This window comes from Anomalospiza imberbis, chromosome 3 (genome assembly GCF_031753505.1).
Source record: "Anomalospiza imberbis isolate Cuckoo-Finch-1a 21T00152 chromosome 3, ASM3175350v1, whole genome shotgun sequence".
Lineage (NCBI taxonomy): Eukaryota > Metazoa > Chordata > Aves > Passeriformes > Viduidae > Anomalospiza > Anomalospiza imberbis.
Window position 1 is genome coordinate 15,022,441 of NC_089683.1, and position 144,179 is coordinate 15,166,619.

The following is a 144,179-nucleotide window of genomic DNA, read 5'->3' on the forward strand; positions in this document are numbered from 1 at the left end:
CTGCCACTTCCCTTGTGCAGATGTTTCAGTGAATTTAGATAGATTAAATTTAACTGCTGAATACAAAGCCTTGATCTGTCAGCTGGGTCTCCCCACATTCCTACTGTCACTGCTTCCAGCAGCACCAGAATGAAATGGGGTCACACTAGTAACACCTTCATCAAAATGGCCACTCCTCCCAAACTTCTTGGGCAACAGTAGAATTGGTCTGGCAGCTATTAATGTTAGAAGTACTAAAAAAATAGTATTTGCTGCTATTTTGAAGGAGTGGGTGCATCCTCAGATCCCAGGAGAACAGAGGCTTCACAGCTCAAGGGAAGGACCTCTGACAGGTATTCTGCATCTAGAAAATGCCACTAGAAATCCTTCTGATTCATCTTGCAATCTCGCTGTCTCACATGGCCCAGGTGAATGACAGGTGACTTTCCATGTCAGGGTGTGTCACTGTTACCTATCTCGCTTGCTATCAGGATATAACCAAGGGAGAGGCATCTGGGAAATGTGAGACCTTCTGTTGTCATGCATAAATAATAAACCTCATATTGCAGCAGTCTGAGCTGTGGCTGCGTGATCAGGTCAGACTGGGTGCCTTTCAATGCCATTTTGAGAGTCCAGAAGTGATGACAGAATGGCTGTGAAAGAGGCTAATCCCAGATAAATTATTATACAAATAAGTGGAATGACAGGTCCCCCTGGGAACCTGAATGACCATGATAGTAAAGAATTCGGAGACAAAGGCCTGGATTTGAATAGGTGAATGCTCCATTTAAGCAACAGAAGAGGACAGATGGCTGATTCTAGTCTTTTGCTAACTCCAAGAGACTAAAATTAAATGTATGTTAATGACACAAAAGAATATTGTGTGAATTTGTCGTTCCTTCAGGCAAAGCATGTTTTACTGTGAACTGCACTACAGAAATACTCAGTCCCATCTCAGTTTGGAAGTCAGAAAGCAACCAGAACTTGTAAAGTCAGAATGCCTCTGTGTGTTACACCTCTTATACTCATCTGCCAAGGCAGTAACCAGGCAAGGCCCCTGGAATACAAGATTATTTATTTCATTTATAATATTGATTATCTCGGTGTCCTATGTTCTTCAAACACAGCATTTCCTTTGTCTAGTAACCAATTTCAGGTATGGTATCAGCTGGCTCCCCTGCACACATCCACGAGGTGTCCCAGGCTCATACATGGAATGATGTATTGTCTCGTCAGCCTGCTGACCTCAGAAATCTGCCAAGTCCCTTCTGATCCCGTCCCTGCAAATATCTAGGTATCTCTAAACGTAGAGTCAATAATTTGTCTCATTAACCTCAGCAGACAAAGTATCTTTCCTCTATTCCCCTTTGTACGTACCATGAGCCACATGAGACTTTTGGGCACTAATACATCGAAGTTCGTGCTGCAATGGAGAAACAGCATCTAAATCTATGTCGAGACTCCATTCAAGAACTGCCTTCACTGAGACAGAAAGCCCCACGCGAGCTCATTACCACCTTAATGAGTTCTGCCTGAAGGCAACTCATTTATCACATAGCCTCTATCGTTTCCCTGTTTCCAACGTTATTTATCACTCGACTAATATTTGCCATGCTGCAGGTTTTATCGGCACTATCTTATGCGTATTTCCAGAACACGCACAAAAAAATGTCGAACTGTTTCTGTAGAACCGTTTCCTGCAGAAACTCTCCAGGAATTTGACAAGGCAGTAAAAATCTCTGTTAAAGGTTCTTATTCGGCAATAGCTACTTTAACATGTGCTTCTAGATGCTATAGAAATGTTAAATACAACCATTCAACTTACTATAGCAGACACCCGTGGAAAAGAAATCACTCATCCTTATGCAGACACTTCTATTAGCCATTCTCTCCCCTCGTCCCTAATTCTCAATTTTCTCTGCTAATTTACACACCATGAAACGATTCTTTTATTATTTCTGGGTTTGAGAATTTTACCTGCAGCTAACATCATGCTAATTGCTCAATAGTGCCATAACATCTCATGTTTAGTTTTTTCACCATACCAGTGGAACGTACCAGACACTCGAGAAATACTCATTGATGGTCTGCAAAGCAGCTCCTGTTTGCTTTAGGAATCAGTAAAATAATAGACATGTTTTAAGATCTACAAAAGTGTCACAAACCTGAACCTGCCTGCTCAGCAGCCTGCCCCTTTTATGGATGGAAATGCCAAGACGTCAGTATTTTGTAGCCACTCTGATTAAAATGTTTATTCCATGTATTTCTGTGTCCTCATTTCTGGAAAAACTTGAGGGTGAAAACGGCTACCTGTTCTTACCGTGCTAACAATTTCATTCTCTCAAAAAACAGGACTGAACCCTACTGAAAAGTGTTATTTGTGAGCATGAAGCAGTGGGGGTGTGGATGGGGATAAAACTTAGACCGCTTCAGAACCAACTGCTGAAAAAATCTATTTCAATGGTATGTTAAATTCAGCAACTATTACTACAATTCACAGCTCACTTAATCGTGTAATCCTAGCTCTGCAAGTCTTTGACTGGACCTGTGCCCAATATATAGCCCCAAACCCTAGGGCCCACCTGCAATGTGCAGTCTTTGGGGGAGGAGGGGGGCAGAATAGCTTTTCGAATCAGTTGTTTCCAATGTTTTTGAACTGATATTTCATATGGAAGAGCCACCTACATGCTGTGCTCCTGGACTCAAAACTTTCCAAGCATTCTGTCGGATGCAGGCAGCTTACCCGGGGTTTAACAGCCCTTTTATCAGCATGCACCAGTCCCCTCCCCCTGCTTGTACTTCCCCAGACTGCAGGAGAGTCAGCCAGGCTAATTTCCACTGGCGAGCTTGCGACTTCAAAATCTTTTTTATCAGATCTAGATCCCTGCCTTGGTTTTCACACAGGCTGTAGCAAAGCAGCTCAGCCACCTAACAGGACAAATCCCTGGCCTGCCTTCCTTCTCCCTGAAAGCCTGCGCGGGTTCTGGCCCAGGCCCGGGCACCCGCCAGCGCTAAGGCGGGAGTGGCTGAGGGCGCTCAGAACAGAGTTAAGACCCGCGGAAACTGGAAGCAGACTGAGGGAGCTTTTCCCAGAGCACCAGAGCAGACCACGGTCACGCCCCCAGCAGCTCCGAGACTCTAAGCCCAGCCCAGCCCTGCCCAGCCCAGCCCAGCCCTGCCCTGCCCAGCCGCCGCCGCCGCCGCCCTCCTCCTCCTCCTCCTCCTCCTCCTCCTCCGCCCCTCAGCGCCTCCCCAGCCCCCGCGCGCCGCAGCAGCTGGCGCGGCCGTTCCCCATTGGCTGCGGCGCTGCCCGGGCGCCGGCGCGGCCAATGCGCGGCGGCCACGGCGGGGCGCGTGGCGCGAGCGGGGCGGGGCGGGGCGGGGCACGGCACGTAGGCCGTGGCGGCGGCGGCGGCGGCCGAGGGAGCGGGGCAGCCATGGGCGTGCGCGGCGCGGGCCCGCTGTGGTGGGGTAGGAGCCGTGAGGGCCTGGGGGGCGGTCTGAGGGGGCGGCGGGACGGGGCTTCCCTTCCCCCAGCTTGGCGGACCCCATCGCGGCGGGAGGGAGCGGGGCCCGAGGCCGTGCGGCCGCTCTGCGGGGCGGCGGGCGGAGCGGAAAGCCTCCTGAAAGGGGGTTGTAGCCAGGTGGGGATCGGCCTCTTCTCCCAGGCAGCTTGCTGTAGGACTAGAGGATGTAGTCTTTAGCTGCGCCAGGGAAGGTTTAGATTGGCATTAGGACGAATTTCCTCACACATAGGGTGATTAGCTATTAGAACGGGCTGCCCGGGGCGGTGGTGGAGCCACCGTCCCTATAAGTGTTTAAGGAAAGACTGGACGCGACACCCGGTGCCGTGGTCTGCTGGGGTGATCGGTCATGGGCTGGACGTGATCTTAGGGTGCTTTCCCAACCCCATTGATTCTGTGGGGGCAGCGCTCGCGGTCGCGGTCCGGCTGTGGCCGGTCTGTGCCGCGGGGGCGGGGGATTGCTCGGTGGGTCAGCGAAGCACACGTAGAGAGATCCTAAAGATCCCAGCAAAAAGAAAAAGAAAAAAAAAAAAAAAAAAAAAAAAAAGATGGTTATCTCTCACCCTAATCAAAGACTTTATTTGATTTGAGTAAGCAGCGGTGTTGTGCGTGCCTGGCTGCCCTGCGTTGCGGTCTGGTGCTTTGAGGGCAGCAAGAGAGCAATGACCGAGGTCAGACGGAGGAGTCCGAGGGGGGCTGGTGTTCCCCTGCCCCTGCTGCCGCCTCTTGTGTGCCCGAGGAATCGGTAAACGATTCCCACTCGGGCTCTTCCGATGGAAACGGCGAAGGTGCCGGGAGCTCTGCCCTCGGCCGTGGCTCGCCCAGCGCACGTGTGCGGGGATGTGTGAGCCACGGCACACCGAGCGCTGCTGCAGGAGAGGGTAATTGTAGGAGGAAGTTCATAGAATCGTTATCATCATCCCGTGACAGAAGCTCTTTTTTTATAATAGATCTCCTATTTCTTGTTCAATTAGGACTAGAAATAGCAGCATGCTTTAAACCAGCTTTAGCTGATTTATTGATGCTTCTGTCTGTGTGATTTGCTTACATTAGAAAACAGCTTTTGAAGTCAGATTATCTCTTTTTTCCTTAATAACAAGGACAGATTTACATTTATCTGGCTTGATGCTTGTAGGAAAATTACCTTTTTCTTTACTGAAGTTGAATTAAACCTTGAATGTTTCAGTGTAGAAAGAAAAGTTATGCGACCAGTTCATGACTCATAGTTTAAAAAACGATGCAGTGATGGGGGACTAGGTGAATTTCACCATGTACTTTCTTTTGTGAGTTCTCTTTAGCAGGTGTATTTACATAAGCTAGAACTTCTCTCTTTCAAGGGACAGAAGTGGTTGAGTGAATTCTGTCTTCTGAAAGTATTCTGCTAGGGATCACCTAAAAGGTGAAGCGAGAATATGCTGATTTCAATTGAATGGTCACATTCTGTCTAGAGGAGGTTTTTTTCTCTTGAGAGTGACTGTAACATTCAAGAAGCTTTTTCCATCCTTTTTTTGTTGCTCTACCCCAGCAGCCGCTCCTACTGTAGGTCATCATAACATGTGTGACAGCTCTACAGATCACCTTGGAAGTCAGTTTTTCAGTGGTCACTAAGTGCTGCTTATGTGTGGGTGTACTGAAGAGACAGAGCCAATCTAACACATACATCTGGTGGTGGAAACCCATTTTCATCACCCCAGAAGAAAAGGGTTGGGTCCTCGTGCTAAAAGAAACCATTAGGATGGGGTAGTGGTGCAGTGGAGAGGGGACTGGTTTACAGTGTGGCAATTCAGTCCTGATCTCTGCTTGAGTAACCTGGAAGATGTTACTTCTGCCAGCTTCACTCTCCTGCAGAACAGGGGTAATGAAACTGGCTTTTGCTGCTTGGGACTGATAAAGTATAGGTGATGCTGTGCAGTCTGTATACCATTGTGCTGTAGAGTTTCTGCATCGTTGACCTGTTTTTCTCTCGTGTTGAGTCTTGAGACAGAATCTGCAGCTTCCCATTCAAGTTGTTAACCACTTGTAGAAAAGCTTTTTATGTTTGGTTCTAACGAGTGTCTGAGCTCCTACTCTTTCCAGTCTTTAGTGGATCAAGAAAAGTCTTTTGCTGGGTGGATTTTTTTACAGAAATGCTTGTCATCTCTCAATCTTCCTGACTAGATAGAAGGAAGGATTATGAGGTTTTATGTACAAAGTATCAAGCAGTAATAAGTTCCAGAAATAATCAGAAGTACAAAGCCATAAGAGAATGCAATTTCCTTCTATCTTTTAATGTTTTTTTTTTTAGCATTCTCAGGGTGCTTGAATTGTTAACCAGAGAGATTTAGCTGTTGCTGTCCAGGTCTGTTCCTAAAGACACAAATCAATGGTAGACTAAGATCCTCACAACCAAGAACGATGCACTACCAGTGCATCAAGTGCTGGTCCTAAAATCACTGTAACTGTGCCAAGCCTAGTTGGGACAATCCTGCATGATGTGATCCTATAAAAGATGTATTTGAGTGCCTGCTGTGCAAGAGGTTTGAACAATTGGCTTAGGAGTCTGTACAAGAACTGAAAGAAAACATAGCTGATGGTGGGGGTCCCTGCAGAAGTTCTGGTGGTCTGGTGCCAGCAGGAGTTAGGGTAGGAGATTTGACACAAGTCTCTGGAGAGCCATAGCAGGAGTGGTGTAACTCCAGCTAGCTTTAGGCACAGACCCTATTTTACGTGATCCTATCATGTTTTAAGTGAGGAGGGAGAGCATCCTCTTGCCTTAACTTCCGTTTTTATCTGGTCTAACTGGAATCCCTTCCCACCACTGCTGATTTGCAAGGAGTGTGGAGATGATTTAGCCATGGCAACAGGAGAGTCTTAAATGTTCACCAGGACTGCTGATATCTTTGCTTGTCGTTGTAGGCACGGTGAGCTGCACTTTGTTCCTGGCAGTTAACGGTTTATATTCGGCCAGTGATGATGTGATAGAGCTCACACCAACTAACTTCAACAAGGAGGTCATTCAGAGCGAGAGCCTGTGGCTCGTGGAGTTCTATGCCCCATGGTAAGAACTGCAGCTATGTACTTCCTTGCCGTGTGATGGATAGCCCAAGGTTTCATTCAATTGTTGGCAGCACAGTTTGATGGCCTTATGACTAGCAAAATAACTGTACTTGGGATTCCTGCTTTAAATTATTTTCATGAGAGAAAAAAGCAGGAATTGGCATTTCAAGTTTGCAAATAGAGCCTGGTAGCAAAACCTATGCCATTTTTCTACTTGATTTATTCTGGTTAAATTAGTATTTAAAATGACTGATTAAAGTGCAGTAGGTAAGTGAGAAAGTATCTCACTTCTGTGTTTCTGAGCCTAATTCTGATGTGAAAGCACGGATCTGAATTCACACTTAAAACTTCCAATTTCCATTTAAGAATATTGGCTTTGTGCATCTTAATTTAGCATCCCTCTTTGTCTTCTTTCTGCTCAGGTCCAGAGTATGGAGTCTCTATTCCATTTAAATTCTGGTGATATATATTCCATTTTTGTGCAAATCCTCTGTTATATTGCCATCCAAAGCTCCACATCCTGGAGAAAATGGCCTTTTGTTGCGACAGCTTGACTCTGGACTGAGAGGTTTAGGGGAGGCCTTGCTGTGTCTCTTGTAGTGTTGCTGCAGGCTATATAATGTGGAGGTTTTTCTTCAGAAGCCTGAGTGATGGTATGATCTTGTGGCACAGGCTTTTTTCATGAGTAATTCCTCAGTCTCCTACAGTTTGCTGTGACTGTTAAATAGTTGTGGCATGTGAATGGCATTTACAGGTTTTTGTTTGTTTGTTTTTTCTATAAGGTGTGGTCATTGTCAAAGGCTAACTCCTGAGTGGAAGAAAGCAGCAACAGCTTTAAAAGTAAGTTTAGCCTTTCAAATGTGCTTGTGGAAGTGTATTGAAGAGAGTTTGGCAGTTTGACATCTGGATTGGGAATGTGGAGTTTGGTCCTTACAACCATTAGTCTTACTTTTCTAGCCAGAAAAGTGTTATTCAGGCACCTGAAAACTCAGAATTTTTGTTTGGTTTGGTTTGTTGTATCCTTTTTAAAAGAAGCCATTGAATTGTAGAGGAAGAAAGTCAATTCTGTCCCTGTGATTTCCCATTACTATTCTCTAGGACTGAAAACAGCTTTGTAAGCCATTGGTGTTGACTATTTTTTTAATTACAGGAAAATTAGTCATGTTGTGATTAGCTGAACTCTTGCCAATGTGAAATATATATATTCTCCTTCTTAGAAAACCAAACAAAAAAACCCCAACTAAATAATAGCCCAAACAATTTAAAATTTATTTTGTCATGCTGAAGAAAGAAGTGGACATTTATAGTGTTCTGTAGTTTAATGCTTGTGGGATAAAATACCTCTCTTGTGTTGCAGTCCTAGTAACTGCCCCTTTCTCTTCCCCCCTTCCCTTGTGCCCCCAGCAGGTAAAAGGTGTTAAATTGCTGTAGAAGTCTTGGGTGTCATTTTTTGTTTTGTTTCTGCAGGGTGTAGTGAAAGTGGGTGCAGTAGATGCAGATAAACATCAGTCCTTGGGTGGACAGTATGGAGTCAGAGGGTTTCCAACTATCAAGATATTTGGAGCCAACAAAAACAAAGCAGAGGATTATCAGGGTAAATGTGATGAATTTTTAGATGTTGCATGCCTAAAACCTTCCCTGAATGCAGTAATCATGGTAGCTGTTAATGCTGTATTGGGTGGATTTTCCTTCCTGTCTAGTGCTTGTAGTAATGGAGAGACAGATGCGTGGGAGTGATTTGACCAAATTGTGTATATCTTAGCATTGTCTAATAGCCTCACCTGCAGTTCATAGTTGTTGGAAGTTGATAGGGAGTTTCAAGGAATTGTTCCTTTCTTCCTGTTTATTTGGAGCTTGCCATAGAGTCACTCCTCATCAGAAAAGCCAGGTAATGAAAAGGTGTAGTGAAGTCTGTCTTGCTGCTTAAGTCAGATGTCCCACAAGTACCTTATCACTCATAGCCCAGTCCGCTTTTCCTGAAAGATCATTAGGGCGAGGGAGGATTAAGTTTGTAATTAAGTGAGGAGCATACTTTAAACTGGCCTTTTGATGGTTTGATCATTATTTTGCTGCACTGCAGGTGGCAGGACAAGTGATGCTATAGTTGATGCCGCTCTAAGTGCTCTTCGGTCCCTGGTGAAAGAACGTCTTAGTGGCAGAAGTGGAGGATACAGCTCTGGAAAACAGGTATTTGAGGGAATGTGTGTTTGCTTTTCAGCTGGAGACTGTCTTGTACAGGAGATCAAAGCTCCCAACTCTGTCACAGAATTGGAAGAGATGTCTGGAGTTTTATCTAGTCCAGGTGCCCTGCCCAGTGCAGGGCCATCTGAAGCAGATGGCTCAGGGCTGTGTCCCCTAAAGTTGTATCTCCAAGAACTGAGACTCCAAATGGACTGCATTCTCTGGGCTACCTGTTCCAGTGTTTGACCACATTCACATAGAAATCTTTCCTCTTATGTTTTAGGTTATAAAATCATAAAATGGTATTTCCTATATTTCAACTTAGTCCCTTTTGTCTCTTGTTGCAGCAAAGCGCCTGCCTTTGTTTTCTCTACTCTCCTGCACATTCTCATCACATGTCAGATGCTCAAAGCCCTTAATCAGCTCTGACCGTTGGCTGGACTTGCTCCAGTGTGTGCATGCCTCTTCTGTGGGGGAGCCTAGAACTAGACCCAGCACTCCAGGTGTTTCACATTGTACTGTGCAGAAGATTGCCTCCTCAGACCTTCTGGCAACTCTGCCTGGTGCAGCTGGGGAGGCTGTTGACCACCTTTGCCACAGGATTGCAGTGCTGGCTCATGTTCAGCTTGTCCACCAGGACACTCATGTTCCTCTTTGAAAAGTTGCTTTCCAGCTAGTCAGTTCTCAGTGCGTGCTGGTATATGGGGCTGTCACTCTCCAGGTGCATCTCCCTTTGAACAGGGTTTCCTGTTAGCCCCATTCTCCAGGTGGTACAGGTACCGTTTTGCCTAATCCTAATCTAAATTAGACAGATTAAGTTTTTTTTAACTCAGTAGGGTTTTTCTGAAGTTGGCTTGCTGGATTTCTTCCTGAAGGTAAATTGAAAAGCTTACAGCTCCTACTACTATTTCTAAGTCACTGTGCAAGTACATTCTGACATCCTCAGGGTGGCCACATAGAAGACCTGGGTGGACTGTACCCTGTAGTGTATATCACACTCCCATACATTTGTTTTGCCTGGAAACCAGGACTTGATTCCAGATGGAAGTGGGGGTTGGAGAGCACTTTATTCATGAACAGATCAGTGCATGAAGAATTGAGAAAATGTTCCCACATCTTCTTGGTAGTTAGTTTGACCCTATTTCTTTTTTTTCATGAGAAGATTCATTTGCTGTGTCTTGAAAGAGCTGTGAGGAGTAGGCTGTGTGTATTGTCAGTTCTAAAAAGGGAAAGTTAAAGTTGTATGACCTAACACTGCCTGTTTTGTATCTTGCTCAAATAAAGATGGGTTGGTTCAATGTGACACACACAGGAGTTGGCCTGTGTGGGAGACCAGTTTTGGTTACTTCTTATGTGAGGGTCTGTTTGTTTCTTACAGAGCCGGGAGAGCGGAGGTGGAGATAAGAAGGATGTGATTGAGCTGACTGATGACAGCTTTGATAAGAATGTCATAAATAGCGATGATGTGTGGATGGTGGAGTTTTATGCCCCATGGTGTGGGCACTGCAAAAAGTAAATGAGGTTTTACTTTAACAATTCAGTTCCTGTTAGGCCCTGTTTTATGTAATACCCTTAATCCCCTAAAAGAGACCTTGCATCTCTGATATACCAGAAGTTATTTTTTTTTGTAAGGTGATCTAACAAAACTTTGTGGGTTCTGCTAAGGGCCCCTTGGTGCTGCTCTGGCTGCACTCCTCCTTAGCAGTAAAATTCCCATTTACCAGTAGAAATAAGATCTGGAAGTTATATTAAACTTTTCATTCCTTCAGATGAAGGACATCAGTCTTGTTTGGATAACCTTCTTACCTGTCATTCTCAGCAAGAGACTATTTTACTTAAGTAAAACATGCTACATAATGTTGAAGTGTGGTATACTTTTGCTAGATCTGAGAGAGCTTAGGGCATTTGTACTCTGTTTTTCAGCCTGGAGCCAGAATGGGCAGCTGCTGCCACTGAGGTGAAGGAGCAAACAAAAGGAAAAGTAAAGCTGGCTGCAGTAGATGCAACAGTCAACCAGATGCTGGCAAGCCGATATGGGGTGAGTGTGCTCTGCAGTGGTTACAATTTTCTTTCCATCTCTACCAAATCAGATTTCTCTTCAATCCTTACTGAGCTGTTCCTTAATCTGGTACTACTTAAATGTTTTGTGCCAAAAATAAGTGACACGTTCAGTTTGTTTCCCACAAATAATAAATGAATGTCAGTAACAACATAAATAAATGGAGAAAGAGGAAAATAATTATTCCAGATGTTGCTGAGGAGAAAGGCTATTTATTTCCATAACATCTTGTATACCTTTATCATTTGGAGTGAGAGGTGTCTTTCTTGAGACTCTAGGCTGGTTGGGCATCTCTGGAACCCTTGGAGCCAGTTATTAGGGATCACTCTGACAATATCAGTTGCCCAGATCAGCTGTGTTTCTTGTCAAAAGAGAATAGATACTCTTGAATTTTTAGTACAGTCCACGGAGCTTACAGTGTGCTTCATAGTTTCCCTCTAAGTGCACATGGCTGACAATATAGAGGGAACACTGAGCAAGATTTACTGGAAGTGTAGCAGAAGGAGTTTAAGGTCCAGTTACTGCCATGTAGGCCCAGTGTTGTCCATCCCAGACAAATCAGGAAATTATTGTTTAATAAATATCAAGGGTAAAGATAGTCCTCACGGTGCTTAAACCTGCAGTGCTTGGTGCATCTAAACTGAGATAAAACCATTGCTGGTTCATCAGGCCAAAACCCCGAAGAGCATTTTAGTGTACATTCACCTTGTTTTGAATTGTTGCAAAGGTAGGAAGCTACAAAATTCAAGTCTAGTCAGAACATGTGAGACTCAATACATGAAGATGTTGAATCTCCTCCCTTGCTCTTAGTCTAGAGGACATCAGACAAGCAGATAATTTCCACCATAAATATTCAAGTTTACTCGAGCTGATGGTTTAAACTTGTCTTGCAGATTCGTGGATTTCCCACCATTAAAATCTTCCAGAAAGGAGAAGACCCTGTTGATTATGATGGTGGGAGAACTAGATCTGATATCATTGCTCGTGCTCTGGACCTGTTTTCTGATAATGCACCACCGCCTGAGCTCCTGGAGGTACTTATACATCATTTTCTCAAATTTCTTTTCCATCATACTCTTGGCAGCAGTTTGTACTGGTCTATATGAACTCTAAATAAAACTGCCTAAGTGTGGTGCGTCTGCACAGTTTTGCCCCAGAAAGTAAAGGATGACAAGCTTTGAGTAACAAAAAGCTTAATGTTCATTTCTACAGTCAATTTGTTGTTGTCTGGAAGATGATCAGAATTGATACAGTGAAGGCATTAACAGGATGGTGCCAGGGTGTCTGAATCTGCTCTTGAGGAATGAGTGAAAGAGTTGAGTTGTGTTCCCCATCTCTTTTCATACAATAAGAGGGCAGGGCCTTGTCATTTGCAAGCTGTCCATTAGGAGATGCATGATGAGTAGTTTTGCTTGTTGTCCAAAAAACTCCACCCTCTGTCAGGCAACTTCTTTTTTCAGCTTGCTGTTGGTAGATTTGAAATGGTGATCAGTTGTCTCCAAAGTCCGGTGCACACAAGACAGTCCATTGGGATGCAGGAAGGAAAAAACCAAAAAATATCTGTACTATTAATAAAGATATTTTTATATGGTGCTTCATATTTTGTATCCTTCTAAATTTTTTATTTTGTATGCTTTCTAATATTAATACATCAGTTCATGTTGATGTATGTGTATATGCATATAATTGATACATATATATCAGAGGCTCATGCTTAGAAATTTATTTACTGGTAGGATGCACAATCAAAGGTTGGAGACCATTGTTGTAGGTCACTGGATCAATTCCTTTTTGAGACACATCCCACAAAACCAGTGTTGCTGTTACTGTTGCTTGAACATCCTCATCCACAGCAAAGGCTGCCTCTGCAGGCTCTCCTTGTGCTTGCAGGCATTTGCATGGCCCTGGGGGTGCTCTTTCCAGCCTTGGGCAAGAACAATGATTTTGAGCAAGAAGTGACATCTGACTGTGCCTTCTGTAAGCCTTATTTGGTACTGCAGTTTCTTGTTGCTGCAAGGCTCAACAGAAGACTTTGTGAACTCCTTGTAAATTACTCTTGTACTGGGGGACCAGTGAAGTAGAAGAGACTTGTAAGCTTTTGTGTCAAGTTATTTCAATGCTTACTGCTTTGCAGGATGGAATTACTGGGCTGTTGGAGGGAAGTAGAGTCACAACTGATGAACCAGATCTTACTGTCATTGACTTTGTGCTGCTTTCTTCTAGATAATTAGTGAGGATGTTCTGAAAAGTACCTGTGATGCTCATCAACTCTGCATCATTTCTGTCCTGCCTCATATTCTTGACACAGGTACACATACAAACAAGCAGACTTCTGTATGTATTTGTCACTTAAAGCATGTAGTTGTGTTTTTTTTACTTGTCCAATTTTGTTTAACAAACAGGAGCTTCAGGGAGAAATTCTTACCTGGATGTCATGTTAAAAATGGCTGAAAAATACAAAAAGAAAATGTGGGGGTAAGTGTTATTGTCCACTGGTCATCTTGGAAAATATGTTAGCATTTCTGGGGGTAAATGGGATAAAATTTGTATGATACTTGTTTAAGCTACAGAAAGAGTTGTTCAGGGTAGCATATCTTGGTATTTCACTAATTACTGGAGAAGGGAATGCTGTGACTTTAAAATAGCCCTTTTTTTTTTTTTAATTTCATCCACCTCTCAAATTCTGCATTTACAAGTGATATCTAAGCAGTAATGAGATTAAGCATATTTTACTCTTGTCCTGAATACTCAGGTATTTTAGGGAGGTTTCTTTTACCATCTTTTGCTGGTTAGTGAGTGTGCCAGTGTGACTTTTGAATTCTAAAAGAAACATGTAAATTGTAGTTTATTAACATGTTTCATGCTCTCAAAGAAACAGGCCAGCAGGCTATGCCTTTACTCCTCCTTAGGTGCAGGTTAGGATCTCTGGGACTTCTCAGGAAAGTGAGAGGTGTTCTGACACACTGACTGCTGTGAAGAGGAGCAAAATGGCATGAAAGCCTGGGGAAAATGCTGAGATTGGCTCGTTCCAGAGGTTCCTCAGGGGTCTTGCTAAGATGAGAGGAACTGAGACTGAGTGTCCTTAGCTAGAAATCCTCCATACTGATATTTGGACAGGACTTTGTAATCTTTAGATCTGTGACTTGAGTACTTTTAAACCTTCCCCTTAATACCAGCTATACCAGCTAAAGTGTAGCTGTGTGTTCACCTTGCTAACATAGTTCTTCCCCTGCCCTGTGTTTAGTGGCTGTTCTTACCCAGCTTTTGGTGGTTGTGTGGGTGGGGCTGGCCTAGAGGTGCTGCTGAGAGGGGACTTCCTTCTGTTGCAAGGTTCAGGATCAGGACTTTCCTTTACCCTGCTAACTTTGAAAGTGTCAAAGGCAATACAGAGGCCTGCTTGAACTCTGCAGCGTTGCAGGATATGTGGTTTGAAAATTATTGTGGTGTCTGTCCTCATTATTAATTTTCTATTTCATCTTTTCCTCAAGGTGGCTGTGGACAGAAGCAGGTGCTCAATCAGATCTTGAGAGCTCTCTGGGGATTGGAGGCTTTGGGTATCCAGCAATGGCAGCTGTTAATGCTCGGAAGATGAAATTTGCCCTTCTGAAAGGATCATTCAGTGAGCAAGGGATTAATGAGTTTCTCAGGTATGAAATCTTTAAGTGACTTAAATCTTTCTGGATCTAGGGCTATGATTCTTTAGACTACAGTAAGACTCTCCTGTATCACACAAGATTTGCATGGTTAAGAGCATTAAGATGAGAATTCTGTGGAGTCAGGGAATGATTTCAATGGCGATTGCAATAAAGCAGTCATTACCTTTTTGTGGTGTGCAGAATTAAGTTGGCATTTAGACTTAGGTAGTTTTAGTACAATATTTGAAAACAGAAGTAGACTTTTGATGTTGAAAAGTTTTGTTTCTCTGGTAACTTAAGAAATAACTTACTAATGAATTCCATTTAATTCAGATGGTGCATTCTGACCAGTCATTAGTAATGTGAAAGTCCCCAATTTGGGACTCATAATGGGAATCATAATGGGTGCTGTTGAAGTTCTTGAAGTTGTATATGTTGCTGTTCATCTTTCTGATTCATTTTGGTCCTGTCTTCCCCCTCCCACCTTTCCATTCTCCTGGCACTTGATAAATAGATTGGGAGAGTTGAAACAATCCATCCAAAAGGTCAATAGCTCACTGCTCAGCACAAGTCCTGTGCAACTGCCTCTTATGTAGCAGAGCAAGAGCCAGTGCTGAGAAGAATGGAATAGGAAAAGGAAATGGAGAGGATGACAGAAGGTAGCAGCAGCACTGAAACAGAGCAGCTAAACTTAAACTTACTTTAGTGTGGTCAAAGTGAAGTGGGAACTCTGCTTCTACATTGTCCTGGTTTAGGGCACATTTGGGAGAAAAATCCTAAAGGGTTCTTTTAGAAAGTAAGTTTAAGCAGCCCTTCCCTCAACTCGTTTGGGAAAAGATTTCCTTGGAGAAAAGTGGGGAAAAACTGTTTATTTAACAGACAAAGCATTTACTAGCACAAAAAAATGAACAGTATTAAACAATAAAACCTCTTGCTCTGAAGAGATGACTAACTTAGAAAGTCACTTTCCTGGGTTGCAGTTGGGCTTACTCAGTCTCTTATTAGTCCCTCTGGTGCTGGAAATGCCAGACTAGACTAACAGACTATTAAAAACCACCTTGAAAGCATTGGGTGTGGGGGATCTTTCAAAAATTGAGAGCAACATCTAACAAAGTGCATCTAGTTAGTTAATACCCATTAACTAACTAGTTAACTAGTGACATCAGAAGTCACTATTAAGTCCTTTTCCCTGAAGGACTTCCATGGCTTAAGAAAATATTACACCCAACGACCCAATGAACCTGTAATTAGTTGGTTAGTCTGTCTTTGGGACACTGCAGGTGAGGCTACAATTCTAGACAGTACTAAAATGAGGCATTTAAGATCCCTATCACATGATCCAGGTATCAACCAAAGAATAAGGGGGCGAACCCTCACAGTATCTGGGCACGGGTCCTAGGAAGTGTGACACAAATCTTTGTGTGTATAGACAATCCCTATATGCAGCAAACCTTTTCTTATGGAAGACCATAAAACAAGGGATTCAACAATTAAAAAAATAACAGTAGCAGAAATTGTCTTCTCAAATGACCTAAACACTAAATCCAGACTTAGAACCTTATACATCCGTGACATAGTGAAAACTTACACAACTTGGGCCATAAAAATACACTTCTGCTTTAGCAATAATGAAGCGAAATGACTGAGAGGAGACAGTGCTTAGTATGGCAAAGAAGCTCTGAGCACATGCAGATGCTGTGCATGGCCCAACACATGCAAGAATCACAGCTGTAGAGACACGTCTGCAGAAAGTAAAAAATAAGAGGAGAATCACAAGAAACTCAAAGAAGAAATTAGAGAAGAAATGAAAGAGGGCTTTCTCCAAATCTCAGCAGTACAGATCAAAAGCTCTGGTATCAAATGCAAACATCCCCCAGATAGGGAAAGGAGGTACACCCCACAAGCTGAGCTGTGGTTCTTCCTGTGTGATTATAGAGAGAATTTGATGAGATAGGATAGAAAATCTACTGCTGCTCTGGCTCTGGTACTTAAATTAAAAGACAGCAAGACTCAGAGAGCAAGTTTCACCAAAAAAAGCAGCTCCAGTAGCCCGTAGCCGAACTGCCAGGTATGGTGATGATGACGACATGTTCAATCCCCTTAAAAGAACCTCCAGAACATATGCCCAGGGAAAGAAGAATTACCAGGCTTACAGGGGCCCTGCCTTTAGCCAGGTAGAGACTAAGGAAAACCATTTTTTTTAGACTGTGTATATTCATTAGCCTGGCACATCAGAACCACAAAAATATAAAGTCTTAGTCAACACTAGTGCACAGTGCACATTAATCCCATCAAGACATGTGGGGGCAGAATCTGTTTCTATTGCTAGCATGACAGAGGGATCACAAGATTTTACTCTAATGAAAGCTGATGCAAACCTGACTAAAAATAAGTGAAAAAAATACTCTACTGTGACTAGCCCAGAAGATCCATACATTTTAAGCATAGACTTCCTCTGAAAAGGGTATTTCAAAGACCCAAAGAGACTCAGGTGGGCGTTTAAGATAGCAGCTATAGAGACAGAAGGCATTAAGCAATTAATCACCTTGCTTAGACTATCAAAGAACCCATCTGCAGTAGGACTTCTGAAGGGGGAAGAGCAAAAGAGTTTGGCCCATATCCTCTTCATTCTCTACACCACTCAGGATTTTCCATGCCTGCGTCTGCTTCTGGGCCAGGGGTCTCATCAGCTCCTCTGGACATCTCAGCCCTCATTCTAGACAAGCTACAGACCATATACAGGAAGCTTACTAGATTAAATACTAGGACATTGGCATCATTAACATTTAGGGGAAACTGAACATTCTCAAAAAGTGACTTAACAGATTCAAAGGAGAAGAAGGAAAGGAAAGGCTGAAAACCCTCATTCCCTGTTCCTCCTCTAACAAGCTGGATGCAATTACCAATAAACCCCCAAAACGTGCTACTGGAACTAGGACACAGGGTAGGATGAAGAAACCGTAAACCATACATATCTTGAACAGGCTCCAGTACCTTTGTAAACTCCCTATAACTCATAATCATTGAGCCCAGCACAAGAGCTATTCTAATCTATGCCCTTCTGCTGTAAAAGCTACATTTTAGGGACAATACTGGAGCTATTTCCAGATAAGAAAATAAGCATAGGGACCAGAAAGGTATTAAAACCTCAAAAAAGCCTAAGAACTAGAAACACATGAAGGCCTCCACCCCAAGAAACATTATGAATTCATTATGAACATAATGACTGACTGCTACTGACAGCTACTGACTGCTTTATCCCAATATACAGTAAGTACAACTAAAATGCAGTTTTTACAGGTTTTTTACACTTTCTCAAGCCCCATGGTCAGCACCAAAATAATGTATTTGTCTTGGATTAGGGCAAATTTGGGAGAAAACTTCTAAAGGGGTTCTTCTAGAAAGCAAATTCAAGCAGCCCCTCCCCCAACTGGTTTGGGAAAATATTTCCTTGGCGAAAAATAGAAAAAAACTGTTTATTTAACAGGCAAAGCATTTACCAGCACAAAAAAAAAATGAACAATATTTAACAATAAAACCTCTTGCTGCTCTGAAGAGATGACTAACTCAGAAAGTCCCCTTTGTGGGTTGCAGTTCAGCTCACTCAGTCTGTTATCAGTCCCTCCGGCACAGGAAATGCCATGGCCCAGGCCTGGCCCGGTGGGCCACAGATGTGAGCTGCCACTGCTCTTCCAGTCTTTCAGTCCTGAGCAGGTTTAAACAGTTCCAAGAAAAAGAAAAACCATGGTCCAGGGAACTTCTCTGCCTTCGATAGCTAAAACCTAACTAAAAGCAAAGGAAAGCTCTCTCCCGCTGTCTGTTCTGCAGACAACACTGTTCAGAAGGATGTGGGGGAGTAAGTGCAGTTTCTGATAATAAACTCTGCACTTCTTCTCTCTCTCCCTTGGTTTTAAAGGTGCAAAACTTATTTCTGGGCTAAACAGACAAATGGGGATACAGGCATTATAAAGTCACCTCAGGACACACATAAAGTACCAGCTGCTGTAAATTATGCAAGAGCCCTTGACAACTTACATTAGAAGTGTTATTTCCATGTCTGTCCTTGGAGAATGGCAGAGAACAGCCAGAATTGCAAAAGGAAATGCAACAGCCTCTCCCCACCTTGCCATAAGAAGCATATTAATTGAATTCAGTTCCTTCTGGATTAATGAAATCAGTGCTACATTCTTAACTGTGAAAGTGATCAGACTTTCTTCCTAATGCCAAAAAAAAGAACATTCTCAGGGCATCAAGTTAAATTCAGGATACAGATGCAAGAAGAGAAATACCAGATGGTTCGCACTAATGCATGTGAAAGTGTCTGCCTTTGTCAGACATGGCAAATTTTCACAATCTATAATGTCCACCTTAGTGAAGCCTCTCCTGGGTGAGGCTGGATGGTGCTTCCAGGACACAACAGCCAATTTAACAGCTTATATTGCATTAGGCAGTTGGTTTGGTTATTGTCTTACCATGCAGCACTACTTGCTAGACTAATTTCTGCCTGTGCTCAGCTATGCTGCCTAGAGAAAGCAGTATAATCACAGCTGGTGTGGCTGGCCATTCACTCAGCTGCTGTAGGCAGCTTCTGCAATCTAATAGGCAGTGTCAGTATTGTTAACTACAAGTAATGAATTTGGCACTGTGAAGGGCAGAAAAATTGTGAACTCCATTTGGGGAGGAATGCTAATTCAGTCTTACTTGCCTCTGAAAGATGCAAAGGGATTAGCTCCTCGGGATTTTAATGCTGGGCTTTTTGAGCAAGTCTAACTAACAAGCTCAGGATGGAGTGTCTCAAACTAAGCTGGTTACCTTGTACCCTTTGGAACCCATGGAGGCTGTCTCCAATAAAGAAAATCACTGGTGATTTCCACTAACACCTGCAGTTGACTTCCAGAACTAGAATTACAGGCTCCCCTTGGAGTTGCCTTAAGTGAAAACACACTATTAAAGAGGCTGCACTTATCTGTGATTTTTTACACTGCTCAAATATGAAATAGTGTATCTAACAGATGTCTTCGAATCCAGTTGTAAATTTTCAATGCTGCTTTAAGGGCTCTGTCATTTTCTGCTTCTTGAAGTTCTTGCATCCAGACAGTTAAAGAGATGAAATCTACTTAAAGAGATGAAATCTTGAACTTGTATTCCTCTTATCTGAAGCAGGCTGTGTTCCAGGTGGACAGAGGTCGAAGGAATTTCTTAGATTTAACTTCTACTTGTTTTTTCTCAGGGAACTCTCTGTTGGTCGTGGTTCTACAGCACCAGTGGGTGGTGGAGCTTTCCCCAAAATTCATTCAGTTGAACCTTGGGATGGCAAAGATGGTGAGGTAAGAGATAATCCATTTCTGAAAGTGCTCAGCATTTGTGTTCAGAAGTGACAGGATAGAGTAACTAACATCTGTAAGTGTGAAAGTTCCTGTTCTCACAAGATTGTGGCAAGTTGTGTTGATGGTTTCCCATTATCTTAATCCTGCCAGCAGACCAAATGGTACATTGATCATCTGACATTGCAGACCAGATGTTCCTGCCTGTTAGGATGTGTGATCTGAAAGCTGGATCACTTGAGGCAGAAATATTACCAGTGCTGACTAAGGGAGGTGGTAGTGCATGCATTCACGACCCCAGTGTTGTGGAGTTCTGAAAATGTTGACCTTGCCATCAAATTCTCAATGCCAGAAAGCTTCTTAGGTAAGGCCTGTGTGATAAATAACATGGTGACCAAATCTGCCTTCTTAAGGTTCAACATTGCTGTAAAAACCAAAGTTAATGCAGTCCTTTGATCTACTTCAGATAGATAAAACATTGAATATGGTAATGGTTTTGTTACATAGTTTATTTGTATAGCCTTCATCTGGAGTATTTTGATTAGTAAAAAACAACCTTCTAGTTGATCACTTGTCCTGTGCTTAGTGCACTTTTGAGTGCACTCTGAAATAAAGAGATGACAGGAGAGAGCTTTACTCTCAGGATGAAGTAAGAATCTTTCCAACTCAGGGATCTCCTGGCATTAAGCACTTCTAAACATGTACTCAAAACCTTCCCTTTTTAACAGCTTCCAGTTGAAGATGACATTGATCTCAGTGATGTAGATCTGGATGACTTGGGTAAAGATGAGCTGTGAGATCTTCAGGAAACTTCTTTTCTTGGGAGAGCCTGCGCAGCAGTTTGCAACCTGGATCACAGTCAGACAGATATTTCAGTGGCCTTTTTGTGGAGAAGTAGCACATGACACACTGTGCTATTGGATGCACTGCAGCAGTGGACTGTACGCATCTCAAGAAAACATTGCAGAAATTCTATGAATTGTCATAACCAGTAAACTTGATTGTATTCTGTGTAACAAATATTTTGAGGACAACATGGATATTTCTTTGGAACATCTTGGGTTTTATTTTGTTGGTAATGTGCTGTTTGAGTGTTACTGGAGGCTGTTAGTGTAACCAATTTTAACTGTATTTTTTTTTCATGGAGGTGGAACCTGCTCAGCTTCTGTTTCAATTAAAGAATAAAATATTTTTTGACACACAGTGTTAGTCTTGTATAGAGTAAGAAAGGTGCATATAGTACAAGCAGTCCCATTTTGGATGACTCTTGAAAGTGAACTGTATAATAGAAAGGCTTGTGCAGAGAGGAGTCCTAAACCACTTCCTTGCTGTGAGATCTTGACAGTTTGGCTAAAGCTTGATAAGATGGACAATCTTAGTTTAAATGGTCTTCAGTCTTCCTTTTCCTATTCCTTCTCAGGGGCTTTCTCTTTCTTTGTGCCAGGCTTCATAAGATCATTAAAACAACGGAAGTGGGTTGCTGCTGCAGTTAGTGATGCTGGGAGCTGTCGGTCTTTCCCCTGGATTAGTGATGAAGCTAATCTGTGTTTTAGGGCATAAGGATTTCCAGGTGCTAACAGAAAACCGCCCTGGTGCTGTCTCCAGCAAATAGAGTAATATTTCTTCACTTCCCATCTGGCATTGTTTTGATCTGAAATTGCTATTTCCTTTGGAAGGGGAATCAGGACTGTGAATAGGGATGTTTACTGCTGTTTTTTTAATAAAAATACTATTATTTTATTGCTCTCCGTGTCTTGTATATTGGTGTCTAGTGGAGTGACCCTGATGTGATCTGCTTGTTTATAAATAAGGAATGAAAGAGCTGAAAGATTCCCCTTCTTTCAAGGAAATAACATAATATTTGTCATCTGGTGTCTGTAAGAGATTGCCCATAGCTCATCCCTGTGAAAGGCAGTGTCAGAACAATGGGCAGCCAGCAGTTACTGCTGATTCTGTGCAGGAGATGTGCTCCAACTCTTAAATCATCCCAGCAGATGAACTGTAATGGAACTGTTCTAACTGAAATGTCTCTGCAAAAACTAAACTCATGAGTACTTGGGACTGTAAGTCATATTATGATAAGTCCCACAGCACTTTTGAGGATCTTTCCTCTTAAGCTTTTGGGTTTTTTGTTAAATTAATTGAACTTTGGGCTTTGCTCTGATGCTTTCTACTTTTTCTGTTTGGATTTTTTTAAGTTTGCTTTGTTAGAAAAAGTACACACCTAGTAGATCCATTAGCCACCATACTTTTTAAATTGTTTTATTTCAAGTCCAGTAGATATTCCATCTTTGTAATTTACCAAAAAAAAAATAAATACTACCATAGTACCTCTGCCTCTGAAATATGTTTTTGTAAAACTATGAATAAGAGATAACTTTTATTGTAATCACTGTAAAAATTACTAGAAGTGGTAGGAAGATCATCTTGCTACAGTATCTGCATTTTAATTTGAGTTTCAGCAGCTAAAGATTGTTTTACGGTAACATGACAGTCTTGAAAATTAATAGATGAAGCTTGAACAATTCTTCTTTAACTGCAGTCAAGAAGACTGAGGTCAATCTTGAAATAGACATAAGGGTAGTATTCTTGATTACTCAGTTGTAACCCAGGGATGTCCATGCCAGGCTGCAAAAGGAAGTAACAGCTTTAGTACCTGTAAACCTGTGGAGTTCCAAGCTCCAGGGAATTGCTTTTGTGCTCCTTTCCCACAGGTGCAATGGAGCTTTGTATGTGCCATGCTTAAGGTGGGAATTCACCACTGAGAATCTGCTCTGCTTCTTGTTTCAGGTTGCCTAATGTAATTAGCATTGAGAATGCCTGTGCTGTTTGAACTTGTAGCATTTTTGCGTGCTTCAGCTCTACAGCAACTCATCTCTGTCTTCCCTTTATGGAGTGGGACCCTTGCTTGCTGGTTTCAGGCTGTTTTGAAGGCCTGCTAGCTCATTTATTGCTTTAGCCTAAATTGTTCTGAATTGCAATTCAGGATATGGGGAAGGAGAAAGCAAGTACTGCTGCTTGTTGAAGGCATAGATTATTTATAAATGACAGCCTTTTACAGAGGACAGAGGTGTGACAGTCCTAGGATTTAGTTCCAAATTAATTTTTCTTGCTTGTGTTGATCTGAATGTTTATAGTAGATTTTAAACTTTTTATGTAAAGGAACAGCCATAATTGAGCAGACATATTTTGTTCTGGTAGCTGTAAACATCAGATGCTTCAACAGAAAATATAAACAATCTCTCTGTATCTGCATCATAATCTGAGCCTACCCTAATCCAGTCTGTAATCAGCTGGGATTAGAGCTGCATCCAGGACTCCTGTAATTTCAAGATGCAAGCAGATGCATGCTCTAACCCCAGGACAGTGGAAGTGCTCATTCAGCTAAGCTGAGAGAAGCTACAGCATGTGCACCTGCAGTCCAAATACATACATCCATTATACTTGCTGCTGCAACTTCATCCAGGTGTTTGAAGATCATGTTCAGGACATCTCTCAGGCGCTTCACAGACTTCCTGTTTGGCTGCAGCAGCATTGCTTGGAAATTCACAGGGAGGCCATACCTCGGAACACAACATACACGATCATCTGCTGGGAAGGGCCACAGCTGTCTGCTCGTGCCCTTCTCCCTCCTCAGCCTCCAGGCATGCCCACTGGTGGTGTGTTGCAGAAACAACACTGCCTCCTTATTGGAAAGCATTTTCTTTTTGAAGCCAAAAGTCAGCTAAACAGTGTCTTTCTGTTTTTCTCTTCCCTGTAAGTGCCCCCAAAAAATCGTTTTTCATCAGGTTCATATGTCACCTTTTCTTGTGGACATCTGTATTGTCTCCTGTGAGCTCCTGGAATTAAGTGTGTAAGGCACACACCTTGAGCAAGACAAAACAAGGTGTGTAAGGGTTCCTCCCACAAATGAACTGCACCAGGAAGATAGCTGTACATTTTGACTTGCCCAGGAATCTCTGCCTGCACTCTGTGTTTACTCACCTCAGGACAGATTCAACAAAAACTCTCAAGGCTTTCACATGAATCCAAGCCACAAATGCTTCACTGAAGTTCACCTTCAGCCAGCGCAGTAAGGGGCCCTGTGAGACCAGAACAGTGCTGTGATCCCCTTGCTGAATGAAGCAGCTCCATAGCCAACACTGCCACTGAGGCCATCATGGGCTGCTGGAATAGTTCCCAGGCAGCCTGATAGTGGCTCCCAGTCTATCAGAAACTCAAGTGACCTTGGCCAAATCATTGTTATTTTTCCCATGCCTCAGTTTTATGGGCTAAGTGGAGCTCACCAGAGACAGTTGGAACTGTAAGGCCATTTCTGAGAGAGGTGCTTAGGCATGCTGGTAGCAAAGGCCTCCAACTCACAAGGTGCTACTTACATATTGCTGTTTCTTGTCGGAAGCTAATTTCATCAGCTCTTCCTTTTCACATTTCAGTTCCTTCTCATCATAATAAAATTCTCGAACCATGAACCTACAATTGAATGACATTTTCTCTCACAAGCCTTAGTCCAGGCAATATGCACACTCATTTCTTTTTCCCCAGGAGAAGCAGGTATGGGAAGTTGCTAGCCATTTAACAAGTTAAAGTATGTGGATGGTAGGAGTTGAAATCACTCCCAGAAAGCCAGCTTCCTGCTCTCAGCAGAATGAGAGCAGAAAGGGTAATTCCAGGATCTGTAACTTGGAGATTAAACTCCTTCCCACCCTGCCTTCTCAGTGGCTTTAGGACCAACAGAAACCCAAGCAGTCAAGAAGTCCTAAAACCAGTGATGGATTCAGCATGCTCCACACACAACAAGCCTCACCCAATCCTCATGTCTTGCTAGCCTGCCCTGCCCAGCAGTCAGGGCTTCTTACCTGTTCTCCCTGGCTTTAGCCTTAAAGTCATCCATCACTTTTCTAAATAGGGTCACAGTGAAGAGTCCTCCCTCTGCATCCTCAGCAATCATTCTGTGGGAGGGAAATCCACTGCTGTGATTTGACATGGCAAATCCCTCATGCCTTTTTTAACCTACCTCATCTTGCCCTTTTGCAATTCTTTTTATTTTCATTTATGATACTGGACAACACCGTGCTTTTTGAAAACTGCTGTGACAGAAACAGGGAACAATGACTTTACTTGCACTGGTTACTCTATCTCAATGTAAAACTCAATTGGTTTAGCTCCTGAGCCCACTGTAATACACACATATTCTGCCTGCCTGATTTTTCTATGTTTCCTGGTAACATTCCCCCACCTTTACATGCACTTGTGTTTTTGTGACAGGCAGTAGACAAGACAGCTTGTTTCTTTCTCTGTGCTTTCCACCTTCTGCATTTCAGGTAATACCATTGTCAGCTCTTGTGTCCTGGACTGGATCTCATAGCCTGCATGAGCTGAGCAATGGAATATTTAAATCCTAGGAAAGATTTTTTTACCCAAGATGAAAGGATGAGTTAATATGGCTTTTCCTAGTGCAAATGACAGTATGCTGAATTATTCTATGTTACAACAAGAAGCAACTAAAAATGCAGATTTAGTGTTTCATCTTTTTATAAAGTACTTTCCATAAAGCTCTATGTGATTACATATGTCTGAACTATACCTCAATTAATGTAATAAATTGCCTGTTTTACACAAAAAGAAGCAACGGCCTAGTTGAAAAAAAAGAAATAGATTACTGGAAAAGGGAAGCTAATTGTAAAAAAAAACTGACCTTTTTTTCTTTCATCTGTACTTTCCTTCAACAAACTAATTTGTATTTGAATTGCAAATACATTAATGTGGAGCCTATGCACTTAGACTAGTGATTTCCTCTAGGATCCACCAATTTGAGGGGCTGAAACATGACAGGGATCTCTGAAACAAACACAGCTTAATTTGGAATTTCACTTACTTGGTGGAGCGAGGTACTACCATATCTGAGAGTGATTCATAGGTTTTCTGCCACTGTAGGTAGCTTGACCTTTGAGCAACACAAAACAAAGCACAGTAAATAAATACTATATACTGGAAAGCAAATGTTGATATATGTAGTTAATTAAGCTAATAACTTAGGGGTAGAAGGGTTGAGCTCTTTGTGCTCGGTTATGTCATTAAGATACATTAAGCCTCTCCTATCCTTTCCTCTCCTAGTCATCAGTTGAGGAGATGCTTCTCTCAATGCTACACCCTCAGTCTTCACTTTGGATCTTGGCTTGAGGAAGGGTCAATATCAGGAAACTGATGGTGAGAAGAATGTGGCATATACGTCTAGGCTGCCACACAGTGTCCCATGCTCCAGAACCCCTGCACAAGCTGCTCTGGTCCCTGGGTGCTGCATCTGCTATGTGCAATCCCAGAGCTGATCTGGTGCTAGACTGCACTCATGGTAAATGTCAGCCCTGTGAGAAAGGGAACAAGGGTATGGTAAGAGTTTGCAAAGAGAGAAGTCTCTTTTTAGTGTGAATAAACTCACATAATGAAGTCAACAAACTTACCTCAGATAGCTTTTTGCAACCTGTTTTTCAGAGACAGAAGAGTGATGGTGCTGTACGTGTGTTTTGGCACAGGGCTATATGGAGAGGAAAAGTTTTGTGTAGGGCTCTGAGGAGAACATAGTGTAACTTCCCCATTGGTAGCAGTCATCCTATATATATAGCCACTTACAAAGGCACAGCCAGCAGAGAGAGATTGTGAGTTGAACAGGTCTAATTCCTTTTAGAAACTGGCTATGCTGCAGTAAAAATCTGGTTTTCTTTTAGCTCATACTATTCCTATCAGGAGACTGAGAACCCACTCATAACCATGAAGAACCTACATGCCAATTGTCTTGCTCCAGCTTTGTTGGAGTCTTTGTCTCCCTTTTTTGTGCTAGCACCACTCTTGGCAGAAATTGTTCTTTCTTCTTTGCTAAGGGCTTCACCTGTGTCTCAGTAGGGCACTCATGAGCTGCCCCAACCTGACCCAGTATCACCTGGTTCTGGTGCTTAGGCCTGAGAATCAATGTCACATGGGGTATGTGCACACACTGTTTCCTTACTTTGGCACCACAACGAGCAGCGTGATAAGATACTCGGAATTCAGAACAAAGTCTTCTTTGTGCACAATGTCTGCCAGGGTCCGGGTCAGCAGATTTCCCCTACGTGAAGAAGACAAAGTAAAAACAACAGTAGCAGGAACTCGGCAGTGGAACATTGGAGGCATTGTGTTGTGGGTGGAGATGCTAATAGCGTATACTGGGGTAGAAGAAGGCCTAGAAGGAGGTAGCTAAAGGACACAGCTACACTTCTTAAATGGCTGTTTCATTTTTTTTACTGCAACTAAAAGAATCAAAAAGTAACTAATACTAAAGGACATGATATTGGTGACTAGCAGGAGGCCAGTTTATGCCCTTTATGTAAAATGACACCATTCTGCTGCTATTGTTTTTACAGTAAGGGTGTAAATACTTGGGAAGCGGACATCTGCTCCCAGTCATCCCCGCATCTTGTGGGAAGCACCTGCTCTCTCAGAAAGCCTGTTGAGCTGCTTGTGTGACCGTGCTGCAGGCAGAGTGAGCCATGTACTTACAGACCTAAGCCATCACAGCAACCTGGCATTCCTGGACTGCTGTGGACCAGCACACTGAGACACCTCCTGCTGAACAGCAGTGAGAGCAGCAGTCTCGTGCACAGGTGGGACCTTCAGGAGGTCTCCAGGATGTCTCCACACACTAAGCCCACCTGATCACATTAATTCCTAGGACATGTAGATAGCCAAGGCTGGCTGTATATGGCTGGAAAGCACTAGATGTGAAGAGGAGTTGCCCTCCCTGTCATTCAGCAGGAATGAAGAAGGACCTAAACTAGTAGTTTTGGGTTTGAGGTTCACTGGGCCAGTCTATATATTAACTAACTGGCTGGTAACTTATTAGATGTTTGTTCAACCCAAGCTATCTGGCCCTGGTGGACACCAGAGTTGACAGCATTTAAAGATGGATGGAATGATGACAAGGAAGACTGTCCCTGGCCATGAGGTCTCCATTCTTCTCCCTCCTCACATTGCTGGAGCCCTGGCCAACAGGCTGTCAGCCTGGCTGGCTGCAGTGTCAGGCAGCCACCTGTGCCTTGTGCCCAGTCCTGAGTAGAAACACTACCACATATGAGCATGTGTTGGGTGAGGGCTTGTACAGCATCATCTAAGTTGTTTTAAATTTACTACTTACTGGATTTTACCATTCTCCCCAGTGATATCCTAGAAAAAAAACCCAGGTATCAGCACTGACATAGGCAAAGACCATAAGCAGATGAAGACAGGAGAGAGAACATTTGTGAAGCCTGAACAGTGCATTACCTGAACCAACAGAAGGAAAAAAGAAAACAAAAATATAAGTGGGATGCTAGTGAGGTGCAGGATCAAGCAAGACAGAACTATTTCCTATGGGAGCTTTGCAAATGCTGTTCAGAACATAGGGCATAGCTCCATGTGGCAAAGGAATCCACCAGCTGGCACAGCTCATCTAATTTCTGACTCCCTGAAGTCCCATCAGAGCAAAACAGTTGACTTTTTCCAAGACTGCCTGCTCACACTGCCAATAAAATCCTATTAGGAACTTCAGTCTCCCTTAGCTGATTTTGAGATATGCTGACCACACCAGCTACCACCTGTTCTCACTGGGTCTCTAAATGCTCAGCATGTCCCAAAGCCGGAAAAGTTGTTCCCACCAGAACCCAGTAATGGGTGTGAGCACATACTGCCCACATTTCAGCCACACAACAGCATCCCCAGTGCAAAATACCTACATAGTTTTCTTCTCCAGGCTTTGCAAATTTCCTTTAATGTTGTTGTATGCAGCTGATCGGGTCTTCAGGTCTGTTTCTATTTGAGTCACTTGCTAAAACAAAGTGAAAAAAGGGAGTCAATGCAGTGCTTGAGGCCTTGTTCTCACCTCTGTCCCACAACTACCACCTTAACACAGAGAAACAGCTGCCAGCTCCCCTAAAACCACCGGCCTGTGGCCAAGAGAGAGCCGGAGTCAGAGCTCCCCTGGGGCAAAGGCCTCTGCAGAAAGTAGGGTTCAGTCAGCTGTTGCTGTTGCTGTTGGTGTGCTAGAGCTGTACCTAAGGGGCAAGTTCATGGTTTTATTTGTCACCTACGTTGAACAACAACACATCATCCCTTTCTGAATGAACTGACAGTGTAAATAATTCATTCAGCCTGAAGGCTTTTGATTTAATGTCAGACTAATAATTTCATGAAAAACACCTCCGAAGTGGAGAATAATATGGCAGTATATGAAAAAAAAAAAAGAAAATTACAGTGAAGGAGATTAAAGTGCATAAAACATATCAATGTACTCTAGTGAATCCGATAAAGTGCCATATACTTACAGACTGGATAGGTTTCAATAGCTGTATCATTATTATTGCAGTAGAAATTTAAATAATAACAACTGCTTCAGTACAAAGTGTGTGCTTCTGAGTTTGTTGCTGCCTAAAACCAAAGGCTCCTCTCCTGCCATGAGAGGAGGGATCACAACCAGCCAAAAGATATGCTTCCCTATGATGACATCTTAAAATCTGGAGTACCAATTACCTTTGCCAATGCTTCTGATATATTCTTCAGCGGCTGCTTTATGGGGTATTTGGCCATGTCCCACTCAAACCGTGTCAAGTAGCTAATTAGGTCAACTGAAAATACAAAGAGATGCATGAAAGCAGATAATGTACCAGATAGCAGGTCAAGCTTTGGGGAGTAGTCCCCAGCTATAACTTAGGCATAGCTTTGATTAACTTCAGATCATTAACCTGAAGCCCACTTCTCAATCCTTAAGGAGATTTGATCTAGATCAAATATGCACAGATCCTATGTCAATTCTAATCAACTTCCTAAACATCCCCAAAAGTTAAAAGTTAAACCAAAAATCTTTTCTGCGTTACACCTAACAGTACAGAAAAGTGTAAAATTATCTGTATCAGTGGGCACAGCAGTGTACAGCTACTCTTCTTCAGAGTAAAAACAGTTTTGTGTAATCTCAATCTTGATTTCTGCAATATGCCTAAATTTAATCTCAGCAACAGCTATTAGAAAAATACTTTGTGCCCAGGATCAGCAGTAATATTCAGGGCTGCTAAGAGCTTGATCAAAGGTACTAAGACCATAACAGATGTCATTTCTCTGTGATTCAGTCAAGTGCTCACTAGAAATCAAACAAATGCAGGTGCGATGAGGAATTCCTCATTGACTTTGCACACAGAGGTCCTCATTTCACACAGAGACTATTTATATAATAGATAAATCCAGTCACATCATCCAAGAACAGAAATTCACAGCAAGGACCTGTGCATGCAACCCCCACAACAAAGCACTCTCAGACCACAGGGACCAATAGCTTCTTCCCAGAACGAAAGGGAAATGAACACATATAACACCCAGTTCCTAGAACAAGATTTTCCTGTTTCACTGTTTGAAGATCAAGGGCTCTTAATGTTAGGAAACATTAAGGCTTAGTACATTATGGTACCAAATAAAGAATTCTCCACCAGCAGCTCATGAAATCAAACAGCTCTTTGTCTGAGTTCTGAGAGCCTTTGGATGCTGAACTCACCACTACATAGTGTTCTCGCAGACCTTTATAGGATGGGGTAAAGTCATGCATCCTGCCACAATGAGAAGGGCTGGGAATGACCCCCAGAAAGTTAGGGAGACAAGGGGAAGGCAGAAGGCAGAGTCTCAAGGTCTAGACAAAGAGGCCAGAAGCACTGTCACATAAAGGGTGGGCTTCCTTCCAGACCAGGAGGGTAAATATGGAGAATGTCTGGGAAGTTGCTCTAAGGTGATAGGGAGCAAAACAAGCTCAAGGTGCCAAGTAAAAGGACATGTATGCTGGGGTCCTTCAGTGTTCTTTGCTGCCTTGTTCAGGGAGTGAGTTCAGTCCCACTGCAAGGTTTGAGCACAGTTTCTTGGGCTGGACTTTGAGGTTTAGGGGAAAACTTTTTGAACCAAGATGCACGAGAAGGAATGTGAAAAACTGTGTAATTGCCATACTACCAGGCTGAGGGTACTCTGCGCTCTCATGTGATACTGAATACCCTTGGCAGGAGAGCACTATCCTTTCCATGGGCTTCTCTCACCCCACAACAGAGTCAGTTTACCCTATTAGATTTCCAAAGCATGGAAAATCTCATGTTAGGAGAAATAGGCTTCTTAGTAAGAGATAAACTGCCTGGAAGGCAGAGAGCACTTGCCATGGCAGTGTTCTCCCCCTCTTCCAAAACCACAGCTGTGTCAACGTCCCCCACATTCAATGGACAAGAGTCATAGAGCAAAGATCCAACCCTTCCTGCTAATATCTCATCAGGAATGAGCAAATTATCCTGCATAAGGAGGGTGTAGAAAAGGGACAAAACTGCAGAAGACTGGGAGAGTTATGACATAGCTGCTGCATGCACAGTTCTCTGTTGATGCTTGCTTGTGATCTCTGTGAGGAAGGCAGAGAGGTCAAAAATACTTCAGCAACAAAGTTCACATAGCATTTTCAGCATGGGATACACAACACAAGGATTTCACCCTGCTGCCTCTCTTCTAAGCTCATGTGCTTAGGCTTTGCAGACACAGGCTCTTTAAAGACAGACACTGACCAATTTATAGCTGATGAGATATAAAAGTTCCCTGGATAACTTCACATGTCCTTTCTATCCTCACATTCCCTGAATCTCAGCAGCATCCAAATGTTGGGCAGTTGAGCACAGCATGAGTTCTCAGCCCAGTTTTTCAAGCTCACTCCTGAGTGAGCTTGCCTGTGCTAGCTGGCACTGGTGCAGGTTAGTTAAGTAGCCTGGTCTTGGGGATGACATAAACTACTGTGAACACACTAGCAGAGCTGTGTTTAAAATGGCAAGTAGCCCCAGCACCCTGATGCTCCTGGAGTGGCATCCCTCATTTATGGAATCTGTTGAGTCACTTCTAAAAGGCTTCACAGAGCTGCCCACCCAGGAGAGATGATTCCTACCAGCTCACAGCTGCCCAGGGAACCCATAGCCTGCATGTCTCGTAATCTAACTTACACACCAGCTCTAAAGCGCTGTGTTAAATACCTCCTCTCCAAAACACTCAATTCTTCAAAACTGTTATACTTCCCATTTTGCTTTGTTTTGGGCTCACTATAAAGAATGGAGTTATTCAACCACTTACCAAATTTTAAAATTAATTTAGGATTAACATTTCCATAAATGGAAGAGAATTTGGTACGAATCTTTGAAGAAATGCTTTACTTAAATTTCAAGAAAGGTTGTTTATGCAGTTATTATATATTACAAGTTTCTATATTACACAAGCACACATTTCCCTCTATAAGAGAGAAATTTGCACGTGGCTGCTTTCAGCTGTGGTACACTGGAAAGTTGAGTGTCTGTGTGTGTGTGTGCAAGTTCATGTAATTAAAAGTGCTTTATTTTTTATTATTTTGCATTTTCTTTCCTAAAAATCTAGCAAAAAGACTTTTTAGACACACAGCTACTACCAAACTGCTATTGGGGTTATATACAAGTGAGCTAAAGTCAGTGTTACTTAAAACCATCTTGGAATGGTCGAATAGTATGAAACAGGACCACACAACATGAAATCATGTCTTATAATTTTGTTTCTGATTTCACAGCCTCGAGAAAGTCTTCAACTTTATAGTTCTTTTACTAATCAGAAAGGGAAGGAGGAAGAATGGGTCCAGTAAAGTTGCTGATGCTTATGAAGACTGACACTGGAATATATTAGGTGAATCCTCATATACTAAAGCTGACTTCATTTTTTAAGATGCAGTCAATAATCTTAAAAAGGTTAATGTCCTAATCCAATATGATTTGCTTGGATGACCAAACCCAGAGAGAGGAAATTAGTAACACATGCAAGTAATTTCCATATCTTTCTAATACAACACATGCAGATGATAGGGGGAAAAAATGGTGTAAAAAAGGGAAACAAAGGAAATTAATGAAACCTGTTGTTTCTCAAGTCATAGGGATATCGTGATCAAGCTACGAGGTTGTTACTTGAGAAATCCATCGTAACCTGATCACTGTATCTCTACAACCAGAACAAGACTTGTGTCTAGCACTAATATACACAAATGCATGCATATAACAACACCACAACCATCAGTCCTCAACATACTTTGGAGACATTTCATTTTATCCTTTAGCCCTGAAACACAGTAAATGGGATTATTGTATTTCTCGAACAGTTGCACCCATCAAACATCAGTTTTATATCATTTAAGGACATTTCTAAAAGAACTTCCTCCCCATCCTTTATTAATACAGGTCTGAAGCACAACATTACAGACAAAGGGAGATGGACTGTACACTCTTAGTTTATCCAAAAGCATCATGCTGTAAGTCTGTAATCAGCATGCATATCACATCCAATTTTGTTGTATTTTTCCAGAATAGCTTGGCAATGCAAATTACTGGCAGATCACTGACAGTTGTCACATAACCACACAGAATGAGATTTAGGTGTCCTTAAGAAATCAAGCCCAGGCAGGGCACAGGTGTGCTAAGTAATGTTAGGAATGAACAAGGATGTCTCCTACTTTCATCTTCACTCCAAAGTTAGCTTCTGCCGAGAAAAATGGGAGCAGGCTAGACACATTCTTATAAAATGTTGCTGATGGTTGTCCTTTCTGAAATGTGAGGGTTTCAATTCCACATACTCAAATTCTGAAGCAAGCAAAAGCAGCATCAATATATTTAAACCCCCACATTCACAGCACCTACCTCCATTGGCCAGAAGATTTTCCTGGACTTTATCTTTTGAGTCCTCCATAACTTCTCCTATGTACTGGGCTATTTTCTTTATTACGCTTAAGTGTAACAAAATAAACTTTGTTAGTGAAGGAACAAAATTATTACAAAATGGTTTCACAGTGATCTGATAAACACAGAAATGCCCAAACAAAACACTTCTGAAGTAAAGCAGATTAATTTGCAATTCAAATGATAATTAAAAAAACTAGGACAATGCAGAACTAAATGTCTTACCTCTAAATACACTGATCTCTGCAAAAACATAGGTAATGTCATTTTGCCTGTGCTCTGGACTTATAGAATATCAAGATTCAGTCTTCTGTACACTCATTATATGCATAACAGAAACCAGAAGGCAAGAAAGGCAAGAAACGGTAAAAGAGGCTACATACAGACACTGACTGAAGATCTGTTCCATAGGATGCTAAAGAAATTCTTAGGGCTCGCTGAGAAAAGGTTCTCAGAAAATACTCAGGGGAAAATAGCAGTGTTATCTTGCTTGATGGGGAATTTCTTTCTTATTCCTTTTCTTTACAGGATTCGTTCTCTCTTCTCTCTTAGCATGGTGGACAAGACACTCCTTTAAGGTGTAGGAGAGATAGATTCAAATCCTTCTGCCCAGTTCAGAGTAGTGATTTGTACAGAGACCCTCCTAGAAAACACAATCTCCACTGTGCCACTTATTCTTTGCTCATTTTAAGAAATGGATTAATCAAGTCCCTCTAGCAGTAGGTCCCCCTGTCTCCAGTCAAAGTACCTGTTTCATACAGGCTGCAAGACTTTCTGGTTGTTTAAGTATCCCTCTGCACTCAAAAATATTCACAGAATTTGGCCTGCAGTTTGCTAACTGTCCTAGGTTGACTACACCTTGTTTAAAACCCAGCAGCTACAAGGTTACTGCCTGACCATTAAGTCAGTGGACATAATCCTTGGCATTGTGACAGGGAGTGAAACAGCAGGCTTCATTTCTCTTTCCTTCCTTACTGAGAGGAGACTACAGCTGCAGATGAGCTGGAGACTGAAGGGGCATCTACAGTGTTTGGACATTGTGTTACGTGACTGAACAATGTGTTGTTGTGACAAATCCTGTGGTTTTCAAGAGCAGAAAAGGGACTCTGGGCCAGGTATACATACCAGGAAAACGTCAGAGAAGAGGATTTTTCTTTCATGTGCTGCAAACGGTTGCATCTATCTTTGTTACTGTGAAGAAACTTAAGAGTCTTGGGAAAGGTTTTCCAGTCCTATGACAGGTAGGAAAAGTCTGAGACTGCTGATGCTGCCAAGAATACACTACTCAAAATTTGTGCTGTTTGGGGTCAATTCAGTCTGAAGAAGAGAAGATCTTGTGATTTCAATATATAAAGGGCTCCTATAAGAAAGTTGGACAAAGGCTTTTTACCAGTGCCTATAGTGACAGGACAAGAGGCAACAGTTTTAAACAAAGAGAAGATTTAGACTAGACATAAAGAAATTCTTTACTGTGAGGGTGATGAGGCACTGACACAGGTTGCCCAGGGAAGTTGTGGATACCTAGTCCCTGGAAGCATTCAAGGCCAGGTTGGATAGGGGTTTGAGCAACCTGGTTTAATGAAAGGTTTTCCTGCCCATGGCAGGGAGTTGGAACTAGAGGATCTTTAAAGTACCCTTTCAACCCAAATCATTCTTCTCATGACCCTGGATAGATGCAGTTCAGAGTGCCTGTGGGAGGAATCTATATCACCGTGCTCCAGTTCTCATCCCTTTCTCAGAGCTGCTGCAGTTTTTCACCACCTGGCTTCAGCCCCACAGGGACCCAGCAGCAGCTGAGGGTTGTTAGAGCACAGCACGTGTTGCCCACACTCAGGCTGTGGGGGGTTAAGGGATCCAGCCAGAGGTTCCCTGACAATTGCAACCTTGCCAAGCACTTCTGCAAATATCAGCTTGTGGATAGAGCTGTTCTTGGTCTCCTTCATGATGCTCAGAGAGCCCAAAGAACTTGTAACAAGACAGAAGTTGGTAAAACCAGCATAGCAGGAGGCTAAAGACATTATGGAGAAAGCAGTTCACAGGGACGTGTATAAACCAGGAGCTTCTCCAAAGGACCTGAGCTGCTTTCATTACTCTTGAGTGCACCTGGTGGCTGACCTGACAGGTGGGAGACAGCTGTGGCCTCTCTCCATGGATACAGAGGGTGGGACAGGTGTGTGCTCTCATGCACCTGACAGTCCTACCTGACCAGGCAAGGCTTGGCTCCCTTCCCACCCACACATCCTGTGGTCCCTGCAGCAGGATACAGCCACACTGTGTGAAATACACTGTACCAGAGGAATGTTCTCCAGTCTTGCCTTAGCCTCAGTGCCTTGCACTGCATTATGTGAAATGCAAGTGGGATATATATCTAATATATTTCCCATGCAAAGACAGAACCTATCCCCTCCACGCCACTGATATCTGGGGCAAATGACAGGAATCAGACCCCTGGAGGAGCCCCACTGACTACACTGACATCCAACAATGGGCAGTTTTCACAGCCAAGTATCAGATCCCTGCCCTTAGATAAAATGAATCCCATCTTGAGCAAATATCATTATCAAATTATGCATTATAAAAAGAGGGACTTTCAGCAAAACTTCTTCAAGAAGTAGTAACTAAAATCTGTAAACGGAGTAACTCAATTTGATTTATTATTATGTCTTGAGACTCTGATATTTTGCTTCTGCAACAGCTGCAATGTCATTAGCTTCCAAAAAAAAAGTCTAACACTTTAAATTATACAGAGAAAGAAAGGGTGCTACCCACCAGGCCTCCAAAATACTGCAGGGAGCAGAAGTCCTGCAAACTGAGGCCACTCCCAGGTATGCCACTGACCAAGGACCAGAGAGAACCCCCGGGTAAGAGTGACCCATGAGACCGTCAGCTTTTGAGATAGCTCCATGCTACCACAGGATGACATGGAAAAACACTCCTCCTCCCTGTGTAAATAAATAATAAAAGTATGTGGAAACAATAGCTCCTGCAAACTCTTGCCCCTTCTCTGCTGTCCTGGCAGGAGGCAGCGCTGACAGGTTTGCACTGCCTGGCTTTACTGGCAGCTGTGTTTATCCAGCAACAGTTCAGCAGGCAGCTCTTTCACAGGACCAGGAACATAAATGCTCAGGTCATCTGAACAGGCTTGAAATCCTCTGGATGCCATTTACTTCAACCAAGTGCGAGTGCTTGGCATTTTAACCCTTGAATCACAATTTAGACATAAATCCTGAGGCATTCATTTAATGCAAAATGCTTTTGTACGTCCTTGTGGGTTCAGTCTGCTAATACCTTTGATTATTGTTATTCTCTGTTACTACCCTAATGCATTTTTCTTATTTTTCAAAACACTGTTCTTATTTTTAAATCTTGTTGTTCCTTCCTGGTTACCTGTTTTGACAGGTAAATGAGACAAACAGGAAGAGTCCTTGCCTCAGCAGATTACAGTGGAAGGGCCTCACTGACCCCTTTGCTCTGTGTCTAGAGCCCATCAGAGGGTAAGAGTCATTACTGGCATTAAAGGGACAATGAGTGGAGTAAAGTGGTGTTCAGCTTGAACAAGCAGCTGTATCATGCTGCCAAGTAAAGACAAAGATAACAGGAGTCAGTGAGCCTAAGGAGCTCCTACTGACATTTCACTTCTAACTGCTCTCCGTGATCTCCCATGGATTCTGCACTTTTCAGAACTCCTAATTCTTCACAAAGCTGGGAATTAGTTATGCCTTTCTGAAAAATCAGTTCCGATGATTTCTGGCAGCCCTCAAACCCAGATCACACAGCTGCTTCCTACCTCCTACCCTGACTAGAGACACAGAATCTCAGAATATTCAGAGTTTGAAGAGATCCACAAGGATCATCAAACACTTTCCATTAGAACACATAGCAGGTATGGGCACTGTCTCCCCCCAGATTTGCCCCTATTTTTACTTCCTCAAGAATCTCTGCAATCGAAGAAGAAGCTGGAACATGTTACAAAGAATATGGGGCAGTATTTTTGGCAGGGTCACGATGGAGATGGTTTTGTTGATAAATTAGGTTGCTCTGTCTTGCTTAAAGTCCTGAAAAAGGTGTATGGTTTAATTTTAGGTAGTCCTGTGAGGAGCAGGGTGTTGGACTCAATGATGGTGATGGGTCCGTTTCAATTCAAGATATGAATCATATCTATGATTCTAAAAGATCAGTCTTATGTGCTACCCAGAGTTATCATATGCAGTCATTCTAATACAACCCTTGTGTAAAAATCAGAAAACAAAAATGCTATGGAGAAATATATTCTAGCAGACCAACTTTTACCTAAACTTCCTAGCATACATACAAACAGTTTATATCAGGGTTTCTGCATCTCTTTGCAACTGCCACACAACTGGGAGAAAAAAGGCAAAAAGACCCAGAGCTAATTTATATCTCTGTGACCAAAACTAGGTAAGCTGTCAAAGCAAAAAGTAGAACAAAGCACAAAAACCCAACAGCTTATACCTTCACTGCCTCAAAGTCTACCCTGTTCCATGAAGTATCTTAAAACCTGTAATTTTCTTAGATTGCTGTACTACATTATTCTTTTGTATGCCCAGGTCAGTTTGTCCCAAAAGGCAAACTTGGTAATTATCAGCAAGGAGATCATGTGAGTCTTTGCTGAAGTAGGTTTGATGCAATATGAGTCAATACTCTGGTTTTTAAGGAGTTTAAAAGTCTGAGAGGGAGTGGTTTGGATTTCATTCAAAAGAATATCATCCTTAGAAGTCCTCTATCTGGTTGAAAAGGGATAGAAGGTTCAATAGAAATATTCTGTCAAAACAAGATAGGGGAGGGCTTCACATTCTCTAAATGTAGTTTTATCAAGTTTCTCAATGAGGTGGGAGGATGTTCTTTAAAACAAAAACAAAAGCACAAAACAAAACAAAATAACCCCATAACCCACCATTTAAAGCAGTTTTCTTATGAGAAACAGATTCCTTAGCACTGCCACTTGAATGGATTGCTGTGCTGCCAAAGCTACTGTGGATATAATTCAGCTAAACTTTAAAGAATGATCCTTTCTTTGTGATAACTCCATGACAATCAACAGAAGGGTTAAACAAAGCCTATCCACTTTAGTGCAGTTATAGTCCAGGCTGAACTGAGTCAGACTGAGGTGAACACAAGGACATACCATACCATAAAAACAATGTCTGTTTCTCATTTGTAGGTGGTAAATAAGATCTATTTTACCTTTCAGCAAAGCTATCAAGTTTTCCCAACTCATCTGACAGACCAACAAGAGCATCCAGTGTCCCCACCTGTGCAAAAGATGAGAAATAGGTGAAAGATGCACAACTCTGTCTAAGGCTTTTGTTGGCAGAGCCTTAAGGAGACTGACTTGTCCTTAGTACATGTGAATTTAACAGTTTGGCAGAACCTTATTTACTTGGTGGAAAATAGTAGCAATTCCTTTACCAAAAACTAGGGCATAAAAAGCCTTTTCCAATAAAGGAAAAAAGTATGTGTAGTCTCAAGATTACAAGGCAGTGTCTTTCTTCCTGTTTTCAGTTCGTCCTATATCATCAAGCTGCATAGAATAGTCTTTAACCAGACAAAATAATGACTGGAAATGCACACAAATAATGCACACATAATGACTGGAAATGCACACAAATAATGCACACATACAAACAAGTCAGATGTACTGAGAGAACAAAGGGAAGCAGCACTTATTCAAAAGGGGGTGTCAGTCTGTGTTCTCTGTTATTACCAAAGCAAGTCTCTTACAAAGCCATTTCTGGCCAATATCTGCTTTTTGAATCACTGTTAGTCATAACCCCATATTTATGGTATTGCAGCATATTGCCAAACCTTTTCTTGTAATGTTGCCAGCTCAACATTATGTAGGGTCAATCTAAGGGAGAAGAAACAAATTTTATGTAGAACAAATAGAATGCAAATGGGCATCTTCAGATACTCCAAATGCTTTACTTCCTTCAATACAGCAGACTCTCACCACCACCAGTGGGGTAAGGTCCACAGATGATAAAAATAAGGTCCATGAATGATAAAAATCTTATCAATCTCAGGTGTGCATACAAAAAAGCAACACTCTTTTCTCTGTCTGTAGTCTTGCTGCCATGGCTGTGGATAGTCAGCTATTCCCTTTGCATTAGTAACCCATGATATACCATGCTGTATGACTTTGATCACTAGGAGCAAATTGTACATGGAATGCAATGCAGTTATTTAAAATCTCACTTATGTTCGCTTCTTATACATCTACCCTTCCAATGTGAAGCTCAGCTACAAGCACAATGTAAGAGAGAAATTTATTTCTCTCTGATCAATTTTCAGTTAACTGAACACAACTCATCCCCCAACCACAGTCTCTTTCTACTCTCTGCATATAATCCCAAATGATAAATCCCATATTTATCCCAGAAGTCTTTAATGCTGCTGTTTTGGCCATACACAAACCCCTTCCTCACTTACCTTTAAGTCTGGAATATGAAATTTACTGTTGCTGGACAGGTTGGATTTAGATGTCACAGTGTTCATTCTCTCCCACGCCTGTAGATTTGTTTTGTCTCCTGGGGCAGAAATTAGCCAGAACTCTGACATGATCTAATATTTTCCCTTCACTGCTGGTCACTGTAGAAACTCAAAGCAGGTAAGTGGCTAAAAGAGCACCACACAAAATGTGTTCTTCCCTAAGAACAGAAAGAGTTAGAACAGATCACTGATTTCTTTTGTTCAGAAACACCGGGAGAGTGAGTCAGTTGTGTGTCTCAGGCTGAAATGGAACATGACCTTCTCCAGAATGTCACGGAAAGAGTGTGGCTGTTCCTTCCTTCTCAGGATTGTTCCATCCAGTTTCTGCATGAAGAAATGAAGCTTCCTCCTCCCCTTTTCCCTCCCAGCCTGTTCCATTTGCCTTGCGCTTTAAGTTCAGTGCCTATTGGGGAGCTTGGGGGCTTCACCAAACCACCCAAAAGTAATAAAGAATTTCTGCTTGATAAATATTCTCTCTCAAATTGTTGGACATTTGAAAGGAAAAATAAAAGCAAGACCTCTGGAGAACACAGAAGCTGCAAAAGATGCCACTGGCAAGACAGCATATTGCTCTCCTCTGTGTTTTTTCTTCCCAGGCTCGATAGGAAGGAGCTGGAGGAAGGCAAGCCCCGGTGCACAGGGACGGTATCGGCAGAGCCACACAGATGGAACAGTGGCAAGAATAGAGGGACAACTACTGTGGTGCGAAGCAAAGAGATGAGGGCAGGAGAGCGAGCAGCTGGCACCACACCGCTATCCTCCGTTCCTTCCCGAGAGCTCCCGCGGAGCATCCCCGCCACACGCTCTCGCTCCCAGGTGCGCGGGACAGGGCAGGTGCGGCACTCGCCCCTCGGCACCCGCGCCGGGCCCCGCCGTGCCCGAGCGCTGCCAGCACGGCTGTGAGGGGCTGCCGGGGCCCCGCGGGACACTGCCCGCTGCTTTACCTGCCCGCTGCCTCTCCTGCCCGCTGCCTCTCCTGCCCCTGCCGTGCCTGCGGGCGCCGCTCCCTGTGCCCGCGCCGCTCCCGGCGGCTGCCGGCGCGGACGCGCCCGGAGCGGCGGCCGGGCAGGGTCGGGGCGGAGCGCTGCGAGGCCGGGGCGGCCGCCGCAACCACGGGTGGGTGCAAGGGGGCCGGGGCTCCCTCCCGGAGCACAGGGGGCTGCTGCGACTGGTGCTCTAAAAGCTCTGACTAGGGCAGCTTTGCATCTCCCGGCTGTCTTTAAACTGGCGCAAATAATGCAGAAGCCATTTGTTTTTATTAAACACTGACTACCTTCAGCAAGTCTGAAGCTTCTGGAATAATTAAAGAGACTTCTAGGAAACTATTGTTTCCGGGACTTCCATAAGTGCTTCGTTTAACAAATATGCGGTGCAAGAGTCTGCAAAATAGTGATGCTTACGTTCCTTCTTCCTTCACGTGTAGCTAATGGCTTTTAGTCCTTAGCAAATCTTGAGCTTGTCTTACATTGCCTTAAGCTTGGTTAAGACACCGGGAGTATTTCACAGGTTGTGTGAAATTATGTTCTCCAGGCATTTCTAATCCAGGCATGCTCTGAAGGTAACAAGTGTCTATGCACTCGGTACCTGCCTCTGAGAGGCACCTCTGCGAGAGGGAGTCCAGCCCCCTCACTGGGGGTTATCCAGTTCTCATCTTCCAGTTGAGTTGTCTAATACTTAGGAATGCTTGTCATACTTAGGCAATCTCTGCTATTACTGGGGGCTTATTTTCTTCCAAAAATTGTGTATTTTTAACTCACGTTTCTCTGTAACAAAGGTAAATGAAGCCCCTACAAGAAATTAAACAGAAGGATGCTCTTGGTTTTCCACATGACCTGTTGTAAACTGAGAGGGTTTGAGATGCTGGGAACAGGCAAGTCTGGTCATGCACAGAAGCAGAGCTCTTGACACTTCCAAGAACCTTGAATGAAGACCCCTAAAAGATTTAAGTGTCTCCAGCACTAGGAAGAAGCAGTTGATGCAAGGCATGCTGAATGATGCCATGTAAATCATGCTTTAGGTAGCTAACGAGTAGGTCAAGGTCTTAGACTCTAAATGTATAGATTCTTTAGGTTAGCAAAGGATTAATCTTCCTTTACTTCTCTTTAACATTTTTAGTGATATATAAAAAAGCAATACATGTGTGGAGGAGGCGAGTCTCTACTGAAAGCACTTCAGAAAAAGACACTGAGAAGATTCGTAGCTGAAATAACCACTTCATAGGGATTTTTTGTTTGCTTGGGTTTTTTTCCTTTCTAGGCTAATTAAACATTCAGTTCTCATAACTGCTATGATTCCAATTCTTTTCATTCATAGTGTCCCCTAGGGCATGACAAAGGGTTTTCCAGAAGTTATGGGAAAAAATGAATATATTGATCTGCGAGATGGCATTCACAGAATAAGTGATTATTGTCTAATCCTTTTTTCTTTGTTTGTTTAGATGATACATTTTAATAATGAAAACATACTTAACTGATGTTTAAGTATCTACATCATATATATCTTTACCCACAGCTTACAGGTCTGAGAGGTACTGTAGACCTGATCACCTAGATAAGGTAGTTCTTTCCCATCTCAAACCAAGAACAGTATTAACTGGATCCTTGCTGCAGTCTCAAGCTGTGGAAATGCTTTGCATAATTAGTTTTAGAAATATTACATTCTCAGAATCTCCTTAAATTTAGAATCATGTAAGTTGAAACTAGTGCTAACAGATGAGAAAAGTTTCTTGCTGCAGAGGTGCTAGATTTTAGGACTGTTTTTCTGCACACATGCTTGTTATAACAAATAAGGTAAAATCCAAGCCATAGGGTTGTTGGATTTCTGGATTCTACAATATACATTACTTAATTCCTGAACATTTTTACATCAGAAATGCCATTTTTCCCCCTTCATATAGCTTTTTTACTATTATTAAAGTGAAATATTTTTTGCTACTTATTGTTTTAAAAGAAAATTAAGAAGAAAAACATGAACGATGTTAGTGTCTAAACAATGTCCTGTTGAATGTTTTCCATTATATTTTCTTGGTTTACTGTGACTTTTCAAACTTTCTTCTTTTTACCCCATACCATATTTTTAGGCTGGATGAGGCAGCAGTGAAGGTGAAGGAGCAGGCAGCATATGCTGAGGGACAAGGATCATGCTGCAGTCTGGTGGTAACACAGCTCTGCCAGCTCATTTCCCTGGCTGGCCCTGCATGTGGTGCCATGTGATCTCAGAGCTGTCTAATTCCCTCATGATCATCACGTGTCTTTCTGCTCCCTTTGATCCACCAAAGCTATGAACTTTTCTGTGACTTTGTCTCTCTCAGTATTTGTGAGTACTTCTTCAGGTGCCACACTAAAGGAGAAAAACTCTGCCTCCAAACAATCATTAAGGGTATTGAAATACCCTACTTGAAGTATCTCCCAAGACAACTTTCTCAAACAGATAACCAGAATTAATTACATAGACAATTATGACACTGACACTAGAAGGAAAGCTGCTATCTCCAGTGTTCTACACCTCTAGGAATTCTCTGTAGGTTCAGACATCAGATGCTGCTGAATGCCTTTGAATGCTTTTTGAGTGCCCTGGAATATCCTGTTGGGCCTTCAAGCTGCTGTTCTAGGATAACACAGGTCTTCTGCACATCCCAAGCCATAACAACCAACTCCCCATGAATGTGTGGGATTCCTTACAATATCCAGAATTGTGGACTCAGCAATTCAGTGAATTCAGCAATTCAGCTTTAAATGTCTATTAATAGCTCATGGCACTCTAATCAGACCGTGGAACCTGATCATACTCACCCCAACAGAAGACATGCAGTGGCTGCTACACCGCACTCCTTCATGCTTAATTAACTGCATTTACCAGGGATGAGATTCAGCTGCTTGAGCTTCTAGTGCCACCAGAGATGTCCCTGCACATCCTTCCTCCCTCCACATTACACTGCAGAAGGGTTTGGATTTTCCACAGGTCTTGTGTCAGCCCCGTCCAGGTGCCCTGGATACCACATGGCATCTCAAATGTCACTAGACAACCGACATATAAGCAAGTAAAGCCTTAGCTCTCTGAAATGGGAGCTTAAACACCTAGTTTAAACTTATAGGTACCTATATTTAGGTGTGCTCATCTCCCAAGAATCTCAGCTTTAACACCCCCTAATACAACCCCGAATAGAGCTCTTTTTAGTCATGATATTGGTATCACCATTGTGATACACCATTCAGGGAGCACCATGCATAAGACTTATTTGAAACTGCTTCAGTTTGCTTCAGTGCCAGAGTTATGCGTTGTTAAAAATTTAGTTGCGATTTTCATTGTTTCTTCAACGTGTGTATGGACTGGATATACATCATTTCAGTCCTTGTTTTTGGTACTGTAAATTGGAACAAAATCGTTGCAATTCTGAATACTGGTTTTCTTTTTTTTCAACAGTGATGCTACAAAGTAATAAGCATGTGTGTTTCTGCATTTGCTAGCAAGGTTCTGATCAGCAAATCCGGGACTCAGTTTTCCATGGCTAACGGATACGGCTTCCCACAGGGTGAGAAAAATTAACCTCCTCCTCTAAAGCTGCAGGAACAACTCCTGCCTTCCTGAGTTCACATGAAGACCATCGAGAATGACGCCACAGCCTGCCTGATGGACACTCCTGAGGGGCAGACAGGGCTTTTTGTGTCCGGACACAGGCCGGGCCCTGCGGAGAGGGCACACGGCTGCCCCGGCTCCTGCCCTCTGCCCCCATCCCGACTCGTGGCAGCGCCGCGCTCCGGGGCGCGGGGACCGTGGGCAGCGCCCAGGGACGAGGCAGCAGCGGAGCTGCTTTGCTGTGAGCTGCGGAGCTGCTTTGCTGTGAGCTGCGGAGCCAGCGGACCGCGCTGTCCTGCGGGTTTGCTGTGCTTCCCCGCTGTCGCCGGTGTGAGGCGGAGGCAGGGCCAGAGCAGCGGTCGCGGGCTGCCCTCCCCGCCGGGCCCCGCACGCCGCCGGGCGAGGCCGAGCTGGCGGAAGCGCTTCGCTTTCCGCTTCCTCTCTGCCCGGGAAGAGGCGGGCGCAGCTGCGGCCATGCAGGTCTCTAGCCTCAACGAGGTGAAGATCTACAGCCTGAGCGCCGGCAGGAGCCTCCCGGAGGTGAGGGCGGCGGGGGAGCGCGCCCGGCCCGGCCCGGCCCGGCCCGGGTCCCGCGGCGGGAGCCGGACCCGCGCGGTGCCGGCGCGGGGGCCGAGCCCCGGCCCGGTCTGGCTGAGCTGGGTCTGGCTCGGTCCATGTGCTCTTGTATTGGGATCGTTACCGAGAAACAGCTCTGAGTGTTTCTTACATTGGAAAGGCAGTTTAAATGAGTGAACCTTTGGCTGTAGCGCTGCTGCTCCACAGACCCGCAAGCAACACGACCTTGTACGTTGTCTTGGTGTGGAATGCTTAAACTTATCAGTGGAAGGGAAATTGGAAGATAATCAAGGAATAAAAGAATTAGCGGCCTAAATGTCTTATGTTTCAAATGGTTGGATAAACTTTGATTCTCGGGTTCCTGTATGAATAATGAGCTCAAGACTGATGTATACCTTTGCTTGCAGTGGCTGTCTGACAGGAAGAAAAGAGCTTTACAGAAGAAAGATGTGGGTGAGTTTTCCCCTCGAAGGGTGCTCAGCAATATTTGGCTACTCCACATACATAACATGCAGTCCCGGAGGAGATTCCTCACTGACTGATACACAGACGTTATCCCTAAGTCATAATATCAAAACTACAGAATTAAACTACAGATAGGTATTTAAAATTCTCATATAGCTTCAGGTGAACACCGTATAACCAGTGGTGTTTTAAAGTTTAGACATTAAATATTTGGGTTGTGGATTGTAACAGAAGCACGATGGATGAATTCCATGTTGTCCCTTACGTTAAAATCAGACCATAAACTCCTCTGTGATGCTGTGCTGATCTTAGAGAGCAGGACCACATCATTATAGCCTAAGCTTCTTACAGAAAATAAAAAAGGCTATTTGGAATCACTGGAAGTGTTATACAAGAAACTTAACCAAGAAAAAAATGTATAGAGGTAATAGGGTATAGAATACAAGGCCTTAATTGTGAAAGTGTGCAATGACTATTTGCTACTATGTTGTATGATAACTTGTTACACAGTTACCTTGGAGTACTGATTTATTTTGCGCAGGGGTAGTCTGCTTCTTAGGGTTAGCAGACTGTTAAACTGCTTATAATGTGGTAGTTGTAATATCTGTAAAAGATATTCCCTATACTCAATTAGCTCAACATGCTTCCTGAGGAAACTGTTACAGTTTTTTTGACTGATGGAATTGTGCTAATTCTGCACTTTTTTTTTCTTTATAGATATCCGTAGAAGAATCGAACTTATTCAAGACTTTGAAATGCCCACGGTTAGCACAAAGATTAAGGTATCAAGAGATGGACAGTATATTATGGCAGTTGGTGAGTTAACAGTCTCTCTAATAGAGGCCAAAAGTCCTAGGTGGTCTTGGGTGCAGAGTGACTTAGTGTTTCAGGTAGAATTGTTAAGAGTTCATTTTAAAGTGTGGAACTGAACATTCTGCTGGAAGCTTACTTTTAACATGTGATAGAATGGCTGTCTTGGGAGTGGTGCTATGGAACACTTCTGTTTAGAATACATGCATTCTTAGAATCATAGAATGGTTTGTGTTGGAAGGAATTTTTGAAGATTATCTAATCCAACCCCCCTGCTGCCAGGGTTTATAATACAAATAAAAACCTAATAAAACAAATCTGTCTATAATACAGTTAAATGCTAAGTTCTGAATTACTCTTAGTGTGTGTATGTTAAATAACTTCTGAACATCATTGTTTGAGTATTGTTTTATAGGAGGAGGATAATCTGCATTTTGTAACTGTCAAAATGGGATCCAGACATGAATCCTTTAGTAGGTGTTAAAACATGAGGAGCCTTGGTCTCTCAGATTTACTGGAAGGTGTTACTAGATTCTGTATGACATATCTGGTTGTTAGGAGAACCTGCATACTAATGGGGTGCTCACAGAAACCAGGCTGTAAGTTTGTGTAGCTATGTTTTTCCAGTCACAGAGGCTTTGGGAAGATCAGAAGACTTATGGTAAAAACACAGTAAAGCCTGTATATATAAGACACTATACTTGAAAAAAAAAGGCTTTTGTGTTATGTTTTTGTTTAACTTTTTTATTTAATTCAACATCAAATTACTCTTTCAGGAACTTACAAACCCAGGGTCCGCTGTTTTGATACCTATCAGTTATCCCAGAAATTTGAAAGATGCTTAGATTCCGAAGGTCAGTATAAGCCATGGCTGTTAGTACATAATAGTACCTGTTAGTACATGTCTGTCATACATAATTCAGGTTGGACTCAAACAGAAAGTCTGCTCCTTGTGCTGAGGGACAGAATGTACTTCAGGGGACCACAAGAATCTAGAGTAAAACCATCTACTCTTCATCTCTGAATTTTCTCCTTTTATTCTGATTTCAAAGTTCTTTCCTTGCCTGGAAAAGAGGGTGTGAGTGATGTAAGATTTACCTTGAGCCAGAAAGTGTTGGGCTCAGAGGGTGAATGTGGCTGAAATCTTTGTTCTGTTTGGTGGATGTGATGAGGACAAAGGCTGGGCGGTGGCAAGATCTCCCTTCTTGCCTGTTCTGTGAAGCAGTAGGGTAGGAGAATGCACTGTGAGTTACTCTGTTTCCTCTCTGGAGCCCAAGCTGAGTAGGTGAGTTACAGGGTAGAGAGAATTTCCTGGGGGAGTGTTGGTTTGTTTGTTTGCTGGTTTGGTTTTCTGTTTGTTTTCTGGAAACAAGGTACTTAGGGATAGATGGTAGCATGGCCAAAGCCCTAATTACACCTTATTTGATACTAATTTGGTGGGAGAGCAACTGTGGTGAGGAAAATAAGGAGCCACCTAGACAATGGGAAAGGGAGAATCAGCTGGGAGAGCAGGGCAGGAGCTGCCACAGCTCTGAGCTTTTAGGGTGCTTAGATTTCAGGAATTATGGGGTTATTTTGTTTGTTTAGTTTGTGGGTTTTTTTGTTTTTTGGTTTTTTTTTGTTTTGTTTGTTTGTTTGTTTGTTTTTGCGGGGGTTGGGGGAGGGGTGGGAGGGTTGTTATTTCAGGTTTTTTTGTTTGAAAACTGATGACTGAAAGCTGGGATGTAGGGGTGACCAAAACAATGAGAAAATGAGCACATTCATTATAGAAGAATTGAATTGGTCTGACTTTGATGTGTGTGAAAGTGATGCAAGAAATAAAAAATTGTAATAAGAGCATGGAGGTGTTTCTGTGCTCTCTGCCTTAGGACTACAAGGAGTCATGTAGGGTGAAGGAGCACTGTTAGGCAGGGTTTCAGAGAGGCTGGGGGGTGGAAGGTATGGCAAGAGTGAAACCCTCTTTAAAAGAATGGAAGTCATTGTAATCATAAATGCTTGCTGCTAATTAAATTTTTTTGAACTGGCATCTTAGTAGACTGCAGAAGTATGTTTAATTTTAAGTCTAGCATAGAGTCACTTCAGGTAACTTTAAATTAGTTAACTTTAAATTAATTATCTCATTTAAATACAACCAATTTAGCTGAATCAGCTACTCCCTAATGTTCCCAACTCAGCTCAATTACAACTAGGCAAAGTTCAATATGGTAATGTTCAGTACAAGTAGTAGCTTTTACATTTGTGATTTTTTTTTTCTGAGCCTTAAGTTCTTTTGTGGAAGTGCTGACCCCTTGGAAGGACTGCACGTGCAAGTTTATGCATATATGTCCAAACATATGTAATTCTTTATCATCTTTGATGGATTACCAAAGTTCCATGGGCCACACACTCACTGAAAACTATTTGATTAGACATTCCCACACCCATAAAATACATGGTTGAGCATTGTGTTGAGGAACGTGTCAAGTATACAAGAACAATAAAAAGATTACAGGATGCTTCATATGTTTCTAAAGTTTTAGAAAACTACTTATGGTTTTGCAAATCAAGTTACATAATTAGAGATCTTACTAAAGATTAATGCCTGCATTATGCATTGGCACCTGTGGGGAATACTTACATGACTAAAGATTAGCATGAGTGTAAATGTTTTCAGGATTATGCCAATGTTTGCAAATAAGTTTGCTTGCTTTGTTGACTCAATATTCTCTTGCTCTCTCCTCTAGTGGTTACGTTTGAGATTTTATCAGATGATTACTCAAAGGTATGTTTAGTAGTTTTCAGTGTATAAATGAAAAAATTGTTTAGTGTGTATATTAAAATGCATTTTCATATATAGTAAAGGCAGTCAATCAACATGGCTTTTGGAACAAAAATGTTTTTTAAAAAACTGCAAACAGGATAAACATTTTTTGCACCTTTAAAATTTTGTTTGTTTTCTTTGTCTCTTTCTACTATAATTTACTTTACAACTTCTAAGTCTTTTGTCTGTTGGAGAGAAAAACTTCAAATAGTGATCTGTCCTACAAGCAAAATAATGTGAAAATGGAGTTAACTTTTCTTTCTGGGCTAACATTTAGTCACATTCCCTTGTGACAAGTGATGCACATATACGCTGTTTTTGAAAGGTGGGATAGCTATGGGTAGGTTAACAACCTGATTTGTCAGTGTTGTTATAGACATGATGATGATGAGCATTTGAATGAGGCAAAAATTATGGAGAGAAGTAATATCTTTTTTCTTTAGTTTTATTTTTAAATGAAGTGCTGTACCTGAAGGAATCACCTAAGTGTTTATTTTATGCTTTTTTTTTTTTTTCTGTGAAAAGACCTTACCATTTCAGGTATAGGTTTGTTTTAATAAATACTGCTATTTGATCAGAGACGTGATCATCTAGCCTTGTAGTTTTTTTTTTTTTTTTTGCATTTTTCCTGTGAGATTTCCAAGGAAGTGCATGAATTCAAGTAGCAGAAGGTAATGGCTGATACTTTATAGTAGCTTCCCACTTGTCTGTCTGGTGGAAAATGTTTCTGGTTCTACATACCAAATAGTCATTTGGGAGACTGAGGAACATGTTCTCTTCCCAAATGTTTCTGACTGGTTATGAACAGAGAGGTGTGTGTGTTTTCAGCTGAAATGGGTGCTGTATTTCAGGCTGAAGCCGTACTTTTTCAGCCTCATACAATCTTTATGTTTTCAATTTTATTTTACTAAAACTTAAGAAATCATCAGAAAGAAAAATAAGCATCAAGTCATAATTTGTAGACATGTTAGAAAGAGGGAATGATATTTGAGAAATTACACTTGAAAATTTTAGAATCATAGAAGTATCAATTAGAGTGGGACCTTAAAATATCATTTTAATGCTTGAACAGTTCTGTCAAAATCTGCAGGCATGTTGGTTCCATGGATTTACTGAATAAATTGTTGCAGTTCTGCTCTACCTTGTCATAAAGAATTTTTAGTTCCTGTTAAACCTGCCCAGGAATATCTTAAGTTTTTACTGTTGCTACTGGAAAGAGGGTTATTTTTGTGCTGTATTCTGTCCCTTGTCAGTCTTGGTAGCCCTCTTGGTGCTCTCAGCATCCTTTCATAGCCAGGGAATATAGTGTCTCTACAGATCTGTTCCTGCCATCCCTGTAAGGTTGCTTTGAGACTTATTTGCATTTTCACAGTGAGAGCACCTTTTTTCTTTCATACAGATTAATACCCATAAGGCCAGTTACATTTCTATGCTTTTCTAAGTTTTAAGCATAAATGTCTTAGACTTGGACTAAGTTTTAGACTTGGGAGAGAGTGTAGTATATTTTTTCCCACAGCCTTCTGCCAGGAGACCTGCATTTCCACATAGTATTTTTGCCACACACCAGTGCCAATGCTTTTGCTACCCTTAGGTTATAGTTTTCTGGTGGTGGCCAAAATTAATTTAGTAAGAAGAAAAGACAAACATGATTTACAGTGAGCTATATCCACTACTAATGAAAGAGAACACGAATATATTCAAGTCCAATATTGTAGAAATTTGTGTTTAAATAGAAAATTTTTAGCAGTAAGACAATTATACAAATTTATAAATAAAGATGACAGATTTAAAGTAACTTATGTCCTTCACCTTCCCTGAGCTTCTCATCCTTATTTGCATTTCTAGCAAATAAGGATGCAGTAGAAAATTTTAGATATTCACTATGTACTGTTTTTAGAAGATGCATGTACTACACAAGCCAAACTAAAGTGTCACTTTTCTAATCCAAGCTCATTAGGGATGAGGCTCAGAGACAAAGGTTTGGCTGTGATTATCATGCATGGCATGAGTTTGGCCAGGCCAGCTGTTCCTCCATTGCTCAGGGCCTGGCCGTGGTTTGAGGTGCAGCATGAATGCAATGGGTGATGGGGGTGATCCCGTTGCTGGAGTGGGAAGAATCCCTTCCTGTGGGTATGTGCCATCTTAACCTGCCATAAGGAGTGTAACAGCAGGACCTGGCCTATTGTATTTACTGGGGTAGATTGAGATCTCTAGTAATGCCTCCCTTTAGGTTTTTCCAGGACTGAGCTGTTTGTCTAAGTTTCAGAAAGAAACAATCTTCTTATTCAGTTGGCAAAGAAGAAAAATGCAGAAAGATCGTTGGTGTCATTTATTGGAATGCTGTTGTGCATCAGGATGTGTAGCTCATGTCCCTAGGCCATGTGAACATACTGGTGTCTGCACAGCTTTGTACCTGGAAGAAATCACTAACTGTAGTGTCTTGAAGGAAGTAGAAATTTTAATTTTAGTGCAGCAGAGCATGAGCTAACTGTGTTGTTTCTGACGGCAGAGTCACTTTCAGGGTGTCTCATTTACTCTTGTGAATATTTATATAATGTATATTAATAAAACTCTGCTGTGGCTAGTGAGAATGATGAAGCACTAGTTGATTCTATCATTTTAGTAGAAGTTGTTTGAATAAGTTGTGATAAGGCTGTATGAGTTTGAAAAAAAAATTCACTGAAGTTTGTGCTGTAAGACAAGTTGGGGAGATACTTGTCTGTTTCTGTATGTTTCAGTGCTTTTAATTTTATTTTCAGATTGTCTTCTTGCAGTGTGGCAGATTTGTGGAGTTTCATTCGCAACATGGCCATTACTACAAGACGAGAATACCAAAATTTGGTAGAGATTTCTCTTACCACTACCCATCGTGCGACCTGTATTTCGTAGGAGCAAGGTATTAAGTGGAATATTTTGTTTTAGTTTTGTTAGCAGTGTTTTCCAATAATAAAATGAACATTAAAGTATTAGAAAAGCTAAGAAGTGGAGGAAGTGACAGTTCCTTCCAAATGAACAAGGAAAACGGTGAAGAGCGGAAAATGTGGGAAGATTAAAATTAATCCAGTTTCCCATGCTATTTTTAAGCTGTTTTTTTTTTTTATTCTTAAACCATGTATATCATGTATTTGCAAATTTGTATTTAAAACTGCATGTCAGTGTATCATTTTAAAAAGTGTTTAGCATTTAAGTAAAGTAAATAACTTTTCCTATCCTGTTTGGTGTTTTATTGCTGTGAAGTGTGAGTTAGATTACATAATTTGGTTTCTGAAAAGACACAGTAAAAATAAAATTAGATCCTTTGTGTTTCAAACCAAGTTAGTAGAAATTCAAGATGTAACTTAAATCACAGGAAATTAAAAGATCTTGAGAAATGAGTTAATGTATCTTTTGGCTGGAAAAATAATAATTGGCAGGATATTGAAGTATAATAAATAAACGGGGAATGTGCACATTTTTCTCTGTATTTTGAACACTGAAGTATATATTTGTCTTGTTGTAAATGGTAAATTCTGAAAATTGTATATTTGGCAAAATTAGGCTGTGAATAAGAATCCTTACAATACCTCCAAATTTACAGCAGTGTTTTTCAGTATTTGTAAGGCACAAGAGTAATTTTGGGTTTTACTTTTGTAGTTCTGAAGTGTACAGGCTAAATCTGGAACAAGGAAGATTTCTGAACTCCCTGCAAACCGAAGCTTCGTAAGTTCTGTGCAATGCATGACCCCTGTCTTCTTTCCACCAGGTGGAAGCAGACTTCTAGCATGCTCACCCCCCGTACTCTCTGAACGCTGCCCAAATTGCAGAGTTGAAAATGAACATATGCTGAGTATGAGTCTCATTTCATTTTATGTTCTGTAATTTTTTTGTTCTAGTTTTTATGTTTAATTGAATTTTCTTTTGTGGATGTTTTAAAATTGCTTAATATGGACTAAATAGGTATTATATAACTTGATCTTAAGAGCATTTCATTAAAACTTTGCCATTATTACTCAATTTAGCCATCATATAGAGATCTACCCACAGGGTATGTACTTTCCCAGACATGTCTTTGTCCTTCTGCTCTTGAAGTAGCCCAAAGAGAATTTTATATCTCCAGCATGTGTCTGATTCTTTTGAAAACCCTACCAGAGTAGGAACTGAGCTTTTTTCATGTGGGGAGAGGCAGATGAGAAGAACAGACTTCACTAGATAGAATGGCTTGTTGGTGGGCAGCAGCTGGTGTTCGGTGGGCAGAATAGCTTAATGGAACTCAAAAACTGAGCGACAGGAGGAAAAAAAAGGGGAAATCCTGGAATGGGAGAGGTAAGGGTGTAAAGTAAAATCTGGATTAGAGAGAAGTGACTGAAGTTGTGACAAGGTTTTGAGGTGAGGGAGTTGGATGAGTTACAGAATTAGAGGTAGAGAGCTTTGAATGGAAGAACTTTGAAAGTGCTGGGATAAGTGGTGTAGAAAGAAATATTTGTACTTTGGAAGAACTGCTGTTGAAATACAGGGCTCTTGAGTGCCCTGCTGAGAAACAGAATACTTGGGTGAGATAAAGGAGACCACTGGTCAGACAGTACATGTTGGAGATGTAAGTTATAGAACATAAGTAATCACAAAGATCTTTTGACATAATTAGAATCAGAGATTCATTTAGATTGGAAAAGACCTCTAAGATCATCAAGCACAAACATTAACCCAACACTGCCAAGTCCACCACTAGACCATGTCCCCAAATGCCTCATCTAATGTCTTTTAATTGTCTCCAGGAATGGTGATTGAACCACTTCCCCGGGCAGCCTGTTCCAGTGCTTGGCAACCCCTTCAGTCAAGAAATTTTTCCTAGTATCCAATCTGAGCCTGGCACACCTTGAGGCAATTTCTTCAAGTTCTATTGAGTTGTTTAAGAATATAGTGGAGCAGAGTGATGTGGCAGGGCTTGGTGGTAGGTGGTGGATATGGGCAGAGGAACGCAGAGAACCTCAGAGCCCACGCTCCTGTTCAGAGCACAGTCACATGAATTCAGATGAAATTTCTCAGGGGGGTCTTGAAAATTTCAAAGATGGAAATTTCTTAGCCTCTGTGATTAACACATTCCAGTGCTTAATTATCCTCAGAGCATAAAAATATTATCCTTACATCCAGTTGTAACCTTACCTGTTTGAAGTAATCAGCACTGTCTCTGCCTCCAGATTTTTAGTAAGCTCCCCTTAAGTATGGGAAGCTGTTGCCATCTGTCCCTCCCTCCCTCCAACTTTTCCTTTTCCAGGCTGAACAGTAGAGTACATGATTACAGAAATCTTATTAGTTGTTCATGTGTTAAATTGTTCCGAGGTCATTAAACTTGTTCCTTTTTCTGTTGTAGAGAGAGTAATGTCTGTGACATAAATCCTGTACACTTCTTGTTTGCTATGGGGACGGCTGAGGTAAATGTTTGCATTCCTTTTATGAAAAGGGCAGTAGTGTTTGTTTCATTTTTATATTAATTTGCAGAAGGATAAGAAGAAAATATTGAACCCAATTAATTTAATTGGTCTCATTTGCTATAGTAGATATAGATAATGTTAAAGATGACTTTTCAGAGCATAGTGCAGATAAAATATTGGAGTTATTTGGTTGCTGAGCACTTGAGATTTTGCAGACGAGAACGAAAATAATGTTCTCTCATTTTGCAGTGTAGCCATCTGTAGAAACTAGCTGGCATGTGTACCCCATTAATCTTAAGAAAATTAGTGTTAGTGATTTTGATTTAGATTGTATAGAAAAAACTACAAATGAAATGTGTGCATCCTGTATGTCATTATTAGAACAACTCTTGTCAACCAAGGAATTCATAATTTTATTTAAATGTTTTCAGACTCGACTGCATAAGCTTGAACCATATTTTTTAAACTGTTTAGGGTAAAGTGGAATGCTGGGATCCTAGAACTAGAAATCGAGTTGGGATGTTGGACTGTGCGTTAAGCAGTGTGACAGCAGACACAGAGTGAGTAAAGGCTACCTTTTCAAATTGTGTTGTTCTGGATTTTTCAGAAGTTTTGGTTGTTTTAGAAATAAATGCCACTTTGCTTTAAAATGACCTGCTTGTTCTCTTGTCATTGCTAGTGTGAATAAAGGATTTTCTTAATCACAAAGGAGTTCTCTTAGACACTGATCTAAGTAGTAGTGGCTATTTTTGTATACAAATACATGTTGTGAATGTAAACAGTGCAGCTTTTTGAAGTAGTATTTCTGAGTGATACCTGTGAATTATGTTACTATTAGGTAAGAATTTGCTTAGCTATTTTTTAACATTAAAAAAATTATTTGCAGGCTTTATTGAAAGAATGCCTAACTATAAACATTGTGCTTTGCAGGATAGAAGGTTTGCCATCCATTTCAGCACTGAAATTTGATGGGGCTTTGAATATGGCTGTTGGAACATCTACTGGGCAGGTAGATTTGACTTCATCTACCACAGTTCTTAGGAGATCCTGCTCTTGAAATTCCCAATCCAAGTCTATCAATACATTGAGTGCAGTATATATCTATTACTGCAAGTATTTTTGAGACCATAAATTACATGTATAGAGTAGTAATAGTCAAACTGCAATTTAATTTTATCAAATGCTTGTACTCTTCAGAATTTTGTAGGTACCACTTTCAGTCATCATAACCTACATACTATACAACTGCAAATTTGCAGTTTTCTTATGACTTGAGTCAAGCGTGTGGGGAAGTTGCTGCTTTTTGGGACTATGTGTACCATCTCAGTGCAACATACATGTTCTCCCTCATCTTGATGTTGGCTAGAAAACCAGAAGTTATTGTCTTTCAACTGTTACTTTTATGAAGAATCATTTCAATTCATTTATTGTTACCATCATATTTGTAAAGGGAAGTGTGGGGATTGTTTCCTGCCTTCATCAGTATTTTCATGGGTTTAGAAAATGGTAGCTTCTTCAAGAACAGATATGTGTGTGAGAATTGTATTTGCTGTTTGCTGTGTTAGTGTACAAGTCAAACAAATTTTGTTGTAGATGGTGTTTCTGAATAAATAAACTGATAATATTATTTTTCCCAAAGATTATTGTTATTCACACTTTACATATGAAAGATTTAACTTTCTCAAGTTCCATAGGAAATTTTGGAAATAAAATACAAGTTTCTGGAAGACAGGGCCTGTACTTTCTACTTTCCTTGACATAAAAAAATTACATTCTGTGGTGTTTCACTGAAGGAAAGTTATATTCACTGAATCTGGAAGGGAGTCTGAAAATTTAAATCATGTAACTACAACACAAGAATCTGAAAGTGAAATATTACTAATTATGAAATACTAAGAGTATTGAAACAAAAAAAAGTTTATTTTTATCAATAGAAATTAAGAAGTCTTTAGAAAGATTATTAAGTCTTAATTAATTTTTCTAAATGGAAACATGCTGATGTTAATATACCTGGTTAGAATAAACTGGGCTCCCTTAATAAGTTGTTTTCAGAATTCACAATTATTTATTTTATGTAAATCCTGCCTATGTAAGTAAAATCTCAGATATAGTTAAATGTTTAGCAAAGATCATGTTTAGCAAAGGCATGACTTCCTCATGATCTTACAATGTTATAAATTTAATTTGTCTCTTATTCTTCAAGGTCCTATTATATGATCTCCGGTCTAGTAATCCATTAATAGTCAAAGATCACCACTATGGCCTTCCTATTAAATCAATTCAGTTCCAGCATCAGTTGGATTTAATCATCTCTGCGGATACTCGAATCATAAAAATGTGGAACAAAGATACAGTAAGTAGTTTTATGTTACTGCATTCAGATTTTTTAATTTTTACTTTATTTGGGTTGGGAGTTTTTGGGGGTTTTATTTTGATGTGTTGTTTTTGAGTGGTTTTTGTGCAGGTTGATTAATTAAACTGAAATTCAGTGTAAAAAGTTGAGGGTTTAATGTCTCTTAATTTACATAGCATTTTGTCCTGTCTGACTAAATCAGCATCTGGGAAGTTATTCAATAGCCTGTCAGGTATAAAGATGTAGTCTTAGGGGGTTTTTAGCTGTTTGTACATGTCTGGCCAAGAGGCTTCTTTCAGGAGAAGGATTTAAACATAAAAAGTAGTATCTTAGCCATTGTCTTGGTTTGTATATTTCTCACAGTGTTCTTGAATACATGCAGTTAGGGTTTTTTTCACCAGAGAAAACGTGTTCATTCCAATTCCCTGCTCAAAATAGGGTTAATTTCAAAAGTAGGTCTGTTAAAGACCTATTAAAACCAGGTGCTGCCTATTTTCACAGGATCCTATTTGGATACCGAAGCAGATACTATGTATGGAGCCAAATAACAGTGTGTTTTAATAACACTGTCTTAGGGGATTATGTTGCAATGGGCAATGTCTTTATCCTTGCCCTTTGCACCTCTAAGTGAAATTGAAATCTCTAATTTTCATAGCACTCTTTTCATTATGTCATGCCATCCTCGTTCTTATCTTTCTGTCAATGAACCTTACTATGAATCTATGGGGCAATATATTTTGTTACCCCATAGATTTATAGTAACACTATTGTAACTTGTTTTGGTTTGAGGGGATGTCTGTAGTTATTGTGTTCCTTCTGAAAAACATGCTTCATCTATGCTTTTCTAACTTTATAGTGAAACATAAAGAGAGTTGTAGTAGAGACTTTTTTTCCTAATTATTTCAGGCAGTCACTTCAGTATTGTTGTGCTGCTTCATGAACTTTCAACAGCCTCTTTTATTTTTTCTGTGATCGCAAGTAGTTTTTTGTAAGCTCCTCTGCAGTTAATTGTAACTTTTTGAAAGAGCAAATAAATTATTGGTGATTATTTAAAACATCTGCAGTGGCCTCTCTCCATTTTTCCTAGGTATGTATATTTCCCTCCTTGAGAAGGAAGCACTGTAAGGCTTGTCAGGTGGCCTCTGGTGGGAAAAGGGAGGGTTTCTCACTGCTTGAAGGCAAAGATAGCTTTGGACTCTTTCCTAGAGTATGTTCCAGCTGGCTCCATCTGTCCCAGATGCTGGTTCCTGACTATCTCTGGCCAGGAACCAAGTGCAGAGGCAGACTGCGGGTGGAGAGCATATGGCTTTGATACCAGAATAGCCCCATGCTGAGACGTGCCTTGGGGTGGGGAGCACCAGGCTTTTGTCTGCTGAGGCCAGGGTGGAGGAGGACTCCTCTTAATCATCAGGGAGAGACCAGAGGTGGGTGGGGTAACAGCATGTAACTAAGAGGGAAAGGAAGGGCCCAGAAAGGTAGGTGGGATTGCTGCAGGGAAAGAAAAAAAAGAGGAACAGGATCAAAATTTACCTTGTTCCTGTCCCTCATTTAGAATTGGTAGGCATGTAGTCTCATGCTTCAGATTATGTGGTCCAGTTGTTAGACTCTTCCTTTACTGGCTGTTTTGTGTGTTGGCTTTTAAGAGCACCTGTATTTTGTCTGGGTTTTTCAGACTGTGTTCCAATTATTATTTTAAGAACATTGTTTCCTGCTTTTACCTCTTTCTTAAGTAACCTTTATAACTTCAATTCTGATCTAAGCTAGATACCACTGTATGCTCTTACTGCTTTTATTTTATATCAAGACCTCTTTAATAATGAGTTTATAAATCATAAATAAAGTACTGAGCTATATTTCATTTCATGTAGACATTAGTACAAGTGGAAGAACCAAGCTCCAGATTCAAATTCCACTCCTAATCCATTTTTTCAGCTAATCATACTTAGCAAAGTAAAATTATTTAAAGTTGCCGCATTCAGAGTTTAACAAAGTGAGGATTACACTGACAGTCTACTCAGAACTTGTGGACCTCAGCCCCACTTTTGCATAAAATAAAGTAAATCTGACATATATTTTCAATACAGAAGTGTAAACTGAGAAATTAGAGGTGCCACTGTACATTGCTGTGTCTTCAGTTACCAGTAGGCTGCTCTTCCTTGTAAGAGATTGAATTGGAGATAAAAGACAATACTGTCTTCCTTGTGTTATGTTCAGATATTAATAAAATTTTATTGTTCTGCAAAGTCTGTTCCATCTTTAGTCCATCATGTTTCTTAGCTTCTATAGTAGCTATTATTAATGTTTAGATTTACTGAATTTAATTATATTGTCTGGAGTTTTTTATTATTTATTTTCTTCCTACAATTTCAGGGAAAGATATTTACTTCAATGGAGCCAGAACATGATATAAATGATGTCTGCCTTTATCCAAATTCAGGTATGTTAAGTATAGTAATGTCTTGCTAAATTCAAAAGAAAAAGCTTGTTAACCCACGGTGTGGTCTTTGTTTAGGTGACACTATTTAGGTCTGCTTTCCTCCTTATGGCATAGCTTGGAATAAAGGGTTATGTGTCAGTTAGTGTCCTTGTTTCCACTGCATCTGTATTATATAGGAGCCTCTTTGCAGTTAGAAGCTGCTGTGCTGTTAATTGATTGACTTCTTTTACTCCTTCAAATATCTGAAGTGACTCATTTCGTAAGAATAGGAATTTTCATCTATTGTCTTGACTAAGTCCCAGATGAGTTAGAGCTTGCTTTCTAGAGGTAGGAAAAATCTCTTTACAGCAAAATGACACTTTTTGTTCAAGTGTTTCAAGAATTCGATCTTTCCATGATTTAAATACAGCACCTAAATTGTGCCATCCCTTAGGTTTAATACTTTGGTTTTAAGTGTAGGTTTCTAAGTGCACAAATTTGCATGGTTTTTGTGATTGTTTTCAGACTTGTTGCATCTCATAATGTTATGTTTAGAGATCAAAGCTGAGGATCACTTTTAACCAAGGTTTCCAGGACTTAATTTATGAGTAAAAATATTTTACAAAGTGATGGTTGAATGTGCATATATGATTTGGTTGTATTTCAGATTGCAACTGGACTTAATTTTCTTGCTTAAAATGAGTTGCTTTAGTTCTTAAGTGTGATGTGACACCTACTTCCTTTGTAGAAAGCAGTACTGGAAGAGATGAAGTAAGTCGGGCCTACTAGGATGGCACAGAGCAAAAGTCTAGAAAAAGACATTGCCTGAGTTGCAAACTGCTATTATCCCAATTTTAGAGAGAGGTAGCAGTAAAGACAGACTGGCAACTTGGACTTTGATTCATACTAGCAGCTCAAATTTAAGATTGTAGATAAGTGAGTGTGAGATTTCTAGCAAGTTAAAACTTATCTGTCTTTTCTGCCAACTTCAGTTAAGAATGGGTTGGAGGTTTCTTTTTTTTTCCTTTTTTACCCCTTTTTTTTTGTTAAGATGAGCAATTAAATACTCTTCCCTGATAGGAGAGTGGACATTTTTGACCTTATGAGCAGAGTACATGCCATGTGCCCTGGTTAAATGTAGGAGTTCATGTGGGTGTATTTGAGAATTACTGCATGGTGACAGGGTGAACTGTGCACCTTGGAGACAGATAAACCCTCATCCATGGTGGCTGCAGAGAGAGATTGTTGGAATGAATTATTTTTAGCATTTCACCCAGGTTTCACCTGTGAGCTTATTGGTTTCATCTAAAAGAGAACGCGGCAGCAAATTAATGTCCACACAGCATCAATGAAGAGCTCACCACAGGGAGTGGAACAGAAAAAAGTTATTTGTCAATGTACAATCATAGTGTAATTTAGGTCGGTGGGTACCCCTGAGAGTGGTATATTTCCTACTCAAAGCAGGGCCAACTTGAAGTTAGATCCAGCTTTGAAGTCTGATCAGGTTGCTCAGGTCAAGTTTGAATATGTCAAGGATGGGCATTACTCAGCTGTGGATGCTCTGTAGCCTTTGTGGTATGTGGACATGACTCGTGTGCTTTTGCAGAAATGATTTTCTTGAGACTCTGCAGGACAAATCTTGTAGCACAAAGAATTGAACGCACGTGTCTCTATAATGTTGCTATTGGGCATTGCTTTTCACATGTCTGTGATTGAGATCTGGATTGTGCAGGCCAGTTCTGTGTCCCACATCTGCTTAAATCAGTGCTGCTTTTCTTATTGTCTGTATGGGGACAGGTTCATCATTTTGGTAAGAACTGTTGTGGGAAGAAAACTGGGTTGTATTTTATAGTCACATGGAGACAGTGGGGCAAAAACTAGAGCATGTTGCAGTGGAAACTGAGAGATTGAGGGTAAGAGGTGGTGCATCGCGTGGTCGTCATTAATACTGTTGGACCAGCATTTAAGATGCCTTAGAACCACCTCATGCTTCTTCAGAATTTAAGGAGTAATCATGACTGAAGATTTGAAAATAAGGAAATGCTTTCAGTAAGATGGACTTGCAGTTATGGAAAGTTGGAAATATAATATGATTTCAGTATCAGTATGAGTTGGGCTCAGTGCTCTTACTGGTGTTCCAGCATTCTCAGAGCCCCTTTAGATGCATGACACAGGAAACCCAGGAGATCTTTGCCTAGCTTGTGTTTTAACACTTCATGTGTCACTACTGCTCAGAAAGGCAAAACCCCTTTTTCACCCTTGTTGGAGAGATAAGGATTTGATGGGTGGACTATTCAGGGGATGAGGAATTGGTTGGATAGTCTCATCCAGAAAGTGTAGTGGTCAACAGTTCAATGTTCAAATGGAAATGAGTGACAGGTGGTGTCCCATAGGGCTCTATATTGGGACAAGCTTTATTTAGTATCTTCATTAATGGCATAGACAGGGGGATTGAACTGTCTCAGCAAACTGGCAGATGACACCAAGCTGAAGGATTAGATGCCATCCAGGCATACTTGGACTAGTTTGAGAATTGAGCCCATGGGAATCTCATCCAAACCAAACTGTTCTATGGTTCTATAATTCTATCAGTTATTGTAAACTCAAGATCAGTATACTGTGAACTGTTTTTTTTGGTGGTAGTTTGTCATAGTTAGGCATTTTTAATTAAACTATTTTACCAACCAGCTTCAGCATTAGTACCTTTCCTGGGAAGCAAACCCTTGTGTATCTTTGACCAAACTACATGATGACAAACTTCAGTCATAATAGTCGAATATCTTCCTTGAATATCGTCCTCTGATCACACATGAACAGAGTGGGGCTAGGAGAAAAAGGTTTACCACTTACTGAGTCAATTTAGCTTTAGTCAGTTTAAGTTGTGGAATATAAATGAAACTCGACAGTCTCTTCAGTGTATAGAAATCTGTGTCCAATTACTGTAAGAAAAATTAAAATGTAAAAATCTGCATTTTCTAAAACTGCCGCTCCTACATATTATCACTTCATACTCCCATTTTCATTCTTGTACATTCATGATACTGTATTGCAGACCATTTTATAGAGAGGGTCTTAGTAAAATTTCTGAAAACAGGCTCTCCTTTATTTCCCTTCTACAGTAATCACTCTAGGCTGTTATATAGTTTGTTAGGGTGTGGTCTCTTCCCATAAAAATTTATTAAAACTAACAAGCTGAAGCAATAAAAATGCATGGAATAGACTTCTCATTTAAGAGTTGTTAACTTTCATTCTTCTATTTCCCTTGTCACATACACTCATATACTGTTCAGAAGTCTGCTTTTGTCCTCCTTTAATTATTGGTGGAATACTCAAAGAGGAAGTTTTACTTCACCGTCATCCTTGAAGCATCTGCAGAATTAATTTCTGTCCTTATTTCTAATGATTCCTATTCAGTCAATGGAAAGATGCTTAGTCTTATGAAGTATTAGTGAGTGTGCTCTTAGGGGAGCATGTAACTTGTATACTATACTGGAGTACTCTGTGTGTGTGTGTATGTGTTCAAGCATATGCTATAAATTCTTGCTTTTTCCTTAAATTGCCTGCAAACCTTTCCAGCACAGTTTTTTAGTCTGTTTGCTGACTAAGCTTTCCAAAATATCTTGCTTTGCTGGGAAAGCAAGCCCCCTTTTTTCTGACATTGTAAGTCCAGCAGCATTGTGTAGTTATAATAAAAGGATTAGGTAGGAAGGATTACTCCACCCATGGTAATTGCATTCCTCTAGTTGGGTGTAAATTAAATTTCTGCCCTCTGGGTGTGTAGTAATTGACCCAATTATTCATAGTCTCAGTGGCATATGTTACAGTTCTTTCAGATCAGAATGTTATCTAATTTGATGGCACTTTTCTTCTTCATAATCAATCTTCTGTATTACCTGTTGATCAGCTACATTGGAAAGATAAAATTGAGATAAACATAAAAGTATATGGCAGATGTTCTTATTACTCTTTTATGTAGAAGGAAATTGAGAGTGTTCTTCATTTTGAACTTACAAGAAGTCGATTGGCAGTAGGAGATTTTATGCAGATTTTAGTATTCCTACAGTATTTTTTTTATATTCAGTGGTGTTTCTTGGGTATATTCATAGATACTTTAAATTCTACATTTGCCCTGCTTGGTTATAGCACTAGGATTACTCCTTTTGAAGCCACAGTATCCTGTATCTCATTTTGGGTCGAGAAGCTGCTGTTGTATTTATTTCCCAAGATGAAATATGAATGAAGGTGTAAACCATGCCATGATTTATGGCTCTATTGAGGTGTGTGTTTAAAAAAAAAACAAAACAACAAATAACCACATGTAGTAATACCAATGTATTAATACTGCAATTTCATGTCCAATGTAGTTTTTAACTGCAATGCTAACTGGATTTGTTCTAAGCAGTATTAAGGGATGAACTGCTCACATTTGTTATGAAAGTTGGCAGCCTGCACTTGTCAGAGTTTAATGTTGCTTAAAGTGGTGCTGAATAATTAAGATAGAGGACAAAAGTGAATGAATATATAGAAAACTAAGCTTTGTTAATTATGCTGATACCACACCTTTCTTTCTCTGGTATTTGATGCAACAATTTATTCCAGGTCTTGATTAATGTCCATTGCAAGCCAAGAATATGTACTTTATGAGCTTTTTTTACAAATGGTATTAACCTCTTCTGATCAATATTTTTAAATGTGGAAATCTCTTTTTAGGAATGCTAATGACTGCAAATGAAGCCCCTAAAATGAATATCTATTATATACCAGTAAGTAATACAAGTTGTTGTTGATATTGCTCCTAAAGACAAAATTGTTTGGTACCATTCAGGTATTTCAGTTGAAATTCATATCTACATTGTCTGAGTTGTCACAATAAAGTAAATTTAGGTTAACCATAATTCATTAATGTAACATGTTGAATTACTTATAAAACAACCTGTACTTTGCCTTTTGCTACTGGTTTCAAAACTGGTTAGTGGCTGCAGAAGATTCAGGTGGAGCCTTTTTTGATAGCTGATGAAAAATAATTCCTAAATAGGGACTATGTTTTTTAAGATAACAACTTTGCTGTGTTGTGAAATATTTCATTAGTGTCTTTAATATGTGGTGTTCAGTGACATAGCATTAAATATTCTTCTCTGCTCTGACAAAGAAATGATACTATGTGACTTCAGTATGGCTCTTGGCTGTAACTTCTGCTCAATGCCCTTCAAATGCAGCTTTTCATGGGATAAGCTTTCCACTTGAAAGGCTTAACTGTAGGTTTAACTATATGTTTTATCTCTGCAGATTGGTTTTAGGGAGACTTAGCAGCAAGCCTTCTGGTGTCAGGGAATTGTAGAGAAAATTACACCTGCATTTCCCTCTTGGTTTAGTTTCTACAGTGTGTTCTCTAGAGATTTTCTTGTCCTGATAGAAGATAAATAGTAGGACACCTATGTAAATTTTACATGCAGAATAGCTGACCAGACTATAAAAATACATACACTTCTTAATTAATTTTATTCACGTTTTGGAGAAATTATAAAATTTATTAATATTGAAATATATATTTAACTATATTTTAATTGAGCCAAAAAGTCTTCATTTAGCTAAATGATTTTAAATTAATTTAAATTTAATTTTTTTCTGTTAATTTCTGGTCATCCCCCACTGCTATATCCACTGTGTACAATCTTGATTACGTTCAGGATGGCGATTTATGAGTTTACATTTCTCATTGTGGAATAGAATATATATACATGTTGTATTTGCATGTCTAAACACAATAGTATACCCCTCTAAACAATTCTGTAGTCTGATATATTTATTTACATTATTAGATTTTTGCATTTAAAGAGATGTGGCATTTTGTACATGAGTTATGTCATGTTGTTCTTTGGATGTGAATTGCCTGTTGTGGTAATTCAGCCGTACCCAGCTCACATTTTGTTAACTGTGCTGTTCCATGCTTTGAATAACAAAGGGAGACAACAAATATTTTTTTATTTATGACAAAATATTAGCTGTAGTTAGAAGAGGAACACTTTCTTTCCATTTACCTTGTCCTTTGTAAGGTTGAGAGAGTAGCTCTTCAAGCATTTTTTTTTTCTCTATTGTCTTTTTAAATTAATGGATTAGGGAACACAAACTCGCATATTTTCGAAATGTGATGAGTTTTTAAAACTGGAATTGACTACTTAGTCAATTTAAATAATCCAGATGCAAAAAGCATTCCTTCTGTCACTAAAGGTAAAGTTCAGCTTCTCTCTGAAAATTGTGCAGTGAGATTATGTTTTATGCAGGTGTGCATGATGCATGAACCTGACAGCTATAGCACATGAGAAGTTCACATCCAACTTAGCCAAAAAGTTATTTCATTGTCTTGATTGTCACCAGTGATGAATGTTAGAACTTGTTCAAGCTAGCATTATTTTGAGTTTTCTTGCACATATTGTAAATCAAAATGAAACATACTTATTTTTTACTCTCTCAAAAATCTCTCATAGAATCCTCTGTGAGTACTGAATTCATGTTTCTGAAGTCAGACAAGTAATTTTTAGTTAAGAAATATAAGCACTCTGTATTAGATCTCACATAATACCAAGAGACAATATTGCAAACTTAAATACTGACTAATGCTATCTAATATTTTTGCAGCATGTAGGCTATTCCAGTGAAGATTTACATAAATCTTGCCCTAAACCATCTTCCTGTGTGACCATCCCCTGATTTTTGTTACCTGAGTCTGCCTGAACTCGTTTGGCTGGTACCTTTTTATGGGTTTTGCACTCACAGTGACATGAGTATGCGGGTGGACCCAAATGATGAATAAAAAGCATAAATCCACATAAGTTCTATATTTGAAATATTGTTATGTAAATTTAAAATTTATTTACAAGGCTACTGCCCAGTTTAAATTTGCTTTTCAAATAAGCTGAACCTCTCCAGTTTGTATCAATGGCTTTGAGTTTGAAGACTGTTGAAAACACCTGAAATATTGTTGTTACTTTTTTAGTTGACAAGCTGTAGTTCATTTCAAAGCATTAAATACTTACTTTAGACAATAGAAAAGTTAGACAGTAGTGAGAAGAAGTTACTTAGAAATAGAGACAGAAATCTCACACTCTGGTCTGATTTTTTTACACCGTGCCTTTTTAAAGGCAAGACAGGAGGGGCTGGCACAGCCAGTGTTGCATAATTGAAGGGCGTTTTACTACATTTTCTAAAAATCAAGTATGTAGGTCACTAAATCTGTTTTTGTTGACTGTTTTGTTTATTTTTTAATCTACCTTTTAAATGAAGAAAATATGAAATGGAGGACTTGTGTCAGCCTTCAACTGCTCCAGGGCTTTTTTTATTAAGGAAAACTTAATGTTATTAACACGTTCATGTTACAGTTTTATTCCTTGATCTTCCAGACTAGTTATTTGAGCTCAGAGTAGCACACCTGTCCTTTGGTTTCTCTGTCAGTAGATGATTAATACATGTGTTTTTTCCATCCTTGGGAGACTTACTAATTTCCTTGCACAGGCAAATTTAAGTTTAGTTATGTGGGTCTTTGGAGCAAAACTTTGAAGAACTATATTACTTGATCTGTTTTCATGGTGTCATTTTCTATCTTTTTCTAAGAATTAGGATTCACAATTTTTTAAATGAGTAACTTAATTTTCTCTTTGTTTCTTTAAGGTAGACTTGAATACTACTAAAAGTGTGTCCTTTGTTTTTGAGATGTTGACAGGAACTGAGTTATAAGTCCTGTTGAATTTCACAACAGAATAAATGCCTGGGAGAAATGCTACTAACTGCAAAGGACAGTTATGTAAATAAAATCCATTCAATTGACCGTGTCTGTCATTGGCCTGTAGTGCTAATAATTATTCTCTTGTTTTCAATGCTCATTGGAACAGCTGTAAGGAATTGCCATAGCTATGATCAAGGAGGATACTTCAAATCCCAAATGTATGGTGCTGTGCTCTACGTAAGGAGAAAAAAATTCACAGCAGTGGGAGTCTTGCAGAGCAGTATGTGCATAGATGGGTGCAGACAGACCCAGCATCCGCTGTCCGTGATTGGAGTTGGCCAGACAGTGCAGGACTGTGCCCAGCCCAGCATACCCAGCCTCTCAGCAGGTTTTATTAGTGTGGGCACAGTGCTGTGCTAGCACGGCTCATGACTGGTGAACTGGAGCTGGCTCGTGTCTGGCCAGCTTGGAATGTGCTCTGGCTGAGCTCATGTCTGACTGAATTATCTGTGTACGTGTGCCCGTTCTCTGCATTGTTAATGCCAAAGCTAAATTTCCATTTCAAACCCAAAAAATTGCTGTCTCTTAACTTCAGGATTATAAAACATTTGACAGTGAGTATCATAATATTGCTTGTAAAAGAAATGGCAAGCATCAGCTTTTCCTGCAGAAGTTTCATCAGGGTAGGTGTGACAGTTGAGACAAGGAATGTCTGAGAACACTGCATTTCTTATAAAAAAAGTAAAAAATCACTGTAGTTTTTTCTTTTGTGTGCAAAGCTGTAAGTAGAGGAAGTACAAGGTGATTTTTTGGTTTTCCAGAAAGGACAGGCGGGTTTGCTTTTCAATGGCAAGATACCTCATAGAGGTACACAGTGCAGAGTGACAAAAAAGCAAATTGAATCTGTTGAAATGAAATGTTTGTGTTACATAGGTAACATCTTGAGTGGCTTAGCTTAGAGACTTTGTTTTTGTTTTATTTTGCTGGGATTTAATGAGGGCAAGTGCCTCTGAATTCCTGACTGGAATTGGGCTGTTTGCCATTAGTTTAATAGCTAACTTGCAGTTTATGCAAACATTTGGAAACCTGCTTCTTGCCAGCTGGCTTCCTGGTACATCACTTTGATGTGTGCCTCAGGAAGGTTGAAATGAAAGTTGTGTGTGCCTTGGGATAGTTTTTAGACTACTGACTCAGAAACATAAGTTGATTCAATAGTGCAAGCAGGTCCTGGCCAAACAAGTGAAGAGAGCAGAAGTCTCTGCACATGACACATGGTGGTCCACTGACCTGGGATCTAAGATGAGTCAGATTCTCTTTAAGTTTAATTGAGGCTGTCATGTTCCATAACATACGAGGTTCTCTTTGCAGGTTGTACAGAGAACCCCCTATGTGTCAGCTCCTGAGTGCTCTGGGTGGAGAGCAAGGGGCATAGGTGTTACTCTTGAGTGTTTACTTCTGGTTGCACAAACTTGTCTGATCTTAACACAGATGTTGCAAATCAGTCCTGTCTCATTTATTGGACTTGAAACTTTCGGCTGCATGAACATACTGAAACTGAAACTTGCTCTATTCATTAGGCTGTTAAAAGAAGAGAGCAATTAAGCATGTAATTAATTGAGTGTAATATTCTGTGTTCTGGATTTTTTTATTTTCCTGCAGTCTTGGCAGAGCACTCCCTATTGAGGCTAGAAGCAATGTACTTTTGGAATAGTGAAGATATTAAGCTCTTTAAGGAAAAATAAATCCTGGAGCGTCTCTGGCTTCTTTTCAGGTGGTTTTGGAAAATAATTTGATATCCTAACACTCCCCTAGTTCAGAGCTGTTAGAGTTATAAACTGGAAATGCTTCAAGAGCAAGTATTTCTTGCCTACTCAATGATTCAGTTTCTCCAAGAGAATAAGGGTTCTGGTTTCTAATACAGTACCTACTTTGGACTTGTGGCTGTCCCTATTGTTAGAAATATCATTAATTTTGTCTTCTTAAAATTGTGTGGCTTTTCAGCTAAACCAACCATTGCTGGTACTTCTTGTCTTTCACACATTCTTTAACTGATTTTGTTTTCCCTTTCTCTTTTTTTTGATACTCCTCCAGTTTGGTTTAATTACTGTTTATCAGCATCTTTCTGTTTTGAATATGCATCAAAAATGCTTATCCTTAAATTTTTTTTTCCTTGGATTTAGAAAAAAAATGGTTTTACAAGACCTAAGAAAAACTAGTTTTTCCTGAGTGGTTAACCCTGAAATAACATAGTCACTGATTAAGGCAACAAATCCTATTAGTTTACATGTTTTCATTTAATGCTTGGGTTATTTGGTGAAACAAATCTGTAGAGGGAGCTTGTACTGAAGGAAATAACAAGTGAAAGCAGTTTTTAATACCTTAGTTCATCCCCTTTATTTCTTTCTGGATATTTGTTTGGAGTAGTTCTAGAATGTAAATTAGGGATGAACATGCTTTGATCATAGTTGCCCAAATGAGCTGCTTCTAAGTGGCTGAACTGATCAAAGTTGTGTTCAGTTCACTCACAGATAGAAAAAGCATTTATTTGAAATAGGTAGGTCAGTCTGTGACAGGGTGCTCTCACTAGTTCTATACAAGATGTTATGACCATCAGATACCTGTGTTTACAGTCTGTCTTTTTTCAGTGTAAAAGACATGGGAGGTTTCCCCTGTGTTATACTCTCCACACTTAGCTCTATGATCACAGCCTTTCAGAACAGTTTTATCACTCTGAGACTTACCTTCTTAACCATTTGGAATCTGCTGATTGTCTTTTTTTCTGTTTTGGGTCTTTATATTATAGGAATACAAACCTACCTGTCCACATCTTGTACTTTATGCCTTTAGGGCCAGTGTTCTATATAGTCAGCTGTCATTCAAATAGTTTGTGGATGCTGTTACAGTGAGACTTTCTGTACAGATTTTTGGCTAGTCTGGTAAAAGCTGTGAATCAAATGATGCAATTCTTATTATATTTGTGTTTGGCTTTTTGACACTAATAGAAAAGATTTGCAGTAGAGTGCAAGATTTTGATTTATTTTAGAATGTTTTCATGTCTTCTGATTGGCAATATTAGGTCATTCTGCATAGGTGCTGCCTCAAGTGTTGTCTTGAAGATCATATGATGAGGCTGTGTTTTTTAGAAGACAGTTGTTCATCCTGTTCAGTACTGCCCTTCCCTAACATGCTTTTGGTAAAGTGGAAAACATCCATGAAACTGGCTTGTGCTAAGAGATTTTTTTTTCTATCCTGAAACAATAGATAATGTCGAGAAACATTTCATAGTCTGGGAAAAAATATGGTAAAATAAAATGGTAGTTGTGACGTAAAGTGGAAAATGTTGGTCTTAATCTTAGTTTGCTCATTTTGAAAACTGTGAAATGACTGGAAAGAAGGGTTGTTATGAAGTAATGTATTACGGTTGGGCTCTAGGGCTGCCAAGTGTCAAAAGAAGAAAGTTTCCATTAATAAAAAGATACTTGAGTGCATCTTTGGCCTTTAAACTAATTCTGAGTTTTGATATATCAATCTTGCAAAATTGTGTTTTCCATCCAGAACAGTCTAATCCTTTACACACCAAAAAAAAAAAAAAAAAAAAAAAAAAAAAAAAAAAAAAAAAAAAATCTGCTGAATGATACATTACCTATCTCACAGTATTTACAAGCATAGGAAAAAAAGTTGTTTATCTTCACAAGCAGAAATGTGAGCTTCCTACTTTTAACCTAAACACTTCCAAACTGAAAAATAACACACTGGGCTTATTCCCAACAAAGGATATCCTCCATTTCCCATGTGCTGGCTGAAAGACACAGTACCACTTATCACATATATATAGAAGGAAAACACCAATGTGTGATGATCAGGAAACAATTTCTGATCTTCCTGTAAAACTTGTTTTAGATGTTTTCAGGTGCTGATGATGTACTAGTCTAGATTATGATCATGTATGAACCCTGCTAAGTGCTGTTGTGGCTGTTAGTGTACCAGGCAGCACCTCTTCAGTATTTTTTAACCAGACAGCAGCACGCTGACAGTAAAGTCATATGTTTAGCTTACATCAAACTCTTCACAGAGCTCAGGAGAAAACTCTTAAAAGCAGAAGTTGTATGGAATTATACCAGGTGATTGCTCTGACCATTGATAAAAGAATCATGTGCTTTTTGTGCACAACACAACAGTGTTGTGACCTGTTTCTCAAGCAATTAGTGGTAATGGACCTTCTGTTCTTGAGTCCTTATTTTAAGAAACATGTTTTGAGGGGGGAGTGTGCTCCTCTTGTTTTAAGCCTTGAGTATCTGAAAGATATTTTTTATTTCTGAACTTGCACTTGTTCTTTTCTTTGGGCCATCTATTCTTCACTTGATTTCTGAAAATCTCGAGATGCAGTTTCCTAGCTTCAGTCAGTGAAGAGAGAGGCAGTCATAGATAATGCAAATGTATAATTGCTGAAAGGAAATTTTGTGCTGTGCTACATGTCTATCAGCATGTAATAAGAACTAGAGTGTTTTAGCTTTTGAATCAGAAAAGACAAAGCCTGTGAGAATTTTCTCCATGTAATAATTTCAACTCAGTCTTTATTTAATTACTTTTGAAAGTAAGTGTAAATGTATTGTCATCTTCTGTGTTGCACTCAGATTTGAAATGTCTTCTGACTTATGACTGTTTATGCAGAAATAGTAAAAGTTACAAAGAGCTAAGATTTTCATCACAGAAGACCTTAGAAGTAAATAAAACTATCACATATGTGAAAGCTTTTGAATATTTATTTGAAAGCTGCTTTCTACTTAAAATTATTTCCTGAGTTATGGAAAATTTCATTAGCATTATGCTCTGCAATGAAGTTGGTTTATGCTGAGCTTATCTTCATTATCTGTCTGGAGGAACTGTACATTCCCAACAGGTAGTTGCTTTTCCTTCCCTTTGTGTTGTCTGGCAGTACTTGCATAAACTCAGAGAGAAGTCTTCCTCCCAGTTTTGCAAAAAGCAATTAAGCTGCAATGGTAGGGAGTTATTAGAAACTCACACATTCCTAGATTTCCGGTAGTTTGTCAGTCATGTAAGGTAGACAAAGAGCTGGATTTGCCACTACCTTTACATCTGTAGCATTCCTCAAATTTCCCTAAAATACACTTCATCCTCCAATATGTTTTGTTTTAATGACTGCAAAGATATTTATGCTGTAACATTCCTTGGCATCTGGTGTGTACTGTAAGAACTCTGTTGTTCCCAGCCACTTAAAAGCATGAGAGGCAAGATCCTACACAGTGTGACAGTTGAGGAATTTTCCTGTCCCATCAAGAGAAATTGATAAGGGGATGTGTGGGGACTTGGCATTTCTAGCTTATTTGTGGTGATTCTTACTTGTTAATTTAGATTGCAATCAGGGGCTGTTGCACAGTTAATAAAATCAATGCATGTGTTACTTTCATCTTTGTTATTAGTGGAAGTTTTGTCTGTTGGTGGCCTATGCCCTTCGTATTGCAAGAAGAATGGCATATATGCCATTATGTTGTGAGAAACAGATTTCTGAACATATTAGAACAGTTGGAAGCTGTGTAGAAGTTCTTTCCTTGTTTAAAAGGAAGGCCCAGACATTATGAAGCTTCCCACTTACCATTGCCTTGTCTGCCTCTCCTGTTGTCCCAATTGCAAATGCAAGGAAAGAACTTCCCAAGGAATTTATCCTTTCTAATGTATCATGATGGGGTGGAGGTTTTTGTTAGACTTTGTAAACCGTAAAGGTGGTATTGTTTGTGAGGGAGATTGTGCTGGTTCAATGACACAGTCACTGAACAGTAAATTAACTTCATGAATGTTCTGATGAGTACCAGAATCTATGCAAAGGAATTGGTAAAAGCACTTAATGCAATGTGGTAGGGAATGGAAGGTGTGGATGGCCAAAGTAAATTGTGGTGCCTAACTTACTGTCAGTAAGGCATTAGATCAGTTTGATCATACCTGATCTGCACTTCTTTTTTTTTTTTTTTCATGGATCAAGAAGGACAATCAGGACATGTCCATAGGTAAACAAAACTGGTGAAGTGAGTCCCAGCTGAACTTATAGCACAGTATTAAGGCAATTTACCTAGTTGCCTCTCTTTTTACAGCTGGAATGCCATAGAACCTGCTGTATTAGAATAAGGACGGAATTTTGGTAACTCTTAGATTATTTCCAACTGCTATTTTTGGGAAGGTGCTTGAAGCAGGTCACGGTTGTAACACATGCTTTGAGAAGCCACTCTTCCCTCCCCTTTTGAGCTTCATTTGATTAGTTGACTTTATGTGTAAGTAGTGTGTTCTTGTACTTTAAGTTTCAATGTATCTTTCTGACTTCACATTGTCTATAGGGAGTCTGATAAATAACAGGTCCATAGCAATACTGATGAAGGGTTTGTTTTATGTATGTCAGAACATGATAGGGACACTGGTGGAGGCATCAGGCTCTACTCTCAATGCCATGGCTGGTAAGTCACAAATTACTTGAGAAGTGTTCTTTTTAGCTCTGTCTTGTGAAGAAAAAAGCTATTCTGGTAATTTTATTTACGATTTTAAGGAGTAAGTTTGTTTGCTTGAGGGTGCTTTTTCCCAACATTATGAGCACCTGGGCCATTGTCTCCTTCAAAAGATAGTGGCTTCACCAAGAGCACTCACAGTGAAAGCAGACTTGTGACTGGTTAACTGACTGCAGTACTTGTCAGACCAGAGGGTATGAGATTAAAAAAAAAAAAAAAAAAAACCACCATTATAAAGCCAAACTGCTTAGAATTAGAAAAAGAAGTATTTACTATCTGATAACTACCGGGGTGGAAAGATTTAGCATCTCATTCCTAGAAGATGCATGCAAGTTCCTGCAGCAGTTTTTGTTTAACACTGGGAAGATCTTAAAAGCAATGTTTCCTTTAACATGCTCTCTAAGGAGTAAAACCTCCAAATAGTTGATTTGGCAGCTCCCACAGCATAGTGAAAGGTAGGGAAACCAACTATTCAACCTCTCTGATTAATGAATGTGCCAAAAATGTCTGGATTTGCTGGAGTTAGGATGAGAGAAAGGGCCAATTCATTGTATAGTTCAGTGAAATTTATGAGTGTGTGGGCTTAAAACCAACTGCAGTGCTGTTGTCAGTAGTATGCCAGAAGGGGCGAGTGTACTATTTAGTCTCTCTTGGTCATGTCTGTTCTCCACTGAGCTACTTGATGTCTTTAAAAGCACCAAATTTACACCATGTGATGCAGGGTGAATGAAAGTGTTAAATTATGAAGAATATATGGGAAATTTGTTGGAGTTTATTCCCCAAACCAATTTAATTTAGAGAATCAAATAATTTTCTTCAGTCCATTAAATAGAATTAGGACATTAACAGGGCATAATTGGAGTTGACTGTAAAGCATTCATAGGAAGACTGAAGATTACAAAAGAATGGTAGAATTCAAAATTACGAATTGTTTGGAGCACGTTGGTTGCTATGGGGAATGCTGTGTATGGAAATGTAGTAGACAGAAAAATAACAAGATAATGTGATCCCAGGAGTCCTTACTAACACGAGCTGTTGTCTTGGGCTGGCTATGGTTGAAGGCCAAAAGCATAGTAACAAGAACAGAGAGCTGCAGCTTTTCACATCTACAAGTTAGAAAAGATACAGCTGGGTTTTTTGAGTTACCAGTTGCAATTGATTTAATTTAACTGGTAACAAGGTGCAGCAAGGTCTTCTTCTCTTGATTTCTCAATGCATCTAGATGGAAACTTTTCAAAGTTACTTCATATTGAGATCTGTCTAATTCTTAAAATTAGGGAACAAAACATTGAAAACAATACTCTTAAAATGAATAGTAATTAATATTTCATGTAATTGCATTAAACTTGGCTATGCAATTAGGAAGCTAATTATGTTTGAAATGCAATTGCACATTTCTATCACTGCCCACACCCTAGGGATCATAATTTTTTTTACCTCCCTCATTAGACCTTCTGTAATCTTTCTCCTGTTAAATGGTGTGATTGAAAATCAGAATATGCATGCATAGATGTGCATTTGCTTTCTCCAGCAATTATATCCTGTTAAAGGTTTTAAATGCTTTATATTGTGCCATTTCATTAAAAAAACAAACAAAATTAAGATTTTATTGTTACTATTTGTCTTCTCCATAGAATTTTTTTTGTCCTATAGGTAAATGTGTTTGTGAAGTCTTTGAGTTAGATATCTAAAATATATTTAGTTTCAAGAAATGATAGTCTAGAAAATAATCTCTCCTTGTTGAAGTGCTTTAAGTTTTATTTTTGGTTTTGTTTTTTAATGGGAACGGAGGAATGGATGAGCCACCTTGGATTGTCAAGTCCCATCTTATCACAAGCACTCAGACTGTATTATGTTTTTCTTGAATATTTCATACTTCATCTGTTAGTTGTTCCCCATTATCTCCACTTTAAAAAGCTCTTAAGAGTCACACTCTTCTTATGATTAGCTCAGCTCTAGTTTATAGTGTCTCTGTGATGTATTTATTCTTGTGCAAGGATTACTGTTTCAGAAATCCTCCTTGTGCCATTCACAATCCTTGCTACAGTTTGCATTCACATGTACTGGAGTTGTACAAAATGTCTCCACCAGCTCTTTAATAATTTTACACAAGCCACTGTACCTAGAGATCTGTTGAAGACCTTAAATATGTGCTATTTTTCTTGTAATCACCATTATTCAAATAGTACAGCAGTGAATTATTTAGTTAGCACATTTTTGCTACTTAGTAATGGTCTTAATCAAAATGTGTAGAAGGTACCACAACAAATAGATTTTTGACAGAAGGTTTTACTTCTAAAATACAAAAGAACAGTGATAGGATGTATTTTCATGCTTTTTTTTACCAACTCTATCACTATGGTGTGGCATGTTACGGCCTTACAGAGTTAATTTTTGTGTAACTGAAATTTTTCTGAATCTGCATGCTGCTGTCTCATGCAGCCACAGCAAATAATGCCTCTGCTTTCCAAAGCCTCTGGAACTGTGTGGTTAAATGATGTCCACATACCTTAAGTTAGTCTACTAGAGGAAATTTGGACAGTCTAAACTTTCCAAATTCTACTGAATAATTTTGAAATCCAATTAATGCTGTCTGTGAGCATTTTGCGTATTTTTGATTGCTAAAATAAACCAGTGAAGATTGGGAGGGTTGAGTCTTACTGCATTTTGACATCTTGTTTATTGCTGAAGAGTTTATCACTACCTTGTTTGAAATCTTCCAGGAACTTACTGTTTAACATCCAGCAAAACAGATTTTGGAACCTGTTTTTACTCCCTGAGAAGAAAAGAGCAATTGTTCAGTCACTCCTGTAGAATTGGTCTCAGAAACCTTCAAACAGATACTTAACAATACTTGTCTGGATGTGCATTCACAGTAGTTTAATTTAAATCTCTTGACATCTGACTGTGGAAGCTTCTACACATCCTGAGCTTCTTTTAAGTTGTTGAACATGGTTAATACTAGTTAGGATTAGGGCAGGTTTTTGTGGCTGTAAGAGCTCTGCAGAGCTGGCTGTCAAGCTGTTGAGTGGTGTTTAAAAGTGTACAAGTGCTGTCTGGTGTTTCAAATTAAAGGTAAGGAACATCTGTTGTGGGCTGGGAATAATACCTGTGCCGTCCTAGGGTTCATTAATTTTAGGAGAATTACAGACCAATGACAGGATGATATTTTCTACAGAAGTGCTCAGGAATTAGGCATGGCCAGAGAACATTTTGTACCATGTAAGACTTGTGGTGCCACAAGATTACGAAGTCAAGCGTCTTGTAGAATAGAATACAAAGAACTGTGATTTTGGAAGTTATTTTACAATATTTAAAAAATATTTTTCGGTGAACATTTTTCTTTTTCTTGGACAGTTTGGTCTCAGAGTTGTTGTTTCTGCTCAGTTGCATGCTAGACCACTCATATTTTGTTTTTTCTCTGTGTAAAATAGAGAAATATTCTAATGTGTATAAGAAAAATTTTATATTAGGTGGCACAATACTAACAATTATTAAGTACACATTTTTACTTCCTATGGCTTGGAGTAAGATGAAAGGCAGTGGTGAGGTGTCTGCTTTACCGTTGTAGTGGTAAGTTTTGCTGTGGGGAGGAGGGCACTGGTGTGACCGATGGGTCACTCTGCCTTGCAGTGTGGTGGTGGGACATTGAGGGACAGCTGTGCTTTGTCACCTCCTGGGTGCTGTCTCCAGTTGGTGAAGGAGGAAGGTTCTGGGAGGGGAGCAGAGCACGGAGCACCCCCTCACTCGCTGCCAGCTGGGCCCTGCTGGTGGCTGAGGCTCCTCTCTTGATGGGCAAAAACATTTTCAAAGCAATCTTAGTGACTTTCAGGAGCAATTGGCAGAAATTGTCTCTAGAAATGGTTATCCATTTCTAGATTCTGCTATAGAAAGCAGAATAATAATGAAAACAGCAAAAAATAATAATTCCATCACTGTTGGTGCTCATGTCTGGTTTTCCTGTGCTAAAAAGTATTTGGATAAAAGCTGAACATAGATGTGCACTCATTTAATAATGATTTTCCTATTGACTTGAGTGCACTTTTTCTAAAACTTGTAGAGAAGCCTATTTGGTATATCATGAATATTGTAAAAATGGTATCTGTCACTTAAGTTGCATACAATTACCTACTTCATAACATTTTCTTATTCATGTTGTCAATTTCAGTGCATTTTTCTCTGTGAGGTGTGGTAGATTTGTACCTTTCCACTCCAAATCGGCAAGTATACTGCTTGACCTACACAAACTCCCCAGCTTTGTTTTGTTCTGGTGGCTTTAACAGGGGCTGCAGGCCAGGCTGAGGTGGTGCCAGTCCTGGATGGCAGCAGCTCCAGGGGGTCCCACTTGTGTTGCAATGTGACCACTGTATGGAAAGTCATGAACTGGGGAAGACAGGCCGCTTTCACTTCTCCCACCTTGTCCCTGGAGGCCCAGTGCAGACCAGCCCTGACAAATGTTGCTTTTGTACCTGGGCACAGGAATGGTGGAGCCCTAGCCTGGCATTCTGGAGTACTTTTGGCATCATCCTGGGATGGCTGGTGTTTCACAGTGGAGCCTTAAATTCTGCAGTTAATGCAGCAGCAGTTAAATTGTGTGAAGGATTACTATTGCAAAAGAAGGGCATTTCTTATTTATGTTCTTGTCATTGTGGCTGATATTGTTTGCTGTGTCTATTTTTGAATTTCTTCCTAAGCTTTAAAAAATGTTTCATTTTAATGCACAAAGCAGAGCTCCTAAGGTGTCCTAGAATAGGTAGGCAAGTGGTTTCAGTGGGGTGGGAAAAGGGAAATAAGGTAATAAACATGCACAGACATCTCTGTAGGGTTTTCCTTTCTGTCAGTTAACATGTGAAATTTTAATAATGATTGGATTTTCTATTTTTTCCTGGTATTCTGCTGCTGCTTTTTTCCATTAATTATCTCATTTCCCCACTTTGTTTTCTATGATCTGATCATCCAATTCACTCCACAGATTATTGTGAATAATCAGGTTTTTTGCTTCATGTGTTTCATGGCAATGATTACGCCCCAAGGAAGGTTTTACTCTCAGTATCAAGTTTTGCATATAGTCGCGAATGTTGTCCTTAAATTTTATTACAAGAGATGTTTTGTTTAGTTAGTAAGCAGCTTGGGAGTTATTTTTAATAAGAAGGACAAACTGCTTCATCTAAAACAAAATTATAGGTAAACTTAAGGTTCTTCCACACCAGTCATGCTTTGATGTTCTGGTAATGAGGCACAGATCACTGATTTCTTAAGTGCATGAAGACATTTAGTAGATCTAGACTGCTTTCTTTTTAATATAAAAGCTTGGCATTTAAATAAGGGAATTTGGGGGAAATAAAAAATCAAAATCTGGATGGAGACAAAAGCTACTGGAATGTTGGCAAGAGGTCAATCTGAATGTTATATATGTCATTTATTCCTGGAGTAGATGTGGGGATTTTGGTTAATTAAGTAGGTAAAATATTTCTTGTTAGTGACATCTTGAGTATTTCCTTGGAGGCTTTTGGTAATTGGAATGGAATATGCAGAATGATAAAAAAAATGCACTTTTTCATTTACTATGTAATGGTTCTCAGCTAGGCCCGAGATCTTAGGAAGATAAATCGTATGTAATACAGAGACAATAGTGGGCTAGAATAAAATAGTATTCTCTGGAGAGTTACAGGCAAGAATATGCTAGATAGAATGTCATGGTCTAGAACACAATTTTACAGGATTTTTTTGTGTAGTTGTCTTCAAAAGAAGACTTTGTAATTGGAAGAAACACACTTTTTAAATGAACAGCATTATCTCATACTGTTAATCACCAATGACATCAAAACAAACTATGTATATGTTAAATAAATAAAATCACTTCTAGTTGTTTCCATAATTGAATAGGATCTTAAAATGTTGTATCACAAGAATTCCTGTGGTTGACTGGAGTTTTTAATATGAATTTTTAGCAAACAAATCAGAAACCTCATTAAAAGTCCCACTGTGGGATTTAACCGGTCACTTAGCATTCTAAAATGTCAGCTGATTTACACTAGAGAAAGAAATGCAGTGTTAGATTTTTCCATGTAGCTAACTCACCTACTAAAATAAGACTGCTGGAACAGCTGAGTGTGGCTGCATGAGTCAAGATGGAAAGGAATCTCAATCAGAACAGCAGGAGGGAAAAGTAATGGGAGGTGATTTTTAACTTGGGGAATTGGAGGAAACATATACGGAAAAATACATTGATAGTGCTACCTAATATTGTGCAAACAAATCCTTTTTTTCATCTTGGAAATATGCAAATATTTTTAATATTTTCTATTATTTGTTCATACAGTCTGAGTTTATCCCTGAATAAAATACATGAAATATATCTGTGGTGTTACAATTAGGATAAATAGGGCAGAGTAGGATTTAACATGATTGCATACTGAACCTAACGAGTTCAAGATCCAGCAGCACTTTACAAATTAGTTTCTATCTAGTGCCATTAGTTTGTAATCTCTTCTATAATGTTTGCCTCTAAGCTTTTAATAAATCATTCACACTGGGACCACTTGAAACAATTAAACTTGAAACCCCCAGACTTACTGGTCTCAAATGACCTAAATTAAAATAACACGTAATCTATAGTACTCTTTCTTGGTAATGCAAGCAATAGGTTTAATTGTGTTCTTTGAGTGCTGTGGGATTAATTTGTTGTTCCATTACAGCTAAGAGCCTAACTGTAAACTTTTTCTGTAAGAAAATGCAATGTTGTAAATTTTCATAATATCCACAGGTTTTAGGACCTGCCCCGAAATGGTGTTCCTTCTTGGACAACTTGACTGAAGAACTGGAAGAGAATCCAGAAAGCACTGTTTATGATGATTACAAATTTGTTACCAGAAAAGACCTTGAAAATTTAGGTAAAACAGTTGTATACACCCTTTGGCTGACTTCTTTGTTCAGTTTTTGAACATTTACACATCTGATTTTTGTAATTAAGTGTGATGTATGAGGACTGCTAGAAATTCACTGACAGTAGTTTTCTCTTTTTTTCTTGCTTATTAATATTCCAGACTGATGGCTCTAAGTTCTTTGATTCCCAACCAGTATAACACAAGGCACTTTTATTTCTCAGATTTTTATCTCAAGAAGGTGATTGATATTTGCTGATATAGTTTATCTGGGCATCTGTTATGCTTTCATATGCCACATGGAAGGCATAGGAAGAGAAGTTGGTTTAGTTGTCAAAGTATTTTTGAGGTGCTGAAATAGAATTTGGAACTTGCAGCCAAAGACTGCCCTATTTGAATGTAGTAATTTTCAGAAAATACAAATCATTCTAGGGCTAATAGTTTCAAGAAATTGAAATGCTGACAGTTATATAGTAGAGAAGATAAACAACCTTGTCCTGAGGCAGTTAGTCCTTTTTCTGTCCATTACATGGTTTGATTGCAATGTTTTGCTCTAGTTTACTTAATTTACCTCTGACTGTGAGTGTTGGGTTTGACACAGGGCAAAATTTTTAATTAGAAAATCTCTCTATCACACTAAAAAAGGGATTATCAAACACCTATGGACTTTCAAAAAATCCTCTGGAATTCTTTGTGAAGTTCTATAGAGCATAGTGCATGTGGGCATTTTTTACAAGTGCTCAGTAATGTGTTTTATGACAAGAAAAGTGGATCTGGTTGCTCTGAAGAAGATTAAATTTTTTGCTGGCCAAAACGATTCTTATTCCCTATTTTACTTAGTCTTGATGTCATGATTGTGAGTGTTTATTGATATTTTGCATTAGCAGTGTTTGTTTGTCTTAAGGAAGTGAAGTGGCTGGCTTGGAATACAAGTTCTTTGTATATGAAAACTCTTTAAAATTCTCTGGAACGTTTTTCCTAGGCCTTGCTCATCTCATTGGATCATCATTGCTCAGAGCATATATGCATGGCTTCTTTATGGACATAAGACTTTATCATAAGGTAACTAAGGCTGAGTCTTGTCAATTTTTATTCTTAACAATAAAATATATGTGTTGTGGATTTTCTTCATCTTTTTGTGGCTTTTTTGTTTTGGCTGAGGTTTTTTTCCCATCCAGATAATGGACTGTGTCCTGTATTAATGGTGTTTTCTTTCTACTTCCTCCTGCTTGTTTAAAGGCGAAAATGATGGCCAACCCCTTTGCCTATGAAGAATATAGGAGAGAGAAAATAAGGCAGAAGATAGAAGAAACTCGTGCACAGAGAGTTCAACTGAAGGTAAATCCTAGAAATAAATAGTGTACTTGGGGGAAAACTATTCTTAAAGAGTAATGTATTCCTAAATGTATCTTAGAGATGTAGTCACTTAGCATTTGAATCTGTTTATCATTGGACATACAAAGTAATTTATCAAACTTCTTGAATGGAAACAAAATTCCCATGTGTGTATTTTGAAAGGCTGATACTGAACTAAAAGAGCAGATCTCATCTCATTTGCCACTTGAGCAGATAATCCACTGGTAAAACTTCGCATTTTCTACTTCCGTCATTAAATTACTTAAGCCATTGAAACATGATACTCTGGAAAGAGATACATGAAAATTGTATTGTGTTTAGTAACTTGCTAGATTGGATCTGTTCAATATAAAATGAGAAAGAGATGCTTTTAAAGCTCTAAAGCTGATGCATTGGAAGTTAAAAATAATATGCAAGTTCTTAAGTCTTCTCAAAGTGCAGTTGCTTCACTAGTACCTAGAGATACTTGAAACCAGTCAAGGAGCTTTTCTGCAATATTTTTAAGAATGTAAAGCATGTAGGTTGCATGTGTAAAAGGCTAATTTATTAATTGCTTTCCTCTTTTTAGAAACTCCCAAAAGTTAATAAAGAACTTGCCCTCAAACTGATTGAAGAAGAAGGAGAAGAGCAACAGTTTAGTAAAAAAAGAAAACAAAAGGTGAGCTCTTGTTTTGGTGAATTCTCTAGCTGGGAGCACAGAACTAGCAATGCTTAGAGGATTCATTTTTTTGTTGTTGTTGCTGTTTGGTCAAAGAGATTCAAAATACCATTGGTTCTGTTTCTTAGAAATAACTTATTCTGGTCAGTGGCTTTAAGATGGATTTGACTGTAACTGCAGCACAAAAAAGACCATATAGTAACTTGAAGCTAAAAATTATTAAATACTCACTGTGAAGATAATATGGGTTTGACAGGACTCCAAAAGCTGATTAATGCAGTCTCAATACCACAGCTGTTCATACAAGACCTGTTATTTGCATTTGTTTTTGGTATTTTGGTGGTGACCATGACAGGATAGATGTTACCTATAAAATTTAAGATAAAATTGCCTTTTTTGTGTCTGCAGCTAAATATATTTTATGGAATAGCCAAAATGGTTTGATTTTATGCACCAGGAGTTCTTCTGGATGTTAAAAGTAATCCATTTCTCTGCTAAGAGAAGTTTTAATTGAAGAAATGGGTAAATGTTTAATATCTAATGGGAGAGGAGGCTTTTTATAGGTAGCACTTCATAGGTGCTCATTCTCACAGGAATATAGCATTCATGATAGGCAGACACTAGCTGCATGTGATAAATAATGAAATGTTATGTGTTGAGGTTAGTAGGAAGGATGAACTACTATAAAGATACGTGGTGGTGAAACTTAAGTGAGACTTCAGTAGATGGGGACTGATTTTTCTTGGAGTACATAAAGATTGTGTTATTGAGTGGACTAAATAGAGTGTATATAAAAATGTACATTCAGGTTATTTTTCTTAAACAGTATTAGAGTCCTATGACAAGCAATTTATTTTAGGCTTTGGGCTTTAATTTTTGGCTGTGGTTGAAAGTTACACATTTGCACTGGTTTTGTGTTTGAAATTTACTCTTCTTGTTTTCTGTATCCTTAGTTCCACCCTCCTTCTCTTCAGTAACAATGAAAACCTAGTGCAGTGGTGGGATTAATATGCGGGTATAAGTTGAGCAATGTTAAAAAATAAGCATTTTCTATTAAAAAGCTATGTATGCAATGATTTTAAAATGAGAATAACTGGTCTTCTCATATGATGAATTAGTAGCTTGAACTGTTCTGAATTCACCAGTAGCATAATTTACACTGAGTTCATTTTACTTTGACATTAATTAAACTGCCTTTTCCATTCTGTATGTGAAAGTAGTGAAGAAAAAGTGTTATAATATGTGTAACAACATTTCCTCTTAAGTGTTTACAGTAAAATAATAGTAGCATTGCATAAAGACATGTACCCTTATAATTTGTTTTACATGTTGTAGACTCATCCCCATCAGGCAGTATATTTGCCTTGCAGGTACTGCTGATTAGTCAGTAGATATCAACATGTCTCCAGACTAGCTGGCTGAATGTATGAGAAACACTTATTTGAAAATATTAGTAATTGTGTATTTAAAGTGTTTGTACTGTACGTTAAAAAAACTCTTGCTTACAGGTAGCTTAAAACAATCTTTATAAAAGTACAATAAGCATAAATCTTGATTTTTATTTGACCTGGAAGGATAAAGTAACTGGCATTTCATATGCTGGTTATTAATTTTGTTTAATTAAGAAAAAGTGTTACTTATTTTGTTAATGTCTGTTTCAGAATTGCCTAACTTGCTCATGCTTTGCTTCTGTTCCAGAATCTGCCCAGCCTTCTCAAAGATGATCGTTTTAAGGTCATGTTTGAGAATCCAGATTTCCAGGTGGATGAGCAGAGTGAAGAATTTAGGCTACTTAACCCACTTGTTTCTAAAATAAGTGAGAAAAGAAAGAGGAAGCTAAAGATCTTGGAAGAACTGGAAGCACAAGGACAGGTAAAATATTTTCCATTTGGATTAAGAAAATTCCATAGGCTTTTTTTTCTTCTGTTTCAAGGTTTCAAACTTATCACCTCAGAAAGATGGAGGCAATGCAAGAATGTCTTATCAGCTACAATAATTAAGTGTAATTTATAATTTTAATCTAGTTTTTAGATGCAATACTGTTTTTGCACAAATACAGGCTTGAAAAACATAAAATATGTACATGGTTACAATTTTATAATATATTTTCAGCTTATTTGCTGTTACTGCTGTTGTTCAAAAATTGTAGTTCTCTTCAGCTGTATCTGTGTAAAAGCTGTCACGTACTCTAATTGCAGGAATGATTTGGAAAGAAAATTAGTTGATGATTTCTTATTTTATACTATTTTTGTCTGCAGGAAGAGGAGGAAGAACCAGAAGGAAAAGCAAGTGATGCAGAAAGTTCTGAGAGTTCAGATGATGAAAAAGGCTGGGTTGAAGAGGTCAGGAAACAGCGCAAGCTTTTACGCCAAGAGGAAAAACTAAAGCGGCAGGAAAGGTTCAAGGAAGATCAGCAAACATTACTAAAACCTCAGTTTTTTGAGATTAAAGAAGGAGAGGAATTCAGAAGCTTCAAAGACTCTGCCAAAAAACAAAAATTAATGAAGTAAGACTAATGTTCCTATTTTAATAGGTGGGGGTGGATGATTCTCAAGTATTTCCCTACAGTGCAGGCCTGCAATGTTTTGGCTTGGAAGCACTTGCTGGTAAAGCTTCATTTGGTGATCCAAGGGTATAACTTAAGGTGACATGGTCGTTGAATGCTTTGTTTTATAAAACAAATTATAAAGATAAACAAATACACTATTTAAAGTAGGACAGAGACACAACACAAATGAAATGAGTAAGATACTACTGAGTCAGATTAGGGGATCCATTAGTCAGTGCTGGTGAAGTGCTGTTCTCACAGGTGACAGTGATGGCTTGTGAGACTGGTTATATTTCTTCACCAGTGTCACTATGAGGTTAACAGACTGGATGTTTTTAATCTGACTATCTAAAAGGGTTTAGAATGCTACATGAGTAGTCACTGTTTTGGGAGTAGGATCAAGATGGGTTGACACGGTAAAAGAAAAATTGTTTTGTTTGGGTATTTTTATGGCATCTAGAAATTTTCAAAATCTTCACTGTCCTTATAATGTCAGGACTTACTGTTTCTGTTTTTCACTTTGCAATTTAAACTATCAGGCTAGGAGGGTGATTAAGTGTGGATTTTTTGGTTTGGTTTGGTTTTTTCATTTCCTTAAATTGATGATCGTCTGAAATAATGGGTACATGGATAAGCATGTCAAACTAAAGAAAAAGCACGTTAAATTAAAGGATTTGGCTTTGAGGTGCTCAGTGGCTGCAAATCTCATTGATTTAGTTTTTTCAGAGGTGTGTTGAGCCCTTCAGAAGATGTGATGTAATAGCATTTTATTGTTTGGAGCACAGACACTCATTAAACCTTTCAAGACAGTAGCTTCAAAGTTCTTGCAGCACAGCTGGTGCAGAGCAGAATTTTGACTAATGTTGGAAATGGGTTTTTGGGCTAGATGGATCTCATAATAAACATTTTGGTTTTATTTAGAATGAAATTATACAGTCAAAGAAAAGAAAGTGAGTAATATAATGGGGCTGTTTATGTCACTAATGACTACAATCTAGTTGTTTTATGATGGGAATTTTTAGGAGACACATAAAGAAACACTTGATAAAAATTCAACCTTTTAACTAGAATGATCATGTAAAGTGGATTTTTAAGTATTAGCAGGATAGCATTCCTATGGTAGTCAGATGGTCAATGATTTCCATGTTGTACCTGTAAGATCTCTTTTAAGTAGAAATAGTGGTATTTTATAAAAAGGGATTTATAGCAGTTCAGCAGAACTGATGGCCATGTTTTCCTTAGCTATTTTTTATCAGCAAGTAATTTCACACAGGGAATTTTCTTTGTTCTTTTTATTGAATATACCCACTTATTATGAACTTTTAATTTCCTTAGGTGTTTCCATTAATTTTCTTATGATTATTTTTCTTTTTTTCTTCGTTCCAGAAGATGAAGCAACTTTTTAATTTTGTCAGTTTTTCTTTTTTGTCAGGAGAAACTCTGCTCTGGATACTCTCACAAGTTATTATAGGTTAAAAATATTTTTTTTACATTGTGATTAGGTTTATAGTCATATTAGCTGTAACTTGGAAGGAGCCTGAAACACTGGTCAAATGACACTGTATTTTCAGTGCAAGTGAAATATTTCATTAAAACGCTGTATGGCTGCAGACTACTCATATATTGTTCTTTTGCACAAATTCAGCTGCTGAGCTCTAAAGAAAATTCTCAAGGACAGTCAATTTGAAGCATAAAGATTTCATTTTGTTCAAAATACGGAAGACTTAAATGTGAAAAACAGTGTGGAAATTCAAGTAAATAAGCCAAGACAGTTATAAGGAAGAGAAACATTTAGAAAAAAAAAAAAACAATGCAGTGTGACACAGGACAAAGTAAATTCTTTCATCTGGGTTTAAAGGAAAAAAAAAATTTCTTCATCCTAGGAAGAGCAAAAGCAAATACCACAGACCTGTCCTATCGATGAAGGAATAACTGTGATAACATAAACCATCAAAAGACTTTTAACAGACTGCTTGTAAAGAAAAAGAGAATGTCTTAAGATTTGCTGCCAGTAGATACCCTCTCTGGCACAGATAGGCTATAATGAAAAATGTAAAAAAAAAAAAAAAAAGAGAGAGGAATTTGAGGACAGAACAGGATGAGCCAAAAAATGAATGTGGTAGCATCACTTCCTTTTTTTTCTGAGTTGCTGTCATTGAATTGACTTACATGGGTTTTTTTTTATCTTTGTCTAAGCAATTAGCTCTATATTCACTGAACCCCTTTGTGTTCATCCAAGTATTGTTCCCGGTATGGAGTTTGGTGTTTGTCAAATTCTTAGAAGAAATTTAAAAATCAGCAGCTGATATCTGTTTCATATAATGCATATTTGATATGATTTTGTAGTCATAATGATTTAGCCTGTGTTGTGAGCTAACTTGTTTGGTTAGTAAGCATTTTTACATACTAGAATTTTATAGAGAAAATAAATATGTTTTGTGCTGGCCTTATTCAGTGATAAGTAGTCAGCATAAAAGTAATTAATTGAAGTAGCATACTGGAAAGACTGTAGTGGCATGTACAATCTGTTGAGGCTGGCATGTTTGTCTTTGATTTGATATATCCAAGTTACAGGATGATGGTCTGTGACCAATATAATTAAGTACCTTAATACCTTCACTATGCATTTAATGGCTAGATGTTCTTTTTTTCTCTAATCATATAATGTTCTACCTGAGGAAACAGTTTATGACTTATATAAAACTGGGTGTTTCTTTTGACATGTTCCTGACTCAGCACGGCTCCAAGCCCAACTTTTAAAGCAGTGATGCGTACTATAAATTTCTTTCTAGACCAATAGTCTACACATTTTTCTGTGCAGGAAAGCTGCAAAATTTACTCATGGTTCTATAAAACACCTTGTTTCAAATCCATCTACATTTAATTTTCCCCTTTTGTACTCTTAAGCTTGCACAACAAACCTGCAAATCCTGGCTTTCTTTCCCTACAACATAAGTTTCCTACCTAGTAACTTGAAAGGAGACCATAAAAAGAGAGGACTTTTATCAATGTGCAAAGAGTTCTTTTGATTTACTTGATGTCCCTTTAAAGAGTATGTTACTGAAGTTAAAACATGTCAAAATCTAAACCTGTATTAGTAATACTTCATTAAAAGTATGACAGTTAATGTATGTGTCTTCAGAGGCGGCCAAGAAAGCCAACAAAAGCATAGTTGATATTTCCTAGTATTGCTAAAGAGTTATTCCTGTTTTACAGCAAGAAAAGTCCTGAAAAACTCTTCTTATGATGAGGAAAAAAAATTGCATGGGTAATTTTTTGTTTGGTTTACATTAGGGCAGGGGAATTTGCTTCCCATAATGCTGTGAATTGATCCCTTGAATTAATTTGTTGAGGAAGATGTAAAAAAACCCAACCAAAATAAAAAACCCAGCTGTTGTTTGTGCATCAGTATGTACAATTCACTATCACTTGAGGTCTGCCCATCTTCCAATAAATAGGGCCATGCCTGTGCTTTTTTCAGTAAGATTGCAACCCCACAGCATGTTCCTAGTATCTACTAATTTTAATTTTTCTCCTGACTGAAGCAGTGTCTAGGCAGTCATGCTAAATAATTGCTGGGTAGTAGCCATATTTCTCCAGTTCACTTTCAAAGGGGAGAAAAATGGGACTTCACTTGAATGTAGAAATCCCACCACGATGTTGGTGACTGATCTTCTGCCACAGTTAGCTCTAAGGCTTAGCTTGTCTTTCCAATTTGCACAGATGGAACAAGTTTTTACATGTACTCAATGAAAAATATACTACAGAAAAAAATACAAAGTACCTAGTCATGAGAAATAAAGTGGTTCTTGACAGTAATTTTTCATTGTTAATCTGAAAAGTCTTTGTTACATAAAAATGGCTCATTAACCAAAATTCAGTGGACTTCAGAGACTTCATGCATAGGCCACAGCCATGAATTCTTCATACACAGTAAATGCCATTGACTTTGGTGACTGCTATTTTTTGATATATAATCTCTATTTTTATGATGATTTATTTTCCATTTTAAAAATTGTACAGAAAATGTCTCTTGGCCCTCTTGAGAGAGGGCTAATGAGGCTCTAATAGTATCTCAAATTGCAGAAACTAATTTTGTTTACAGTTAGGAGAATGTTTTCTCAGCACATGCAGAGAGTTTGATCCTACAAGCCATGTCATATTCTCAGAGGGTTCTGCTTAACTCATAGGACCTACATTACAGGAGAAGGATGAGCCATGCTAGAGCTCACAGGTGCTTTTAGGGAGGCTGGCTGAAGGCAGCACTGTCCCTGCCTGCCTCCCCCTGAGCTGGAGGCTGTGTGGGAACAAGGTGTTTTTCTACTCCTCAGCTGTTCCAGGTTACAGCCCCCCTGAACTGAAGTTGGCAGCCATGGTACGAAATACCAGCTCACAGCCTGGAGGAAGTGGGGCACGTCCATGTGTCTTGCTTTTGCAGGGCATTAACTTCAGAGGAGGAGAGCTGAAAAATGTCAGTTTTGTCCACAGCACCTACCCCTTGTTCACAGAAATGCTGGAGTTTGGTGCCTGAGGGAGAGGCTCTGCACCAATTTGCTTACAGAAACTCAGTGATAAGCGCTGGGCTTGAAGGCATATGCTTCTGTGGAGCTCCTGTCTGGGCCCAGGGTCTGTCTTTATCACATTCTCTTGTTTATATTGTTCTTTTATTCTGTAAACTACTTAGACTGTTGTGGGCACAGTGTCCAAACAGGCATTTGGGCTTGGATTAAGTAGCGAAGTCATTCGTTCAGAGATTAATTCATTCTGGTGTATAGTCAAGCTTACTTCCTTCCCTCAAAAGTGTTTCCAATTCAGAAATTACAAGATTTCAAGAAAACTGAATATATCTCGCATTAATTTTTTTATTTGTGCAGTTTAATATCACCAACTTTTTTTGATATTTCAGAGAAAACTATAGTAAAAGATGGGTGTGGTTTCTTTCTGAACTAGAATCATGTTAACTTTTAGCAGCAAAACCAATGAACTTTACATAAATTTTAAAAGTGTTTCTACTGAAAGCAGTGTCTGGAGGGAATGATTTGAATTAATCTTTCGGTTTCCTGAATGCTTATTTTTTTAGTTATGACATTTCAGGGTTTCAGAGAAATTGAGATTAGTTTTGACTGCATTATCAACTTTTATTATAGTAAAAAGATGGCAAAAATAGGGACTAATGTTAGTTTTTTCTCTGCAGGAAAACTCTTGAAGATCGTTTAAAGCTTGAAGAAAAACTTGGCACTCTCAATGTGTCTGATACCACAGTAGGCAGCAAACAGGCAACATTCAAATTAAAGAAGGTGAGCTATATATATATATAATTTTTAAGATAATGCACAAGTAACTTCAGTTTTTGCATGAAAGAACAAGAACTTAAAACCGTCAAGCAAATGTCCCTCTTCATTTCTTTATAAGCTGCCAACTCTTCAGGTTCTTGCCAAGAAAATGAAAGCCTCCGGTAGTACTCTGTGTTTATCCCGTATAACTCAGGCATCACTCATAAAATCTTATGTTCTGGTGGAAAATAATGGCTTGCATCTTTTCATAGTTTATTTGCAGAGGTACCACCAGAAGTTTGTGGCCTTGCCTGACTTCAGTGCCAGCACAGATCAGATCTCAGTCTGCAGATCCAAATGCAATTGAGGGTGCTGCAATTTAGGCTTTCTCTTGGTTTAGCATGTTGAGAGGTCTCAGCATGATAGAAGCAGAGCTCCAAACCACCTTTATTATTGACCTTATGTAACACAGGTCACAGGAATGAGCTCTGGTCCTTTACTGGTTGTCAAATTCCATATGGAACTGTGTAGTTGACTACTGCCTATTTACCTTTCCCAAGGGTTTTGATTTTCCATTCTAAAGAATTTTGTAGATTGCATACAGGTTATTGCTTTATAGTGTGAGGACAGTTAAATAAATGCCTATGTGCATTTGCTACTGCTGCGGTACACTTAGGGATTTTTTTACTAGAAAATTGCTTAAGAACCAAAGAGAGGATCCAATTTAAAACCTGAAGACCCAGGTGAATTGATACTTGACATGACAAAATTTACTTTGGTTAAAATTAGTTTTCCTCAGGTAAACATCTTTGCTATAACACATTTCTCCTTACCACTGGTCAAATACTGTTCTCACTGGTAAAACAATGTCATGAAAATGGCTAAGTAGTTATTTAGTTGTCATGTTGGATATGCCTGAAGGAAAAAAAAAAAACCTCAGAATTGTTGACTGTTTCTGCCTTAGTTATTTTACTGATTATTATCTGTTTGGAGATGTCCTTTTTCATCAGTTTTTGATTCCTATATTGCTGGAATTTAAAATGTGGTGACTGTGGAATAAGTTGCAAATTCCTCTGCAGTGGGGAGGGTAACCTTTCTGGTAGTTTTACAGTAGCTCTGTAACTGATGGTGTCTTGTAGCTTATTAAATGGGCTTTGCAGGGCTTCAAATCACAGTCTTTTTTACAGTAGCTTTAACTTAAGAAGTGCAAAGGCACAAAGTTTCTTGCAAGTGGTGGTGCACACTGAACTGTCACCTTTTACTAACAGAGATTTGGGAGCAAGATAGACAGACCTTGCAGGAAGAAGATAGACACAGCAGTGGTTCAGAATGCAAATTTACTTGATTCCATCAGATAAGATACAGCTTTGAGGGTTTTCTTCAATTATGGTGCTTCTAACATTTATGGATTTTCTTTTCCTGACTTTTTACTGATACTGCTTTATTGGAATATATGCACGGTAGTCATCTGCATTACAACAATTTTTTAAAATCTAATTTAAAGACAAAAAATGCATCTGCAGTGGAGATATTTTCTCCTCAAGAGATAAACAAAGTAAGGCTGAACAAGACTTCTCTTAAATAAACAGACTGTGTATCTCTTCTGAAGTCCCAAGGAATGAACCAGGGAGAGCTAGGAGGAAGTCACACTCTGCAGTCTTGGCACTCCTTTTCAGAGGATGAAGAGTTAGCGTTAACAAGCCAAAAAAGGGATTTTAGTGTCACTTGAAACGTCTGCTTCCACTTTGTGATGCCCTTTCCTTAAAGGGCAGGTGTATTTAGGAGTAGGTGGAAAGATTTAGTAGGGGAGAGAGTTGTCCTTCCATAGGGTTGGTGTCAACTGCAACTCCTAAGTCAGTGGAACTGAGGCTGAACTTGGCTCCTGCAGGTGTGGTATGTTGGCAGCCTCCTGATGCCCAGCTTCCACTGACAGATCCAGTGATGAAACTGTTTGTCATTGATATTTCACAATTCAGTTTTCAGGGAATTTGAATATGGTTCCTACAGTGTGGCAGCTTATTTTTCAATTTCAGTATGCTTTATCACAGTAAATACATTAACAAAATAGCAGGATTTCTAAATTACCAAAGTACTTATATTGCTGGGACAGTATGGAAGACGTTTAAAAACCCCAAACTTTAAAGTTTCTGATGAGATCAAGGTCATTCAGTTTCAGTACACTATGAGTAGCTGTCAACATGAACTTAAGTAAGATTCATCAAGATTCTTTTAGAAGAGGTCTGGAGACAAGAGAGAAACTACCTGTATTTTCAAATAATAGGTTTCTTGTTGGTCTACTTGCAGTGAAAATGGGAATTGATAAATTTCATCAAAGTCTAAAAACCAGTAGCTTTTTCTGCCTTGGTACCAGTATGGGCTGATTGCTATATTTGGTAAACTGGTTTGTATCTCACCTCAGCCAAAATGCTGTCCATGCAAGCAAACCTCTAGCTCAGTTTAAATGGTGTGTGAATGGGAGACTGAGGGAGATGAGCTGACCTGAATGCTGTTGGTTACAGAATGAGATGCAGTGGGGATGCAGCTGCATCCACGGTGGTAATTCTGTCACACTGTCAGTGCAGTTATCCTGGGCTGCTTGAAATTGCTTGAATTGCTGGAGTACTTTTTGACATGGACAGTTGCCTGAGCTTGGCTATTTCAAGTCTGCTAGTTACAGTTTATGCATAGTTTAAAGACAAGCTTTAGTTTTCCCAAGAAAATAATAGTTTGTGGCTGTAAGAACCATTTCATCTACATGGTACACCAAAACATTTTCTAGCATGTTTCTGATTAAGGGAAGAAACATTAATAGATCATGTGCCACAGGAGCAGAGATTTAGAATTACTTTCATGTAGAAAGTCCTTTTAGAATTGCATACAGTATATCAAACACTTTCAAGAACTCTTAAGAACATGTTTTGGGAAACGTGTGCTTCAGCACATTTAACTAATTGTTCTTTTTAAAATTAAATTGTGCAATATTAAGCCTGACAGATTTCAAGAAGCATTTGGACAATACTCTTGGGCACATAGTGTGGCTCTGGCCAGGGAGACTCCTGTAGGCCAGGGGTTGGATTCAGTGATACTTGTGGGTCCCTTCCAACTCAGCTTATTCTATTTTGTGATTCTGTGATTAAACTTGAAAACACTGGTTAACCAAAGTACATACTAAGTAACCACAAATTGTGATTGTTGTTCTTAAGGGTATTTAGACATAAATTATGGTGTGTATTGTTAAGCATTGTTTTTTATCTGAAATAAGTTATTCACTGTTTTTTGATATCTTTATGTTAAACGTTTGCTTTGAAAAGCTTGGAATGATAGTGCCTAAGGATATCTAGAATTAACAGTTACAGTCTGACACAAGATAGCATGAGGCAACTAATGGTAATATTTCCAGATCTGCTTAATGGAATTCTGACTTGATATATTGATACTGGGACTATGAGGTGATGTGTAAATTTACAGGAACCTGAATCTATTTTTGTTTTAATATTCCAGTCAGAGCAGCAAAGGAAACAGCAGGAAGCTGAGAAACGACATCGTCAGGAGAGGAAAACCCTTCGGCGCTCTGCCAGTCATCTCAGGAGCAGAGGTGGAAGAGGACGACTATTTCATTGATTTATGTTGGGTTTTTTTAAGAAACGTTTTACCTCATTTTTCATTTGAAAAAGGGGCTTTTTCGAATTGGGACACAGTACCAATGGATTTATATTTTGATTCATTGGCGAACACAAAACCAGAACTTCCTAAACCTTGTGTTAATTATTGAAAAGTTTATGAAAGTTGAAGTACTGACCAAAGGACACTATGAATATGGTCCATTGTGAACTGTATTTGTTCAGAAATCACCAGCAACTGGTTATTGTGTAACCCCGGATGTTTTCTATATAAGAATTTATATATACAACAAGGCTGCCTGTCTTTTATTTAACTTAAGAGCTGCGAGTTTCAGTTTCTGAAATCTTTGTGACTGCTTAGATAAAAGATCAAAGGTAAGTAGTTTTGTCTAAAAGCATATCTTTACAAGGGCACAACAAATTTTTCTGGTTCTTGAAAGATGACACACAGTTGTATTTTTCAAAAACTGACTTTGGTTTTACATTCTTGGGTTGCCTTTAGTAGCAAATGGTACAAATGGTTGTCAGGACAATTAAGAATGCCTGATTTGGGTTCTTCTGAGTCATTCTGTAAGGCAAGCTCTCTTGCCACATCAGTGTACAAAGGGGAAGCTCAGAAGGGTAGTCCTATTAACTTAGATTTTGTAAATACAAAACCTGACCCTGATGTTTCTGTTTTGGAAAGCCAGCCATGGTTCAACATAGATCAAGTGGTGTATGTTCATATAACAAGCACTTTAAGGCCATGCCAGTAGTCACCTATGCTTCAAAAAAAGAGTTTAGTTAAATACCTTTAAAAAAATCCTTGAACCTAAGTAGGTCATTATTTAGCAAATAAATTAGTTTTTACCTTTGATCCTAAAGGAACCTTTTTATTGCTTTTTAAAAGCCTTTATAAATTGCCTTTTTGCTAGATAAAGAAACCTGAACTTTGGATCCAACTAGAATCAGTGAATCTCCCTGTCACTGGAAACCTTTTTAAGAGACTTGTAGGCTCTTAAGTGTTTTGCTTTATAAACCAGAGAGGTATTAATCTGGTCAGGTTTCTTGGACAGTATTTATAGAATGTTTGCAATTATTTAAGTAAAAAGCCTTGGTTTCTCATATTTTTTCTCTGATTTTTTTTGTTTGTTTTGTTGTTGGATTATAGAAAAGTTAGACATATGGGTAATTTTTTTCTCCCTGACTTAATTTTACCTGCTTTAATTCGTAGTTTTAATTATGTTGCTGCCTTTAATTTAAAAAGGCCCTTTTCACCTGATATTTTCATCTTTAAAAACTTACATTGTAGTCATCACCTCTGCACTTGCATTCAACTAAATGATGAGTCTCTCAATACCTAGTTTTCTACCTCTAGCTGTCAAATTTCTGCATTGTCCCAAACCTTCTCATGCTTTTTATTTTTGCATCTTTCCCCTGGAGCATTATGTTATCTCTTAGAAACTATCTGTGTGCAATTCGGGTGTGCTTACATCATACACGGGGCTATAGGAATGTGGAAGGGTTAACAGTGGAAACTGGCCTCCATCGTTGATACAGGGAGAGTTGGGGACTGAGTGGACAGAACTGGCATTTTAAGAGCAGGAATTTGGCAGAGTTTGCTCCTTCTCATGGTGGGCCTAAATCCCATGATATTTGATCTCGAGCTGTATTTATGGTTGAAGGCATCTGTATTTTACAATGATTTTGTGGGCTGTCAAGAGCAGTAAAAAACTAAATGCGGTTGATCTGCAGGGTGGTAACGCATTGAGTTTGAAATGGTTAACTTTCAGCTTAAAATGAGTGTATTTCTTGTGTTTTGAGATTCTTCTGACCGACTGGTTTAAGTCAGTGTTTTGCTTTTCATGCACTTACATTCATAATGCAACTATTGTGAAAGTATTGATCATGTATTTAGGTTGAAGCCTGTATGATTAAAGGAGTATGCTTTGTGCTCTTAGATAGAAGGCACATGAAAACTGCCCTTAGCATGCTATTTATTTCATCTCAAAGGAAGCTGGGATACACTTTAAACACCTCATTTGACCTGCTGGCATTGATCTTCCTAATGCACTCCAGGACATCATTGGCCTTCTTGCCCACAAGCTTCCTGGACAGCTTGTTATCCACCAGGACCCCCAGGTCCTTCTCCACAGAGCTGCCTCCCAGCAGGTTGGACCCCAGCCTGTGCTGGTACCCGGGGCTATTCCTGCCCAGGTGCAGGGCCCTGCATTTGCCTTTGTTAAATTTGAAGCTGTTCTTCTCTGCCCCTCTCTCAAACCCGTTGAGCTCCTTCTGAAGGGCTGCATGGCTCTCTGGGGTATTGGCTACTTCTCCCAGCTTTGTGTCATCAGGGAACTTGCTAAGGAGGCTTCTGCCCCTTCATCCAAGTCATTGATTAATAAGTTAAACAATATTGAACCTTGGGGGACACCACTAGTGACAGGCCTCCAACTAGACCCTATGCCACTGATTATGACCCTCTGGGATCTGCCATTCAGCCAGTCAATCCACATCACTGTTCACACAGGCACCAGGCATGAAACATGTTTAGATTGTTGAGATTGATTACGCAGATTAACAGCAGGTTAAAGTTGTTCTTGAACAGCTCTCTGGGGAAGATTGGAAGTTTCAGTAGAAGCTGATGCGTTAATGCAACATCATTGCAAATGAATTAACTTCATCATGCAACCAAAGCAGGCATTTTTTAAGTGTCAGCCTGGGTTTCATCAATGTTTTTCAGTCTGCAGTTGCTTCATTTTCCAGACTGCAGGAATCAGTCTTTATCCAGAATTGCAATTCCTAGAAGCTGAGCAGGTGCTGGGATCCTTTGTGACTGACATTTAAGGTTCATATTCTTAAGGTGAAGTGTGATCAGATGCTGTAGCCTCATGGAAACCCACACATGATTGTTTCATACATGTGAGAATTTACTGGTGAGAATCAGTTTTAAATACTTTTTATAAATAAATGTACAGATAGTGGTTAAATGTGAGTGAAATGCTGGTGGATAAAGGAATGACCTAGATCTGATGTGTCACCTGTACTTCAGTACTTTTTTACTCCACAGGTAATATGATTTTTATCATTTAGGCTATTAGTCATTCAACAAACGTTGAACCAAAACTAATTATATAATGTTCTTTCCAAAATTCTGTTAGCAAGCCAAGAATCATGCTGTGTTCCTGTGGCTGGTATATTGTCTGAAATTTAGAGCATCTACCAATTTAAACAAAACAGTGAAAAAATTTACTGTACCCCACACTGCTGGTTTTTAATATTTCAACAAAAGAAACGTGATTTTAAAATACTACCCTGCATACATAGCAAGTGTATATAAATTGTATATGCACATTTTTATACTCGTGGGGTTTATGTATGGAGTTTAAAGCAGGTTAGAGATTGTCAAGCTTCAGGGTGAGTTGTGATAGAGGATGGAACAGTTTTCAGATTACTCCATCTTGCTTTGCAGCAACCTTTTGTATTTGAATTCTTCATGTTTCCGGGTTTGAAAATGGGGAATATAATTTAATTTCAGGAAGAAAGGACCATATTGCAGATGCAGGAATACAGTGAAGCAGTGCAGCTCCTTGCCTGGGGAGGTTGTGCAATGTCCATGAAAAGACTTATGATGTTGGATTAAACATCTGCAGGTAGAGATGTCTGTGTACCTTCAGGTGTAGTGGAGCCTTCCCCAAGGAAGAAAAATGGTTTAATGAACTTTAGAGGACCTCTCCAGCCTGATTACTCAATGAATGTTGTAGGGCATAAGGAGGAAACTTGTATCATTAATTGACTGGAGTAATTTTCCCCCTTTGTCTCATCCTTCCACTGAATCACTCAGTAGTTTTATCTTTTTATCTCTTTCTTAAAGATTAAGTACTTCTTTTGGCATGTGTCCATAGCTAATATATTTTGTCTGATCTTGAGAAGTATGGGGATTTTAAACTGAATGAAAGCACATAAATATATTAATAAATTTTACCTCTTGATAATTATCTCTGTATTTCAAAGCCCATTTTACTCAACAACAGACTCTTTGTGTTGAACATTAAATAGTCGTGTCACCAAAACGAACAATTTATAGTAAAACCTGCAGAAAATAATAACATATAGCACCACTTACAGTTTATGCAACTGGAAGAAGAGGAATTCCTGAATTTTAAAGGATTTCTAGGTCACAGAATCATTGATTCATTTGAGGTGTAAAGGACCTTAAAGATGGTCTAGTTCCAAGCCCCCTGTCATGGGCAGGGACTCTTTCCACTAAACCAGGTTGCTCAGAGCTCCATCCAGCCTGGCCCTGAACTCTGCCAGGGATGGGGAGTCCACATAGGCTCTTGGTGACCTGTGCCAGTGCCTCACCACCCTCACAGTAAAGAATTTCTTCCTAATATCTAACCTAAACCCACCCCTTTCAGTTTAAGACAGGACAAGGGCCATTCTCCCTTGTCCTCTCTCTACACTCAGTACATGTCCATGTGCAAAGTCCCTCTGCAGCTCTCTTGAAGGCCTCCTTTAGCTATTGGAAGGTGATCTAAAGGCACCCCAACCCTTCTGTCTCTAGGCTGAACAACCCCCATTCTCAGCCTGTCTTCATAAGAGATGTTCCACCCCTGTGATCGAATTAGTGGCTCTCCTTTGTTTTTTAATTTGACCCAGATCCTTAATCCACATGGGGTCTAGTTGCAAATTTCTATTGATAAAGTGACACATTACTTTGTGTTTGTCCTGTAAGTGGCATTTGCATACAAAGTACTTGTGAGTATCCCCTAGTACAGACTGGTTTGCATTCATGTATCAGCAGAGCTAAAATAAGTAGGTTTTTAAACAAGTGAATGAAAACCACAACAACCAAACCATCCATATTAGTGTAAATTCAGAAGTGTGTCTGCCTGTTGCTGGCTGTTTTTCAGGATCTCCATCTTCTGTTCTTTGCTTAATGCTTTAGACTGTGGAACATATCCAAGAAGAGAAGATCCACCTTGAGCATATTCAGAAAGGAGTTATTTTTTCTTACTCTTTGAAAAGAATTGATTGATTGCTGTACTTCCTTTGACAACTATATTTAATTAGAGTTGAAGGACAATATTTTTGCAGTAATACCAGGTAAAGTTGAAATGCTCTCATTCAGTGGGGTTATGCTTACCTATAGAGATTTGGGTCAGCTTATCTATGAAGGCAAGTCATTGTTCCCAGTTAATTCTTCATTGAGTAGGGGCAAAAGTAAAAATTTCATTTCCTTATTAAAGAGAAAACTAGGCAGTTGAAATGGGAAATACCAGCCCAGCCCTAATCAGAATTTATACTCCCAATTCCTGGAACCACCCTTCCCTTCCCTACAGCAGTTTCTGCCAAAGCTGCTTTCTTTCTCTCCTACTTATTATCTCGTTTGAACATCTGGCTCTTTCTTCTGGAGTGCCTCTCTCACCACTCCACTTTTTTCTGTTACTATCAGGATCTCTGGTACAAATTTGTACAGATACAGCACAGATTTGAGAATGAGAACTAAAATGGTAATAGTAGACTGGCTGTGTATGGGTACATCTTGAGCAGAAAGGATTTGTGTGAGCTTGGAGATACAGGGAGCTGTGGCACCAGAGGGGATTCAGAGAGCTGGTGCACACTCTTGTACATGTTACTGGCAATAGGCAGCACAGTGTTGCTTTAAACCCCTCAAAATCCACTTCTGCTCTGTGTGTATGTGTACTGCTGTGCTAGCTCTCCGTCACTAAGGTCTGGGTGTTTTGACTGGGACTGTGTGTTTTATATTTTTTTAAAGAATTTTACCTGCAGCATTAGTATAATTGCAATGTACATTGTATACATGCAGTTACAATATGTACAATTGCACAAAACATTTAGCATTCAAAAGCATCCAAATGATATATTTTCTAATTTCAATCATGAATATTATGTCCTTTCCATTTACCAGCATTTCTTCTGTAAATGCATTTTCTTCTGTTGTTTAACCTTTATAATATGCTACAAGAGGAGTTGCATACAGCATGGGTCATAAAAGACCCTACCTGTGAGGATTTAATCATCTTATGCAAATGACAGTGTTGTGAAAAGTAATTATCTTGTCTGTTGGGGTTCTGCTGATATTCTTGTAAACTGAATCAAAAGGGAAGTTTCATCATAGGTACTTTGTTTTTCTCCTTTCCCAGATGTAAATTGTAGATTGCCCAATGGGACTATGACACTGTTGCACTAAAAATGAGGCAATATTTTAAACAGATCTCCACAGCAAATAAATACCCTCTATCAGAGATATTTTAGACAGGTTTCAACAAATCACTTTTGCACAATGTCATGGTAACTGCATTGTTGCAATTGAAGTAACACTTGAAGAAGAAGAGTGTAGGTGATCATTCTCCAGTTCTTAGGACAAGGCCTGACGCTGTTCAGTTTACAAGTACAGACACAGCCAAGAGCATTGTGTAACATCTCACATGTGCCTGTAGTTGGGGACTGGTGTCACTCATGCAGCTTAGCCACTAAGGGAAGATGTTAGAATGATTGGTAACTTTAGAGGCAGTTTTTCCAGGAGAATTCAAATGTGACGATCCTTTATTCCTGTAATTCTGTCTCCCAAGCTATGAAAGGTTCCAGTTAAAAACTGGAAGAAGATGGAGTTTCTCCACAGCAGAGGTGAGGCACAATTCTATGTCAAGTATTCAAGAAATGTTTGTCATCCCTGGAGTGGTGGGAAAGAAAGCTTTCTTTGGTGATGGCATTTGGGATAGATGTGAGGGCAGGGCTGCCAGGATGTGCTGGGTAAGTAATGTGACCAAAGCAAGGAGGATTTACTCCCAAGCAGAGAGAACACTGCACCTCAGGGTGCTACAGGATGAAATGACCGAACAAGGCAGGTGGCTCCTTCCCTCCAAAGGATCTCTCTTTCCCTTCTTAAATGATGTGTACATGATGTCTACTGAAATTATTTCTAGAAAGTAATGCTCAAAAATGGATGTCTTCCTTGGCCTCTAGTGATGTTTACATGCTTCCTCTTAATCACAGAAAAGTAATTGACCTCTGGTGTCAGTTTTGCCACACTATTTTCCCTTACCTCTGAAGATCTGGAGAATCAAAGTTCTTTCCTTCAAAGAGACCACTTCCCATGATATTGAAGAAATTTCTCATAGAAAGAAATTACTTAGAAAAAGTCACTGTTTAGTAGAGCAGTCAGTAAAGCAGCTGGAAAGAAAGGGAGAGAGGAGGTGTGGAAAATCATTTGAGATGTGGCCAAATGTTTCTCTCAAAACATGTTCCAATTAAAAAAAGGCCTTATCAATGTAAATGTCAAATTTTCAAGAGCTGAAACTAATCTGCTCTGATTTGGGGTTTTCAGTGAAAACTTTCAGTGTTTAATTTTATTGCCATTTTCCCTTAGAAGGTGTAGTTCTGTCCTGACCTAGTGTGGTTTCTTGCACTTCAGGGTCTTTTAAAACTGGATTCCTCCAGCCAGCATGGCAAGGCTGGTACAGCTGGTCAGGTAGAAATAGTAATGTAGAGTCTTTCAAACTTTTTTTCTGATTCTGCTGCCCCCTCTCCCCTGCAACATTTGAAATTATTTGGCTTAGATATTTGGGCACTATATAATCACAAGGGGTAAAGTGCTGGGCTGTCTGAAACCTTTTTATCTTCCTTTCCTCCTATGTAGGTATGTTTTTGACACCTCTTGTTATGTTTTCTCATCCCTGTCCAGCTGAGGAGGGCAGTGATAGAAGAGCTTTGGGGCACCTGGTGTCCAGCCAGGGTCAACCTGACACTGGTAGACAACCTCTTCATTTTTTTCAGTCTGTCTTTAGCTGTTAAGTTTTAACAGCAAAACAATTTCTGCACTAAGTAGAAATAGTAGGAATGAAAATGATTATTAATGCTTTTTTCCCCTAGTGTAGTTGGAATTTGGTGACAACTAACAAATAGGAGCTAAGTGGAAATGATTTCTTAATCACAGGAAGCCTTGGAGCTTCTGAATTTGAGACACCCCTACTTCTGTCTTATTTCATGTATCACTTCCTCTACCTCACTGTATTGAGTAATGCAATTTAGGGCATCTACAACTAACTTCAAGATACAAAACAGGCAGAAGAACTAGATGGGCTTAAGGAGCTGTTATTGTGTAAGGTGCTTGTACAGCCAACCAAGTTCTACTTTATGAGCTTGTGTTACTCCCACAGGTCAAATTTTCTGCTTCTTGGCTAAGACAAGAATTGGGACTGGCCTGTGGGCTTGCTCGGAGTTCAGGCCCAAATCTCTGAACACAGCTCAGATATCCCCAGGACAAGGCTGTCCTAAGATTTTGGCAGCATCTATGCCTCCAGCCTTCCCTCTTCTGTGCATTCTCTGAGCAATCTTCCTGCTCTTTCTTGAAAGCCTTGTGTATGTCAGTGCATTTTAAAGGTGATGAATCCAGAAATATCTTCAGTATTTCAGCAAGGTGCCACAGGCTCCCAGTGGATCCTAGGTAGTGCTCCTCACCACCAAGCTGAAGAGCAATAGCATCAGAACTTTCTATAGGAGATTTAACTTTCTTCCATAAATATTAAGGGTCTATAAAAGTAAAGTTGGCCACTGGGTTCAGAGAAAGGAGTATTAAGCCCTAAGGCAAAAGGACATAAATATACAAGTGACAGTAACTATTCTGGGGCACTTCAGTCAGATTCTAAATCCAATGTTGTAAATGACTCAAAGCAAGAAATTTGAAAGCTATTCAGTTTTCTTTGAACACTCTTTTGCATGAGGATTTTAAGCATTGAAAGAGGGAAATCTGTTATGTCAATAGGATCTCATGTGTTTGAGCTGAAGAGGCAGTGATAACCTGAGCGAGCTGTGGTGCCATGCTCCAAATCCCTCAACAACAGACCTGTATCTCGGGTGAACTAAACTAGCATGTGATCATTGAGAAAGACTTTTCTCCCAATTGAAAGTTCTTACTTGGGTACATAACTACCCAAAGGCAGAGAGAGCTAATGTGAATGACTGGTACATAACGTTTATTGGCTCTCATGGATGCTGTTTGCATTCATTACAGAGAACCCATTGCACAGGATGAACTATTACTGAATCATTTCTTAGAACTATCAAGCATAAGACAGCTTTCATCCCACATGCAGGCTTTCAACTCTTACTGAATAATTTTTTCAGTTAATTTTCTTTGGGCTTTTTGTTCCACCTGCAGATCTTGTCTTTTCCATCTACACAGCTTCCAAAACAATGGGGTTGACCCTGCTGCTTTGGTGCAAGACACATCCGTTGGCATTGGAGGAGCTTTACCTGTGCTGAGATGATGTTGTCTGTATATTTATTGTGACAATGACAAGGCACTGGCTTACTGGTTGCCTGCTGGTTTGGGTGCTCTTGAGGGGAAGCAGTCTGTCATGCTGGGCTAAGAGGAAGTGGCTGTGTAGGTGCTAGAACTCCTTGGCTCTCAGAGCTGCTGCCCTGGCCCCTAAGGGTGGCTGGGCAGAGCAGACTATGGTTTCTGCTCTGCCTCAGAGGCCAAAGTCTAGCAGGGTGCTCTGCTTGGGAAATCAGATCTTCTGTATGCTTTTCACAAACCCACTTCCTGGTCACCAAATAATTTCCCAAAGTGCAACGAGGATGCAGGAACACACTGAAAGCTGTGTAAGATTTCTGCTGTTCCATCGCCTCACACACATTCCCAGTGTATGTGCCGTGGTGGGTCCCAAAATTAGAACAGATGAGATGAGGACAATGTCTCAGAAGAACAAGGTATGACAGAGGCAGAAAGATGTGGACAAACATTTCAGCAGGGCCTGTGGAAATAGGACAAGGGGTAATGGTTTTGCACAGAAAGAGGGCTGATTTAGATTATATATAAGGAAGAAGTTATTTACAATGAGTGTGATAAAACAGTGGCTCAGGTTGCCCAGAGAGGTGGTGGATGCCCCATCTCTGGAATTGTTCAAGGTCAGGTTGGATGGGGCTCTGAACAGTCTGATCTAGTTGAAGATGTCCCGAGCTTGTGGCAGGTGGTTGGACTATGTGACCTTTAAAGGACCCTTTAAACTTAATCTATCCCATGATTCAATGATTCTAGAAAGTGAAAGTTTTTAAATCCATAGACTGTTTCTGTCAGAGCACTGTCTTAACTGCTGTGGGAATGAGCTGAAATTTTGGTCTGTTCTGATGGACAAGACTGTTTAAATCTTTGATTTCCTGACAGTAGGGCACACCATACACCAGGAAGGTGGTTAAATGCAAATAAATTCTGCTTAAAAGAGAAGGTAGGGAAAAAAGGTGCATTCCCTGCTCTGAAATTGGCGATGTAATTAGAGACTGTATTTGTCAAAACATCCCTGTCCTCAGTTGCTGTTGCTAATGATTTAAACCAAAGACATCCTTTTCTCTGAAGATACAATTAGTGAGGAATAAAAAGAATCTTTAAAAATATTTATGAAGAATCAGAACCATACACTGGAGTTTTTTCTTCTATTTTACTTCTGAGGTAGCTCTGCTGTTCTGAAGAAGACCAGCAGTCTATTTTTGTGTGGTTTGTGCCCTTGAGACTCTGTGGCTCTTGCTCACAAAGATGACTGAAGCCACAGTCAGGAACAAGTTAGGTCTTAAATGCCATTTTCAGTTGAGCTTTATATGTAGAAGGCTTTATATTTTCCCCCATAGAACTGCTTCACCATCTGAAGGTGACTGTGTAGGTTTCTTCCATGGTTGTAGGATTAGACAAGGGCAATGGTATTGCAAACTGACAGAGCACCTGAGGAGAGGCAAAAATGCTGTGAATATTTGCAACCTCAGATTAGTTGTTTTTTCTTTCATGTGACTTTTCCCTGAGCATTGCATAGTTTTGAGGTAGCCCATGTTGACTCGGACATGTGACGTGTTCCTACAGCAGCACCTTCTACCTATTACTCAACAAGCTACCAGCACCATTTAGCTTGGAAACAGCCTTAGCTGGAAATGGTTTCTGTATACTCTTCCAGCTTCCCCTTGAAGCCTGTAGATTTTTGCTTCCACAACATCTACTGCCACTGCGTGGTGTGGCGCTTCCTACTGCTAATGCTGTGCCTGCCTCCGTGGCTTCACCTGAGCTTCATTCCAGCTGTTGGTTTTGAGGAAACAGTGAGGCAGCTGTTTGCTTCTCATCCTCTTTGTGACAATGCTGTTGATTTTGCAGACTTCTTTCATGATCCTTTTCAGTTGTCTCTTTTCCAGACTAAGTACTGAACTCTTCGGTAACTCCTTGTACAGAAGGTGTCCCATGTTTGGGATATCCGTAAATACACCAACAATTCAAAGTATTTGGCTTTCTAAAAAGCTCTTAGTGTTAGATCTTGCCTTTTGCTTAGAAAATAGGCTTGATTTCTGTCAGTTCTCTGGGGGTGAGAGGGGAGGTCCTCCTGTGGGTTCATAAATTGTTATACACAGGAAAGAAAAGGTGGCAGTCAATATGCTGTTTCTCTGAGAAGAAAAGGAGAGTGTGGGTGTTCCCAGAGATCCTGTGCACTTCCATGTATTTGTAACTGATTTGGGAAGATAAATCATCACCCAGGAAAGTAAATATAAAGAAGGCTGCACAGAACTGTAGAACAATTCAGTAAACTTAAATAGAAAACAAAGTGACAGCTGTGAGTGTGACATGATGTGACATGGCAGTGGCACATCAGCTGTGCAAAGTAATAGGGAGAGGCAGGAAAATCCAGTCACCTGCAGGGTCACAACAGTGAGCTCTCAGCTTGTTACTGGTATTCGGGAAAGATTTGGGACAAAGTTGTCTGAAACCATTGATTCGGCATTCAGCAATAGTCCAAAGGTATTGGAAATGAGAGGAGAGAAATATTAAAAAAAGTAATTAGTTTCTGCACTATACATAAGCCTCAAGAGCTCCTGTACTGTGGATGTTAGTTTGAGTTCTGGTCAGCTCACTATGAGAAAGGTTGTGGTACAACTATGCACTGAAGAGAAACAGCATTTTTTTATAAGAAAATGAAGAGCTTCCTTGCAAATAAAGATCAAATAATGGGGAACACTTCAGCTTGGAAATGGAGACAACTGAGCAGTCCTATCATAGAAGCCTATAAAATAGTTGGAGTGGTCTGTAAAGAAGTTTGCAGAACTAAGTATTCTTCATGATGTAAGATCTGCATACTATCAAATAAAATTATCAGGTAGCAGGTTTAAGACACGCATGTAGAGTTGCATGTATGATAAACATGTACATTGTGAGACCAGTTACCTTAGGCTATTATGGAGGCCAAACATAGGTATTAGTCCTAGAAGGGGTGAGATATCTACTGAGCTCTACTGTACCTCAAAACCTGGATGCCAATTCCAGCTCAAGAAAACTTCAGTGATTGCCTGAAGCTGGAAGGATTTGTTGAGAAGCTCACTCTGTACTTAACCTGTTCCTTATGCCTTTCCTTACTTATCTGCAATGGAGCAGGGAACTTTGCTCTGCCTGTAGTTGTCTGTGAGGGGGCTGAAAACTGCGAGATTTCCATCACAGGAGCTTAGGAGCAGATTAGCTAACACCTAACTGATGCAGGGTAGGTAGAGCTTATCCTCCTCCAGAAGCAATGCTACACTCAGGATCCTCCAAAAGTCACTTTGTCCCTTTTCCTGCAATTTCATGGAAACAGTAAAAGTGCCTGTCTCTCCACTTCCCACCTCTGGGTTTGTCATCAGGACATGGCAGAAAGGGGTCCTGGGCGCTAAAGGGCAAGAAAAGCTGAGACCAGGACAGAGTCAGCAGCAGATGTGCAGTCCTCTCCCCACTGGAACCACAGTGGAGGAGGAGGGTAAGTCACCCCTCTGAAGTGCACTGCTGCAGACATGCTGGGATGTGGGTCCAAGGCCAGGCTGAACTAGAAGCAGGGTCTGTGGGTGCTGGAGCCAACATTGTGTCAGTCTGGTGTGTTACTGGCAGCCTGCCCACAGCAGAATGCAAGGGGCAAAATGAGGTTCTTCCAAGCTCCGGGAGAAACTAATTGCAACCACTGAGGCTGTAGGAATGAACTGCTGTTATAACATCACAGCAGAAGTGGTGATGATCCCGGTGAAACATCTGAGGAGCAGTTTCACAACACATCTGGCCCATGAGCTTTCCATGGGAAAAAGGGCAGAACATGAACAGGCTTACAGGATGGATACCAGTCTCATCTCTGTTCTTTGTTTCTCCTTTTGGTGATGTTCTGGTTTTGGACTGTAAGTCAACCCACAGGGCTCTGTAGTGAGATGCAGGGTGCAGGTGCTGATGCTCATGCATTTCAGAATGCATGTTCTTCAAGAGCAATGGATTGGGGAAGTTACACTAACTTGAGTCTCCTTCCTGCTCTCTCTGCCCCAACAATACCAATCCTTGTAGATACCACTGAAAATGGACAGCAAGGAACTTGAAGAGCTGAGAACAAAGCACAAAGAAAAAAAATCAAGAATTATATATTTACAGTTACAGAGATGAATTGAGCTCACAAGGAAGAGAAAGAGAAAAGCAAGAACTAGCATTTCCAAATCACATCATGCAAAGAAAGGTACAAGCAAACAGTAGATTAGTGCATATTCCCTTATGTCCTCTATGAAAATACCTGAAGATTTATGTGAACTATAAGCTTTTTTTTTTTTCTCCCAGGGTCTTATTCTGAGGTCTTCTGTTATTAACAGACAAGTACTATTGCTGGGAAAGTTGCTGAACCTCTGACTTTCAGTAGTGGTCATCAGCCTTAAGTCTGGAAGACTGGACCAACATCTAACCACAAACACACAAGACTGGAAATCCCTCCTCAGAGGCAAAACAGCTTCCAGGCTCTGACTAGGTACTGTGAAGAAACCTGAAGATGCTTTCCATGGCCATATCATGCCTGTTATGAGGCTGAGCAGTCTGAAGTGTTTGATGGCTCCCGCCCAACTCAGCCTCATAGTGTCTACCACATATGAGTAACATCCAGTCTGTGAACCACAAGTAAAACCACTTCAGTTTAGTTCCATTAAGGTATGTTCTACAAATAAAAATTGAGAACAGCTCCCTGCAGCCCACAAATGCCTTCTGCTTCTACAAGTCCTCTCCTTTTTCTATGCAAGATCTTTCCCTAATACTTTTGAAACCAGAGCAACAAAAGAAAACATTTCTAGCTTATTTTAAACTGTTGCTGATAACATCTGAAGTGATTAGAGTATGTTTCTTTCATTTGTTTATTTTTGTTATTTTTCATTAATTAAATTGATGAGGCTTTAAACAACCTGGTATGATGGAAGGTGTCTCTTGGAACTAGATGATCCAGAGGTTCCTTCCAACCCAAATTATTCTATAATTCTGTGAAGCATAGGCATAGAGCAAAAAATTAGACCATAAGGGATGTCTCTGTGGAATAAAATCTGATTGGAAGAATGCCAGTCTTACTGTTAGTAGTCTTGAAGGTGGTATTTCTGTCATCTTGCTGGAAAGTAGAGCCTGACAGGACATAATCTCTGCTGTTCCAAAAGTACTTTTGGTTTTTTTGTTTTGTTTTGTTTAGTTTTGTTTTGTTTTTTGTTTAAAAGTGTAGTTTTGACATGCTTAAACTCTGAATTCCCCAGACCTTTTAGGCAGGACTCCTGAAGGATTCGGGCACCACTCACAACAGGCCAGAAAGCTGTTGTGTCTTGCACAAGCTGACTAGAGAAGTCTTCATGTGTTCACCCCTGAGTAGCAAGATATTTTGGGGATAGGGCTCGCCTTGTTCAGCAAGCAGGACAGGCATTCTTTACACAAAATTTCAGCTTGGATTGCAGACAGAAACAAGGGTTCTACAGCCTGTGGTTCAAACATCCCAATGTGAAACATTCCTCATTTGTACCCATAACATACAGCAGAGGAGACTTCCAGAACCAATTCTCTGTCATGTCTCTTCTTTCTCTCTGTCCAATCTATTACAAAACTTTCGGATAGGTTTGTCAACAGCACCTGCGAACAAGCCTTGGGCTTTCTTGGCAGACAGAATATGGAAAAACTGAATTTTCCGTTTTCTTGAAATCAATTACAATCAAGCATTTTCAGTTCCTAGCCCACCTACAATAATTTTGTTCATTTTTATGTTCAGCACTGCAAGTCCCTTGTCTTTTCCCTCCCCCAGTATAATTTGCATGTTCCTAATCCTAGGCTTTACTTAAGTAACTACAGAGGATCCCGAAATGGCTTCTCCTCCAACTGCTTTGTCTCCAGCTGGAGACAATTACCAATTTGTCCAATTCTCACCACATATATTATTAAGATCAAAGGCAGACCTCAAAACATTAGTAACTAATTTCAGTGTTATAGTTCTAATAAAATAAAAGCGGGCCCCTATTGAGCAACATCTCTTTTGTATGTGGTAACTCCTTCATTGAATTCTGAGGTTTTCTTCCTTCTCAGATAGAATTAATCATAGTTGCAAGGATCTATGGATTACTGCTGGTTTTAAATTTGAAGCAGGGTGGCAGATGGGAGTAATTTGGTTATGTCCCCAGCAGGAGCATGGAGAGAAGCAGAAGAGTGTCAATAATTTGTTTTTTCTCATTCTAATAAAATTCTGCATCCAGTGATAGAAATTCTTATTGCAAGGATCTCACTTTATCACAAAGCTTGCTAGCAGATGTTGATTTATTCTATACCAGTGCAAGCAGGAGGAAAAGAAAGTGCCACAGTTCGGTCTTCTGGAGAACGGATTTGGGCAAGCATACAAAGAGGTAGAAGCTGGATTTACTGTGATGCTCTGCTGTGGGGACCCAGAAGTCCAAAGCAGGGGCTGTTGAAAGGGTCTGGAGAGGGAAAGGTGAGCATTGATTCCCTCTGTGGTGCAGGTCATCTAAGCCTGAGACTTGCCACCAGTTAGCACAAGCAGATAGGAAAATCAATGATGATGAGAGGATTATGTCTGAAACCACCTTACCTGACTTGTGTCCCAGTGCTCAGATCAAGGCTGGAGTAGCACCACTCTTGCCAGCAAGATTCACAGCCTAAAAGGAGCTTATCCCTGGGGCAGTTGGATAGGGCTGCCCAGGAAAGAGAGGCATTAGAGATAAAAGACACAGGCATTGGAGCAAGGTCTAGAAACTGTGAGAACCTAAGATCTTGCTTTCCATCTCTCCTGAGGTGTGAACTGGAATGCTTCACTGAAGATGATCACTGACATTTCTTCTGACTGTCCGGCTGGTTCTCTTTCATAATGAATGTGGCTGCTTCCTCTTGGGCTGTCAGTGACCTCTGTTGTGGGTAACTCCTCCCCGGTGTGACCCTCCAGGAGCTGGAGGCACTATGAACACCATGTTGCCGTACCTCCATCAGCAAGCAGTGTGCACTGCAGCTCTTGGCTTGGCCAGGGTGATTTTTGTCACTGAATCATTTTGCAGCACCATTCTCCCCATTGCCATCCCCCCAGACTGTCAGGCAATGGATGAGGTGACATGGTGGCAGAGTGTGTGGGTGCCTTTAGCTGGTCTCAGTGCCTGTGTGTGACAGGCTAATCCCCTGTGCATGAGTTGGGTAGCCGGGGTGCTCTTGGGTAGCCCCATCTGTCTGGATGTGCTGCAAGATAAAGGGGATGTCTTAAACCACTGTGGTAAAATTTGTTAGAGCTGTTCTGCCAGAGCCTGGAGTTAAAAGAGACCTTTTCCATGTAGCAATGCCAGAAAAAATGATCACAAACAACTGGCTGCCACGAGTCTGCTCTGAAGGGCAAGTTTTTGCAACACCCCAATTCAAGCAGTTCCATCCCCCAGCGACTCCAAGAGTACCAATCAACTGGGAAAGCATCCTGCTCACAGGGAAAGATTTGCTGGAGAAACTTCTGTCGTAGAGCTGCATCTACTCCATCAGGGCAGCATGAAACAAGCCAGCCACTGCCAGAATCTCTGCCCTGGCTGCCTACATCTGCATCACTTGGGGTGGCCCTTCTGCCCTTTCAGGGTTGGCCATGAAGCAAATAATTCTCTTGAGATTTTTACTTGGACATGAGTTTGACATCACTTCTGTTTGGCCTTTAATCTTCAAACAATTTTTATTTATGTTTTTAAGCTTAGATAATACATGGACTATAATTCTGTAAAAGGTGTGGGTCTGGATTTTCCCCCTTTTTCACATCTGCAACATTATAGATTGGCTATGACCTACCACAGCCGTGCTGTGTGTGTGGCATCTTGTGTCATTATAGCCCCAGAGGGTTTCTCAAAGCCTAATCTGAAAGCTGATTTATGGCAGTCCACCTCGACCCACATAAGCCATTAGCTCATGTCTGACTCTTTGCTAGGTTTCCTGAGTTTCTGCCTGGTGAGTTTCAGAAGCAGAGGGAAAGGTGGGATTTCTGCTGAATATGGGCCACTCTTCAGACAGTCACTGGAGTTTTGCCAGTTCTTGCCAGATGGAGATTGAGCACTGGCTTTGACAGATGAAATATTACTCATCCAAGATTCAGCTGAGATTCAGTGGCATCTGGCTAGATATTCTTTGCTTCCTAAGAGATTTTCTATTACTTATCCCAAGTACTTTGGTTGTGGATCTGGTACTATCTGACTATAGCTTTTCCTCTAGCTGCTTGCAGTGAAGCATTTATGTACACACAATCACAGCAGATAAATCTCTTAGAATGAGATAATCATAATCTCTTTAATCAGCACATTGTAGTAATCCCTCGTAAACAGACTGGCTTCAGCAAACTTTTTACTAGGTCAATGTCCTCACTGATCTTTTCCCTCTTCAGTTTTATTCTGTGTCAGTCATATAGCAGAAGGTGTTTCAGAGAGATCAGGAAATTAAATGATTGTGTGTACAACCAGGAGTTGATAATATGCTGGTAATACGATGATAATATTGCATGCATATGCTATTTGGTGATAACAAATCTAAGAACAGCAACCAAATATATGTAGGAAGAATGCAAACACATATTCTCTGTGGTTTAATACATGGGAAATTCCAGTGGCTCCAATCTTAGGGCATTCCCTGCTCAACCAGCGTTTAAACATGCTTTTGTTTGTTTCTCATTCACATTTGGTGCGGCTGACACTGCAGAAGTTAAGTTGTGTTTCTACTCACACACAATGCTCATATGTTACTGCAAATGTACCTATGGGAATGAGTTATTGAAAGAGCAGGGAAGGTGAATTACACACCTGCCCCCAGCAACCTCTCCTTCTCTGAGTTTATTCAGTTGCTGTAGAATCAGTAAAAACACTTCTAAAGGAAAAGTGATTCATCCAAAGTGCTCTGACAAGAGGTCAGCTCTCACTCCAAAAAATGGAGAGGAATATCTCAAGAGAGGAAAGCCAGTGGTGCTGCCTGCCTGCAGCCCCTGCTCTGGCCCTTCACACCATGTTGGTGTTAACACTTTTGCGTGCATTTTTTAAAGGAGAATGTTTCTAAGTACATGTTAGGGCTTTAGCATGCTGACTACTGCATTGGAGGGACTCCAGGTAAAGCAAGGAGAGCAACTGGTGTTTGGGAAATTGGTGGGGCTCTTCTAAATTGTCAGATTATATTCTCATTTCAGTCAAGGGCCAGAAACCCCTAGTTTGTGGCTCCCTGGAGAAACCAAGGAAATTTGATGGGAACGAAGAGTGCCTCAGGCATCCCAGGATTTGCCTTAGAAGAGAGGACAGTGTACCCATTAATGTTTGTGTTCTTTCCCAATTTATAGGTCAGATTTAGCAGACCTGCACACACTTGAAAAATGAATGACAAGCTGCGTCCAGTCCCGTGGGTCTTACTCATGGGACTAGTCCTTACTCATCATATCGGCCCCCGCAAGGCCGATGAGACTGCTCCTGTGATTGAGCCTTTTGGCAGAAAGGCCTCTTCATTCCAATGGGGATCTGCTTGTTTTGCACACTGTAAAAATGCAGACAGCACTGCATCTTGAAGGCAGCAAGAATTTTACCTTTGCGAGCTCAAATGTGCAAAGGGTCACAAGCCCACCTGGGACAGTCCTGGAGGCCGGGACAGTCCTGGCATCCCAGTGAAGGTCTGCAGAAAGATGCTCTGAATGTACATCCAGGCACAGAAATTTCTAGTGTTTTTGCTTCTCATCCTGGAGTCTCCAGAGCATTCCTCTTCCTAACGCTATGACAGTAGATAGGGCCTTCATGTATTTTTAGTTGCTGTAGGATGTATGTCATTTAAGTCAATTGAGAAAGGTGCAAATGGAGGCAGAGAGTGCCCATTCATGTGATGTGCTGCAAAGGACATTTCTCTGTGTCCCTGTTTTACCTCACGCAAGCAAAAATGTTGCCACACTTAACTACAGTGCAGCTGGGATCCAGGAATAGGAGTAAGCCATGATGTGGGCAGCTGAAGACTATAAACTCTGCATTGGACTGGTTCCAGGTGCAGAGATCTACAACCCTGCTGATCACAAACATCCTGGGCATCCCTTTCAATGCGGCATCTCATCAGCAGTGTCCTTGGCTGTGGATGCTGATGTTAGCTGTGTTTTCACTGTGTTTTCATCTCTGTGTGCAGAGATGGATGCATGGGCATTGGCCAGTGGAGAATAACAGTGGTGCTTCCTGCCCTGCAGAACAGACAATGGTGGGACACGGCAGCACTGGAAACCTCTTCATTATCTCAGCTTCCCCTTAAAGCAGAGTGTCTGGAAGGAAGGATGGTCTTACAGTTAGACAACTGGACTAAACAGCAGAACTAAACAGCTTCTACCTGTACTTTCCTGTGTGATTTTGAAAGTCGCTTAAAATCTGCTTCATTTTGTTTGATTTTAGGAACAGGAGCAATTCCTGTTCTGTGTTTCAGAAGATAAAAAGTTTTATATTGTGTCTTAATTGCAAGGCAAATGTTTGTGAGAATTTAAAAACCAACAAATGTGAGAAGCTGATAGGCTGTGGCACTTGGGGGGTCCTATTTGATGATGGTAAAGGTGTCACAGTGGCAGAAGCCTTCCAAGTTCGATGTGGGTTCTTATTTTTCTTGAGGTGTCTCTTACAGACACACAAAGTTCAGCTTTTTGTAGTTACAGTGATTTTTGAAGCACTCAGCCTAAAAACAAGGAGAGATTTTACCCTGCTGCTTTCAGTGATCTGTGTGTAGGTGAATTTGCCCATGAAGAAAAGTTCTTTTCTTATGGTGGGCACAAGGCTGCTGTGACAGTACAGTCCTGCACCATGGCCATCACTGACAGACAGGCACCGCACTTGGTAATCTGTTTAAAAACTCCTATTTAGGGTCAAATTGCTCTCAGGAACAGACATCCAGAAGTGCTGAGCGATCAACCTGGAGACCAGTTGGCTGGTATGTCTCCACTGTCTTTGCTCCATCACTGAGGATGTGGAGAGAAGGTGAAAAGTACCTCAGAGAATCACCTGGTAGCCTCAGATGACACTGGAATTTCACAGTTGGTGGTTTTGATTGGGATTTTCTCATCCATGTTTTTCAATCAATGGAAGGTGTTTTTAAGCAGGGACCTCTGTTCCATTCAGTAGAACAGTGCTGACCAAATTAGGGTGGGGAAAGGCTTTGCTGCAGAGACGTGGCTGGACCTCAGAACAAAGAGCCAGAAGGGAAGGTCCATAAGCAACTTTGGCTGAGGGATCACAGGATCCTTTGGACCAGCACTGGACCTCTACGGGGCCACATTCCCAGCCAGTCAAAGCTGTTGGTGCTCTTTTCAAGACAGCTGTTCTGCAGAGTGTAAGCCATCAGCTTATAAACTTGAGTTTATTCTAAAACTTCCTTGGAACTGATTAAATAAGCTAAGAAGGCTCCATGAATGCAAGCAAACTGAGGAGCGGGACTTGGCCTGCCCATTTGAATGAAGTGGTGGGTGTATTTCGCTGAATCTTGACTGAGACGTTTCGGGTGCTTTAGCTGCCCAGTCATCAGCATTATGGGTTACTCCCCTTAGCTGCTTCAGCAGGCAGTTTGATGTCCCAGCTAGACAGCCCATCTGCAGCAGCCTCTGCTGCTCTTTGAGGAACACAAGTGGGACAAATATGCCAACGCAGTTAGTCTCAGAGAGAGATGGCCAGCAGGGAGAGGCTGTCTCTTCTGAAAATGCTCCTCCTCTTTCTAAAGGGAGCTGGTTTTGCAGTTAGTAGTTAGGGAGTGGCTCTATCTTAGCTGTTAAGAGTTCTGCTTTGGTTTGCTTAAACCCATGTTTTCAAGAACTCTTCTACATGTATATGTCAGAAGTTTGTTGATAAACCAGGGACGTTTTTTGTAGGAGTTCTGAAGCATCTTCCACAGGCAGTTTTGTGCTCATTAACTGCCACAGTTTAAAGAATGTTGATATTGTCAAATTGACTGGATTGTTGAAATCAGTTTGAACATGGATTCGCTAAACCAGTCTTCAAAGCATGCTACTACATTGGTGAAGAAATTTGAGAACAGACATGGTTTTTTGCCTTTCTTTGCACTGTGTGCGACCGATTTTTTAATTGAACAACAGTTGTAGTTCATATCAGAGGGTAAAATACTTATTTGACACTTTGAAAGAATTTGGTAAAATCTCATATCTTGTCCTTTCTATTTAAGAATGTGCCAAATAAAACTAGGGAAGATTGGTTTTAAGAAAGACGGGAAGTCAGAACAAAAAAATTATTCACCTTGGTTCATATGCTATAAAACAGCAGAAAGAGGTAGTAAATTACAGATACTTTCACAACATCATTAAATCTATTTATCTTTTCAAGGTCAACTGTTTCCTTTTTGTCAGTGCACTTTGGTTATGTTCTTTTATGATCTCTTTTCCACTGCCAGTCCACAAGACTAAACATGCTTTATATTTTTCACGATACATTTCCTTACTTCCTGTTCTTGCCTCCTCATGCTCACCCCCAGAGATCTGGGATGGTCTCAAAGCAAGACAGAGCTCCTGCTGTGTTTAAAGATAGCTTCAGGTCTGGATGGGTAGTTCACTGTCTGGGTTGCTAATTTTGCTATGAATAGGATTCATAGGCCTCTATGAAATAGAAATAGGCTGCTCTTCAGCAGCTTTCTAGTAGGTGTGATACAATTTCTTCATATGTTCATATCAATCCAACCCATATCATGTTCACATCAATCCAATCCCAGTTGATGGCAATAACCTGCTCTCAACCTGATCTCTACCAAGATGATCTGAGCCTTTGGATACATCTGTCCTGCCTGGATTTTCTCCTTGTAATGTTGTTTCCTGTGTTGTTGCTGCAACAGTTCTTTTTACAGAAAAATTGACTCAGTGCTTTTCATTAGCCAGAAAAGACAAATCAGTGCCCCAGCAGTGAGGGCACAAGCAAACCCTCCCTTTGCCGTCAGCTACACCATTTGAAGATATCACTGACTCTTCAGGGTGCAGGTGACTGTCAGTTTTCTGCAGCTGACCATTTCCAAAGCTCTGGTGCTGGATAAGACCATACAAACAACCTCTGATCATCTTCAGCCACAAGGATTTGAGGACTCAGCACTGCTATGTTATAATCTGTGTGACTTTGGGAATAGCAGGCTGGGGAGTCCTGGTGTAGAGGGTTCCTTCTGCTGAGGGATCACAGGTGTGGCTGCTGTGAGTAAGAGGGTGCCGTTGTGAGACACCCTGGCAATGAAAATGCCTTTTTCTGGCAGAGACAACCCTGTTCTCAGCCTGTGTGTGCTCTCAGAGGTGGACTAGACACTCCCTCCACTGATGAAGGTTTGCTGCTGCAGATTGTGTGGTGTCTGTGGAGTGTCTTGACCTGCTGCTATGCCTAGCATGGTTTGGACCTAAATAGGTTTGGACCTAAGTCAGCTTAGATTTTCAGGCAAAGTTCATTCCACAGCTTGGGAATTAGCTTGGACTCAGTCTCACTAAGTGGTTTGGATGTTGCCACCCTGCTGCAAAAAGCTGAACTGAACTGAACAGATCTGTTCTGGCAGGTCATTGTCCTCAGGATCAGAGAATGGGCTTGGGCCCCTTTTATTTGCTGGTATTACTGTCCCCTTTGTGCCTCTCTTTGTGTTCAGTGTCTGCACCCGGTTTTTCTAAATCCTAAAGAAGGCATTGTAATACAAAGGCATGACCTGAAATAGGACTGACCATTCGACACACAGGGAGACATCTCTTAGGGTTTTCTGCACACCCAAGGTCACCCTGTGCATTCCAGTGCTCTCAAGGGACACAGGAGATGGACTTGATTACACAGGTGGGACTGGAGTAATGTGGTCTCCAGTCATATTTCCTAGTAACTTCACAGGAGTCCCTGTACCAAGAAGTATTAAGACCAAGGGAGGAAAACACAGGGTGACAAGAAGCTGAACGTTTGAAGTTCTTTTCTGGCATGGCAGTTTTGCTTGTGGCTTTCACCAAGTTTCTCTAAGCTTTAGTGTCTTGGCATTGAAAATGGAGAAAATAAGTTACTCCCGTGGTGTAAAACCAAAGAGGAAAACTCATTGAGGATCCATTAGCAGAGTTCATTAGATCAGCAGATGGGAGCATTTGTGTGGCATTCATTATTTGCATCACAGACCTCCCATTTTCTATCCATTTAGGAGGTTTTCTTGCCAGGGTGTCTTGTTGGAACTACCACTGGCATCTGGGCATGGGCTGTGCATTTTACCTGTTCTCTGAACATTGATCAAAGCCTCTGGGAGGAGAAGCCAGCAACATACTAAATACATGTCAGCTCAGCTGTTTTCACATGCAGAGCTTTGCTTAGCCTGCGAAAGCTCATTGTCTCCAAGCCAAGTAATTGAAGGAGTCAAGGCCCTGTTTAACCTTTTGGGAAGAGCTGATGCTTTGACATCCACAAAGAGCTGCTTTGCTTGAGGAGCTAAAGGTTCTTTGCAAGATTAGGCTCAGGTATTACAGCCTAGCACATGGCTGCTGGCTGTAATGAGTAAGTAGATGGCTGGGGCTGGGATGTGGGAGTCCTGGGGCTCGACTGACTCCTCTGCCTGAAGGAATCTGAAACTGCACATCTTCCCAAGGACATTGCCCCAGCCACCAGGAATGAAGTAGAATACTCTTGAGGGAGCTGGAGAAAGATGTTGCAAGCACTCAGTCCCTCATGTTAGATCTTTTGCTTTTTATAAAGTAATGATTAATGCATAGGATAAAACCCAATCTTCTAGCCCTGAACAAGTACTTTCAGGCACTGCTTCCTGTTTCTGTAAACGGAAAAGACTGACAGTTACCCACACCAGAGTACCTTAGAATTCATTTTGTGATGGCAGACCTCCACTTTAGTCTTGTGCTGAGACAGCAGATTTGAACCAGGAATATTCAAAGCTCCGGGTTAAAAAGATAGTAGTGGTTTTCCTCAGTGTTTGAGCCTGGGCTGTCTGGTGAATGGGGTGAAAAATTCAGAGTAGAGCAACACAAATTTTTCCAGGAAATGTTCTTCCTGAGATCCCAGTCCCCATCTCCCAGTCAGTGTGCCTGTTTAAGGCAGTCAGGAGTCAAGGGAATATGAATTTTACCCTACAACTGTCCAGCAGTCAGTACAGCTGTTGCTTTATATGTCATGTTCCATTCTGTTGCAAAATGTCTGTAACAAACAAACCTGTAACACCTTTCTTTATTATGTAAGCTATAGTTATACAGCAGTTATTTCAGCTCTTTTTTTCCTCTTTAGCTGCCACTGGCACTGTTTTCTGTGCTTCTGCCTGTGTTGGAAGTGAATTTAGACTAACAGACTAAAGAACTGTTGTTCCTAATCTAATAGCAATCATATTCAGCAATTTTGTGTTAAAAGTCATCTAGTTAACAAGAGGAAAAAAATAATTTCACCACTTTTATTTAACTTTATTTCCTTTGTCCCCTTTGAGATTGTTACCATGGCAACTCAAGTCACCCTCTAATTGAGCTCCATCATTCCTCAACCTGGAAAACAGGTCACTGTTTCTGCTCCCTGAAGCAGGCAACACGTGAGACATTTCTCCAGTGTCATGCCTGGTATTAGCAAGGTACTCCACAAGCTACTTTGGCATCTTCACCTCTATAAATCTGTCCAGTCTAATGAGGATCGTGGGTTATTTTAGGTGGTGGGCTGTTAGCTACAGTGCTAAAGACCTGACTTTCATCTATATCTTTGTGTAAGCAATTCTTCATGTTTGCTGTCCTTATGGACATTGCAATAGCAGAGGAATCTTGGAAGAACATTTAATGTACATAAGAAACCCATTTTACTTGCTAAATTCTGCAATAAACACATCATTTATTTAATTGAAAATGAATAACAGGATCATCTAGGTCCCACATAATAATAATACATTGATTGTAGGCAATTAATAACACTCCTTTTCATTCCAGATCATGGCCAGAAAGGCAAGTGTATCATTAGCACCTACTGAGGTGCTAACTGGGTTAGTATTTATGTCCAAAGAAAGCAAATAATTTTTTGGTGTGTTTGAGCTGTGGAGTGGCACTAATATATATCCTCACACTCTTACAAAACACTATTTTATGTTGCACACGGAGCAGTGATTCTTGCTGTCCAAGCCCTGACATAAGTCATAGAAATCTACAAAGAGCTGGGCCAGCACTTTGCCATTACACTTAACTCATCTCCTGTTGATGCCTTGGCAGTGAGCCTGATGTAATGTGAGGCACTGTCTCATGACCCTGAGCCCAGAGACTGAGAATACTTAAAGGGCTCTGGACCGCCGCTGTTTTTCAAGAACAGTCTTCCTTAAACATCAATTACCAGAAGATAAATTATTTGATGGGCTGAAATGATTGCAGGATGGATGCTGCTGCATTCCTGTATTTCTTGAGGAAGCTCTGTGCTTCGTTCTGCCTCCTGTTCTGTCTATGGCTGGTGCAATGTTACCAGTATGCAGAAAGCTCAGGACACACTGTGATGGACAAGGTAGGTGGTCTCCAAGTCATCTGTACCTGGCTGATATGTTTTCCATCAGGTTTTTAAAGCTGGGCATGGAGCTTTTTGCAATTCTTTTGACTGGCTTTAAGTCTGCTTCACATCTGCTCTATTCTGAAAGGTCTTATGCACTAATGATGAAGTTAAATAATCCAGGTGCTTCTGCCCAGTGAGTGGTACACAGCCAGCCTGGAGTGTACTTATGCACTGAGACACAGGACAGAGATCCTGGTGTCCAATTCTGGGAGTGGACAGACAAATGTTACTTCTTGGTGGGTGCCTATATTTTCACTACATGGGGATGCGCACCCAGTGGTGTGAAGAGGACAGAGCTAGATACCTGTCTTTTTTTTTTTTTGTCTCTGTAAGCAGTTACAGAAACCTCCTTAGCAAAAAAAAAAAAAAAAAAACCAAAAAAAAAAAAACCAAAAAAAACCTCAAAAAATCCCCACCAAACCAAAAAAACCAACAAAAACAAAAAACAAAACCAAAACCACCCACAAAATCAAGACTATGAGGAAAAAAAAAAAAAAACTTAAAAATCTCCTATCTCCTCCAAAAATGTACTAGACTGTGAGGCAAAAGAATAATTTGACTTTTAGGTTCTAAGCAGCGCTTTGTGGTTGACCACTATCAATTGATGGTGCACAGAGCCAGGACTTTTGAGGCCTGAAAGCAGTGTGGTGCTGGGAAATCTCTGCCCCACCAACCACCTACTGTTTGGCCTTGGGGTAGTCATGTCATCTGTCTCTGCATCTCTGCTTCCTTCTTAGAATATGCCTCATCTGTGTACACTGGGTTCTCTGGGGTAAGGACCAGCCCATGACATTTATTAATATAGTGCTTGGCATGCTGGAGCATGACTCCACTGAGGTTTCCAGTTGCTACTGAACTGCAAAATAATTAAAACTGTATGTTGAGGCTTCTTTTATGTAATGCTGTCATCTAGACAGTAGATGCTTATAGGCTTCTAGATTGAATTTGATTTAGACCTCAAAATTATGTGTTTTGCTTACAAGATTATTTGCTTACTGTGTGCTATACTGTCACGGTTACAACCACTGGAGAACCCCTCTGCATGTGGAAGTGTAGCTGAGCATTTTTCCTGCAGGGCCCTTAGACTTGGACTTGTCCCTGCTTACCCCAAAAGAGCACTCAGCAGAAAATACCCTTGCAAGCATTTTAGAAAGGGGTCTCTGAATTTGCAAACTCAAAGTGAGTCTGCCTTTGTCTCAGAGGCCTGAACAGCCACAAACCAAAGTGCTTGGCAGATCAGAAAACCGTCCACTAGGCACATGATCCTGGCTCTCTGAGGATCTGAGTCCAAGGGAATATAAGTCTTTTGCAGATTGATGTGACATGGAAAAGTTCTCCTGTCCAGCCAAGCCTGTGCCTAATGAGAAGCCAAGTCACTGTGGTCACAGTGCTCCTGAGCTTTCTGCCACTGCAGAGCCCCAGCTGCACTTGGTTTGCTTTGGCTTCACTCAGAGCAGGAACAGAGGTCACTCCTGTCTGGTGTGAAAGGCTGCATGGGAATACTCCACATATATCCTAATGTAACACCAAGTCAGCAACACCCATAACAGGAGACCCCAGAAATACTGGGCCAGATTATATAACCTTTGCCTAGGTTTCCACCTGAGACCATTGACAAGTGTTGGGCCACCTACTAAGAGCAGGCTTTTAGTTCTTGTGCCACATTATTCCCAGAGCTTTCACCTCTTCAGCAGGTTGCAGTCTTTCACATGCGCTCTTGGCTGTGGGGACCCTGGTGTGACCCAGAAGAGAGCAGCTGTGGCTCCAGGCAGGACTAAACACATAAACTATCAGTAAACTCAGCCCTGAACTTGCAAGTTTCCTCTTTGGTGCAGATGGTGTAGCCCTGAAAAGTGTGCTCTGCCACATCACATATGCAGGCAAGCAGTGCAAACTGTAGCAATGAGATGATAACCCCCTGAGAAGGAGCACAAATTAAAGAGGAAATGCTCATTTTCAGTAAATGGCTTTCAAATAAATCAACCAGGATGGGACAGCTTAAAAAGACTTTTAATTAATCCATTTTACTTCTGTTGCTTAGTGCCTTATGACTACTAATCTTTTCCTTGATTACATTTCTTTGCCAGCTTGTATTGTAACCCAGCCCAGTAGCCTACATCAGGCTTCAGTAGCAGCAAGTTCTGTGGTACCAGAAACAGCTTGAAAGCCACCTTAGGTTTTGAAAAACAAAAGTGCAGTACCTTCTGACAAAGGGATGGTCAGGTACAGTGTTATTTCTTTCTCTGTACTCCAGTTTTATCTGACATAGCAAGAAGCAAGCCTCATTTGAGGAGGGTAACACTGGAAGAATGCTACTACCAAAGCCCAGTCCCACACAGCTGATAGCAGTACCTCAGGCACCTGTCAGAAATGCAATGAATTAGAAGGATTTGTGCCTTAGGTTTAGTGTTGGGGTAACAGGCAAGGCACATGACTTCAGGGTGGGAAGTGGTGCCATGATCACATATCCATCTGGAAACAGTGGAGTTCCCTGAGAAGGGGTAAATCAATGAAGAACAGGTGGATGGTACTCACCTGATAAATGATTCCACTGAACTGATCCTGTGTAGCTAATGGGAATGGTTAATTGCAAGTTCAGGAGAGATCACTTTCTGTGCTGTGCTTTGTGAATGCTAGGGCTGCTGTACAGTAGTTGATGTTGCTGCGGCCAAGAGTCTGCCTTGGTTCTGAACGTTTCACTGAGGTTAACTGCTTACTGATGAGCATGTTTTGGTTGGATTATTTCCTCCTGGCACCAGAAAAATGTAGCAAATCCAAAAGAGGGGTGGGATGGATCAGGCAGGTGTCTGGCTCTTGTCTCTTTGCTGCTACAGTCTTGCCAAAGCCCTGCAAAGGCAGCCTGGTGCATATATCCAGCCCCACACAGCCAGTAGGGGTGGGTACTGCTGGACAGAGTTGCAGAAAGCCCCTAGGCTGTGCTGGAGGCTTCCAAAGCCAGCGAAAATGAAATGCTGGGCATGGCACTTCCTGAGTTGCTACCTCTCTCCTGAGGATGGGCGTATACCCAAGGTCTGCTGCCTGGGACTGGGTGCTAGTACTTCCTCTCCCTGTGCTGCTGGAATAGGGGCCTGGAAAATCTCTTTTAAGTTGATGGGTTTGAGGCCCTTGTATTTGGAGTCTCTGTGCTGGACTTTTATGTTTTCCTTGTTCTAAGGAAGCTGCAAGAACATATTTTTCTTCACTCATTGTAGCATTGGGACTGAACACTGGATTTCCTACTTACTACAGCTTTTTCCTAGGAAAGGGCCCAGCTGCCTCAGGCTAGTGGAAGCTCCAGCCCTGGCTCTGAATTTCACGTGTTCTTCACATGTTCAAGGGTGTGTGAAAGACACATAACAAGCATTGTAAAGACTGTAGGCAGATATTCAGTGTATACTGAGATATCATGAAAAAACACATGGGATATGGATATAGACAAGACACAGACGCGTATATAAGTGTATATATGTGTGTGCATGTGTGTGTGTATATATATATATATATATATATATATATATATAGTCACTAGAGGACACAAGGAAAAACGACGCACCACAGCTATGGTCACGATGAAGAGACCAATTTATTTTCTCTGACTCTAACATTTATAGTTTTCAAAAGGTGCCAGTGGATTGGAAGGTGAACGTGCCACCTCTCCAACAACACTGGATAAACTACTAGTACATTAAATTTCTCTGCCTCTATGAAGGTATGTAAAACAATAGGTTATTTACAGAAAGTTTTGTGAGAAAGTTTTCTACAAGAATGTAAACTCAGAAGGCTTTAGCAAATCTTAAAAAATCAGGGCGACAATATATCTATATATATATATAGGTTTACAAATGTAAGGCCGTGTGTGGTTCTATGTTTCTATGTTCAGTTTCCCCATGGGTATTCACTGAGCTAACGGCAATGAAGTTATGAAGTCTTTCATCTTGAAGAGACTGCAGTGATGTGGCTGGACCCCTGCTATTATGTTGTCCCTTCCCCTTTTACTGGGGCTGGTGTCTCCTTCTCAGATCTCCCAGAGCTTCTTGGGGACCACAGTTCTCAAGAAGCAGAACTAAGCGTGCTGCTTTATTCTTTGTTGGAATTACTCACCAATTTTCACTCCTCTGTAGCAACATCAGGAAAATAAAACACTTGATATACTATGCAGGTATGTTTCAGTCCAAATTGGAGGGTTGGCTTTAACTTGCAAAGATCATCTTTGGTCTAGGAGACATGGGTGACAGAGCTTTGGCAGTGTCATGGATGCATTTGACCAGCCTGAGTTCATGAGCTCTTCAAGGAGAAATCCCTGGGGTAATCACAGGGATCATCAGGTCAAAATTTGGAATGTTGGATCCATTTATAGGTAGCCCACACAGATCCAAATGCTGGTGTTTTGTCCAAAGCCCATTTTTAGTTCAGTAGACTCTTATAAAAATGTTACAGTAGACAAAATATTCTGGACAGAAATCTGCTGAGCAGAAGAAATCCTTAGTTGGAAAGTACCCTTTCTTCAGTCTCACCCAACCCAAAACACTGGCTAACAAGTTTGAAATTGTATCACTTTTTAATTAAGAACGCACTGATGTTACCTTTAGAATCATGGGCTGGAGACACAGGGTGCTAATGATTAAAAAGCTTGATCCCTATGCCATAATCCTAGTATTTTGCCAGTTGGCTATCAAAGTATGTCCGGAGCAGAGCAAGCACTTGGCAACTTCACAGCCTTCAGTAATTTAAGAAAAACCCCGAATGACTCCCTAGATTATGTTCCTATTTTAATCTATAGGCAGTACCTACAGTTGCTGAAGAAAGGCTGTTCAGAATTTCCCAGGTTTCAGAAGCTTTGAGGAACAGTCACAAGGAACTCTTCTTCCCAACTGCAAAGAGCTTTGTAATTTAATGACAGGCTTTGGACAGGAAGACAAAATGTTTCTCCAGGGAGTAGCACTAGGATTCCCTGCAATAAAAAGACCTTAGTCATGGTCATGCATGTACAGCTGTAAAGGCACACCTGGCTACATCCCTTCTTTGAGTGAATTTGTCTGGTGGAACCAATTGCAAATTCCTTTGCCATGGTCCATCCTCTTCAGTGATAGACTTACATTTTTGTCCTAAACTGTGTGAAGTTTCTTCAGCTTGGCTGCTTATGTGGTTTCTGAACCCCTTCAGAATCTATAGAGTATTTGGGTTAAAAACTGAGCTGTGTTTTTTAGACACTTCCCCAGTGCTACCACAGTGCCAGGTCTGGCCCGAGGGCTATCCAGCAGCCAGCAAATGACTTAAAGAGTAATTCCTCCTCTGACAGACAAGTTTTAATGGTATCACATTCAAAATGGAACCAGACAGGGTAGGTTGTCCTTCCTAGCAGGAGCTCACCCATCTGTGGCCAGACATGCTGGGGTCTGGAGCAAACTGGACACAGAAATCTGTCTGCAGGAGTGGCTTTGGCTGTTCCGATGAACATTTCTGTAACTTTTTCATAGATGGATAACTCCTCCATTTGCTTTAGTGGTTGCTGTTCCTACCCCTTTCTTTCCTTTGGTTTTATTTACAGAGGCTTAAAACCAGTGAAGCAACTATTGTCATTATTTGGTTTTGGTTTAGCCACAGATTACTTACTCTAAACGTTGCTCTTCTCAATACAGACCTTTTGACAGGAAAGACTTTGTTTGCCTGAATATCCTACAGCAGTCCAGCCAAAGCTTCAAAAACAGATTTGTAAGTGCCTGAGTTTAGCTCACCGAGTTTAGCAGATGTGAATCCAGGTGTTTCAGAAAAAGCAACTGCTTTTCTCTGTTAGAGGATGTGCCCTATTCCCCTGCTTCAGGTACTGTATTTGATTCATTCCTACCCACTTCATGTATTTCCCTACTGCTATTTCTCCAGAAGGTTTCTGATCTGAGAGCAAAGCCAAAGCGCGAGATCTTTCTACTGTGGCATTTTCGATTTGATGAGTTTTTAAAGGCAATTTCCTGCAATGATGCCACATCCTCTCCTCTTCCTTGCTCTGGTTTTCAGGGCCCTTTGGGCTCTCCCCACATCTCTTGGGAAGGTTAAGTTAAATAACAGTGAGGAGCATAACTCACTCAGTGATTTTCACCATGTTGAAAAATGTAAACTCTTTCATGCTGAAAAAAAAGATGTGAAAAAGTCTTTTTTGTGAGATTTCACTGCGCTAATTAAAAAAAAAAAAAAAAAAGGTGTGAAAATACCCATTTCACCTTAGAGCTCCACGTGTTTTGTTGCTGTTAGCACACTGAGTCTGGTACTGGGAATCACCTCCCAACTGTTAATAAAGTTTTTAAGGGTACTTAACATGCATTCTTTACTAAACCAACATTTCTGCTGTAGTTGCTCTGGTGTTTCCCAGACACCATTATCTGATCTTATAATTATCACAATTTTATCCTTGTGTGGGTAATTAACAGAACGTATTAGGGTTCTCTGTGTGAAATGCTATGTTAAGTTTTTAACTCCAGGACTTATTTAAGACCACTTCATCAAGGGCCTGGAGCAGGGACCCCAAGTCCCAGTTTCCATGGTGTACAAGAAAGTGCAGGCATGATCTGTGGGATACTCAGCTGGGCACTGGCCAGAGGTCACCATTCAACAGGCACTGATGCTAGTTTAAATTTAAGGTACCTGGCTGCACAATCTGTCAGCTGGAGAGTCAGTGTACTTTGGCTAAGGTGGCAAGGCATGGTGACATCTGCTAGGTAATAGTAAATGGCAGAAATTTCTTGTATCAGCCCATCATGAATTTATCTATAGGAGCACCAGTCATAATTTATTCTATGTTTTCCTTAACCCAGCTCAGTGCCAGAATCCAGTGAGCCAGAATTAAACCAAATTCACCTCGGAGAGGGCAGCATGAAGCAAAGGAGGTACCTATACATGGACCAGGCAGAGGGGAAGGAGGACAGCTTGAACAGCAGTCTTGGAATTTCTTTCAAATTCAGCAGCCCTTTTGTGTGGATTTTTAGGGCCAAATTTTCAAGGGGTGTAAAGTTACCACATCCTTGCACAGCTTTGCTCTGGGAGAGAGTATGACTCTGCAAAAGGACAAAATGCATCAGAGATGTAATGTCAGGGAAGGGGTCAAATGTCTACAGTGTGAGACAGGCTTTAAAGAGGACAGCAAAGTGCTTTGATAGCATCATGCCAATGTGAGGCAAGTGCAGGGAGCACCAAGTGAAATGATATTAATGGTGAAAGCTGTAAACCAAAGCAAAAAACCTAAGTACCTGCACAGCCTGTACTCTGCCTGATGTATGATATGGCAACTGCGGTGCTGGGTACAAAGTGCCCCTTGTACAACAGCTGGGGGGGTCATCAAGAGCAAGGATCTTCACTCTTCATCACTATCCTGTGAAAGCAGAAGGGGTTTTCTGCCCTCCTTCATTCACTTGCTGCCACCTTGAAGGAATAACCAGTGTGGGATGCTGAGGGCCTAGGAAACCTGGTTTTCTATATGGAAAACAGGTCCATTGCATAGGGGAAGGCAGGCTGGGAAGCATAGCAATGCTCTGCTGCCAGGCCCCTCTCTTCCTGCAGTTTTGGAGGTTCAACACCCATGAGTCTCTGCTAACTTTCATCACTGCTCTGTTTTCCCATCCCTTGCACCTGATTTGCCTTACTGGGATTTATTCACCTAAGGACGATGATGTCAAAAATAAATAAGTAATCATTCAGGAGAGAGAGGATAACACGTCCTGCAAAAGGATGCGCATTAAGTTGTCAGCCTCATGGGAAAACTCCTAGAAGTCAGCATTTGAAAACTTTACTTGATGGTTCTGTCCCCGTTGCCTCCATCCTCCATACCATAGATACTGTCCCTGTGCACTTCTTGTAAGTCCCTGCATGCATTCATTCCACCCTCAGTTACATTAATTCCTATGGGAAAAAATGCATCCTTGCCCTTTGCATCAGTAACTACAATGTTTTCCAGCACTGAGTGGTAAGCAGGTCATGACACTTATTTTTCCTCCGTGCTTTGGACGTGCACTCCCTTCTTTGCCATTTGCAAGCCTTGGCTTTGTTGCTGGTCCCAGAGCCACTGCATCACAACTTCTCCCCTCCGGTCCCCACACAGCTCCCCTCCGTGTGCCTTGTGTTCTCCACAGCAGGAAGGTGTGAACCCTTTTCCAAACATGGAGCTTCACAGGGCCTGCAGCCTTGCCTGCAGGAGGAAGCAAGCAAACATGACTACATCAGAGGTCATCCAGAGGAGTATTCCAAGCCTAATTCCTAAATCCACAACTGCATGGGATGGAAAGTAAGATAAGGAGAAGGAGCGCTTGCCTGCCCTGCTCACACAGCATGAACTCAACATGGAGCTGTGGTCTGTCCAGCTCATGTCAGGCTGCAGGCTCCTCCCCTAAATGCTTCCCCGTGTGGGCTTTGGCCAGTGGTGACATGGGAAAGCAGATGTTTCTCTCCTGAAAAAGCAGTAGCTGAATCCTGTATTGTGTTTACATTCCCAACAGATATGCAGTGTGGAAATGTCTTGAAATAGGAAACAGTGTCCCCGCTGAACAAGTAAAAGGCATGAGATGAAAAAAAATCACTATCATCATTTCCTGAGACACTTGCCAAATTCCTCATTTCTGTGCTTGATTTGCACATCCTGCAGATGTGTCTGCTCAAATTTCCCTTCTGGTATTTTCCTCTTACACGGTATGTCAAGCACATCCACATGAATGAGGAGCTGGTATCATTAGTGATAAGTGAAATTCCAGCTGTCAGGGAGGCCGTGTGAGGAAGGGGATGTGACCCAGCGCTCACGCACTCACAGACCTGCCGTGGATGAGCACTGCCACGTGTTGTTACTTTTCTAGGCAACCACAAATGAATCCCTGCTGGGGACTGCAGAGGTTCTGCAGGTGAGAAACACTATTTACACAGTCCTGAGTACTGCAATGTGTTCCCCATGGGATGTTAAGAGCCACCTTTATTAACAGAGATGTACATTTGGGCCCTATATTGGAGGCCTTGTGAGGTTTGGGGACCACCTGGCAGAAAATTTCCAAATTGATTTCCAAATCTCATTTAAATGGAAAACATTTCTTCTTGTCTCTCAGAAAATATCATCTGCACATTTAGTTGTGGGTACTGTTGGGACACGTTCCAAAGGAACTGAGGCAGGCTAGGAAAGCAAGAGGTTTGCATAAATACAGACTGATTTTAAGATTATGGTTCTGATTATTACTTTTTTTGTAATAACCTAGGCTTAGAAAACTTGGTCATGAGCCTCCAAGACAGAAATTCTATAAAACACAACTGCTACCTCCCACCAGACCAGTCTCCGACACCAGCCAGATGCTGACTCCCACTTGCTGTCTCCTTTGGTTTATCCATGTTGAGGTCAGAGCAGGGCACAGCTAAGTGGTCACCTGGAGATACCTCCAACGGGACTTGACCTCATTCTGATACAGTCAGAGTCATCTGCTCAAGCAAACACGACCAGTAAACAGGCTTGGGAGCATAGAACTTCAAGCTAAGGCAACTAAATACCAACTTCTTGCAGCAATCTCCCCCAGTCAGGCAGGGGACACCAGAAGGTCAATGCTCCCAAAACACTGTTTCTGAGCTCCTGTTTCTTGCAGGGTCTATTATTTTCTCTTTATTTCTCTGCACTGTATTTTATTTGGAGGGGGTACAGTGCTGTGAGGAGCTGCAGAGGTGAAGGTTGGGTTGGAATGGGAGCTCACTGGTTTGCAGGGGACAGCAAGGGTCTGGGTGGAGTGAGCAATTGTAAGGAAAAAGGGGAAACTAAACCAGTCCTTGCTCGGAATGGCACGATATTATGTGCACAAGCAGTTGTGGGTTTATCAGGAGGGACAGAGCTGCCCAGTGTGGTAGATCTGTGTGGGAGCCATGCAGATGCCCTCAGCAGCAAGCAGGCAGTGCTGGGCAGGCACTGAAGCACCAATGACTCTCTAACAGGCTGGTGATGGGATGGGATTCCCCACATTTCTCTAAAAATGGTTTTGCAGGGCCTGTCAAAGACAGGAGATGCAATCTGACAGACCTGTGGTGTGATGCGGTGCACCAAACCTCATTGTGCCTGCTACAGCTGAATAAAGAACTTTGTCAAAAGTGGTTGTCATGACAAAGAAATCACCAAGGAACATGGGAAAGATAGTATCAAGGGAAGGAGATAAATTAAGGAGATGCATTTTGAATGTATAATGGGCTGGAAAAGTTGTCGGAACAAATATTGCCTGAGGCAGCTGGAATGCAAGTCCAACGCCAGCCACAAGTGGAAATGAATTCACAGGGTAGATCCCAGCTCATCCCCAGGAAGCTGAGCACCTCAGTGCTCTGGGCTGTCGAGAGGCCCAGGCCAGGAGGAACAATAGCAAGAACAGATTAAATGGAGAGATTAAGGTCTTGTCTATACAAGAAAAGTTGTATCAGTTTATTTAGATAGATTTAGAGTGATGTAGTTAAACTGGAGAAAACCCCAAGTGTAGGGGCACTTCAGCTCCAGCTGCAGTGCAGCCTTAGCACCTTTGAAGATCCAGGACCAGATGCCTATCAGAGTGTCTGAATGCTGCTGGAAATGCCTTCCCATCAGCCTGCAGAGGTGGGGTAAGGACAGATTCGTGGAAGACTGCGAGACAGCGAGGAGCTGTGGTTGCAGATGCTGAGGGCCAGGGCCCCTGGGATGCTCCAGGACACCTCCCTGTCTTCCTATGAGGCATGAGGACTGTGGGGCAGGTGATGAAACTTGGCATAGACACCTGTGATGGTGTGTGGGGAATTCCCATGGTGAGTGCTTTTATGCTGTCTGGTCCAGGTGCTAGAGGAGAATGCCATCAGAGCAGTAGAGGATCAGGACTTTGCTGGGATGCGGTCTGAACCGACATTGCCCTGTTCAGTGAAGTTTCTTCAAATTAAGGCAGTCTTTGTTTCTCATCCTGTGTGCTAATCCACTGAAGGTGATTAGGATTAGTTTGCTTTTCGAGCTGCCTAATTAATGAGTTATCCTCTCAAAGTCTGCCAAAAAAGGCAGTAATTTTCTTTTAAAAATCATGCACCAGCCATTCATCAGCAGCAGCTGAGCCCTGATGTGCCATTACAGTTCTGTTTTCTGAATGCAGTGTGAAACTGGCAGCAGAAAAACGGGACAGCACAAGCCACTGAGGCTGCACTGACAGCTCTGCATCACTCTGAGAAAACAACTTGCACTTTTTCTCAGCCTGTAGGAAAAAAAAAAAAAAGGACTATTTTTGATGGGTTGATCCTGTCAGATGCTGTACACACCTTTTCATGCATGGTGCATGTCTACTGACAGAAATATTAAACTAATATTGATGAGAACATTGGTTTTTTAGTAAATCACTGAGCAACACCTGGCTGTGTGCTGTGGCCAGCAGCCTCCACTTGCATGCACATACAGAGCTTGCATAACTCCACAGTGAAAGCAAATGCTATTATTAGTTTGTAAAGCAACTTTTGTTGAATTTGGCAGACAATGTGCATGTGTAAATTCCCCCAAATTAATTAAAACGTTTAGAGAGATGGTGGAGATAGCAGCACTGCTCATCTAATAGATAGTTTTAACAGGTTCACAAATGCTTTTATGTAATTAATTAATGCTTGGCTACCTCAGGTGAAATGATCTGGGCATGCATGCTTCCTTAAATCAGAGCAAAGGTAGAGGGGAAAATTCATGCTCTGTTTAAGCAGTGTTTCATCAAATTTGGTCTGAAGCCCATTGTGGGCTTTAATTTATCTCTGGAAGACAAAAGTGATCTGAACTGACTGCATGAGCAGAAGATAGAAAATGCATGAAATAATAAATAATGCCATGGTGCTTGCCAGCACTGACTGCCAGATTTTTCTTCTTGCCTGGCTTGCCTGGTTTAGCTCTTCCTTTGTAGACGCAGAATGAAACCAGGCTCAGGACCAGCCAACAGGTCTGGTGCCAACCCTGTCACTGGTATGATGATATTGTGGTGGCATTGTGAGACTCGAGCTGCTTAGCATTGGTCACTTCCTGCAAGAGAAAGCATGGGATGTTTTGGTGCATGAGCCACCATAATCTATTTGGTGAATAAGCCACCCAAATTTAATGGGATAGATCAAAAGTGCTCCTGCCAAACAAGGACAGCTAATGACATCTGGACTCAGCCCTCCATCTGTTTTGTGCATGGGGACACAGGCACATGCAAAGTGTGAAACACAGCAAGGAGACAAAGACCTCCTAGAAAAGAAAACCCACAGCTAAACCTGAAGATTTTCTGAAATTACTGTATAATTCCAGTGTGCCTGGGAACATGGCTGAGGAAAATAACCTTTTTTTCATCAGATGCTAGATATGCTGAGAGTGCTAACTGCTGATCACTGCACCATATCAGTATATACTTACTCACTTTTTGTTAACGCTCACCATGGTGTAATGCCCCTGCTCTAATAGGTAGAAAGCTGAATTTTAGTCCTTTACTGCATTATCAGAATAATTCTTTAATAAATGGCTGTTTGTTTTCCCTGGGCAAAATCAGGCAGAATTAATGACCACAGTATAAAACAACCAATCTAATCACAGATGAAGGTGAGTGGAGAACCTTCCCCTCATTTTCCTTTGCAAAGAGGGCATATCTGATCTGAGTCACCAAGAGAATCAACTTGGAGACCTACCATCCCATTTTCCTCTCTTTGCTTTTCAGAACAGCATTATACTTTAAAAATCTTATTTATATAAAGTACATCCGTGTAAGCTATGCTCCTTTCAGGGAGGTATTCAGCTGACTCAGACACACCTCTGTCCCTTCATGGAGACCAGCTGGGCACAGCTCAGAAACAGATCCAGCTTACTATCTAGTGTTTTCCAATTCAGCTTAATCAGTCTCTGGGTATAGCACAGCCTATTTCAGTCCTCTGATGATGAGGCTGCTTCTCACTTGTTCATCTTCTGACTTTATGAGATTTGCAGCCCAGGCTGCATGTGGCCAGCTTTAATATATACATATAAATAGATACGTATACTTTTTTCCTGCCCCTGAATGCCAGGGACATGATATAGCCTCATGGCCAGGATATTCTTCTCTGTGTGCAAGAAAAGAGCTCATACTCAGGCAGCCTGGTGATACTGAAAGCCAGGTCTTGCTGGAAGTAGGCATGGTTCTAGACATAGGGATATTTCCCAGAATTGGATAAAGCAAGTTAAGATGTGCTCTAGACTGATTTCAATGCTCTTGTTATAGGTAGGCTTCCCTTGAGCACACCTACCAAATCAGATCAATTAAAAGCTTTGGACTACTAATGCCTAAACCTGTATATGTCCAACATTTTTTGCGTCTCTGTCCAGATCAAGACCTTTTGGAAAATCATCTTAGGAGCATCAACGTTACCAGGCACATTCTTAATGAATGATCTCCGAGATTAGGTGCCTCTGCAGAGCAGCTTCAGGTGGTCTGCATTTTATTTTGCGGAGCTCATCACAAAAGTTAACAGGACCACTGCCAGGAGGCTGATGGTACTTTCCCTGGGTCAAAGTAGCTGGAACACAACTCATTTTCATCCAGGTAGTCATCTAGGGATATCTTGTCCAACTCTGGTATAGAATGGATGCTAAATGAGAAAGCCAGCAATGTTGCTTCCTGCATCACATTCTGTATTTTCTTTTCCATGACTGTGATGCTTAACGGACGAGCTCCCACCCTGGAAAAAAGGCTTGTGAACTAGATATCCTGCACAGCTGTATGTGAGAGTACTTCCTATTTATTGTTTAAAGAAAATCTCTAGAGTAAATTGTGGAAGAAAAACATGGGTATAAATGTAGATTAGGTTACTCCCTTGTAAAAGACACAACGCTTCAAAGAGTGTGAAGCAAAATGCTCACATTCTTCCTTTATTTTTGCTTTGCTTCCTTTGACCAAATCCTTTTCTAGGATTACATAAATCCTCAGAAGATTTTATCTCTGCTCGCACTGGTACAGTTCTGAAGTAACTTCACTGGCTCCAGCAATGCTGTTCCAGATCTAGGGCTGTGCAAAAGGGAGCAGTCCAGTACCCATTCTCAGACATCATATTTGAGCATTGCTGTAACACCTTGCAGATCTGTATCTGAATCAGTGCCTTGTAGTGTTCAACACTGTTCCCTCTGTTCCCTTCTCAAATGGAAAGAGCATCGTGGCCAAATGGGCTGTATGATGTAAGTCACATTTACAACTTCAATTACTCTGTGTATTTCTTGCTGTCTCTTACCATTCTTTGTTTTGCATATTTCTTGATTTTCTTCATGTTCTTTTCCATCTTTTATTCTCTATGTTTATTTGTCCAGGTTAGTATATTTGTACATTCATAAGTATGTGCACAGCTATAGGTGCACATTTTCTGGCTTGTCATCTCTTATGAGTTTATCTCATTCTAGCCAAATATGTATGCATATATTTGAATATATTATCATATAAACATATAAAGAAAGAAATACTTTCCTGACATCATTCTTACAGTTCTTGGGAAGTGTATTTCTGAAATGTTCTGGCCTTGCTTGACTTGCATGTTAAAGCTTCAGTCAAGAAAGAAGCAAACACGACCTCGTGAATAAACAGAATCCAGCCTTTTATTTGTCTGAATATTCTTCTCTGTGTCCATCTGTGCTCACTGTAAAGGGGTGTCATCAACAGGCACAAACTCTGCTGCTGACCTTCTCCCCCTTCCGTGGGGGCTAGCAGCCCATTCAGCGGGGTTTGGTTTGCTTCCCAAGGATCTCTATAGCAGAGCTGAGAAGTTCAGCAGGATGGAGCAATTTGGAGGAACATGGGTCTGACTATCAGGCTCAGCAATAGCATACAGTCATAATGACCCTCCTACAGCTACAGCATAAGATCATTGATTTTTGGTGGTTGGGAATCACTTGGACCATAGTTACAGTGTATATGGCAATGGCCAGGCCTGATGTGCCTGCTAGTCAAACCCCACAAGTTTGTCTGCATGGGGAGGGATGCAAATTACATCATCTTTTTATAGTAGGACATTAGCATTATATAATACATTAGCATTAAGGGCACTTAAAAAAAAAAAGTATTCCTCAGTCATGGCTTTGATCTTAAAGTTTGACAGTGAAAAAGTCAAACCCTCAGAACAGCCTGTGCTTCCCAAATGAGTTAAGAGGAGAGTCTGTGCTACTTCTAGATTCTTTTCTATGTGGCATCAATTGAATTTGGCCCAAAATCATGGCAGTCTGCAATTTGTGGAAGAAGCAGATCTTCAGATTTCTTTTTCTAAAGAAATCTATGGGACTGTCATTCAGATAGCAAAACCATCCATGTACAAGGGGGCGTCTGTACAAAAGGCTGTGTCTTAACCTTATGCAGAAAACCAAGGGAGTCCTGAACAAGAGGAGTCAGCCATTTCACTCTCTTCACTGAAATCCTTCCAGAAGAGAGACAAACTTTGTCCGTGTCCTGGAGGAAGGCCTTACTTTTGTTCTTTCTTGTTGTGTTTCTTCATATAAACATATCCAAGACTGAAAGTATTTGGCTGGTCTTCCTGTCTGGAAACATAAGGGGAGTCATGATGATTAGGTAAGTTAGCTGTGGGGGTGATGCATCTCACTGCCTTAACCACCTGGAAATTAGGTGTCTTGGCTCCATGAATTCTTCTGGCTCTATGAGCCAAGGAGGAAAAAATTGCACCTTTTCTGAGCAGTTCAGCAACTGCCTTAAGCACCTGTCTTAGGACAGGATGACTTACCCTCCTGAGGTGTTTGCCTCTCTGCCTTACCTGCAGAGGGAACGTATACAACCAGTTCAGACTGAATGTATGATTTTTAGAGGGGTGGAGTTAGCTGTCCCTGTATGTCTGATTTCTTAGTCTGTGCTCCCACAGTCCTGTTGCTGTGAATGTGCTGCTATCACAGCTGAATTCAGCTGCCACTGTTATCATCTCTGTGTCCAAAAAACTGCTGAAATGAAATGTCCCATCTAACAAGGACACACTTTGCAGGCAGGTTTTCCATACCTCTTATTTTGCACAGACTAGTACATCTCATTTTTTAGCATGAGTACCTTATGCAAGGAGACTAAAAACCTGTCAAACAGGGGTAAGGATTCACTGAGCTGTATCCTAGCTGCTCTGTGTCAAAACATCCCCATATATAGTTTTATCAGCTGTTTTAGGGCTGTTGGTTTATATCTAACATTGTTATGCTTTGGGACAAAAATACAGTGGCGCCTCCTGGACAAGTATTTTTATGCAATTAAAAACAGAACTCCTTCTTTCCTTCCCTAAAAATCAGCTCCAGTAGAAGTCACTTTAAAAAGTAAATATGCTGTCTACTTTTGGTTAATGCTTGATTTACATTGTTGTTACTGGGCCTTGAAAAAAAGGGCTGCTCCTATCACAACACTTATAGATACAAAAGCAGTCAAAACCAGCCATTTGAAAGTCCTCTGCTGTGTAACCCAATATTATTTAGCTGTGGCTTTGATCTTGCGCCTGGAAAAAATCTTTTCCTTGAAACACTGAAAGTTTTCACTATTCTAATAATGCATCAAAGGTGATACAGTATGTAGTTCAGCCCATCTCCATGTTAGTTCACTTCATGAACACAAATAAATATATTTTTCCCCTTATTACAGCTTTAATTTTGTGTTTTCTTTGCAGTGATTCTGGGGAGTAGAGCGTTGCTGATGCTTGGGGAAGTGGGAGGGTGAGAGCGCTGGGTAACTCCAGGCACAGCACAGCCAGATGCTTCCTCCCACAGGACTGCCAATGCCCTGAGCACCTCTAGACGTCTCGTGAGCACAGACTGCTGCTCCTGCCAAATTGCATGATGGTTTTGGGGATGGAGGCAAATATCCATTGAGTATTTACTTGATGCTATCAAACTCATTTGTCTCCTAACCAAAGTCAGAGTCCCTAGAGGTGAAATTCAGTGCATCAATCCACTGCTCCATCTTTTGAAAGGAACATCATTAACATGCCTTACACATGAACAAATGTGGCTTTGTTCCATGTTACTTCATTAATGCATTATTTAGGGTGATAGATTTGAAAGCCAGAAGGCACCTTCATGATGACCTAGTCTGATCTCATGAGCACCACAAACTAGTAATCTAGGCAGTAACCTGTGGTTGATCTGTATCATGTATTTTAGAAAAATGGCCAGTTTCCCATAGCAGTTTGGACTGATCTCCCTAGATGTGCTGATTTCCAGCAAGTGGTTTGCCAAAGGGAGAGCAGAAAACTCAACAGCAAAGCTGATGTTTACTGTGCAAATCTGGAACAGGAGTTTCACCCTAGGAAGCCAGACAAGCCCAAATACAAACAAAGATGGAAACAGCACCATTCTGTAGATCTGAATTTAGATCTAACCTTTGGCTGAGGGCCTATTTCCCCTTTCAAATCGAAGTGGAAAGCAGTCTACTCAAGAAAATTATTCACTTGTTGAATACCATGGGTGAATTCTGAAAAAATACAGCATTTTGGACTCCTGTGGAGAGAAAGATTTGTTATTCTGGGGGAAAATAAATATCCTGAGAATTGTTTGTAATTTTATGTTTTCCTTTTTAGTTGAGAAATCTGTTCCTGGGTTTGAGTGTACAGTCAAAAAAGGCTGAACTATGGAAATGCATTGTTTCTGTGAGCTGAAGTCCATGAACCTGTCTATACATTTTTTGCTAGCTTGCGAAGACCTAGCTGGAAATACAAGAATTTTTTGAAGTAGACTAGAAGGAGCCAATGTCCATCCCTAGAAACATCTTCCAGGAGGTGGCTGCTCCTGCAAGGCTCTGCTCTCCCCATAGGATGTAACAGAAGATCCGATAACTGGCATGTCACCCTTGGAGCTGGATAGAAGATCACCCAGTCCACCTGGTCCCAGACCTGACTTTGCAAGCCTGCCTGGGGTAAGAAAGAGATTAACTAACTGCAGGACAAGTGGGTTTTGTCAAGTTAAATGGCTGGGTTAGAGACTGGGCAGAAGCACCCCATGAAGGGATACTCTAGTCTATTTGAAAGCAATGTCATAATCATATAATTCAACAAAATTCCAGGCAAGCTGTTGTTGAAGTGCTGCAGAAAAGTAAGTGCTGGAACAAAAGGCAGGGGCAGTCAGGGGAGCCTGTGGTGAAGTTCTGGGAAGATTATTGATTTATTGAATGGAGGTCAAAACTACTCAGCAAAAAGGCAGGAAATCTTAGCACAAATAGGCTCAATGTGGAAAAAAGGAACTTAAACATTGAACAGGAAAAAACAGTGCACACAAGTGTAAATGAAGCATTTAGAATAGTTAAATAAGGAAGGTCAAGGCTTTCCATGACACACATTAATTGGTACAGTGCAGCAATAAGCAAACACCTCTCAACAGGAGTGACTGGCACTGTTGGCCCTTGCATGATGGAGGAGAGGCAAAAATGGAGTGACGCACGATGAATTAGCTCAAGTGCCAAAGGAGTCCAGAGTTCCTGGGCTAAATCTACTCAAAGAACAATTTATTTGGGCAAGGTCTGACCTCTAACCCTGGATCTGGCTGGCAAGACCATACCACAGGCTCCCTGCTAAGTTCTCTTATCTTCCTAACCACAGTGGCCACATCCAGAGGAATGATCTCTTCCCCACGCAAACTCCCAGCCTGTGCCTAAGAAACTCTTGGGCAAGCAGTAGCTGGCCTGGGTCAAAATCCTGCCAGGGATCATGTTAATGATTCTGTCCAGTTATTAGTGTGGGCATAAGGGACAAAGAAATCCAGTATAAGCCCTCTGCCTGCAGCATGCTCATTTGAGGTGTCGACAAAGTCGCTTCCCTTCTGTGTGATTCATGGTGTTTTCTGATTGCCCAGTGACTGTGTCACTTGGAAATCAGGATGAATCCATGTATCCACTCAAAATCCAGCCAGAAGAACACCAGTGAATTCCCTCAGTGCTTCAAAATGGCAGAGGTTTCCCGCAGTGCTTCAAAATGGCAAAATCCTCTCGTAGTGTCTTTTCTGCCACTTCATGGCTCTTAGTTTTCCAAGCTGTGACTTTCCCAAAGTGAAGGTGTGGGACAAGCTGACTCAAGATTGTGTGGAAGGGCAGCACCATCAGGCTGGGGTTATGCTGGAGCAAACAGACTGTTGCAGTGTTTTGGCAAGTGGCTCCTCACTCACATCTTCCCCGTTCTCCTAAACAGAGACAGTGTTAAAACCTCTGTGGCTGCTCCCCACAGCAGTTCTTGAGACAGGAGCCCAAGGCTCCTGCAGTGTTTAGATTCTGCTCCATACCTTCCTCTTGGCTGTCTGGTTATGAGTGCAGCTTTTCTGGCCACAGACCTGTCTGTGTATATGCAGTCATTCATTTATGTGCATTCATGAAAAGACAACACAGAAACCAGCTCTGGTACATGTGGCTCGTGCTGGCTTTGGAGAAAAGTTGTCTGCATTTGTTTGCTTGTGCTTTTCATTATGCAGCCAAAGTTGTACTGGCGAGGCTGAGATGAGCATGTAGCGGTTTGCCTGAAGATCCTTGGTGCAAGACAAGAAGGAGCAAAGCTCTAGAGAAAAATGTCATTGCAGTGCTTTTTACTAGAGTTAGTAAAGCATCTGTTAAGGTGCTGCTTTGTTGATCACAAAGTGACTCACAGGAGTGCAAGAACCACCTTTGGCCATCAAAGCTGAGAGCTGCCTAATCACAAGCGAATGCTCAGGTGAAGAGTTTACATGGACACATACGTGAGATATATCATTACAAGCACCCAGTGCTTTCCAAATCTCTCTCTTGTGGAGCTTTAGACAATTGGCCCATTGGGATGAGTGTATCCATCCCCCGTGAAGTTGTCTCTCAGTTACTTAGAAACTGCACATTTTAAAACTTTACATTGGGTTTTAAACCCTGCATCTGGGCTCTACAGAAGCATGTAGTAATGAATTCCACAATGCAATTAGTCAATGGCTAATAACATGGTTTTGTTTGGTCCAGACCTGTTGCACAATGATTTCTCCAGCTGGCCCTTAGTTCTCACCTTATGATAATACTTGCTTAATATTTTTTCTTAATCCATCTCCTTCACAGGATCATAATTTTAGAAATTTCACTCAATTTTCCAGTACCATTACCCTTTCCTTACGGCAAAGCTGTTCCGTAGCTGTGTTCATGCTTGTAATCTTCCTGGAAAAGTTTCATGGACCTGCACAAACTCTTTACCCCTGGTGACAATAATTGTGTGCATATCACACACCAAGGTCATATTTCAGAGAGCCATGACTCCAAGTTATGTTTTCTCCATGGTAAAGCAAAGCCTCTTGCTGCTTGCATATACTTAGAGCTGATCTTCCTATGTGTGTACTTTCCATGAGTTGACACTGAATGTTGCTGGCCAGCCTCTTGAAACTGCAGAGCTCTTTGTTTTTTTATCAGGAGCTTTAGGCTGACTGGCCTCAGTTCTTCTCTCTGAAAATGTTATCACTGCACTGTCCAAAATACTGCATTCAAATTATCATGTGTTTGATGATTTTTCATAAGTCTCAGCCTAATGCCTGAGGAGAAACTGCCTGGGACCTCTTAGGGTTGGTCCAAAGCTTGGGCAGGAGGGAGCACCAGGGTCCCTGGTGGCAGTGGGAGTCTGTTCACTAGTGAGAGATGCTGCAGCATCCCCAGGGAAGCTGTTCTTATTGGTGCCTGTCCAGACAGAATGAGTTCCACATGGTGGGGGTGCTCCTCCTCGTGAAGCTGTTTGGAGAATGAGGTGAGGCACCCCCTTCATTTGTGGTTCTGAGCATCAGCCTCTGGTCTTCCTGCAGCAGCCACACACCTGACATGTCTGTGCAGCAGGACACAGACCAAGCCAGTGACATGCATCTCATGGGGGAGGGCACAAAGAGAAAGTTGCCATGGCTGTGCTCTGCCAAAGAGTGAAATATGAGTCTGGGTAAGCAGGGGATGGGGCCAGGAGTCAAGTGTGGGATTGTCACCCTCAGCATAGTGATCATTCTGTTTGCTCCTTGAGCTCTGAGTAGTTGTCCATAGCTGGGCATGCCTTCTAATTTGTAAGGTTTTTCTAATGTTCCTGTGTGGATAGCAGTGCTGGAAAAGTATAGAAAAGACCACAGGGCTGATCAAAGGTAAGGAATGACTCCTGTCCAGGGGGTGGAATAGACTGGGAAGAGAGATGGCTGGAGGACAATGAGATACAAATCTACAAAGTCATGGCTGCTAGGAAGAAAGCACCTAGGGGATCACTGTATCTTCCAGTAACAGAATCGGGGGATGCCAAGTGAAACTCCCGGATGGCAAGGTCAGTGCAAAGGAAAGGAGGCAGTTGTGCTCCCAGGGAGGAGGTGAAGGTGTGGGACCCAGTGCTGCCAGAGGTGGTAGGTGCTCAATGTTTACACAAGCTCAAATTAATGGAAGAATTATCCATTGATAGTTATTAAATATGAAACCGCAACCTCTCCTCCAGGTTATCCATGAAGGGTGGAAGAACATCCTAGAGCAGCAGTTTTATAAGCCTGTCCTTTTATACTCTTCCCTGGCATCTCTTTTTTGCCAGGAAGGGAAAAGATCCTGAGATAGATGGATCCTTGATCTGGCACACATGGGCATTCTTAGGAATGCAGGTGTTTTCTTCACATGAAGACAAAAGAGGGTTTTTCCAGCATTTGGACAATTTTGATCCCACTAATGGTATGAACTCAATGAAACAAGATTATGGTTAAGACAACTCCATAGGACACCAGTGCCCAAATCCTTTTGCTGTTCTTGGCTCAAAATGGCTGCTGACTTGCCCATGTATAAGTTAGATCTAGAAAAGAGGAGCAACATTTCTATGAAGGAAAGACAATGCAGACAGAAAAGCTAACTGAGTTTGTCTAATATAGCCAGATGTGTTGGGTGGCCTCGGTGTTGGTGCCCCTGTGCAATGTTCAGGCTGATCCAGCTTTATTAAGTCATTCATTTTGGCAAATCATGGAGTGCTGAGCTGGGTCTGTAGTCAAATTATAGCCTTGTACTCCAAAATGTGTATATGAGAGGTACAGCAATAGAGCTGGGTGCTCAGTGATGTCAGGTGGAGCAGCACTTTTTTCATGGTGGAGTTTTGTTTGGAAAGAAATGCTGGATGAGATGACATAGTTTTTGGGACTGCTGAGGTACTTCATGTGTTTGAAACCAAGTGGATGCAGCATATGAAAGAATCAAGGTCACCCTTGAGATGTGGGCCACCCAGCCTGAGAGCTTGGCTCAGCCACACAAGAATCATTTCCTCAGCCTGCCAAAGCATGAACCAGGGGTTAGCCTGTGCTCGTGTATGTCATGGTGTTCATCTGATAACACTGCCTGATGATTAATCTCTACAATTAATTGCACATTAATATAGTTCACTGCAGCATATTGAAATGGCAACAGAGATTCTCTCCTCAGCAAAACAAAGGAGTTTTATGGCTTGTAATAGAACAGGTAGAAAAAAGAACCTTATTTCAAACTTGTGCGATTCAGAGTTGTGTTGAATCCATGTGTCGCTTGTGTTGTGATATCCTGCCATCCCTCTCTCCCTCTCTTTTGACACTCCACATGCAGCATTGGTTGTTACTACCCTGGCAAACATGGACATGGAGAGATTGTGGTTATCTTGGGTGGTCTTCTGCTGAAAGAAGGAGACTGAATATCTGCACCAAGCCTCCTCTGGAACCCTGGACTGTGTTTCTGTTGGGAGAGCAGTATCTTGGAGCTGCCGTGGGGTGGGATGCTGTCCTGGTTGCAGGCAGATAAGGGAGCATGCTGAGTTCTCCAAGGGGCTGTGAGGCTGCTCTGAGGGTGCATGCTTCACCCCTCCCATGACTGTCAAAGAGCTTCTCCAGGAACCTAAACCCACAATTCAGTCATTTCTTCCTCTTGAGCTCTCACAACAGCAGGCAGTTCTTCACTTTGGATGTGAAGATAGGATGGCCTCCGGTCTAGGGGAAGGAAAAATCTTCCTAGGTTTCATCTATTTCACCTACAAATGACAGAGTGAAACAATGAAACAATGAAAGTGCAGTTCCTTCCTACAGGTGACCAGCGTGTGTCGTGGGTGCATCACGACAGCACTCTTGCACCAACATATCATTCATAAAAATCAATGGACCCAGAATGGACTAGGTCTGTGAAGAAACCAGCCATGGCACTGTGGTCTTCAAAGTGGAGAATCACAGCAAGGTAACACAAAAAGACAAGAGCATGCAAATGTCAACAAAAAGGAATCACCTCAGAGCATGTGCAGAAATGCATAGGTTAAGCTGATCAATGAACAGGTCTTGCACAACTTCTTTGTTGTAAGTTCTGTAAAAGCCCATAAACTGTCCAAAATAGCAGCTTTGCAAGTTATCACCTAGAACCTTTTTCTGCTCAGTGTGGCATCAAAGGTTAGAAGGTGGATCTCAGCTTCATGTACTCATGGGTCTGGCTCTCTGGGCAAGGACCTAAACACCTGCTGAGGGACAACAGTGCAGTGGCTGGATGGTAATCATTCCAGCTGAGGGGAAAAAATACAACAAGGTGAAGTTAAAGTTTGTAGGGACAGCCCAGTGGAACTGAGCAGGTTCTGCTCTGCTTCTTAGCCTTCTTAACCTATCTGGCACCAAATATTGTAAATTCTTCACACTCCTTGGCTCTGAGTTATTTGTGGAAGGAAAAAAGGAAACCAGATGGAAAAATAGGAAATCTAAAGCACATGTCTAGAAGCCAAGAGAAGTTAACCCATACTTGTTTGCATATAGTTAAGCAATGGGCTCCAGGAGGGAAGCAGGGAAACCCACTCACTTTTCTGGCAGTAAATATGTCTGCAGCACTGCACTGTGGCTGTCATTCTATCGGGTAGGGAAAGCTCTCGGGGGTTCTCATTTGACTAATCTAATCTAATCTCAGAGCACTAATCTGAGAGATACTGAGTGCCACATGAAAATAGAACTCATGAGCAGTAGGCTGCTAAACAGAGTAAGAAGAGGATACCTGAGAATTTGCAGTTGACCTGAGGCCATGACTTTTAATCTAGCTGGCCACCACCACACTGTCCTTGTCCCCATGGAGTTGCCTGGTGTGTGGGGCTCAGGTTGACCCAGTTACTTGCTTCCAGCTGGGGGTGAGATGGGTCCTGGCTACCAAGTCCTGTCCTGACAGATCTCTGTAGGGAGTCCCCACGGTCCCAGCACAAGGTAGCCACCAGCCCACATGCTGCTCTGACACTGGAATGGGCAGAGGAACTGAATCTCCCTAAAACTAATGTGACAGGAGCAAGATGGACAATGTCTCCTTCTGGGACTCCCCACATTTTCCTCTAATGAAATAAATAAATTTTACTGAGCAGAAGTCACCACAACATCCAAATGAGAATGTGGACTACCTTCTGAAAGGTGAGACCCCAAATGCTGCAAAGCAATGCAATTCATGCTGGTAACTCAGCAGATCCACTATGAATTTAAGGATGGGTTCTCAAGGCTAGGTGACATTTTATTGACTGC

General features: G+C 40.8%; 3 protein-coding genes across 5 annotated transcripts; 2 read left to right on the forward strand and 1 right to left on the reverse strand.

The window, feature by feature from the left end:
• The first annotated feature begins 3,288 nt into the window (after nt 1-3,288).
• PDIA6 (protein disulfide isomerase family A member 6) lies at nt 3,289-22,068 on the forward strand. 2 transcript variants are annotated; one of them, XM_068183461.1, is made up of 13 exons: nt 3,289-3,450; nt 6,399-6,540; nt 7,322-7,379; nt 8,007-8,133; nt 8,620-8,726; nt 10,099-10,232; nt 10,644-10,758; nt 11,673-11,813; nt 13,003-13,087; nt 13,182-13,254; nt 14,268-14,426; nt 19,645-19,741; nt 20,467-22,068. In XM_068183461.1, the coding sequence occupies exons 1-13, from the start codon at nt 3,309-3,311 to the stop codon at nt 20,533-20,535; spliced, it is 1,449 nt and encodes a 482-aa protein (XP_068039562.1). In that variant the 5' UTR covers nt 3,289-3,308; the 3' UTR covers nt 20,536-22,068. The 2 variants fall into 2 exon arrangements, with proteins under 2 accessions (XP_068039562.1, XP_068039563.1); XM_068183462.1 differs by having other exon boundaries at nt 3,290-3,450; nt 10,108-10,232.
• Nucleotides 20,943-40,999, reverse strand: ATP6V1C2 (ATPase H+ transporting V1 subunit C2). 2 transcript variants are annotated; one of them, XM_068183463.1, is made up of 13 exons: nt 40,941-40,999; nt 39,937-40,154; nt 38,692-38,759; nt 33,448-33,533; nt 29,273-29,367; nt 28,480-28,571; nt 26,739-26,837; nt 25,614-25,682; nt 24,595-24,687; nt 24,115-24,208; nt 23,723-23,820; nt 23,172-23,301; nt 20,943-22,366 (listed from the first exon to the last, which is right to left on the reverse strand). In XM_068183463.1, the coding sequence occupies exons 2-13, from the start codon at nt 40,063-40,065 to the stop codon at nt 22,271-22,273; spliced, it is 1,149 nt and encodes a 382-aa protein (XP_068039564.1). In that variant the 5' UTR covers nt 40,066-40,154; nt 40,941-40,999; the 3' UTR covers nt 20,943-22,270. The 2 variants fall into 2 exon arrangements, with proteins under 2 accessions (XP_068039564.1, XP_068039565.1); XM_068183464.1 differs by lacking the exon at nt 40,941-40,999 and adding an exon at nt 40,255-40,364.
• A 3,984-nt stretch (nt 41,000-44,983) lies between these two features.
• NOL10 (nucleolar protein 10) lies at nt 44,984-97,947 on the forward strand. Its single transcript, XM_068183460.1, has 21 exons — nt 44,984-45,111; nt 45,555-45,600; nt 46,330-46,428; nt 47,199-47,276; nt 49,146-49,183; nt 51,982-52,118; nt 52,856-52,921; nt 54,570-54,630; nt 55,105-55,190; nt 55,561-55,639; nt 56,834-56,983; nt 59,354-59,420; nt 64,110-64,162; nt 80,398-80,524; nt 81,498-81,577; nt 81,755-81,853; nt 82,440-82,529; nt 84,228-84,401; nt 84,788-85,035; nt 90,272-90,374; nt 93,852-97,947. The coding sequence occupies exons 1-21, from the start codon at nt 45,046-45,048 to the stop codon at nt 93,969-93,971; spliced, it is 2,067 nt and encodes a 688-aa protein (XP_068039561.1). The 5' UTR covers nt 44,984-45,045; the 3' UTR covers nt 93,972-97,947.
• Nucleotides 97,948-144,179: the final 46,232 nt, after the last annotated feature.

Coding starts and splice junctions, on each gene's coding strand:
- ATP6V1C2 (XM_068183463.1), bottom strand. CDS start 40,065: ATGTCAGAGTTCTGGCTAATTTCTGCCCCAGGAGACAAAACAAATCTA. Junction 38,760..39,936: donor TTCATATTCCAGACTTAAAG/GTAAGTGAGGAA, acceptor TCTTTTGCACAG/GTGGGGACACTGGATGCTCT. Junction 33,534..38,691: donor CTTGATAGCTTTGCTGAAAG/GTAAAATAGATC, acceptor GTTACACTTAAG/CGTAATAAAGAAAATAGCCC.
- NOL10 (XM_068183460.1), top strand. CDS start 45,046: ATGCAGGTCTCTAGCCTCAACGAGGTGAAGATCTACAGCCTGAGCGCC. Junction 46,429..47,198: donor ACAGTATATTATGGCAGTTG/GTGAGTTAACAG, acceptor TTACTCTTTCAG/GAACTTACAAACCCAGGGTC. Junction 85,036..90,271: donor AAAAAACAAAAATTAATGAA/GTAAGACTAATG, acceptor TTTTCTCTGCAG/GAAAACTCTTGAAGATCGTT.
- PDIA6 (XM_068183461.1), top strand. CDS start 3,309: ATGCGCGGCGGCCACGGCGGGGCGCGTGGCGCGAGCGGGGCGGGGCGG. Junction 7,380..8,006: donor AAGCAGCAACAGCTTTAAAA/GTAAGTTTAGCC, acceptor TTGTTTCTGCAG/GGTGTAGTGAAAGTGGGTGC. Junction 8,727..10,098: donor GATACAGCTCTGGAAAACAG/GTATTTGAGGGA, acceptor TGTTTCTTACAG/AGCCGGGAGAGCGGAGGTGG.